At 35.4% G+C, this 144,179-nt stretch overlaps 1 protein-coding gene across 1 annotated transcript; it reads left to right on the top strand.

Moving 5' to 3' along the window:
* Positions 1–53,882: 53,882 nt before the first annotated feature.
* On the top strand, positions 53,883–143,248 carry LOC126827883 (protein MON2 homolog). Its single transcript, XM_050557452.2, has 17 exons — positions 53,883–53,981; positions 82,913–83,023; positions 86,330–86,505; positions 95,621–95,783; positions 97,082–97,339; positions 98,003–98,198; positions 99,321–99,892; positions 101,321–101,464; positions 102,089–102,217; positions 125,974–126,091; positions 126,649–126,715; positions 127,378–127,438; positions 127,939–128,065; positions 131,009–131,038; positions 138,358–138,565; positions 139,169–139,251; positions 140,642–143,248. Exons 1-17 carry the CDS (start codon positions 53,964–53,966, stop codon positions 140,800–140,802), a joined length of 2,622 nt encoding a protein of 873 aa, XP_050413409.1. The 5' UTR covers positions 53,883–53,963; the 3' UTR covers positions 140,803–143,248.
* The last annotated feature ends 931 nt before the right edge of the window (positions 143,249–144,179 follow it).

Here is a 144,179-nt window from a genome sequence, read left to right as displayed (position 1 = left end):
ATGTCTAAGTGTATATGTATCCATGCTGTCCATAATGGACTTTTTGATGCAATAAACATCTTATCTTATATTTTATATGTTGTCGATGTAGCAGAGATGTAAATATATAGTATGCTGTGTGATTGTATATCTAGGGATGCTGTCTGGATTGTTCTGTACTTGTAGGACGTTAAACCCCACTTCAGTTGATTTCATTTCATTTGTTCTGTCCTGTATACAGTCTTGAGTTAAAATATATTTCTTACTGACTTGGTAATGGGGATTTCCCTTTGGCTCACTGAGTAGAAGTCTATGGATTCCATGTCTTGGGATGCAGGGGTTTGATTCCCGACAGGAGCATACTGTCAGATAGATAACATATCAACCATCCAACCATTCAGTTTAATCTGACAGCTCAAAAGAAGGTTATGTCAAATGCATTAAAACTACTTAAACTGTGAATTTTGTCCTGTGAATTGAAAACATTGTCAATTCCCAAAACGTTACTCAATCCAATAATTTCAATGCATTTTGAATGTATCATAATATTACTAATTTTGTTATTTTTGACACACGGCAACAAGTGATCCAATCAAACTTGAATTTGAAATGTTATTTGACACTTGCAAAAAAGAAACAAAACAAAAAAGTTCACATGTTAATTTTGTTGAGGATGTGATGTGTTCGTGATCACCTTATCTGGCATGAAATTATTTAGCATGCCATGCTGTACTTTAAATCAAGGGGGGGTGGTTTGGGGGGGATTGGGTCAGTCATTGAGTCAAGCTTGTGTGTGACAAGGAATTCTGTCTCCTGGCCCACCTCATGAGTTTCCACCAGCCCCTCCAGTTTCCTCCCACTGTTAAAGACCCTTATACAAGCAAATAATTGAAATAAAATTGTACGATATGTTCGTTCCAAAATGACCTAATTTATATGGAGTAGACTTTAAAACCCATTTTTCTCTCCCTTATGTATAATGATCTTAAAATTCAACTTGTCTGCACCCTGTTTCTGAAATGGTATAGAGACACTAAAGACGATGTCTTCCACTCATTGACGTTGCTGCTCCAACCAGATATGTGGTAATAATAGTTAACAGTACCATCTTCATTTATTACCCGTATTAAAGCCATTTTACCATGCATTTACTGCTGGACCATCAATTATCAAGCAGCATTGAATTTCCATATTAAACAGGTTTCACATGTTGCTTGTCTTTCAGAAAGAATTATTATATACTTTATATCTGATTATTATTATATGGTTATTAATAATATTCATGGAGATGTTTACATGCCACTAAACTCCAATATTATCCACCATATATCATATGGCATAAATAGGACTCTTTGTTAGCGGAATATGTGGCCTTGATGTTTGGCAGGCATAAGCCCACTCATAGAAGATAAAAGAACTTGTGACAGGTGGAATTCTCAGAAGAATCAGTGTAAATACTAGTGTCAGACCAAAATTAAGATCAGTAGCATTGCATACATGATAGTTTTAAACAAAAATGAACCGTATGTTAGTCTAAAAATAACCTAATTATAGTGTTGGCGAGGTTTCAACCTATCTTTCTGCATACAATGTGTACACTTGGTTTTAACCAGTGGTCAAGAATCAATAGGCCTTACAAATGGAAATAATTCCCGTCAAAAAAGAGTGACATTTTCAAGCATATATATATAGAAAATGAAAGAACTGCAAATAAATGAAATGAAATGGAGTTTAACATCCTACTGTTCAGCTCCGACTGAAATGCAGATAGACCAAGCGTAGTTGCAGAAGTCAGTTAGAACACATTAGCTGCTTGAATCACCTATAGATCCAAATGAAATTACAATTTTATTTTTACTTCATTTGAAGGCCGAGAGCAATGTCATTTTATGTTTAAAATGGAATTTGTATTAGATTCCTTAGGTGTTTTGGCCTTTAGGGTTTTTACAGCAAATATTTGATCTATTTGTTCCATGATGGCCTGATTTTTTTAAGGGGGTCATCTTGTCCATCACTGATCATTTTCTGATCATTTTCTCATTTATTACTGCCAGGAATAATCATTATGTGATCAGTTTAATATTATCTGATCTGGCAAATAATTCCGAGAAAATTGGCAAAGTAGGCACAGACTGAAGTTGTGTTCATTGTTAAGATGTCATGTGTTGTGGCACTATGATGTTTTAAGTGCTAATTAGAACAGGTGATAAAGATATAACATTAGATGATTTATGGGTGTTATGTGGAAACCACCTGCTTTCAAGTTATAATTGTAGTATTTAATATCATCATTAAGTCATTCATCTTGTAATCAACAACCCAGCTTAACTGTCTGTAACTAATCACAGCGGACTAAAACCTAAATCTTTCACACCTTGACTTTTGCTTTCTATGGTAATTGTATTGAGTAACTGTTCATAGACTGTAATTCAAATGTTTCAGATTCCACACAGTGTGTGTTATCTATTAGGGATTCTGTGAAAAGATTATGAGTATCAAAAACACTTAAAAACAACTTGACAAGGGTATAGAAGAGTCATTTAAGATTCCTGTATGTGTATTTCCCATCAAAGATGGTTTTTCTTTAGCTGGATCTCTTAAAATCAGACAATTGTTCCTGTCAGTTTATCTTTATGTAACAGTTTGCCAAGAAGTGAAATTTCATTGCTCTTGAAGATCGAATGAACAGCTACCATATCACATTAAGTTTTAGCCATGTAAGAAGTCCCTTTGCAGTTTCATTCTTGGCTGTTATTGGCTTGTTGGCCTAAAGAACTCATGTCGTCACTTCTGTTTATGTCCAGTAAAGCTGGCATAAACGGATAGTCGTTATCTTCTTCTTTTGCTAAGCCACTTGCTGGATTTCATAAGTCAAGTAGGTATGTTGACAAGGAAGTGTTTATTCAGATTATTTTAAATGGGAGTTGGTTTGGGACATCTTCAAGTGCATACGCCATACAGTGTGCTATGAGGGAAATCTTATCCGGCTAGCATTTAAATTCCAACTTTGGACTTTGGTTTTTCATCACATCCAAACGACTAGACAGCTGTCCTCCGTCCTGCACCACTGACAAGGGAAAACCACATTGGAAAATCCTGATGAACTTTCTCAGCCAACACTGGAATCAGAACCCGCAACCACTAGGCTAGCATCTTACTCACTTAGCCACCGTGGCTCCCATAAATTTTTTATTTGCATATCAGTAGTGTATCTTATCAGACATTTCTATGTAACTGTTCAGTACCACTAGTCGTCATCGATTTCCTTGTTATTTGAAAAACAATAACACTCTTGATTTGCACTATCAAATATATTTGACCGTGATATTTTACAGTTGTTCACAAAGTAGATTTTTGAGACGATGTGAATAGGTATTCAACCTTCTTCAATATGAGTATAAATGTTCTTACATACTCAGTTTGGGATTTTTTTTATATGTAAGTGATAGGTAATGATTGATTCAACGATGGTATTATTACATTCTCCAAGTCCTTCACAAATGAGATTTGCCCATGGCATGAGTTTCTTAAGATAGGTATGTCTAGCCGCTTTGATCATTATATTGAAAGTATTTCACTTCTGAAAAGCTGAGAGCTTGTGATTCACTGCTATTAGAAGATCATTGGATAATATAACCTGAAATAAGTGTCCAAATTACCCTATTATTTTCATTTTGTACAATCATGTTGAGTAATAGAATTGACACTAACTTTATTTGTTAGCAACAGCTATTTGGGTTTTGTCATTAATTTTTATATAAAGCTAATCAGGAGAACACAAGCTGAAATTCTTACTTAGTACTAAGTGGTCACTTTGACTTGATCTCTGTGAGATTTTGGGTGGGACCTTTGACTAAGTTTGAAGGTTATTTTCATTGGTTTGAAACACAACTGATCCTTACTAAGATTTTGATCCTTGTATTTATTTTCTGTCCTTTTGATCGTAAAGGATGGGGGGGCGAAGGGTTATCGCGAGCGTGTTGAATCAGAAGGTCTGTCGTTGAGTCGCGTGGCATAGTTATTATTCTTATTCCCCATTTGTACATGGCAAGGAATAGTGTCGTCTGACTGACCTTGTGGATTTTCTCCAGGTCCTCCCACTGCTAAATATACGCAAGCAAATTATTAAAATAAAATTGAACCATATGTTAGTCCCAAAATGACCTAGTTTATGATGAGTGGACGTTAACCCCCTCCCACTGCTAAATATACGCAAGCAAATTATTAAAATAAAATTGAACCATACGTTAGTCCCAAAATGACCTAGTTTATATTGAGTGGACGTTACCCCCCTCCCCCTCTCTCTCTCTCTCTTTCGCTCTCTCTCTCTCTCTCTACATAAACACACCATAACCTTCAGAGAATATTTTTGTTATTTATCTTTGCTGTATTCTGTTATATAATATCAAGCAGCTGTGGTTTGTAGATACAATTAGTATTTATGTTTTAAATGTATTAATTTAGTTAATTAGTCACTATCTCCTAATATTATTAGATCAAGAGAGAGAGAAAGAGAAATGGGGTCTAACATCCACTGCACACAAATTAGGTCATTTCGGGACTAAAACATGGTTCAATTTTATTTCAATAATTTGCTTGCACTTACGGGTTTTTAGCAGTGGGAGGAAACTGGAGGAACCGGAGAAAACACATGAGGTTGGACAGGTGACCCTACTCCTTGTCACATACGACTGGGGAATCGTACCCCACCAGTTGACTTAATGACAAACTGTATGATACAGTGCGCATGCACTTACCATTCGGCCATCCAACCCCCCATTATTACATAAAGAAGTCCACTAATATATATGTATTATATAACTAGTGAATGGTTGTTAAATACTAATAAGGTTGTTGATTAACACCTTGACCATTATAAATGGTTTGAGGTAGAAGCATGACGCAGATCGCTACGGAGACCGCTGAACAAGACAGAATGTGGGCACGTGACAATAGAGGCAAACGTAAATTAGGAAAATGGCCGCAATAACTTCAATCTGTTATGATATATGTTATGTTCCTGTGTGGCGTATTGGTTGCTAGAATTATAGATGTAATAACCTTTAATGTTTGTTCCTGCATTGTTGACATTATTAGATCCTTTGATCCTATGTTACAATTTTTTTACTTTATTTTTTGCTGTTATTAAATTTTGAAAAAACCAAATTTTGGCTGATTCAGAACAAGATTTCTGTCCAAGAATGAGAGATTTCTGCTGAATATAACAAATCAAGATTTCATTAGGAAATAATTTGGCAATAACTATTCTCATTAGATATGGAATCTGCCAAGTCTACATTGCACTTAAAAAAAGGGCATATTGTACTGATATGCAATGATGTAAAAAATTACATTGAAAGGGTAATATTGATTCTAAATGGTTAATAAGGTTATTTTCCATATCTAGTTACTTCATCCGCTAACTAATGAAACCATTATCTTGAGAAAGACCTTTTTTGTCGTCTTGGCAAATGTCACTAGACCTCTAGTAAACATATCTATAAAGAAAATAAACAATTTGATATGATCAAATGGAATGCCCATTCAGCAAAGTGCTTCTGTTTCTCCCTCGATTTCGGATAAGAGTTTAGCAAAATGATAGTGAGCTCTCAGTATAGTGTTACTGAGATGACGAATAAAAAGTTACAATTAGAGACCAAAAAAGTAATAAAGTCTCATTGATAGCATCTAATGGTGAATTAAAGTACTAAATAACCTATGGGATTAATCTATACCAATAAGTTATTGTTGTTGAAGGTCATTAAATCAACATGGATGAAATCATCAAGCTATCTATGGTATCCAATGTCAATTGAGTCATGTTTGATAAAGATTTATAATGGCTGCTGATTTTCATTTCCTTATTCTGAACTTCTTAATAGTTATTAAAATAGTTATTTTCATCTCAAATTTGACATTTAGTAAAATGATAGGTTTCACATCATTTGCGTTCATTTTCAAATAAAAATTTATGAAAATGGACTATATATTTAGTCATCAATGAAAGGTATTGGCAGTTAGTATGTTTGTCTGAAATCTTTTACAGACGAAATTTCTTGAGATTTTTAATAAACTTTCTGGTATTGGTAAGCTATTTTCATAAGTAAATAGACTAGAGCCAGAATTGTTCATGTTTCTTGGGGAGGGGATGTTCCCGAAAACTTGATAGAATTTCAGGTAACTTGGTTATTTAAAGGCAACCTTTAGGTTAATGTTTCATTTCCTGGAAACCAATTTTGACAAACTTCTATCTGCCATTGGGGATATTTTTCAGTAAGAAGTCATACTATAGGCATTTTAATTTGGCTGGGAGTTTTAATTTTATAGAAACTATTCTGTTGTTTTAGCATCTTGTATCAAGCACATCTAGAATTGTTTGGAAAATATAAGAAAAGTAGGATGTTAAACCTTATTTCTGTTTCATTTGAAAATACAGTTCTATTTGAATAACTTGACCAGTTGGTATTATGTAGATTATTCAGTTTTGGAACATACATCAACTTCAGACTCATTTTTAAAATATGTAGACTTTGGTGACACTACCCTTTGTGATAATTGTGATCTATGTTGAATGATTAATTCATAAGACACAGTCTGTGCTTGGACCCACTTAGTATCATAATCATTGTTTTGTTCTTGGTATATACCATGAACGATCAAAAAGAATGACAATTGTCCATGTCTGAACACGACGCAAACACATTGACTCCAACTAGCTGTTTTGAATGAATCTCATTTATATATACCATGAGCGGAATCCGTCCTAAGAATTGAAAGTAGGTGTATGTTAAAGACACCAAGTGATTAAAGATATCTAGTTAGTGGTTAAAGACACCAAGCGGTTAAAGATACCTGCTGGTTAAAGACACCAAGTGATTAAAGATACCTGCTGGTTAAAGACATCAAGTGATTAAAGATACCTGCTGGTTAAAGACACTGAGTGGTTAAAGATACTGCTGGTTAACAACACCAAGCAGTTAAAGATACCTGCTGGTTAAAGACATCAAGTGATTAAAGATAGTTGCTGGTTAAAGATATCAAGGTGTTAAAGATATTTGCTGGTTAAAGATATCAAGCGGTTAAAGATACCTGCTGGTTAAAGACATCAAGTGATTAAAGATACCTGCTGGTTAAAGACACTAAGTGGTTAAAGATAGTTGCTGGTTAAAGACACCAGATGATTAAAGATACCTGTTGGTTAAGGTAACCAAGCTGTTAAAGATACCTGCTGGTTAAAGACAGGTGTTAAAACACCTAGTCGTTAATCAGAGAAGTAGAACATCCATCAATTCAGTATGCAAGATAACTTCATCAATGGGAAGCATACACTGCATGATACCCCAGTTTGATCTGATGGGAGAAACTTCATTATTTACAGATTAATAACTTATTTTACATAACATTAAACACTCTGATGTCATTGTAAAAACCTCATCTGTAAATGGATGCAGACCTTAGTACTGCACGGTTTGGTCCTCATAATAGAAATCCCACCTTAGTAACTTGACTTCATGATAAAAACCATGTCTGCAGATGAAAATCCTGTGCATGATCAACACCTCAATAATCAACATGATAATAATGCACAATCGAACAGACCCATCTGTTCAGATGATGAACGGCCAAACAGAGTAATCTGTAATTCAGTAGCAAGATAGATCTTTCAAGTGGGCACGAGTCAGCTGTATCAAAATTCAGTGTACAGGTCTACTGACACAATGAGGAAATCTGAAAAGATTGATAGTCAAAATTTTACTAGGTAATAGACAAATTAACGGATCTTTTTTATGCTACTGAACCATTACTATTTATATAAAATATATTATTTTTCTTTGTCAGGAAGTTAATCTATCTTCTTGGGGCATATAAAATGATTAATGTGACTATAATATATTTATGAAAGCAGATTGCCAAGCCAACCCTGCAATTAATCGTTGATTAGATAGTATGTTAGGCTAGTGAAGGTTTCCAGTACATTATTTTCAGCAATCATATAATAGCAGTGTGCTTGTATTCTGTATTGATCAAAGCTAACAAGATGAAATGATAACTATAAAGGGATATTGTGTTAAACCAATTATACATGACTTAATATCACAGCCACCTTGCACTTTGTACGATTTGATCCTAATTAATCTCCTGTTGTGCACAAATTGTGAGCTTAGGCAATCCTGGATCATTGCTTTTATCATGAAAGAAACAAGACAGATCACTATTGTAATTTGATAGTGGGTGGTTGGTTGGTCGGTTGGTAGTCAGGATGATGGAGTTGAAACTGTGGAAAAGGTTGCTAGTTACTTGAATAGGTTGGATGGATAAACCTCATTGCTTACATGTAGCAGATTGGCTGTCACTGAAACATATTAGGAAAGTACTCATGTATCATATCTTGTCTGAACAAATCTGGTTGAATAAAAAGTCAAGGACAAAGAACTCATCCTGATTATTAGTATTAGTCCATATACAAAATCCAATAGTCCGATTTGTAGAGACATTTGTTGTGGGCTTGTGCAGAAATTCCGATAAAGGGATTGGTACTGGGTGTTCTAAATAGAGAGAGAGAAATGGGGTTTAACGTCCACTGGACACAAACTAGGTCAATTCGGGACTAACATATGGTTTAATTTTATTTCAATAATTCGCTTGCGCGTAGGGGACTTTAGCAGTGGGAGGAAACTGGAGGACCCGGAGAAAACCGACGAGGTTGGCCAGGCGACCCTACTCCTTGTCACGTTCAACCGGGGGATTCGAAACCATGCCCGTTCTAATTGATAACTTTGATGAATTTAATTAAAGGTCAAATCAGAAAACTGGTTGTTTGGGGTTTTTTTTTAAAGCCAATCAGATTAAAATACAGATCTATATTTTGTTTCAGTTTTGTTTATACTTTCAATGGCCTCTACGACATGAAGATCTGACCATGTCAGGGGTCATATGAGCGGCTTTTGACCCTATGCTGTCAAGACAATTGATTAACCAATCAGCGTTGATTTTTCTAGTGGGTCGCCCACAGTTTCGTGCACCCCACGCTAAAAATTCACTGTAACAGACCGTTTCATTAGCTAATCTCTCATATCATCCAGAACGCGGGTTATATAACAACTATTCCAGATCCTAGTGTAATAAAGACAAGTGAAACGAAATTTTGAACTATAAAACACGAAACGAGATAGGATCTGTGTTTTAATCAGATTGTTTTAAAGCCAACCTCTTCTTTGGTTATTCTATTGATAAGAGGGGTGGCTTTACATCATAAGGTCTATCATTGAGTCAAGTGAGGTAGTTTTTATTACACACTTGGAGGTGGGGTTGCCTTGCCTAACCTTGTCTCTTTTCTTAGGGTCCTCCTCTTTCCTCCCACTGCTTCAGAACCCTACGCACAAAAGCATTATTTTAGTTCCGAAATGACCTAGTTTGTGTTAAGTGGAGCTAAGCCCATCTCTAGCAGTCGATAAAATATATATATATATTGGGGCTGTATACCTATTAGTCTGAGAGTGATCTGTTTGGTTTTCCTAAGAAGATTCTGATATTTTGATGAGTTAGTCTTTACATCAGTGTCAGGCAGTTTCCTAAGGTTCTAGCCTGATAGTCTGTCATGATGTCTCTTCCAGGAGGACATCATCATTCAAACTGTCAGTACCATGGTCCTACTAGCTCAGGGACCAGCATTGTCCTATATATCTGGAAATACACATACTGGTTTAATAGATAAACTACTATTAAATTTATTATAGAATAGACATTGGGTTCCCCTAGAAACAGTAAATAATAGGTATTGCAAGAACACTACTGATATTGTGAAACAAGAAACTAATGAATTTACAATGTCAGAAGTTCAGCTTAATATGTATTTAAATTATTGTGACCCCTGTATCTCGACTAGATGTCTTGTTTGAGAGAGAGAGAGAAATGGGATTTAAGGCCCACTTGACACATACTAGGTCATTTCGGGACTAACATATGGTTCAATTTTATTTCAATAATTTGATTGTGTGTAGGGAAGGAAACTGGAGGACCCCGTGAAAACCCACAAGGTTGAAAGTTGAACTATGAAGTAGTTTATTATAGGTATCTGACAATTACACTGGCTGTTGTTATATTATCAGCCCAGTAACTAATTAATTATCATTAGGGTGGTCCATGGAGACATACCAGATTATTCAGTAAATGTGAACACCTGGAGATCTAAATGACACTAATCTAAGTTTCTGTATTACCACTACTAAGTCTGTATGCAACACAGACAAATTTCAAAGCATAATCATCTTAGAACAGGTGACAGGACCTTGCACAAAACACAATCAAATACTGCCTTATCCATTCCACCTTTCCAAAGTTAGCAGAATGATAATTTATAAAAAAAAATCAATGTTTTTATGTTCCCCTTTGTCAGTGGTACTGGACGGAGGGCCTGGCAAAGACCTTTATCTAGTCATTTGGATGTGACAAGAAACGAGGTCGTGTATACATGTTGGTGTGCGCATAAAAGGACCGTAAAACAAATTTCTGACTACTTTGCATCAAAGTCAAAGTGTTAGGGTTCTTCTATTTTTCTAATGTGTATTTATACACTGGTGGATGTAATTTTTCCGTCCCGTCCAAAAGACTTTTCCTTGCTAGACCCCAGTCCTGCTCCACTGACAAGAAGAAAAAGAGCTGGAAATTTTTGTAAAGCAAAATGTGTCTATTGTGTTATTTAATGTGAAAACTTCTAATTTCTGGCTCTACATTGGCGGAGAAAGTTCATCAGGATTTCCCAACGTGGTTTCCCCTCGTCATTAGTGAAGGACACAGGGCCTGACAAGGACAGCTGTCTAGTTGTTCGGATAGGACGGAAAACCGAGGTCCCGTGTATACATTGGCATGCACCTAAAAGATCCCTTGGCATTTGGAATTCAATATAAGAGTAGACCATAATGCCGCTGCCTTGGCAAAATTTCCCTCATAGCACACTGTATGGCATATGCCCGTCTTCATTAGCTGAGTGAGAGCAGAACACTAGGACGTTAAACCCCATTTCACTTAATTTCAAGTTGGTAGATTATGTATTCTTGATATTTTGATTTTGTTTTCTAAATCAAATGTTCAACTGAGGTGCTGAATCTATTTGTTAAGGCCAGCTAAATTTTCGTCATATATGTAAATAAGGTTAGAGCAAATGATTGTTGGTGAGATTGTAGGTTGGGGTTATGGTAAGCATTAGGACTAGGTCCAGGGTTAGGGTTAGAGTTGGGATTAGGACTAGGTCTGTTTACATCTTGTGACCTTTGACCACACATTAAAATGTGTTTATGTGGTGTGTATCCTGTTATTTAATGTGGAAACTGGTAATTCCTGGCAACTCGACTGTGTACATTGATGATAATAGTTGAAATAAAAGAAGAGAATTGATTGAAAATGGAGGGTTAATAAGATTGACCACTTCGACATTGATTCTCTATGGCATGTAATCAATAAGATTTGTTCCTTTCTTCAATACATTTCCTTGTTCTATTCAATAAAACCTGGCTGCCATGTTTTCATTACTTTTGTGATTTCTCCTTGATTTCATGAAATGTTCAGCTTTATCGATGGTTAAATGCACAATTGTTTTATTGGTGTCTCTCGTGTGTATGTGTCAACACGTAAGATCATGTTTAATGTTGATTGTATATGGTCCGTGTGGATGCCATAAAACTCTTTAATTCCTTCGCCAAACAACATGTGATTAACTACACGGTAATCATGTCAAACAATTGCATTGGTTTGAAAAAAAATAGGCTACAATCATATTAAATACAGCTTAAGGGAAAATAAATTGTTATTATAAAGCCATTAGAAATGGGGAGATCTTTGTTAAAAAAATTTTTTTAAAAATTTTAATGTGATTTGACTATACAGAATACACCATGCAGTGTGTGCTATGAGAGAAATTTTGCCCAGAGAGCAATTGAATTCCAACTGTCAAGGGTTCTTTTACGTGCACGGCAACATGCACACAGAACCTTGGGTTTTTTTCTCATCCGAATGACTAGACATGTCCACGTCATGTCATCTGACAGGGAGGAACCGTGATGGAAAATCCCTGGGAAATTTCTTGGACAACACTGAGATCGAACCCTGGATGTCCTGGTTAGTGAGCCAGCACCTTACTCATTGAACTGCTGCGACTCTATTATTATTAGGAGAGAGAGAGAGAGACCAACATATGGTTTAATTTTATTTCAATAATGCGCTTGCGTATAGGGGTCTTTAGCAGTGGGAGGAAACCAGAGGACCTGGAGAAAACCCATGAGATTGGACAGACGACCCTACTCCTTGTCACTTACAACTGGGGAATCGAGAGAGAGAGAGAGAGAAATGGGGTTTAACGTCCACTCGACACAAACTAGGTCATTTCGGGACTAACATATGATTTAATTTTTTTCCATAATTTGCTTGCGCATAGGGGTCTTTAGGAGTGGGAGGAAACCGGAGGACCCGGAGAAAACCCACGAGGTTGGACAGGCGACCCTACTCCTTGTCACGTACAACCGGGGATTCGAAACCACGCCAGTTGGCTCAATGACAGACTTTATGATATAGCGCGCACGTGCTACCATTCAGCCATCCAACCCCCCCTGGGGAATCGAAACTAGATTATTAGTATTACTACTGGTAGTAATATAAAGCTCTTAAAACATTTATATCTGATTAACGAAAGTCGCGTATACAAAAGCATTTATATCTGATTAACGAAAGTCGCAGATACAAAAACCACCATTACATGTAGCTTAATGGAATTATTTAGAACCTTCTTAAAAACTCAGAAGCATGAGGTTCTTCTGGTAATTGCTTAATAGTTTTTAATAATCACCTATCTTTAATGCAATCTAATTATAATTCATTTCTCTCAGAACCTGTGCTTTAGTCGTCATTTAGTAAATTGACTTTTTGACACCAACTATACTAATGTCCAAAAGAAAGTATACACTGAGCATTTCGTCCTGCTTCAAACAAAGTCGTTTTTCCCCTTTTATTTGCTTAGAAATATTGAGTTTGGATGCACGAGACATGTTCAGTGTAGTTTTTATCACATTTTTTTCATTTAAACAAAACTTGGTCATATTTTTACTGTGTATGCTTTCTTTTGGACATTAGTATATATTGCGTTTGTTATTTGTTTTAAGATTGTCTTCCAGGGCAGAAAGCATAAAAACATTTATATGTGATTAACGTAAATTGTGTATACAAAATCCACGATTACATATAGCTTAATGGAATTATTCAGAACTTCTTAAAAACATATATTATTTTTAAAGAAGCTAAATCGCTAATATTTTGGGCCTAGAAATTGGCACAAATGGGTCGCAACACATATAATGATGTAATATGAATTTATATAAACTGTTTTACATTCAATCGTTTCCGTTTTAATGTGAATTGTCATCAGTTATGTTCAGCAAAATATGCCAGAAGTCTCGGCTGAAAGACAGTTTCTAGCTTCTGGTTATTCCAGTCAACACCGATAGTATATATTGCGCATGCTCTCTAAATAAGAATATGGCATCACTGTTTGACATGACTTGTGGAATATGTCTAGCCTCATTCTTTGAGCACCTTGTTACAAATGGCGCTGAAACGCATTATGGTACACGATTCGTGTACCAATGGTAAAATGTTTATTTTGTCTTAAATATTGGATATCAGAAGCCCATCTTTTCCAGGTAAGACCACAACACCAATGCTGATTTAAATTGCCAAAAAAAATTGTGTTTTCAATGTCGAAGATTTTGGGTGATGTTGAGTTACGGACTTAGCTAATTTAAATGCCTACAGTTTCATTGTGGGTGTACATTGCCATATCCCCTGTCTGTGCATTAGTCTGTTGGTCCTTCATCTACAATTGCTTGTGGATGTTCTAAAGGCTGTCATTCAGTTGCCTTGATATTTCCTTGATATTTATACGGAATCTTTGTGTTCCAAGAATCAAAGAAATCAATTAATTTTCAAATTTTCAAAGATATCTGATAATTCAAACAAAGTTATTATCTGATTTACCAGTACTTGTTTAGTTTATGTTACGACTATGATGATCAAAACGTTAAACCCCATTCCATTTCATTTTGTAATGATCACTTCAAGGGTTGTTGCCTTTGTTTAGTTTTTGGTGTCTTGTAAATGTACCTACAAAAAAATAGAGATTTGACAGACATTATGGACTACGTAGGCGATTTTGCTGCTGTGGATGTATGTTTAGTTGACTGGTAAACTATATATACATTTTTTTGGGGGGGTTGGATGGCTGAATGGTTAGCATGCGCGCGCTGTATCATAAAGTCTGTCATTGAGTCGACTGGCGTGGTTTCGAATCCCCGGTTGTACGTGACAAGGAGTAGGGTCGCCTGTCCAACCTCGTGGGTTTTCTCCGGTTTCCTCCCACTGCTAAAGACCCCTACGCGCAAGCGAATTATTGAAATAAAATTTTAAAAAAACATATGTTAGTCCCGAAATGACCTAGTTTGTGTCGAGTGGACGTTAAACCCCATCTCTCTCTTTATATATATACATTTTTTATGCTATCGAATAAACAATCTTTCTGGAGAATAGTTGTTTTTTTTTAAGCAACTGAATGCTTCTGTTGCTCTAAAATTTCTGGGATTGAATGAACTCAAAAAAGCTTTGATTCTGTATATGTCAATGAAAAACCTCACGTATCTTGTGCACGCAATAAATTTGATGCATTTTCTTGATTCCTCCCCAAAAAGCAGTGAGACTAATCATCAAGAAAAGCAGATGTGTTTTTTCTTGTCAGAATTATGTTGAAAGAATTGTTACGGTAAATCTTTGACTTTATTGCAATTGACACATATAAGTAAAAAATGTTCAGAAATCCTTTATTTTTTTTTTATGCTACCTGGTAATGGATAAATGTAGAAAATGAACTACCTGGGGAGAAGAGTTTTATGGTTAATTTGAAAAAAAAAAACTGAATCTTGAGAAATCTTAGGAGTAATTAGAGGATGTTTTCAGGAAATATAAAACCTAATTTGAAAAAAAAAACAAAAAAAATTACGTTGTTGAATGTAATTGAGTACGAAATTAGTGTAGTCTTGAGAATTTTTGTTGTTGTTAGCGAGTGCAATAGTCAAATAATATTTGTTCGGTCAAAATAAATTTAATGAGAACGGTTGGTGTAAATACAATTATAGTTTCATCCAATCAATAACCTTTTCATGATTTTTTTCTTTATCAAACTATACTTACACACATTAACACCTATAGAAAAATAACAGTTATTAGAAAATGATCAATAAATTGAAGAGTTTCCATATCATAATATTGATAAATATTTCCGTTATTTATTGACATAAGTAGGAAATTGTTTGTATAGGACAATATTGATTATAGGTAATTGGAATTATAAATATTTGTATCGTCGACTTTATACGAACAAAGTATTGTAAAAGAACATATAATATAAGTCACATTTATGTTTTACACATTGCAAAATATAATCTATTAAAGATAAGATGTCAGTTTTTATTAGAAATATTGAACTAATACAGAAAAAACACTTGATGTAAATGTGTTATCGTTTCTAATTTAGGTCTTTAAATATTTGGAATTTCAATATCTATTTATTGATTTAAACAAAAAGAATTTTCTTTATACTTTTAATTACTTATTAGAAATTAATGGAAGTGCCAATAAAGTGGTATTGTGTTTATATAAGAAATAATATCACATGAGCAGAGAGCTGGAAACAAATGGTTTGAAATATATCTATTTCGTTTAAAATCAATTCAACTCCAATCATCATGCCGGGCAGGGGTTCGATCATTTACAAGACAGAAATGTAATTATTATTAGTTCCACACGTTTGGTCTTTTATACATATAAACATAAAATGCATCCATATCAAGCTACAAAGAAATATACAATTATCTTACTTTTGACTTGTGGCTCAGTGACGAAGGTGCTCAGTAAACCGCTCCTGGGTTTGATCCAAGTTCCTCAGGATTTTCGATCATGGTTTTCTTCATGTTAGTGGTGAAAGATGGAGGGCCTGAGACGAAAAACCGAGGCCCTGTGTACACAATGAGGGGCATGTAAAAGAACCCTTGGCAGCTGGAATTTGACTGTCTTTTTATTCTTACATTTCAAACCGTTCAACTGTATTGCACAAATATTTGAAATAGAAATAAACAAGTCACAAACTATTTTATTATAACATGAAACATATTGCACTATTTACTTGACTTTGCTGACAGGTTTTTATCCCAAAAATAACTAGAAAAGCTCCAAAATCTGGTTTGCCTTCACCCTTTTGAAAAATCCAGTATTTACCCTACTAAAACCCTTAAATTGACATGAAAAAATATATCTCATTTGTTTAGTTTGGCTGTACTCATAACAAATAAATAAAATAAAAAAATTCTCAGCAAATCTTTTTTTTTTTTTTTGAAAAGCAAAATGATGTTAATTATATCTAAATTGGCCATTATCAAAAAATTTGTTCTGTCAAAGAAAAGTTATATTATCTGTTATTTGATAATAATTCACAATTCTTTATTGTTGGATTTATAGCTACTAGAAGTGTGTGTTTATTAGTTTATTGTTCAGTAACGTCATTTTGTAACAGTCATAGTGCACAAAGGTAACTTTTTCAAATTCTAACATTAGCTTATAAATGAGACCTGTATGTGTTACAAAACCTCGTTATTAAATTACAGAGTACGGTACTAGTTACATCCTTATATACATTGTAACCTGTATGTGTACGAAATGTTTTTATATATGCCCACATTGAAATGTGGCCGTATATTGTCGTCGCCCCCGTCCGTCTGTCATCCACAATTGCTTGTGGACGCTCTACAGGCTAAAGTTAATATCCGATTGACTTTTAATTTATACACAGTGTTTAAGGTTATGAGACGAAGAAGCCTATTGATTTTCAGCGATTCCCGATAATTACTGCCAGAGTTATGGCCCTTGATCACTTCATTTACAGGAATTATTAGTTAAATGTAGTTAAGATAGATTTCAACTTCTTAGTTTGAATGGCTTTCACAATTAGAATAAGTGCAGCTGTCAATTAAGAATTTTGTTTATTATTTTTGAGAGAATTTGGAGCAAGGCCTACATATTTCATATCTATTAGTATCCATAAAGGTTAAGCCTTAATTTCTTGTTGGAATTATGATCATATTTAAAGATGCATTATATAAAAGCTAAATAAAAGCATAAAGCCTATCATTGGACATTGAGTCAACTCCCCAGTTGTATGTGACAAGGAGTAGGGTCGCCTGTCCAACCTCGTGGGTTTTCTCCGGTTTCCTCCCACTGCTAAAGACCCCTACGCGCAAGAGAATTATTGAAATAAAATTAAACCATATGTTAGTCCCGAAATGACCTAGTTTGTGTCGAGTGGACGTTACACCCCATTTCTCTCTCTCTCTCTCTCTCTGATTTCGCAAGTACTTAGAAAATGATTAGAAGTAAGAATAATTTTATTTGATGCAATATATATCAGCCCATTTTTTGGGCTGGTTTCTGTCTTGATAAATTGCAAGTAGGATCAAGCTGACAAATTGAAATTAAGACACATTAGGCTAGTTTGACATCATAATCACTGTGTAAATTAAAAAGTGCAACAAAACTGTGTCAGTTATGTACAAACTCCTCAGATGAGAAGTGATATCGAACCATATGGAATTTCTAAATGTTGTTTGAAGAATTATCATTTGAAACTAAAGTTTGATATCTTAAGGTCTTTGATTTTTTATTTTCAGGTAAGTTGTCACTTTGTCGGATGTTCAATAGAATTAAGGTAAATCCGTAAGTAAACATTGTTTCTGTTGAATGACATCATAATCACAAAGTTGCATTCATCTGGTCACCAAATATTTATGCATGCTCTTCAGGTCAATGTGTTTTAAATTATTGAAACTTACACAAATGCAGATCTATATTTTGCTTTGTTTTATTATGATTTTGATGGCCTCCACTCCTTACAGAACTACCAGATTACAGGAGATCGCTTTAGCTAGCGCTGGTACTTTTATACTATTGTAACACTTTGGTCCTTGAGACAGTTTTGGTTCTTTGCAAAATTGTTGCTTCACTCTGTCTATAGAATCAAATCACACGTACTTAATGAACGTGAATATATAGTTATATATAAAAAACTGTGATATTTTAGTTAAATCATAATCATTGTCAAAATATCCATCAAATTCAGGCTGTTAATTGACCTATGTTTGGTAGACCAAATAAGGTAATGGTAATGTCTCCTCTCTTAGTCTTGGGAAATAAAGAGGTTTATTCCATACATGGGATGGAAATTAACGTCCAGGTTATCGAAGACCTGCAGAAATTAGGGGGTATAAATTAGAGTGTAGAGCGAGTTGGATCAGAACTCATTCAGAAATTCCATTACAGCTTAGCAATAAAGTTGTAAAACTATTTTATGCTGTAGTCTTGTTACAATCACGAAGAAACAAACACAACAAGAAAAAAGTCTTATAGAACTACACTATATGATACTCTTAGTACAAAAGTATATTCCTTCATTGGAAAATCATACAAAATTTGTTCAGTGTTATTTATTAACCATTCAGGCACCTATTTTTAAACCAGTTCAAAATCACTGGTGTTTTTAACTATGCATGGGTAGTTTCACATTCTTGCACATTTTTGATAACAATGGCACTGCCTGTCCCCAACTTTTTCCCAGGAATGTAACTTACTGCGTACTGTGCATGCTCAAAGCGAGCTGCAGCCGGGGTTTTTAAGCCAACCGTTCATACGGCCAAGATGAACCAGTTTAAAATGAAAAGCCTTCTCAAAGACAGGTCGCGAGCTGGGGGTTTTAAACTGGTTTATTTGCCCCACATTTTTGTTCAGATGACAAAGTTAAACTAGTTTAACGATCCCCGGTGTTTTTAAACCAGTTCAACTTAAGCGTCTGAACACTCTTTTAGTACCCTTGTTCTTAAATTACAAAGATATCTGGACAGAAAAGTTGCTGGTTGATATATGACGAGTTGCATGGCAAATCCTGATTATTACGTTTGAGGTCAGTTACTATATTGGGATGAGCAGATCTTTTTTGTATTTGATTAATGTGTTGTATTAAAAATGGCATTTTAAAAAAAAAACAAAACAAGATAGTTTTAAAAAATGGAAATTACGGAAACTGATATCAGAAAACTACAAAAAACCGGTAGTTCTGTTTCAATTAATAATAGTTATGACAATATCAAAGGAAAACATAAAAGAAATGGATAAAACATCACGATTTTGTAATACTTTTGTCCAGACAAAAAACCTGTAGATGTTTATGAGATGTTTCATATGATTTATGATTACTAAAGATTTATCTTTTTCCATAATGAGACTACTTTTTATACATCCACATGGAAATGTGGTCATATATTGTTGTTGCCCCCGCCCGTCGGTCAGTTGTCCACAATGTCTTGTGAACACTCTACAGACTACATTTATCATCTGATTGTTTTGAAATTGATATATGTTCTTTACATTAGTGAGATGAAGAAGCCTATTTAATTTCAATAATTTCTGTTAATTTCTCATGGAGTTATGGCCCTTGTTTCATTTTATTGCACCTTGTGAACATTCTAACGATAAAAATTATCATCCGATCTGTATGAACTTAATGTGCATCTTTTAAATTAGTAAAATTAGTAAATTAGTTCATTACATCTAGAGTTATGGCCCTTGTTTAATTTTGTTGAACCCTGAATTCTCTAGCAACAAAATTTATCATATTCTGTATGATATTTATATGCATTATGTAAATTAGTGAAACGAAGAATCCTACTTAATTTCAGTAATTTCCGTGATGGTTCTTGTTTTACTTTGTTGAACCCTGTGAATGCTCTAACAACAAAAGTTATTATCCGATCTGTATGGAATTTATATGCATTATTGAATTAGTGCTACGACGAATCCTATTGAATTTTCAGCAATTTCCTGTAATTTTTTTGCTCTAAGACAACAGTTATCATCCGATCTATATGAAATTAATCCACATCATGTAAATTAGTGAAACAAAGACGCCTATTGAATTTCAGCAATTTCCAATAATTACTTCTAGACTTATCACCCTTGTTTAACTTTGTTGAACCATGTGAACACTCAAACGATGAAAGCTATCATTCGATCTGTATGAAAATTATATGCATCATTTAAATTAGTGAAACAAAGAACAATGTAAATGCATTTATATGACATTTATATGCGTTATTTAAATTAGTAAAATGAAAAACGCCGTTGAATTTCAACAATTTTTGTATATTTCTTCCAGAGTTTCAGTTTGTAGTACCTTGTGAACCCTCAAAGGACAAAAATTGTAATCTGATCTGTATGAAATTGTCTTGTTAAATATGCAGCAACCCCTGTTGACAGCTCGCACAATTTAGCTGCTGTGGGTTTATGTTTCGTTGTCTGGCAACCCATCTTTTATGTGGCCACATGGATAATTGGTTGTATATTGTCATCACCCATGACAGTTGATCTGTCGGCTACCATCTCTAGGCAACACAAATTATATTTATTATATGATTGTTTTAAGATTTATATATGACTAGCAGGATACCCGGCTTCACTCGGGGGTCATAACTCCGAAACCGGAAGTGGTAGACTAACGCCACCTGGCCTATGTTACTCCCCGGTCCGAGCTACCCCTATTCCCCAAATTTCAGACTTGGGGCAGACCTAGTGTAGCCGCCAACCCCGAACAGACCGGCTTCGCTCGGGGGTCATAACTCCGAAACCAGAAGTGGTAGACTAACGCCACCTGACCTATGTTACTCCCCGGTCCGAGCTACCCCTATACCCCAAATTTCAGACTCGGGGCAGACCTACTGTAGCTGCCAACCCCGAACAGACAGACAGACAGACAAACAGACAGACAAACGACAGTCACAAATATTAGTATAGATTACAGGTGAAACAAGTCTTAACAAATTTCAGTAATTTCTGATAACTTTTAGAGTTATTGCCATTGATCAATTTCTAGAATCTTTTGACTGCTTATATGGACAACATTATTCAGATTATTGAATTTTAACAATTTCCATTGATGACGTCTAGAGTTATTGCCCTTGTTCACTTGAATCTTGGGTACGCTCCGACTTCAAAATTTATCATTCCATCTGCTTTAAATATGCATTGTTTAAAATCTAAAAGCTTATTTTCATTAAATACTACTAGAGTTATGACACCTAAACTTTATGTGCTTGTTCAGATATGTGGAACGTCGAAATGTATTGAATTTAAATAAATTTCTGAGTTTTAGTTTTAGACCTATTGACCTAAATTACACGATAACGATTTGTTACAGTTTAAAGAGTATGCTTTTTGGTTTATCTGACAATGATACCATGTTTGTAAACTGCTCGACTGATGTAGCCGTATATTTCATTGCCAGGCAGCTTTTCTTCATTGTTGCGAAAGATAAATTTTGAAAAACCAACATCACTCATAGATTTAGATAAATTTAATGTGTACATAAGAATGATATTTCATAATATACAAGTACTTTGCGATTTTGTAATACACTTGTTCGTACAGAAAATCTGTAGGTGTTTATGATATGTTTGATACAATCTATCATTTCTAAAGATTTATCTTCTTTCATAATGAGACTACTTTTTCTTCGTTTCAAAAGAAAATTTTGAAAAAAATATCACCCATACGTTTAGATAAATGGAATATGTACATAAGAATAATGTTTTGTATTGTAAATGGATATAAAAAGTGTGGATATGCGTAGGTTGTGATATGATTTGTAGCTGAAATTTGTTTTGTGGGATTTTTGATTTTATCCAATGAAATCGAATAACAGTATTTGCAGATATTATAAACTATTTCCTTTCTCTAAAACAGGGAGTTGGGTGGCCGAATGGTTAACGCGTGCACACTGGATCAGAAGGTCTGTCGTTGAGTCGAGTGGTGTGATTTCAATTTATCGCTTGTATGTGACAAGGAGTAGGGTCACCTGTTGAACCTCGTGGATTTTCTCTGGGTCTTCAGGTTTCCTCCCACTGCTAAAGCCTCCTACCCTACATGCAAGCGAGTTATTGAAATAAAATTGAACCATATGTTAGTCCCGAAATTACATAGTTTTTGGCAAATGGATGTTCAACCCCATTTTTGCTGTCAGCAGACGACAAACAAAGGTTTTAGGTCGAACAATAAGTCTAGCGCCACATAAAATCACAGCAGACGACGACATGGTCCCGCAGACAAATAAAGGTTTTAGCTCGAACAGTACACTATGTCATTGCTACCGCCACATAAAAGCACATGATTTCAAAATGGCATACATTTGAATGTCATGTGATGGCTGATTGTTACTGCAGGGCAAAAAATGTTCTGCGAATGTTCAGCTTCAACGCAGACAATGAACAATAAAATGTTCAGGCGGCAAACAATTTCCAATATCTAACAGGTTTGATTTCACAAACATTCATGGGTTTTTTAACCTGCAGATGGTAAACAAAATGATTGAAACAATGTTTTCATGAATGTTCAACTAAAATAAAAGATCCCTTGGCAGTTGGAATTCGATATAAGATTAGGCCATAGCACCGCTTTCCAGGCAAAATTTCCCCTCATAGCACACTGTTTGGCGTATGCCCATCTTCAATAGCCCAGTCGGAGCAGAACAGTAGGACTTTCCATCGTCTGTGTGAGGCTTTACTTAACTTTAAGAAGAGGGGCTTGGTTGGGCGAAGGGGGATTGGATGGCTGAATGGTTAGCACGTGCGCGCTGTATCATAAAGTCTGTCATTGAGTCAACTGGTGTGGTTTCAATTCCCCGGTTGTACGTGACAAAGAGTAGGGTCGCCTGTCCAACCTCGTGGGTTTTCTCCGGGTCCTCCGGTTTCCTCCCACTGCTAAAGACCCCAACGCGCAAGCAAATTATGGAAATAATATTGAACCATATGTTAGTCCCAAAATGACCTAGTTTGTGTCGAGTAGACGTTAAACCCCATCTCGGGCAGCCGAATAGTTAAATGTGTGGGTGTTAGATCACAAGGTATGAGTTTGAGTCAAGTGGTGTGGTTTCAATTCCCTGCTTGTACGTGACAAGTAGGGTAGTCTGTCCAGCCTGTTAAACCCCATTTCTCTCTCTCTTTTATAAACTCATTCATTTCTCTTTCTTTACTTTAAGAGGAAATAATCCTGTTGGTATTTTGGATGAAAATTTTAATCAACCTCTTTGAATAAATCTGCTATCTTTAATTTTTTTGTGTTCAGAATCTTCATCTTCAGAATGGTAGAATATATTTCTTTGATATTAGATAGCATACTGCCTGACATGTTAAAGATAAAAGTTTGTTTAAATGCAAATGTGGAACATAGATAGGGGTTGGGTCAGTGATGTTTGCATGGAAAGGCCTGTCGGAAGTTTTTATATATTCCAGAAGCAATGACTACGTGTATCATGCCATTCATATTACTAACCACTTTATACTGCTTGAAGTACTATCCCGTTGTCATTAAGAAGTGCTGCTAATTACTGAAATAAATGTATTTCATATATTAATTAGTCTCAGTCATAGTTACACAAGTTGTGAGAAATGTAATCTTACTCCCATTTTAATCTTAACCAGCCCTTAATCTAAATGTGGGCACAGAAAACCCCTAGGATTTTTTGAGCTCTGTTCCTGTTCCAACTTCACAGGTGTAGTGGAAGAGGGGTTTTACATAGCCTAAGCCTGTTCCCCAATCCCATTCAGATATCCTGAATAAAAGTATTGTTTAAAAATAAAACAAAAAAATAAAAACAGGTGTAGTGCCTGCAGGGCTGACAAGGAATGTGGTGCCTAGTCCTTTGGATGGGACAAAAAAACTGAAGTCCATCTATGTACACACTGGTGTGAACGTAAAAAGATCTGTACACAGTTTAAATGTGATGAAGAATAGTATAACACACCAATCTGATTAAAACACAGATCCTATTTCATTTCTTTTTTTATAGTTCAACATTTCGTTTTACTAATTGTCTTTATTACACTAGGATCTGGAAGAGTTGTTATATAACCTGCGTTCTGGATAATGTGAGGGATTAGCCAATGAAACGGTCTGTTACGGCGAGTTTTTAGCGTGAGGTGCACGGAACTGTGGGTAACCCACTAGAAACATCAACAGTGATTGGTTAATCAAATATCTGACATCATAGGGTCAAAAGCCGCTTGTATTACCTCTGACACAACCTTCCACTACAACTGGTCAGATCTTCATGCCGTGAAGGCAATCGAAAGTACAAAAAATAAACGAAATATAGATCTGTATTTTAATCAGGTTGTATACACATGACCATAGACAAAAATTAATCTTAAAGGGCAAATCCCGATTATAATTTGGTGAATACAACTGCTTAATATTGTGTTAAAAACCCTTATAATCCTCAACCTTAGGGCCGAGCAACTAACTCAATATATGCGATACATTTTCAAACAACTTAAACCCACCCGTCTTCATATGGAAACAGAGACCGGTGTCCCAAGCAGTATTATACAGTTTCTGGATAAAAACAGACTTTTATTTTATAAAAATAATGTGTAGGTGAAATTTACCTTTCGTTATCAAGTACACCATGTGGGCCCTGTACTATATAGACCTCTAAAGGAACGGCAATAGATTATCAGGTCACCCAATGAAAAAATTGACCCGAAACCTTAAAAGGGTTACGTGTCTGGATAAGCGGTTTTGACGTTCACGTATAAACGACTCAATATTTTGAGCTGAAATTTGGAGACAAGGTAAATACACCGTTCCTCTATATTTTGGCGCTTAAATTTCATATGTACACAGCCTTTTACACAGACTCTGTTCAAATCAGGATAGTCCCTTTAAAAAGACCAAAGTATTGTGTTGACAAGAAGATCTACTCCATTCCTATTTTTAATCCGCCCCAGCACTGTTTGAACAAGTATTTTTTAGGAAGAAAAGTAATTACATGTTGCTTCTTTGAAAATGCGGGGAGGATATAAAAGCATACGGTATATTATTTTAATATAAAAATAGCCATATTGAGTATTTGAAATACCGGGATATTGTATGCACTAACACTGAAGCTTACACAAACAAATCATCATGAAAACTTTCAACAAATTGATTTCCTCGAAAATATGATATTATGACGTCTTAACAAACGGATTTACGTTCCAGAACCCATTTTTTAAGGAATATATTCCATTATGACAAGATGTTCTGTATTGATTCTTTAGGCTAATAACCAAAGAAGAACATGGCGTTTGGATATTTAAAGTCATCAGGGTTCATATTATTCACGTTTTTTTTATTTCATAATACAAAAAATAATAATTCATATGAATAGAATTGAAAATAAAGATTGGGTAGTCAGAGATGAAAAATTATTGTTCCATGAAATGCATTTAAATTTATATATAAGTTACATTCAGTATTCTTTTTGATGTGTGAAATAGAAATGAAAATTTAGAGAAATAGAAGGTTGGGGTTATAAAAATAATCTTGTTGTTGAGTGATTATCAATGAATTAAAGATGAATAATAGGGTATTGAGAATATTGATATCGCCTAGACGAATTACATGCTGGAGAAGGGTTTTACAGATAGAACATGTGATGTGTAAATAAAAGAAGCACACTCAATTATAACACACGTGAAATGAAATGGGGTTTTAACATCCTACTGTTCTGCTCCGACTGGGCTAATGAAGACGAGCATACATCATACATTGTGCCACAAGGGGAATTTTGCCCAGACAGCGATTCTTCAGCTTACTCTTATATCGAATTCCAACTGCCAAGGGATTTTTACGTGCATGGCAATGTGTACACGGGACCTTGGTTTTCCATCCCATCTGAACGACTATATGTTGTCCCTTGCCAGGCTCTCGGTCCTACACCACTGACAAGGAGTAACGATGCCAGAAAATCCCGATGAAGTTTCTCAGCCGATGCAGGGATCGAACACAGGGCTTCCAGGTTAGCGAGCCAACGTCTTACTGTGGTTCACTCAATTATAACTATAGTGGACACATGGAGAAAGAAGGAAATTGAATAGGGGCTGCTGTGGCTCAGTGAGTATGGGGCTGGTTCACTAAACAGGAAGTTCTGGTGTTAGACAAGAAAGTTCTTCTGGATATATCACCCTTTTCAGTGTTGCAGGATGAAGGGCTTGGAAAAATTTTGCAAGCAAGTCAATTTTTGACAATATATTTCTCTGATCACAGATTAACAAGATATTTTCTCTCCCAAAGCATATGACTATACTGAGTATCATTTCTGTTTGTTTTTTATTTTACACACAAAAATTTTAAGATTAAATTCTCTAGCCAGTCGGGAGGGTTGCATTCTAAGGTCTGTCATTCATTCCCAGCTTGTACGTGACAAGGAGTAGGGTCACCTGTCCAACCTCGTGGGTCTTCTGTGGGTCTTCCGGTTTCGCCCCACTGGCATATGAGGTTGCCCAACAGTCAAGTAGTCAAAATACACAAATGTAGCAATCTTGTCTGGTAATACAGATGTTTGTATCTTTGATATAATTTGGTTAAGTTAGAACTATTTGTTGATGTATCATAATTCTGTATTTATGTGAATGAACAATTAATCGGCCATCAGAAGGACTTTACAATGTCTTATTTTTTGGACAGCCGGCTTAAACTTTGCCCTGTGTCTTCTGGATATGGCAAGGTCTTAAGACAGTCGAGATCAACTGGAAAGCAGCAACCGTCTAGATGGGATATCCTGTTGAAACAATAACAAAATTGATTTGGAATGTAAAGGTATTATATATGACATACAATGAAAATATAGTATTATGGATTGTAAAGCGAAAACCAAATCTAAAGCCAACATTCAAAGGGACTATTATACATGCACAAAGAAGTAAATTATATAATCGTAGTTCTGTATGGACATTCTAATAGCCTGTTGTTGTTCTTAGTGTTTACCATCCGCTTCCACAGAGGATGATCTCACAGACAAGTTGTGGGAGGAAACCGGAGTACCCGGAAGTAAACCCATGAGGTTGAGAATAATAATAATAATAATAATTGATTTATATAGTGCCAGCAATTCAACTCAGTGAGCTGCACTCGGACGCTTTAAATAAGTACAACTAATATAAAATTACAACAATCACAACAAATTAATACATAAAAAAGACATAAACAAAAAACGTAGAACATTATTTAGTACACATGGTAAAAGTCTGATACAAACACAGCTAGAACCGTATAGGCGCCGACTATCTCCAGGCAATGCATGGTCACACCAGGGATTGAAACCAATACCGCAAGCCAGAGATGACCAGCCAGCTAGAGGTCAAAACACGACAATCCAGACCACTAGGCCATCCCATCCCCCCTCTAATAGCCTTTACAGAGGCTTATATATAAACTAGTTCAAACTTGCCGGGGATGTTAAGACAGGATGCTGTTGCATTTACACATACTAAAAGCCAAACCAGTTTAACTATTTTGATAACTTAAATCACATGCCCAAACCAAGCTGGAGCCGGTAATTTTAAGAAAAGCCTTCTCGAAGACAGGTAAAGCTTGAGTCTTTAAACTGGTTTATTTGCCTCACCTTTGCGTTGAAGAGTGCATGTTAAACTAGTTTAACGATTGCCAGGGATTTTAAACCAGTTCTACTTGTGTGTCTGAATGGGCTATAATTGAGAGTAATGTGTTCCATACTTCCATCTCATGGCTAATGGTATTAGAGAGAGAGAAATGGGGTTTAACATCCACTCGACACAAACTAGGTCATTTCGGGACTAACATATGATTTAATTTTATTTCAATAATTCGCCTGCGCGTAGGGGTCTTTAGCAGTGGGGGGAAACCGGAGGACCCGGAGAAAACCCTTGAGGTTGGACAGGCGACCCTACTTCTTGTCACGTACAACTGTAATAGTATCAGAGGATGTAAATGGGAAGAGTTGTGGGCGGGGTCCCCAATTCTCCATTCTGTAAAATTTACTACCTGTCAATCAAGATTCGCAAATATAACTGAAAAAGTTGTCCTCTTTTGATTCAAAGATTGCCAATAATCTCATGGACATTGTGTAATATATATGGACGGATTTTTGTTTTATTTGAAATAATGTTTCCTTTTCAAAAAAATGAAGATTGTTAATTTGTTAAAATCTATTGAACTGAGAAAGAAAGTAATCGAGAAGGAAAAAAATGAACGTAAATTTAACTCCATTTGTAAAATTAGTCTGTTTCTTGTCCTGCTGGAGAAATTAAATAAATGACACAGTTCTTCTTTCTACTGCATGGAAATTGATGTCAAATTGTCAGTCGCTGAATTAACATCAGAATGAGGTCTTCTCTCCAATCCGTGGAATTGATTGTGGTGAATGGAATACAGTCCGAGTTATCAGGATCGTTAGTCGGAGATAACGGTTGAACTAAGCATGGTACTGTGCATGCCGCCAGACAAACCAAATTACTTCAACAATATGATTTTACGTCTCCCTTTCCAAACAAAAGGCGCTCAACCTTGCTGTGTTTATTGCCCTTTACCTCTAGGTTTTTCTCAATAGAATTTATCAAATCATTCAAATAGGTATAATCTATTTTAGTGGTATGGGACCTAAGACATTAAGCGCTCTTTGCATGACTGATAGTTAGAGCTATTTGGAAAGCCTTAAGTGGTTCGTATTGTTTCTTATATTAGACTTTATGGATTTTTCCACCAACACATTTGGCGTTCCAGAATAAATGAATAGTTTTTAGTTGAGAATTCGCCGTATATTGTGACTACTTAAAAACCATATAATATTAATTTTAGCAAACATCCTCTTGAGAAATGTAAGAAGAAATATAATTACATTAAATTGTTATGATTCCACTCAACCTTTTGAATCAGTAACTTCCTCTTGCAAAAAATCTTCCATATTTGTTCTTGTTAATTTACAAATAGATCAGTATTATCACAATACAATGAATACAATTGATTAAAAAATGGAAACTGAATCTCTATTTGTTCACTTTATTTTGTAGTTCTTTGCATTTTATTTTTTTTTTTTTTGTCTCATTGGTGTCTGTGTTAGTCAGTTAGTCTCATGTCTGCTGGGGGTTGGATGGCCGAATGGTTAGCACATGCGCACTGTATCATCAGACCTGTCATTGAGTCAACTGGCGTGGTTTCAAATCCCCGGTTGCACGTAACAAAGAGTAGGGTCACCTGTCCAACCTCATGGGTTTTCTCCGTCGGCCGTCGGCATTGGCTGAGAAAGTTCATCCAGATTTCCTGGCGTGGTTCTCCCTTGTCAGTGATGCAGGACAGAGGGCCTGACACGGACAGCTGTCTAGTCATTGGGATGGGACAAAAAACTGAGGTCCCGTGTACACATTGGCATGCACGTAAAAGATCCCTTGACAGTTGGAATTTGATATAAGAGTAGGCCGTAGTACCACTGTCCGGGCAAAATTTCCCTCATAGCACACTGTATGGCATATGCCCGTCTTCATTAGCCCAGTTCGGAGCAGAACAGTAGGACATTAAACCCCATTTCATTTCATTTCATTTTGTTTTTTGTGTGTCCTCCTACATTTGAATTAAAGAAAATTACATTTGGATTCTTCTTGTACTCAGATAAACAACATGCAAACCAGATAATGTACAACAAAGAATTGGTCAAGAGATAGTTTGCTCGGAGCCATGTTAAAGATAAAGAAATAACAATCTTATAATTTGATTCCTTCGTTCAGAAACCGTGATTTGCAATAGAAAGGTTTTAGTGCTTCAAGAAATTGTCTGAATCAAAATGGATGTAATTGTTTTATTTTTTGTTTTGTACTGAATCCAAATTGCAAGCTTCCTGATTTGTCTCTGGTTTGTAAAAAGTCTTGAATTGCATGAAGAGAGAGAGAGAAAAAGAGAGAGAGAGAGGAGAGAGAGAGAGGGAGAGGGGGTGGGAGGAAGGGAAGGGGAAAGACAAGATTTTAAAACCACTGCTCTTAAAGGGACAATAACACTCTGGCTGGCTTGACAGCTCCAGAAAATAAAAAATAGCCTTATTCTAAGTACTAGATGTGTTAGTTTCCTACCTGTTGTGTAAATTATCCATTAAATCCTATTTTACTTGTCCAAAGGGTTCAAAAATATTTTAAAATCCAAGTCACATTTGAAAAGCTTTACTTCAGGCTTTTCAAATCATTTAGTTGAATTTTTCCAATTTTTTAAATTAGGTGTGTTAAGATGAAATTTGTATCATCAATTAATTGGAATATTGTAAAATAGTACAATTTGTTGACCAGAATAAAGATTGGGACATATTATTCAGTTACAACAAGAGTGGTATTGGGTCTTTAAACTAGGTTATTTTGGGATGTTTTCAATGATATTTGTTTTTGCATAGATCTCCAACTGGCGTGGTTTCGAATCCCAAGTCGTATGTGCCAAGGAGTAGGGTTGCCTGTCCAACCTCGTGGGTTTTCTCCTGGTCCTCCAGTTTCCTCCCACTGCTACAGGCCCCTACGCGCAAGCGAATTATTGTAATAAAATTAAACCATATAATAGTCCCGAAATGACCTAGTCTGTGTCGAGTGGATGTTAAACCCCATTTCTCTCTCTCTAGCATAGGTCTCTTTAGCAGTGGGAAAACACCATGCCACCGGAATAAGTGACAGACCTTATGATCTAAACTTTATGCTTACCTCTCGGCCACCCAACCCATAAACATTGCCAAGATCATTGACTAAAATACATATGAGAATTATTTTGTGGTATAATGGTGCAGATATAGTTTTGCCATAACAGGGTTTTCAAGAAAATTATGACTTTCAAAAGATCCCATTTAAATTAAAGCTTTCAGAAAATTGTAAAAATTGTAAAATGGTTGTGAAAATTTCAGAAAATATGCAATTGAATGAAATGTAATGGGATTTAACATCCTAATTTTCTGCCAAGAAAATATGTGCTGTGGATGAAAATTAATGTGGAACTTTGACAATAACCTATGGTCACAGTAGACACTCTGAAAATTTCAGAAAATACGTGCCGTGGATGAAAATTTATCTGCCGATAACCTATAATAACGGTAGACACTAAATGTAAATGATTGTAAACTGGTTGTAGAAGATGGTTATTTCTTAATCCCCTTTACGTCATGCTCTAGTTTTTCTGCCTTAAATTTCAATCAATGCGGTCATTTTTACTGGTTACCAGACTTCATTAGCAACAGTCGAGGGTCTAAGAATCAGATTAGAGTAAGTCAACCAATCTTGGTCATACAGAATGTCTATGTTTGGTCAACAGTATTCTAGAGTTTCTATTACTACATTGATATTTGTAACCAGACATTGGAAGAAAGTAATTGTCCTCTGAACTTTACGATTAAATTATTTGAAAAATTAACCTTTTTCATTATTGGTCACTATGGTCTATTTCTATCATGGCTATATTCTAATATATAAAACTGGAACCAGTAATCAAATCAAACGAAAATTATAATTAACTTTGTAGATTGTCATTTGGATTTTTTCGAACAATATCTAATTTTTTTTTATGCCGACTTAATCCTAATCAGTGCTAAATTGTACACCGATTGATTATTTAATATGTAATTAAGAAAAAATCTCAAGATAAATATCAGTGATAGATAATCTCCCAGCTAGGATTTAATTGAATTAAAGAAGACGGTCATCAAGACCTTGTGTTGGCTAAATCCTATATGGTCTACAGTGGATGTCGAATGTTGACCTATTTTTGATTCGTTATATCTTTGTAGATACTGATCGGAATTGAACCATTTTTGGGAGAGAGAGAGAGAGAGAGTTTAATTCCACTCAACACAAACTAGGTCAATTTGGGATTGACACATGGTTTTATTTTATTCCAATAATTCGCTTGCTTGTATGGGTCTTTAGCAGTGGGAGGAAACCGAGGGACCCGGAGAAAACCCACAAGGTTGGACAGGCGACCCTACTCCTTGTCATGTACAACCGGGAATCAAAACCACGTCAGTTGACTAAATGACAGATCTTATGATACTACACGCACATCTAACCCCTTCCCCTGAACCATTTTTGAACAGATTTTTCTTTCAGTGATTCAATGTTTACAATATTGTAATTTATCACCCAATAATACATTCTACAGTAGATATCGCTTGTGTGATAAATTTCATAGATATCGCTTTACATGAATTTTATTGGTCAGTTAAAAAGGAACTACTTTTATGTATTTTCAAAGAAATTAACAGTTCATTTTTATTAAAAGTAACTTCTTTTTTGTATTGAAAATGAACACTGGCTCAATATAAAGAAATTTGCAATGGTTGCATGAATAATTGCTGTCCCAAAAATGATGTATGCCGTAAAGTAATTAGGTTCAGTAAAAGTGAAAAAGTCTATAGCAAAGAATTATATTTATTTATTTGTGCATGTAAGAAAGGATTGGGTGGTAAATAAAATCTCCTACTTGTTTTTTTTATATATAAAAAAAGACTCGTAAGAGATTCTTTTTTACCAGGAAGTAACAGTCACGCAAATGATGATAATAGACTTTAAGTAATGTGTGATGACCAAGTGCCAAAGCCCCATGTAATGAAGATTTGCTTTTGGTCATTGTGGTTTAATGTACGGTGGTGGTTGATATTCTAGGCGAATCTAGACACAACATGGGCCTGATCATGTCCCATGAAAAATTGGTGTAGAGTATGATGACCCTTAGGAGGAGATGAGAAGTCAAGTGGCTTAGGGCGTGACAGGGCGTAGAGTTGCCTGCTAAAGACCCCTACGCGCAAGTGAAAGAGTTATAATAAAAGGGAATATATAGCTTTGCACTAGGATGAAAGAACTAAATAATACTTATACAGTAATGCAATTAAATCCAGAATATTAACTGTTGTTTTTCTGAAACAATATATGGATCCCACAAGAAGGAAGGAACCTTGGTTAGTTTCATGGGTAATTCAAGTTGTTTTAAGAAAAAAAAAACCACCCTATCAAAGCTCCATCAAGTAACTGACCTTGGTTTACTGGTCAATGGTCAGTATTAGTCAGAAGTAATGATTATTCCAGTAGTCAAGTTCATGTGACTTGTCCATCGAAATTTAATTAGTGTTAATCTATAGCTCATTCCATCTTCAAGTAAATTAGTTAACTTGATGAGGCACTGAGAGTCACGTTCCGGTAATAGTATGCATAGGTTGTGTATTCACAGTAACTTGAACAAATAGCACTTAATCCAAGTTAACAGCCGCATGTCGAGCATCAACTACATGCTACAAATACTACAAACAAATAGATATGCTCAACATTTCATCAATGCCAATTTTTTTTTTTTTACTACCCTGGAATTTCTAGATGATAGGATCTTCATTGGTTTGGAAATGAAATGAAATGAGCTTTAATGTCCTACCTATTTGCATCAACCAGCGAATAATGTGCTTTGTTAAATTTTTTAACTGAACAGCTACCTTTTTGCTTACTCCTTCATGACAGTGCATACTGGGGTGGACATTGGGTTTTTTTGTCTACCAGGCTCTCTAAACTGCACCTCGGACCAGGGATTCCCCAGCTGGAAACTTCTGAAGAATTTTCTCATCTAACCCCAGATGTAACCCTGGTTATTTGAACCAGCATTATACACACAAACTCACCATGGCTCCGCCATCAGTTTTGATAATAGATGGAATTTTTTTGTTTTTTTCGTTTTTCTTTTTTCATTTCTTCACAGTTTCCCTTTGTCTATTGTTAAGTAAAGGTATTGATGTAAATGTCTCATTAAATATGAATACTGAAGTATTCTTGTAATGCTTAATAACCCCCCCCCTCCAAAAAAAAAACAACTCTTGTGAAGTGTTTTTGTGATGCCATAGGATTATTTATTCCCAAAATAAGAAAAAACGTTATTTTTATCTGATTTAAATTGGACATTTTTATCCTTTAATATCCAACTTGTTCGGCATAAGTTTCTGCTATGAGAATTAGTATTTTAAAAATACTGTACATATTATGTAAGAAACAAATAAATGATTGTCAGTCTACAATCCTTTGACATTTGATATCTTTTTAACGCATTAGATTTTGTCAACTAAATAATAAAGACAAGACAGAAATTTGTTGAAAGATGATATTTGTATTTTTCTGTCGCTGATAAAAGATTATCCAATAATCATGAAAAATGTGATAAATATTTCTTGTGGCGCTGTCACTTATCTGTAATTAACAATTTTGGAAAAAAGCTAATAATCAATTTGACATCAAGGGACTTTTATTTCAATAATCTTTTCTTAATCTGTGTATATTGTGATATTCCTAATTCATTTATAAGTACTTTAGGGCCTTAAAGTGGATTGAGTGGGAACAGATTTTGGATATTGCTCGGATAGTGGCAAACCATGGGTTGTGAGAAAAGCAGGTGTGTTAATTATTGAGGTGAAGTGGGCGTGAGGGGAACCTGCCACACAGCCCCAGTGTATTTGAGTATTCTGAAATAGAAAATATTGTAGAATAAACTTTTAGGAGTTGCATAGTTTATAAAAGAATTAATATTAAATTACAAAAAGTTTTATGTTGAGTGAACAGATGATTAAAGATTTGATTTTATAATTTGTTTTAAAGTCAACTGGCTTTGAAAATGAAATAAGGTTTGTGCGATCAGAATAATGATGTTCATAAGCAGTAATTGGTTACTTTCCTTACCAAATTCTTCCTTTCACAGGACATTTTGCTTCTCTTATTATGTAGTCTGAAATAGACTTTGCAAGAAAACAAAACCCCAATATTAAATCCAAAGGGCCAACACTAAAAGGGTCATATAGTGTGCGTGATGTGCACACACTATGGCTCAGGGGGACTGAATGGCCGTATGATTAGCACATATGCGTTGTATCATAATGTCTTCATTGAGTCAACTGGCATGGTTTTGAATCCCCGATTGTACGTGACAAGGAGTAGGGTCAAGGGTTTACTCCGGGTCCTCCGGTTTCCTCCGACTGCTAAAGACCTCTACGCACAAGCAAATTATTGAAATAAAACTGAACAATATGTTAGTCCCAAAATGAACTAGTTTGTGTCAAGTGGAAGTTAAACCCCATTTGTCAAGGCAATAATTTCTGTCTTGCCAACAGTTTCTCTTAGGATCTCACCAACAAACCTCTCTATCTCTCCCTTCTCTCTCCATACAAATGTCAAAAGTAAAGCCAAGTTCTTAAAATACTTGAAATGGTGAGGGAACAGATATTTAAAGTGTTAATTATCATGTGTGTGCCCTTAATATAAATATAAAGATGGTAAAACTGAACTTTATTAAGAATATGAAATCATGCAGGCAACACCTGTGTCGTTCCTTCCTTACAAGTGGACGGTGAAAGAGACATTCACAGAACAATTGAAGCAGGATGACAAACCGACAGCTCAAAATTGTCTTTTCAATTTTATCGATTAATTAGCGTAGTTTGTTGGTTTGTACCTGGGTTTCTTTTCTGGAATGGGAAATGTTGAGTAGTTATAGAATAATGTCGGGCTGATATCGCTAATAAAAGACTAGTTGCAGTAGATGATGCGAGTGCAGAAATAGCTTTTATTTGACCACATTTTGTATGAAAAGTCGCGTAAGTGCAAAAAAAGGACCTAAAAATATTTTCTATAGTTTGCAAACCAGAAGATTATTAAGATCTAAGAATAATACCTACTGATGAAAATATTTTCAAATTGTTTTTTTTTTTTATCGGCTACATGTATATACCATTATAGAGGAAACAATTGGTCAGCTCTAATCACATTGATGAAATAGAGGTTCAAAATTCACATTTCCCATGAAGAATTTAATTTGGCTAGCTTCTGTAATTTTAATTGAATGTTGATTGCATGAAACATAAAATGAGAAATTTTTGGCTGAATCAGTTTTCAAATTTCATATCTGGTTTTCTTTTTCTACCTTTGGGCTTGATATTTCATTCAAAGTCTTTTAAAAATAGAAAACATTTTTCATAAACATTCAACAGATTTCATACAACATGCCTGTTATGAAAGAAAGCATTCCATTTCTCTTAATTCCAGAAAAAAACAGGTGGGGGGTTCTTCATCAGTTTGTGTTCAGAATCAATTTACGAGAGGACAAAAATAAGAATTTGTGTAAACATTACGAGTCTTCATTATCCAGTGAAGTAAGTTATATGAGTCAACATACTTTAGAGATAGGAAAAAAATCCTATGACAATTGGCAGCAATGGATGTTTGTTTGATAAGATACCAGCTCATTGTGAAAATTGCACTAGCTTAGCAATTTATGGAGATGGGGGAAGTTATTGTTAATGAACTTACATTTTCCTGATTAAATCAATGTAGTACTTGTATAGTGTTAACAATACTGTATTAAAGCCAATGTTATATTCCGATATGGCGACACAAATTCACAGCCATTTAAACCTCTGTATATGTGTTATCGGATTCCGAGCAGATTTCTATGGGGATAAATCCAGTTATCCGCTTCAAATTGATTACCCTCTATTTACTCTTAAGTCTATTTAGGAACTGAATAGTATCTTTGATTCCACTGCTGGTTGAACTAAAGAGTGGTAATTATTTCCCCTGATCTAATGTTCGTCTATATCCAGCAATTCTCTCTTTTTCCCTTTTCCCCCATTTCTGCCTTAATAAAGTCTAAATGGGGAACCCCCTTCACTATTTTCATCAGATAATTGTGATATATTGGCCTTTTTGTGATTATTAAGATAAAGAGCATTGGAATAATGATAAATAATAAAATTAATCTACTCCGATCTTGTTATATCCAGTATATAATACTGCTCTTTTCAAGAACATGTTATAGGCCAAGAAATAGCATGGATTTAACTGAAATCTGGTTTAACATCCTACTTTTTTTGCACTTTGGATATAATATTGACATCAATGAGGAAAGAATTACCAGTCTGAACCCACTTGTTGGGCTGACAAGGGGAGATAATCATAGTATTTAATGTAGATTGATGAAAATTTGATCAAGATTGGTGTTATAGCAGTTTGTTGGTTAAGCAAATACTCAACCTTACATTTATAGCGCAGCATTATTTGAATAAGCTGGGCTTCTAGCAGATAATTTTGTGTAGTTATAGATAGAACAAACAAGCCATTTGTTTGTTGCATAGGATAAGCTGTAAAGCTATGGATTTTATAGTAAATTCTGGTTTATGGCAAAATCTGGCCCTGAGGTAGTGGTAGCATTTCAAATACGGGTAAACAGACGACTTCAGGTAAAAGTACGCTGCTATTTACGATTTAATAAGAACATCTAAGGTAAACACTGTCATTCAAAGATTGATGTGTAATACTCAATATATGGTTTTCTCCAGGACCTCCGGTTTCCTCCCACTGCAAAAAGACCCATATGCGCTAGCGAATTATTGAAATAAAATTAAACCATATGTTAGTCCCGAAATGACCTAGTTTGTGTCGGGTGGACGTTAAACCCCATTTCTCTCTGAAATGAAATGGGGTTTTAGCGTCCTACTGTTCTGCTCCTAACCTGAGGTAATGAAGACGGGCATACGCCATACAGTGTGCTATGAGGGAAATTTTGCCCGGGCAGCGGCGCTACGGCCTACTCTTATATCGAATTCCAACTGCCAAGGGATCTTTTACATGCACGCCAATGTGTACACGGGATCTCGGTTTTTCATCCCATCCGAACAACTAGACAGCTGTCCTTGTCAGGCCCTCCATCCTGCATCACTGACAAGGGGAAACCACGCCGGAATATCTGGATGAACTTTCTCTGCCAATGCAGGGATCGAACACCCGACCTCCAGACTAGCAAGCCAGCATCTCACCCACTTAGCCACGTGATCCCCTTCTCTCTCTCTCTTTCCCTACCTAACTTACCATATGATTGGTACAAGACAATATTTTACAGGACCTTAAATAAACTTGTCATTATTATCAGATTAACCATGTATCAGGATATAATGTGAAAAAAAGTTGTCATTTCTAATTCTGCATTTGTAAATGATTTTAAGTCAACTGAAATACAAACTGAAACCTTGATTTCTTATGTCTTTCGTAGAATTTGTTATTATGTTAATTTTTTTACATTTTCAGTGGACAAGAAAATGATTTTAAAGCAACTGAAATACAAACTGAAACCTTGATTTCTTATGTCTTTCATAGAATTTGTTATTATGTTAATTTATTTACATGTTCATCGGACAAAAAAATGATTTTAAAGCAACTGAAATACAAACTGAAACCTTGATTTCTTATGTCTTTTGTAGAATTTGTTATTATGTTAATTTTTTTACATTTTCATCAGACAAAAAAATGATTTTAAAGCAACTGAAATACAAATTAAAACCTTGACTTCTTATTTCTTTCGTAGAATTGGTGATGATGTTAATTTTTTTTTGCGTTTTTATAATCCATAAATCCCCCAAAACATACGTCAATGTAGCATGTTTATGGTTTCCTATGATCTCTCCAGAGATTTATATCGTAACAGAAAGAGGATTGAACCTAATCAAAGAGGATTAAAAGAATTATTTTTATCCTCTTGATTCCTCTTTTTGCTTGTAATGAATCACTATAAAAATGTATTTGTTTTCCACATCGAAGAATCTTTTATGGTTTCTTAGGGATAGTTGGTCATAATCTGATTTGATTCTGAGTGTATGAACATAAAAGGTGAAGAGATATGGTGTAAATATAATTTGATATTTGAGTATGACATCATGAATAGAGAGATATGGTGTAAATATAATTTGATATTTGAGTATGACATCATGAATAGAGAGATATGGTGTAAATATAATTTGATATTTGAGTATGACATCATGAATAGAGAGAGTGGGAGGTTTTTAGTAGTGGGAGGAAACCGGAGGACTTGTAAGGAAACCGGAGGACCCAGAGAAAACTCATGAGGTTGGTCAAGCGACTCTACTCCTTGCCATTTACAAAACATGAGAGAGAGAGAAATGGGGTTGAACGTCCACTTGACACCAACCAGGTCATGTCGGGACTAACATAGTTTCAGTTTTATATCAATAATTTGTTTGCACGTAGGGGTCTTGAGCAGTGGGAGGAAAACGGAGAACACTGAGAAAATCTGACAAAGTTCCCTTATAACCATTGAAATAAATATCACCATTTTATGTTTGTCTCAAAATAGCCAAAGAAAGTATAGTGAGACATTAAACCCCATTCCAGTCCATTTGTTTCATGAAATTAGGTCAGTACCATGTGAGTCTATTTCTCTTGTTTTTCTCCATATATTCATTGATGACCTTTTTTTTTATTAGCACCTGAATATGTTTTACTAAGATCAATAAACGTGTCAATGGTAGATCGATGGGACAGGTGATCGTAAAATTACAGAACCAAACTAACGTGATGGAATCATACCAACAGCATCCTTTGTGTGTTGATGATTCATTTTTACAGTATGATAAATGTGTATGACTTATTTTCCTATCTAATTTCAGACTAAAATAGACTTGGGTTCGAAATCAATAGCAAAGTCCCCATTGCCCTTAGGATAGACCATTGTCTTCAGATCAGATGATGAAATTGGTCCAAAAATGTCATACAATGCTTGTGCCAAATCAACATTAAGGTCTTTTTTGTTGGCTTCCTTCATATTTAGTATAGTGTCTAATTTACTGCTGTTAATAGCTTTGTCTGTTCGGCCAAGACAGCCAGCCGCAAAATTCTAATTAATCTTCAATAACGACCAGCATTTCAGTACAATTATATCGTAAAACGATATCAGTTAGTAACAGAACTCTTAGATCAGTAAAAAAAACTGCGATCTTGGCTTAAATGGGGGCATATCACAAACATGCAAACATCACATCAATGAAGAAGTCATTTAGACATTTTACGTTGCTAGATTAAAATATAAACAGGCAACTCCTCTCATCAAAGTCGCCAATTTCTTACGACAATCACTTGTTTAGTCTAGGACTATCAAGTCATCAATCATGTAGGACTTTACAAAGCCCCTGTAAACTTTGCGAATACTTTATGGGACAATAGGATCGTTTAATGATTCTTCAGGCCAGTGCAAATTTATATGCTATCACGAAAAGACAATCTTGGTGAGCAGGCTTTAATTTGAAGCAAACATGATTGATGAGGAACACTGTATATGGCTTGATAGCCTATTGGGTGATTCAAGCAGAAGATTGTTCTTGGGTTTTCAATAGATTTTCTACCTTAGATTGACGGACATTAATGGGTAGTATTACATCCAGTTGAACATGTGATTGTCGTGCTTACAAATGGGATCATATATTGTTTATTTTTATTGTACGTGAGACCATTTTTTAAATTTATTTTTCCAAAGTACCAACAGTTTCACTCTCCTTCAGGTAATCTTTCACTCCTGAAAAAGCATGGTCTTATTATAAATGAAATGAAATGGGGTTTAACGTCCTACTGTTCTGCTCCTATACTGGGCTAATGAAGACGGGCATACGCCATACAATGTGCTATGAGGGAAATTTTGCCCGGACAACGGCACTATCGCCTACTCTTATATCGAATTCCAACTGCCAGGGGATCTTTTACGTGCATTCCAATATATACACGGGACCTCGGTTTTTTGTCTCATCCAAAGGACTAGACAGCTGTCCTTGTCAGGCCCTCCGTCCTGCATCACTGACAAGGGGGAACCACGCCGGAAAATCTGGGTCTAATTATAATTTAGGCAGATAATGCAAGATGAAATATTAAAAATGTTTATTAACAACGATTAAGAGATATGTATTTGGGAGTTCAGATTACTCTAAATATAGCAGTATGTCAATGTTTGCTTTGGTTTTTTTTTTTAGAGATATGTAATCAGTTGGCAAGAATGTGAGAAATGAAGATTAAATAACAAAAAATAGATATTGGAAAACCCCATTATTATTAAAAGAGCAAATCAGTTTGTTAATGTTGATACAAATTCAAACAGGAAGATCACTAATAGGCAAAAAGATTTAAAGTGTATTTGCCTTTTTCACTGCTATTTTTAATGGCATAATTAGCCACGTTATTGAGAAGGAAAATGGAAAAAACTATGTTATCTAAATAACATATAATAGATTTCATCACACCTCTGCAATGTAGAAAGTCGTGTGACTCAGTGAATATAGGGGTGGCTCACTAATCAGGAGAAGGGGGGTCTAGTGGTGAAATCATAAGGTCTGTCATTGAGTCAAGTGGCATGGTTTTGATTCTCCACTTGTATGTGACAAAGAGTAGGGTCACCTGTCCAACCTCGTAGGTTTTCTCCGGGTCCTCCAGTTTCCTCCCACACCAAATCTCTCTAATCAGGATGTCCTAGGTTTTATCCAGTTGTTGACTGAGTACATTCCTCTTATTTTTAAGTGTGGTTTCTCCATGTCAGTGATGCAGGACAGAGGGCCTGACATGAAAAAGCATCTAGTTATTCAAATGGTATGAAAAATGTGTTTTTCGAAATAAGAATAAGTTCTAGCACATGCCCGTCTTTGTTAGAAAAGCTATGCACATACAGACATCATATGAAGAGCACCTGTTATTGAACTTGAACTATTTTTAGTTTTCCAATTATTTAACCATTTTCCATTAATTAGTAGTATATATAGGTATGCCTAATATAATCAATTTTTTGTTATGTTTTAAACTTGTAAAACAAATATTTTTCTGTGTTCTTCTACTCCGATTCTATTTTTATCTGCTTCGGTCATTGACTTAGTCTACCATTCCTCAAAGTACCTGATAACATCAGACACAAGGTGATCGCTAATAAAGTACAGTTTGAAATTGCATTTTATTGTCTGGTAGTAAATACAGAAGGCCTGCACCACATATGAACAAGCAGGAACCGCGACAAATCTACGGGCAAGGCAGGTAGGTCGAAATATTTAGGCCAACTACAGATTTGGTGAAAGGTTACAAGATGTAAACAGGGCTAGTGCTTACCCTAACCCCAACCCCAGCCCTCACCTACAATCTCATCAACAATCACTTGCCCTAACCCTAATTACATCTAACCATGACCAAGACACATGACACATGGATATTGTAAGCAATAAACATGATGTATAGGTCCCAGCCCCTCACTGTAGGTCATACAGGATTCTTTCTAAATGATAACAATTTATGAAAAAAGGACATATTTCTCAAACCATTGTATCAATCTAGTGTATGTCATAATTTTTATCCAGTCAAAGTGAATGCTAATAAAGAAACTCCACCAGATAACAAATGAAATGAAATGGGGTTTAACGTCCTACTATTCTGCTCCGAACTGGGCTAATGAAGATGGGCATACACCATACAGTGTGCTATGAGGGAAATTTTGCCCGGACAGCAGCACTACAGCATACTCTTATATCGACTTCCAACTGCCAAGGGTTCTTTTACATGCATGCCAATGTGTACACTGGACCTCGGTTTTTCGTTCAATCCGAACGACTAGACAGCTGTCCTTGTCAGGCCCTCCATCCTGCATCACTGACAAGGGAGAACTAGCCGGGAAATCTGGATGAACTTTCTTGGCCGATGCAGGGATCGAACACCTGACCTCCAGGCTAGCGAGCCAGCGTCTTACCCACTTAGCCACTGTGATCCCCCTCCACCAGATAATAAGATGCAGATATTTCTTTGATGGTTGTTTGGGACTACAATAAAGTACCTTATTAGTTGACACCTGATCAATGAATGATTCATCAAACAAAGTGCATTTTCAATTAGTTAAAACTAAAATGAAATGAAATGAAATGGGGTTTGACATTCTACTGTTCTGCTCCGACTCATTTTATGTTTTGACGCACTGTTCTGAAATGATTCACTTCTAATATTTTGGAGTCATGATATCTTCATTTTAACTTTTCATGAAAGAAAAGTTCTGGTAGGTTAATCATATTTCATACATCGCTAATGATCAGTGTTTAAATTAGAAAAACATAAGAAATAAAAAGGTTCTGGTTGTTAAACCCCTTTTCTCGCTCTCTCTATATATATATTTGGATGATTAAAATATTACAAACTGATCAAGTGAACAATATTGATAGAACCCAAATCAAGGCTTAAAAGACTGGACAATAATATAAACAAGTAGTTGCTATAGGAACAAATGGTATAAACAAACCCATGAAAGAAAAGTGTAGCAGAAACCTGATTCTCGAGACGCATTAGTCCTTGCAAGAACATAATTTAAAAAATTCAACAGAAGAAAAAAAAAATCCCAAAACAGGATTTCCAAACTGGAAACGTTGATAGTAATCTACTGTTCGTGGTTTGAGAACAATTAATCTAGTTGTCATCTTAGGAACAAATTATTTGATTGTTGGGTGGAATCCATAATCATAGGTGCCGAACAGCAGGGTAGACTGAACATAACATAGATTGAGAAAACCGGGTAGACTTAACATAACATAGATTGAGAACATCGGGGTAAACTGAACATATCGTAAATTGAGAACACCCAGGTAAGTGTAGACTGAAAATAACATAAATTGAGAACTTCAGGGTCAGGGTCCACTGAATATAACATAGTAGAGAACAATGGCATAGACTGAACATAATATAGATTGAGAACACTAGGGTAGACTAAACATAACATAGACTGCGAAAACCAGGGAAGACTGAGCATAACATAGATTGAAAAAAAACAGGGTAGACTGAACATAACATAGATTGATAACACTAGGGTAGACTAAACATAACATAGATTGCGAAAACCAGGGAAGACTGAGCATAACATAGATTGAAAAAACTAGGGTAGACTGAACATAACATAGATTGAGAAGATCAGTGTAGACTGAACATAACATAGATTCAGAAAACCAGGGTAGACTGAACATAACATAGATTGAGAACACCAGGGTTGTGGTAGACTGAACATAACATAGATTCAGAACACCAACATAGATCGAGATTGAACATAACATAACATCAGGGTCAGGGTAGGCTTAACATAACATAGATTGAAAACAACCAGGTAGACTGAACATAACATAGATTGAGAACAACTAGGTAGACTGTCAGTCACAAGTTGAGAACACTGGAGACTCCCACTGTCTTAAAGTGAGAACATCCCGGTAGACTAAATTTCACCTAGATTGAGAAGAACACAGTAGACTCAGCCAGTCATAGAATGAGAACAATAGGGCAAACTCCCTTTATTGAATCATAAACTAGAGCATAAGAATAATCTCCACCGTTTTAGAATGAGAAAAAAGAGTACCAGTACATTCTCTCCCAGATTTTCACCAACTACACCCAAATTACAGCCGAACAAAGATGATGATTGCAGAATTTATATTCATGTTTCAATTTTGTTTTAATTCAACTTTAGATTATTTTAACAATGTTGGCCAGACCTGGCAAACAAAATTGGTTAACATTGACAACTGTGGAGAAAATCTGCTCTTCAAACACTTCAAAGCATTGGAAATATCAAATTATATTAATGTTTTTCAATATTTGAGTGCAATTCAGAAGAGCAAAGTAAAATATCCTCGTCATACGTGCAATTGTGATCTGATTTTGAAAATTGGATGAAGATAACTGCTGGAATTTGCTATGTCTGTATTCGTTTGTGTCCATTAGATGATAACCAGTATTGGCGTGTGTCACTGTAGCCCTGTATTTTTCTTAATGCATTTTAAACAATCAAGATTTGCAGTAATTTGGTGTCACAGTAATTCTAATCAGCCTAACTGAGAGTGACAGAAAAACTAATGATGTTATTTGATTTATTTATTTGTAACAAAGTGTGGGATAATAGATGTGGTATAATGTTCAGTTATATGACAGATAATTGGTATAAGTTATTTAGGAGTAATTATTATCATTCTTTAAAACTATTTATGTAGCACTGTCTTCATGCACTTTACAAACAAGTGAATGTTACAAAAAATAGTGTCTCAATGATAAAAGTTTTCTAAATTGAAATAAAATAATTTTAAAGGAGCTGAAAGTCAATTCTTTGAAATATCAATAAGGACAAAAAGTGCTCTAAAAGCACATATTAATGTTCATAAACTGACTTATTAGATATGAAATGAAATGAAATGGGGTTTAATCCCTACTGTTCTGCTCCGACAGGGCTAATGAAGATGGGCATATGCCATACAGTGTGCTATGAGGGAAATTTTGCCCGGGCAGCGACACTATTGCCTACTCTTATATCGGATTCCAACTGCCAAGGGATCTTTAACGTGCATGCCAATGTATGCACGGGACCTCGGTTTTTCGTCCCATCCGATCGACTAGACAGCTCTCCTTTTCAGGCCCTCCATCGTGCACCACTGACCAGGAGGAAACCATGTCAGAACAGACTTATTAGAAAATATATGAGCAGAGCAGTGCAGATTGAATGACAGTTGCTTGCATCTGGTTAGTCAAGTCTGCAATTTGTTTGTGGATCAGACATTTTAAATTACTTCAATGTTGACATGTGACATATGTTTTGCACTGTAATTGGTTCATTTAGCCTTCTCATTACAAATGGCACTCCAGATCACAGATAACCTGATGTCAGGAACCGACATTAAAATGATTATTGTGCACTATTTTCACAATAAACATTTATTTGGAGCCCATATTTTCACTGTAATATACCACCATCAATATGTTAGAAAATGGACCAATATTATATTCTAATTCGTGTTTTTAATGTTGAAGATTATGGATAATATTAAGTTGAAGATTTAGCTGCTTTAAAAGATGAATGATAAATACAATATATTTAGAATACAACATGTTCTAAATATGTAATTGAATATCAGTTGAAAGCCTCCAAAAAAGATAAATTGGTTTACAATTTTTTTTCCTTTAAAATAGCTATAGAATTGGCTGTTAGGTAAATTAAATTGAAGGCTATTCCATAGTTTTTGAACTTGTGCATTAAAAGACTTATCGTTATATGATATAAGAGAGAGAGAAATGGGGTTTAGGTCATTTGGGGACTAACATATGGTTCAATTTTATTTTAATAATTTGGTTGCCTTTAGGGGTCTTTAGCAGTGGGAGGAAACCAGAGGACCCAGAAAACCTACGAGGTTGGACAGGCGACACTACTCCTTGTCACGTACAACCGGGGAATCGAAACCACGCCAGTTGACTCAATGACAGACCTTATGATACAGCGCGCATATGCTAACCCTTCGGCCATCCAACCCCCGAATATGATACAAGAGTTCCTTTACAGATGAAGTGAGACATATAGCTGAATACAATCTAAAAGTTCATTTAAAATCAGATGGTGCCATGCCATTTATGCAAAAACATTAATTGAAATAAAATGAAATGAAATGGGGTTTAACGTCCTACTGTTTTGCTCTGAACTGGGCTAATGAAGACGGGCACACGCCATACAGTGTGCTATGAGGGAAATTTTGCCCGGACAGCGGCACTACGGGCTACTCTTTTATTGAATTCCAACTGTCAAGGGATCTTTTACGTGCATGCCAATGTGTACACGGGACCTCGGTTTTTCGACTCATCCGAATGACTAGACAACTGTCCTTGTCAAGCCCTCCGACCTGCATCACTGATAAGGGGGAACCACGCCCGAAAATCTGGATGAACTTTCTCAGTCAATGCAGGGATCGAACACCCGACCTCCAGGCTAGCGAGCCAGCGCCGCAAAAACATTAAAAAAAAATCTTGAAATTAATATGAAAACTTGCAATGCAGTTTGATTAAAATAGAAGAAATGTGTTTAATTTTTTTTGTCTACATACATCATGTAATCAGTCACGCTGCTGAATTTTGTACTTTTTGTAGTTTATATATTTTGCACAATTTCAGATCAGCAAGCCAGAATTTTTTATTCCAAAGTATAAATTACAGTCCTTTGATTGCCTATAATGAACCACTTTTATTTTGATTATATATATATATAAATAATGTGTGTAAATGCTGTTATTATCATCATCGTAATATTGGCCTAATATATATTTCAAATGAAGTAACAAAGTCTTTAGTGCGTGCTCTGGTTACATCTCGTCTTGACAATCTTAACTCTCTTTTAGTTGGTCTTCCTGGTCCAGAATTTGGCTGCTCTACTAGTTACCAGAACAAAACTCAACGACCATGTTACACCCATTTTATGCACCTTAAACTGGCTGCTAATTATTTATGAAATAAAACCAAGTACGAACAATCCAAACCATTAGACATAATTCAAAATCCTAAAAAACAATATTGGCAAAATAGTGTAATCAGCAAATGGACTGTTCACATGATGAACAGTGGTAACAGGTGTACGGAAGGGTAAGCTTACCCTGTCTAGCGCCACACCCACCATAGCTGCATCCAAACAATTAGATGCAAGACTATTGACATATGGAGAAAGACTCTTCTCGTACCAAGCCCCATTGCTCTGGAATGAACTTCCGATTATTCGCAGGTGTCACACCTTATCAACTTTGGAATCACTTCTTAAAACTCCCTTATTTTTACAATCTTTTACATAATATATCCATGCTATATGATTTTATAGAGGTTTCCATATTTTTATAAAAAATTAATTTTGGAATAATTTCATCCATTATAGTTCTATTTATATGACCTTTTTTCATTCTTGTATGATTTAATATTATTGTTAATCTGTGCTATATAAATTACCATATGTAATTAAAAAAATAATAATAATCGTTATTAGGCATTCATATTGGTACATACCCCTGGGCCTTTATTCTCAGTATCCCCAGTGGTTTCGTTCTGTTCTACTTCACTAACCTCCGATCCATTCACGGGGGAGATACATAGACAAATTGTCTGCCCTTGATAACTGTGTTACTTTTATTGACCAATCAAAAAATTTATGTGTGGGCAAAGGGAATTAACTCACATATTATTGAAAATAAGATCATTGAAATGCAAACTTTGTCCAATTATTTTAGGACATCATTTTGTATGCATGTCACTTCTTTGATATTAAATTTTTACCCATCTGATAATCGAGTGTACAAGCTGCTTTATTGTAGTGAACATAAACAATGCCGGGTATGTAAACTGTTTTATGATTGGTTTGTAGAATCAACCTATGTGGCCAATGAAATCACCAAGGGCAGATAATTCGATTTCGTTAAACCCCTGGAGTTAGTGGAGTAGAACGGAACAATACCACTGTGGATGATACCGAGGATGCTGGGCCTTTTGTTTACAACAGTGTTTGAGAAACAAAAATAACACCGTTATTAAATGTCATGCCAATTAATAATATTTGATTATTCACAAATTGGTCTTTGAATAAATGGCTCACAATAAATTAAATCTTGAAATTGAAGCAATATGTTTAGAATCAATTTGTCCAGCTCTAATTTAAACAAATTACTCAATATATCATGTTTCCATTTATTTTGCTTTGTTGTGCATTAATTAATTAGTTGTCAGTTGATCCATTAGTACAGCCAGAATAACCTAACAACCTGAAAATCACTTCTAAATCACTTCATTCAATAAATGTGTTTCTTTATTTGAAATTGTGTTTGGATTCATTCTGTGTTCACAATTGCCTTTGAACAAATGAGGTTCAATCTATAGAAAGGTCTGAGGACAAATGTCATCAATTGAATTGGTTCCGGATAAATCATTGCTAGAACCAAATAAACGAGAATTAAATGGTTTCCTAGATTTCGTCGACAAGGTTGAGATTCTCACTAGGAACACACTTCTCAATAAGATCTAGATATAATAAACATATAGACAGAAAGTTTAAATTATGAAAACCATTGAGAATTAACAGGTTTCCTAGAGATTCTCGCTAGAAACGCACTTCTCAATAAGATCTAGATATAAAAAACATATAGACAGAAAGTTTAAATTATGAAAACCATTGAGAATTAACAGGTTTCCTAGATTTCATCGACAGTGTTGAAATTCTCGCTAGAAACATGCTTCTCAGTAAGATCAAGATATAAAAAACATATAGACAGAAAATTTAAATTATGAAAACCATTGAGAATTAACAGGTTTCCTAGATTTCATCGACAGTGTTGAAATTCTCGCTAGAAACATGCTTCTCAGTAAGATCAAGATATAAAAAACATATAGACAGAAAATTTAAATTATGAAAACCATTGAGAATTAACAGGTTTCCTAGATTTCATCGACAGTGTTGAAATTCTCGCTAGAAACATGCTTCTCAGTAAGATCAAGATATAAAAAACATATAGACAGAAAATTTAAATTATGAAAACCATTGAGAATTAAATAAGTTTCCCTAGATTTTGAGGATAGTGTTGAAAATCGAGCTAGAAACACACTTCTTAATAAGATACATATAAAATAAATACAAAGTGAACACTGCACACTTTTAACGAGAAGGTTTAAATTATGAAAACCACTGAGAATTAAATGTTTTCCTGGATTTTGTTGACAGTGTTGAAGTTCAAGCTAAAAACACACTTCTTAATGATAAAGATAATAAAAAATATATAAACAAAACTGGAAATTTTGCCTGGACAGCGGTGCTATGGCCTACTCTTATATTGAATTCCAACTACCAAGGGATCTTTTACGTGCACACCAATTTGTAAACAGGACCTTGGTTTTCCGTTCCATCTGAACAACTATACATTGTCCCTTACCAGGCCCTTGGTAGATGGAATTAGATATAAGAGTAGGCTGTAGTACTGTTGTGAGGGCAAAATTCCCTCATAGCACACTGCATGGCATATGCCCGTCTTCATTAGCCCAGTAAGAGCAGAAACAGTAGGACGTTAAACCACATTTCATTTCATTTTGTTTCTAATTTTTCATGACTTAATTCCATTTCTATTAAAGGCTCAATACCACTCTTGTTGTAACTGAATAATATGTCCCAATCTTTATTTTGGTCAACAAATTGTACTATTTTACAATATTCCAATTAATTGATGATACAAATTTCATCTTAACACACCTAATTTTAAAAAATTGGAAAAATTCAACTAAATGATTTGAAAAGCCTGACGTAAAGCTTTTCAAATGTGACTTGGATTTTAAAATATTTTTTAACCCTCTGGACAAGTAAAATAGGATTTAATGGATAATTTACAAAACAGGTAAGACACTAACACATCTAGTACTTAGAATAAGGCTATTTTTTATTTTCTGGAGCTGTCAAGCCAGCAAGAGTGTTATTGTCCCTTTAAGTTGTACTCAAATTTTAAGAAGATAAAAACTCCAAATATCAAAAGTAAATAATCCCCCAGCATGGATTAAAAGGAAGCCCATCATACATCAAAAGATATTTCCAAACACTTAAAAAGATTAATGCTAGCATGTTTATGATTTGCAGTGGATGTTGAACATTTTGAGATTTTCATTTCTTTATACTTTTGTAAATAGTGAATGATTTTTCGCCCGATTGTACTTTTAGAGATTCAGCTATCACAATATTGCAGTTAGCAAAGGTTTCAAAATCTTACATATAATCAGCAGCTTTGAGAAGCATACCTTCTTTTGGTTTGAAGTCCATCGGGATTTTCCAACGTGGTTACTCTTGTCACTGGTGCAGGACGGAGGTCCTGACAAGGACGGCTGTATAGTTGTTTGATAGGTATGAAAAACCGAGGTCCCGTGTATACATTGGCATGCATGTAAAAGATCCCTTTGCAGTTGGAATTTGATATAAGAGTAGGCCATAGTGCTGCTGCCTGGGCTAAATTTTTCCCTCATAGCACACTGTATATAATATGCCCGTCTTCATCAGCCCAGTAGGTGCAGAACAGTAGGACGTTAAACCTTCATTTCATTTATTTCATTTAGTTCGTTTAGTTTCTACTGCCTTTGGGGGGGTTGGATGGCCGAATGGTTAGCGTGCGCGCGCTGTATCATAAAGTCTGTCATTGAGTCGACTGGCGTGGTTTTGAATCCCCGGTTGTATATGACAAGGAGTAGGGTCGCCTGTCCAACCTCGTGGGTTTTCTCCGGGTCCTCAGGTTTCCTCCCACTGCTAAAGACCCCTACGCGCAAGCGAATTATTGAAATAAAATTAAACCATATGTTGGTCCTGAAGTGACCTAGTTTGTGTCGAATGGACGTTAAACCCCATTTCTCTCTCTCTCTTTCTACTGCCTTTGCTGTTATTTAATCGATTAATGCATGATTTTACTCTGATCATAAATTTTTGTATCGCAATCCCCCACAAAATTTACTGGTTAAACAACACTTATAATGTTCTTTAAATGGCATTTAGTAACTGGATAGAGTAACAACAAAACACATACTTATGGAAAACAGCTACTAATGTATTTAAGGCGACGTTTCATAGAGTATTCTCTCAACGTTATCAAGCTTGATAACGTTGAGAGAATACTCTACGAAACGTCGCCTTAAATACACTAGTAGCTGTTTTCCATAAGTATGTGTTTTGTTGTAACACTTATAATACTTCTCTTCCTTATTACCATGTTCAGATATACAAGAAGTGATATGAGGTGTTCAAGGAAGAATAAGCAGAAACGACCATGTTTGTGACTAATTAGGGGGGTTGGATGGCCCAATGGTTAGCAAGTGCGCACTCTATCATGTCTGTCATTGAGTCAACTGGCGTGGTTTCGATTCCCCGGTTGTACGTGGGAAGGAGTAGGGTCGTCTGTCCAACCTAGTGGGTTTCCTCCGGGTCCTCCAGTTTTCGATCACTGCTAAAGACCCCTACCTGCAAGCGAATTATTCAAATAAAATTGAACCATATGTTAGTCCCAAAATGACCTAGTTTGTGTCGAGTGGACGCTAAACCCCATCTCTCTCTCTCTCTCCCTCTGCATAATATATTATGTCTGTTGTCATTAGTTAAACCCCTTTTCATATCATCTCATTTTCATTTCCAAATCAGGAGACAAATCATTGTCTCTTATTCATGTGTACTGATGAACAATACTAACCCTTGTGACAAGATATGATTATATACACATAGTAAAGACTGTAATATCTTTGATTTATTTCCCTCTTGAGTCTCCAAATGATGAATATAGAGCTATCATCAATAATGATAAATTACCAATACACATTAATTTAATCATTTCTATACCCTTGAATTAATAAACCGAAAACAGTTGTCGGACAATCTTTTTCTTGTTTGTGCCAGACAGCTGCAAACAGAACACGATGTTGGTCCCTGAGAGTCACTTATTGCAGATCTATTTATTAGAGTTCTCTTGGAAGATATTATGCTCATAACACACAATAATTTCCCTGTAGACCTCCATATCAGAAGAGCAAGATCATGTAATACAACTCATAGAGTGGTGGTGTAAATCGTTATCTTATGGGGGGATCAGTAATCCAACTATCGACAAACTCAGACTAATTTTATCGTAGATAAACCCTTTAGATCATGTTATGAAATCTGCACCGGAAAGTATATCTTGGTAGAAATAATTTTCGTAATTTAATATAGATTCTGTTCCAGAATAATACTTGCAAATCTGTATGGCTTACTGTAAGTTTACACGGCCAGAAAAGGAGGAGTTAAAATATCATTTACTCTTGGACATGTTATTTATCAAAGTAAAATAAGGTTGGGGTGTCCGAGTTTAGATTTTGTTATTAATTCCATGATGTGGTAAGCTTTTTAAATATGTTATATGTACAGTGTACAAGTTAGTACCAAATTGTTTAATTTGAAATTTCGACTAGCGTGTCTCGGTAATCAGAAATGGGAGGCGACTGGTATGTGTCTCTCTTTTTTTATGGACCAAGGTGAGATTGTAGTCTTTTTACGAAGCTGGACGTAAAAACCTGTCATCCTTTGGACATGCTGATCATCATTAGTGATTTTATTTAGCTGTATGAAAGATGTTCCTGTAGTTTTTAAGACCTGATCCATGAAAGATGTTCCTGTTGTTTTTAAGACCTGATCCATGAAAGATGTTCCTGTCGTTTTTAAGACCTGATCCATGAAAGATGTTCCTGTTGTTTTTAAGACCTGATCCATGAAAAATGTTCCTATAGTGTCAGTCTGATTAAAATACAGATCTATCGGTTGTAGTGGAAGGTCACAACAGGGGTCATACGAGCGGCATTTGACCCTATGACATCAGACATTTGATTAACCAATCTGTGTTGATGTTTCTAGTGGGATACCCACAGTTCTGTGCACCACATGCCAAGAATTCACTGTAACAGACCGTTTGAATATAGAAGATGTTTCTACATTATTCAGACCTGATATTTAAAAAATGTTCCTTTATAGTTTAAGACCTGATGTATGAAAAATGTCTCTGTATAGTTCAAGACCTGATGTATGAAAAATGTTCTTGTTTACAGTAGTTCAAGACCTGATTTGTGAAAAACGATTCTGTATAATTCAAGACCTGATGTATGAAAAATATTTCAGAAAAGTTCAAGACCTGATGTATGAAAAATATTCCTGTATGGTTCAAGACCTGAAATGTGAAAAATGATTCTGTATAGTTTAAGACCTGATGTATGAACAGTGTTCCTACATTGTTTGAGACCTGATCTAGGAAAGATATTCTCAGTAGTGTTAAGATTTGTTTAGTTTTACTTGGGAAAAACAGATTTTATGATTATCTTTATACTAACACCTTAATCCTAGGTTCCCACTGACGTGCGATGCGTTAGGAAAGGATTGTAACTATGGAGTCCACGATCTGGTACGTGCAGATATGTTTGGATACATTTTGATACTTTCAACACGATTGCTACGACTGACCACAATATATGATAAGACCTGATAGGATCACCACGATTATTCCACAATCAAAACCACGATTTCAATCGTAGCGCTAATCGTGATAGTGGGAATCCAGCATTAGCCATCATTCTAAATTAGGATTGTGAAATCAAACTGACATAGTTAGCACTTTTCTGAAACAATGGTTCAATTTGCTCTAAGGTTGTCCTCTTCCCAACAACTTTGCCTTCTAAAACCCCTTTTCATTTCTATAAACCATTTGATGAAAACGTTATCGTTGATAACATCAAAAATATAGATTGCTAAAATGATAAATTGATATGACCTAATACCATAAACACCTGTTTCTACAATGGTCTATCGTGTCTTTTTATATAATTAAATAAAACCTACTTAGTTAGGATTAGACTTGTAGGATGAGGAGAGGAAGTAAGGTAATACAATCTAACAATCTTATTATTCAGCTGACTATAAAAGATGTTTTATGAATAATTCTTGGCTTTTGTAATCAATTTTCATTACTGTCTTCCTCTACTCAATTTCTTCTTATAATAGTGTCTTGATGTACTACTTATACAAAGGTTATGGAGCAATGATAGCAACCAAATCGTTGACCACAATTAGGTCAAGATATGTTTTACGTCCTTTTGATGTGCGTGACAAGGAGTAAGATCACCTGTCCAACCTCGTGGGTTTTCTACGGGTTGTCTACTTTCCTCCCACGTCTAAAGACAAGACGCCTACGCGCAAGCGAATTATTGAAATAAAATTGTTATTTGATGTTAGTCCCGCAATGATATACGTCCGTCCACACTTTGTTTGTGGACAATCTACAGGTCACAATTTTTATCTGATTTTGATGAAAGTTTAAATGTATGTTTCTATCACAAAGATCTTGGTTCCTGTCGATAATCGCGCATATCAGACTGTAACTTGTTGGATTATGGTCCCTGATTGGACGAAAAATCACATTTTTAGCTTGTGGACCATCTAGAGGTCACAATTTTTATCTGATTTTGAGAATCGTTTAAATATATCACTGTTACACCATAATGGTGGTTGGATCAAAACTGCCCGACAATATGGCCTCTCCTTTTTACCAAATAGTGTAAAATTATGTAATACCAAGGTTGTGGACCCTCTAGATGTCACAATTTTTATCTGATTTTGACGATTCTTAAAATATATCCCAAAGATCTAGGTTCCTGTAGACATTCACACATATCAGACCGTAACTTCCTGGATTATGGCCTCTGATTGTACTTCACTTCTTTTTTTAGCTTGTTCTCAGTCCATCTCTTGTAAAATGTGGATGTATCTTGCATGGCAACCGTTTGCATTACAAGATATTTTAAAATTTTACCAAGTTTATTAGATGTAGAACCTGAAAGTTGATGGCCTCACAAGCACTTTGCCCCCTATGGTTGAAAGATAATCCATCTTTCAAGCAAATCGTTTATGTTGTGTTGGAAAACATTCAAAGTATATCAATGTCTATGATATATTGGAAATGTATAAATATAAAACCCACTTATATTAGTCATCACCTGTGAGTGGTTGAGGTAACAATTAGCTACTCACTGTTTCACATGCTACTTAAAAGTGTTTTTCTTTGTTTACAACTACATTTTACATACACAGCTGCAGTCTCTTATGAAATTGACACATGCATATAATCTATGTAATCTTAGTACCCTTCAATCAATATGCTCTAAAAGGCATGTCAGCTCAGCTGGGAAAAAAAAATGAAGGAATTTTTTTACAAAAAAGTGAAAAACAATTTTATAACATGTACCGGAAAATGAAATGAATCAGGCAAATGAAGACAAGCATATGTCATACAAGTGTGCTTTGAAGGAAATTTTTCCGGTTTCCTCCCACTACTAAAGACCCCTACGCACAAGCGAATTATTGAAATAAAATTGGACAGTGTGTTGATCCCGAAATGACCTAGTTTGTGTCAAGTGGACTTAAACTCCATTTCTCTCTCTCTCTCTTTCTCTCTCTCTCTTGAATAAAATTTTGGCTGAACAGTGGTGATTTTTTGTCTACTTTTCAACAAATTCCAAATGTCATGGGTTATTTTCTTATGGCAAACATGCCAGGCCATCCAGGCTAAATCTTTTTCTCAATGTCGTTGAGATGTAAATAAGGTTAGGGCACATGATTGTTAGTGAGATTGTAGGTTAGGGTTAGGGTAAGCATTGGGCTAGGTCCAAGGTTAGGGTTGGGGTTAGTGCTAACCCTGATTACATCTTGTGACCTATGACAAAAAATTCAGCTGTTCTTATCATTTAGCACTAACCAGGCCATCCATATGCATCACTGACAAGGGCACACCAGGATGTAAAATCCTGAGGAACTCTCTCAGGACAGTGATGCAGGACGGAGGGCCTGACAAGGCCAGCTGTCTAGTCATTCGGATGATACAAAAAAATGAGGTCCCGTGTACACATTGGGGTGCACGTAAAAGATCCCTTGACAGTTGGAATTCGATATAAGAGTAGGCCGTAGTGCCGCTGTTCGGGAAAAATTTCATTCATAGCACACTGTATGGCATATGCCCGTCTTGATTAGCCCAGTTCGGAGCAAAACAGTAGGACTTTAAAGCCCAATTCATTTCATTTCATTTCAAACCAGGATGAGCCAGCCAGCACTATAAATAAGGATTACATGTATTAATAAAGAGAATATAGAACCATAGAATTTGACACATACAGCAGAGTGTAAGAAAGAATCAATTCTACTCGTACAAGGGGATCCACGATGACTCAGTAAGAAAGGCACCGGCTTGCTAACCATGGGTTCCTGGAATCAATCTTTACCATTGGGAGGAATCCGGAGGACCCGAAGAAAACCAACCAGGTTGGACAGGCAACCCTACTCCTTGTCACTTACAACCGGGAATTCGAAACCACGTCAGTTGACTCAATGACAGGCCTTATGATACAGCGCGCATGTGCTAACCAGGGTTCTTAATCCATTTTGAAACGAACCGGCCAGAATTGGGTCAAATGAGGTGCCGGTATGAAATGGGTTAATTATAAGCTTCCATTCCCTTTAATATAACCTACGAGACTTCCACAGAAATAATTCTTGGTACATGTAATTTGTTATGGAGATTGTCGTATTCTGATGTATGCGATTACCACAAAAATAATGACAGTAAGGTACACCTTTTGAAAATTTTCCATATTTAATTCACGTACCAGCTTTCAATTTCAAGTCAGTAATACTGAATAAAGTACTATCTTCGTTTATTAGATAAAATGTTTGTGTTTCATGAGTCGATGATCAAAAATTTAGCATTTTCCTACTATTGTCAGTATCAGAAAATACTGCAGCCAAAATAAACTATGGCATTTCTTCATAACACAATTTGTAGTTTTTTACTATCACATAACTAGTCACAGTAGTTTGCAAAAGTTTTCATTCATTCGTCGATGATAGACAAATGGCACAATTGTCACGTCATCCTAAACTTAGGCTGCCTGTCTACAGCTAGCTCCGTAGATGGATCGTTGCATGCAGTAGGTTGTCACATGACAACCATAATTGAAATTGCTTTAAAATAAAATTCTGTACAATTATGATATAGCCTTCAATAAAACCGACAGTATTTTTAGAATTAAGCCTTTGTCAGAATGTGTATATAATAAAAAAAATCCTAACGGTAAGTGCTATTTAAAACTGGTTTATTGACCTAATTCCAAGCGATATGTCACTCGTCATTGGAATTCGGCATTGGACATTCTATCGGAAAAAATATATTATTAATGACTGCTTCTCGGTGTATTCGGTGTTCTATCAGGTGATTATACTCAATGAAGATATAAATTTACCGAACAAATGGTCAGTGAAATTCATCAATGTATGATCCAGTTATTATTTTAATATCTACCTGGAATTCATACGGAGCGTGCGAATTAGACGCTCGATTTTCAAACCATACAGAGATCGTCTTCTTTCGCCACGTGGGCTATTTTTACAAAAGCAGCTTACTGAACTTGTTATGAATAGTCTGCAAGCTTGATTTATCCAAATTACCATTAAATATGCTAATTAGGCTACTCAGATTATGAACCACATGGCCGATTCTCACTAAGGTATGGCTGTTGTTGTAGCCGACAAGCAAGTTGATTGACTTCTTAATTAACATGTAATAATTAACCCGATGTAATTTAGCCGATAGTAGATTGATTTATGATATTATAGTGGCCGGTTCATTGTTTTACCAATCGGCCAGATTAAACATCAATCGACTAAAGCCAACAAAAAACAGCCGATTAAGAACACTGGTGCTAACCATTCGGCCACCCCCCCCCCCTAAAAAAAGATAGGGTGCCGTGTACATGTTGGCATGCACCAAACAGTTGCAATTTGGAATAAGTGTAAATCCTCACTTTCTCTCTCTCCCTTGTGGCTTGTTTCCATTGTGTTGTTAATCTGAGAAACAATCAATTTTGAAACTTGGAGACAAGATATAACAGAATGTGTTGTAATATATTGCTTGTATGTTAATTTTACAGACAGTGATCTATTATTGTGTCATGTATAATAAATACCTTTAAATAACGAGCAATAGACCCTGTTACAATCTATCTGAATATAGAGCATTGAATAAACCATTTTGCTGCAAGATCATACATAGCGAGAGAAGAGAGTCATGTCTAGACCAAGTCATCAGATGGTATAATGTCATTGTAAATTGTAGGTTTCAATGTTGCAGTGCTTCTTGATAATCGTGAATCATCTGTATTACACAGTGGAGGACCTGCATTAAGACCCTGGAGAGTGAACTGTTATGTGAGCCCATTGCAACCAGTAATGAGGTCTGAACAATATGCAAGAAGAATTTAAGTGCTTTGAAGTTATGGTAGATCCAAGTCCTGATTCTTTCTGGGACATTACCAGGACACATAGTCTAAACATTCCTATCCTGTATAGTAACAGTTCCACTGCTACAGTAGGCCTAAAAACTTTTAAGCTATGTGGACTATAGTCCCTTCTGGAGCACTTTCGGCATTAGGGGTCCTGAAACTTAAGCTTCATTAGTTTCATAGTTGATCTCCTCTTGGTATTACAAACTTACAGAGCATGGGTTTTCTTCATAAGCTTCATAGTTGACTACCTCTTGGTATTACAAACTTACAGAGCATGGGTTTTCTTCACTAGTTCCATAATCAATCAACTCATGGTATTACAAACTTACAGAGCATGGGTTTTCTTCATTAGCTTCATTGTCAATCCACTCTTGGTATTGCAAACTTACAGAGTATGGGTTTTCTTCATTATTTTCATTGTTGATCCACTCATGTTATTTTGAAAAATGGGTTTCCGGAACACTTTTAACATCAGCTAAGCTTATCTATTACCGATGTTAGAAATAAAGGGGAACAAGTTTCAAAATGACCAACCGCTCAGTATGATGGCAATTCACATCGATTCTCTGCAAGAATCGTAACACCTACCGACACCCAAATGCTCTCCATTAAAATATTAGTGAATAAAAGTTTGGTCTTATAATTTTACTTAACTGATATGTTCTCAAGATGTGGGTCAAGAAAAAGATATGGTTGATTCTGATTGTTGAATATTTTCTGATCTTTTTTATACTTTTATTGAAGATAATTTCTTCATTATAGAAAATTGTAATTTCTTAATCAACTGCTATTTTTTACTCATCTGTTGACTTTGCCATCAATAAAAGAAAATCCACTATGGTTTAAACTTGAATTTGGTCTAATTGCTGTGTTTTATTCCTTCGATCTAAATTACAAATTGTTGATTTTTACTAATGGCAAAGTTATTTAGGTTTTAACTCCTTCCATTGGTTGGTTCTAATGGGAAACTCCAAATAAGGGATTTACTGTTAATGCTGGTGATAAGATGATGATTCTAACCTTTAAAAGTTTTCAACGGCTAATATACCAAGCCAGAAGTCTTTTTCAAGGAGCTGTTGTAATCTATCAAATATTAAAATGATTGATCTCAATAAATAAAGAAAAGCACCCACGCCCTTCAGTATCAGAAGATGAAAGTCTGTTTCAAGTTCATGTAAACTTAATTTGCACTCTTTTCTAATGGCATTTTTTTTTAGATGTCTTCATTACAATCAGAACATCTCTTGAGAACCAAAATTAACCATATGTGTGTGTGGGTATAAATCTCAATAGTATGTGTAGGAGGACGGCACTAAACACATACAAAACCAAAAAGACGAAATGAAATGGGGTTTAACGTCCTACTGTTTTGCTCCTAAACTGGGCTAATGAAGACGGGCATACGCCATACAGTGTGCTATGAGGGAAATTTTGCCCGGGCAGCGGCGCTAAGGCCTACTCTTATATCGAATTCCAACTGCCAAGGGATCTTTTACGGTGCACGCCAATATGTACACGGGACCTTGGTTTTTCATACCATCCGAACGACTAGACAGCTGTCCTTGTCAGGCCCTCCGTCCTGCATCACTGACAAGGGGAAACCACGCCGGAAAATCAGGATGAACTTTCTCGGCCAATGCAGGGATCGAACACCCGACCTCCAGGTTAGCGAGCCAGCGTCTTACCCACTTATCCATGTGATCCCCCCCCCCAAAAAAGACAAACCTGTGGACAAGGCACAAACTACACAGACATTGCAAGCAATAAACAACAAATATTAAATCAAATGAATGGATTCTGGTGGAAAGCTGTAAACGTCCACTGTGTTGTACATGGGATTAACACTGTTTACAATGTTATCATTATAATATGTCCTCATAAATATATATTTTTTTTATTCCCCCCCCCCCAGCCTTTCGAAGACAGCAGGGGACTATTAAAATGGGTTCGTCCGTCTGTCTGTCTGGGCGTCCGTCTGTCCGTCATACTTTTTGGGACACAATAACTCTCTTTCTAATTGAGCTAGAATGTTCAAACTTTGTGTAGGTATTTATTAGGTCAATGCCTTGATGGAGTTCGAAGATGAGCATTTTCTGCATAGGGTAAGCAGAGATAAGCAATTTGATTGGTTGATGCTTTGGGACACGATAACTTTAGTTCTAATTAAGTGAGAGTGGGGACACTTGGTGTATAGTTTTATCTCATCAATACCTTGAGTAAGTTCCATAAATAAGCATTTTCTGCTTGTGGGTAAGCAGAGCGATAAGCAATTTGATTGGTCGAGACTTTGGAACACAACTCTCCTTCTAATTGAGGTAGAATGTTCATACTTGGTGTAGGCGTTCATTAGGTGAATGCCTTGATATATTGGAATGCACGTAAAAGATCCCCTGGCAGTTGGAATTCGATATAAGAGTAGGCGATAGTGCCGCTGCCTGGGCAAAATTTCCCTCATAGCACACTGTATGGCATATGCCCGTCTTCATTAGCCCAGTATAGGAGCAGAACAGTAGGACGTTAAACCCCATTTCATTTCATTTCATTTCATTTTATATCAATATATATTTGTTGATATCCAAATTCTTCATTTATTTATCCACCTTTAGAATTCTCGTTATATTATTATCCTGTCCTATACTATTCTTGAATACAGTAACCTTGGGATTTGTTGGTGTGGGCGGTGAGGGGTGTGACTGGTCATTCTTTGGAAATATTAGATGTTTTCACTCATCGATGAGCAATCGTATTTATGCCACTGACACCAACCCAAGCATTTTGAGTGAACAAATGAAACAGAAATAAGAGCGAGAGAAACTGCAATGTAAAATGGACCAAATTGCACTCTTTTGTTCTTTTATCCCAAAAATCACTATATATGATCTAAAAGATTTATTTGCATCGCTACACTGAGCAAGACTTTCCATTGCAAATCCACGCTCAATTTGAAAAAATCCTGTTTCCGGTCCGGTATTAACTGATATATTATGAAATAAAAGACATTATCAGTTCAATATATCAGGGTATTAACTAAAATAAACTTGGCTTGTATTATTTTGAATGGGGTTATAGTTATTGAGTGGGATGATAATAGAGATATTAAATGGAAAAAGTCATGTTCAAGAAAGTTTCAACCTCTACTGATTTAACTGAATAAAAACGTAACTATGCGTAACTATGGAGTTATAAATTTGAATCAAACTTAAATATGGAGAAACATGGGTTTTCTTTATACTAAATGTAATTATTGATATTTTAGAATGTTCATATAAGTAATAAACTCTATATTTGATCGCAACGAGGGTTGGATGGCTGATTGGTTAGCAACTGCGTGCTGTATCGTAAGGTCTGTCATTGAGTCAACTGGTGTGGTTTCGATTCCCTGGTTGTACGTGACAAGGAGTAGGGTCACCTGTCCAACCTTGTGGGTTTTCTCTGGGTCATCCGGTTTCCTCCCACTGCTAAAGACCCCTACACGCAAGCGAATTATTAAAATAAAATTGAACCATTTGTTAGTCCAGAAATGACCTAGTTTGTGTCAAGTGGACGTTAAACCCCATTTCTAATCTAATCTATATTTGATCGCCAGCCAAGGGAAGCAAAGCAAAAAGGTGAAAGGTACTATAGAATAAGAAAAGTGTAATTTGGGGCACCTTTTAGATTGTTTTAATGTCATTGGTGTTAGTTCTGACAGTGTGAAGTTTTATACAGTCATGTGTATATATTTCATCAGTAATTCTCTCTTTAGTGATGACACTTTTGGTATTCGCATAAAGATCTGAAAAAAGATCTCCTATGGGACATTAAAGAATCTTATTTATTCTGGAAATTAACCACTTCCTAACACGAACTTTATTTGATTATTTTTTACTAATTATCTATTATCGGTGACTGTGTGGTCATTTACTGTTTCCCCCTTGTCAGTGATTCAGGACGGAGGGCCTGACAAGGACAGCTAGTTGATAGAATGGGACGAAAAACTGAGGTCCCGTGTACACATTGGCGTGCATGTAAAAGATCTCTTGACAGTTGGAGTTTGATATAAGAGTAGACCGTAGTGCCGCTGTTCGGGCAAAATTTCCTCATAGCACACTGTATGGCGTATGCCCTTCTTCATTAGCCCAGTTCGGAACAGAACAGTAGGACGTTAAACACATTTCATTTCATTTCACTTACTGTTGTATTCATGTGATTTCATTGCTCGGTCCATTCATAATTTCATATACTTGATTACAGGCTAGACTTTCATAATTTAGATACTGGAAAACATGCAAATTCTACGAACCCGAGTTTTAAAACTAGGGGATATTCAAAATTCTAATCTACACCACCTAGTTTGATCATTCATATCTCAGTTCAGCTCCAAATAGAACTGTTTTCATTTTGAATGTTAATTTGTTCAAGTCTGGAAGCCAGTGGGATGTGTATTTGAGGAGTTATATAATTAGGAATTTTGACAAGGACTTACAATGATCGGATATAGAAAATTAACTTTTCAGCCTTTTATATAATAGTATATATTGATATTCATAGTATTTTACAGAAGAGGACTGTGACTATTATGAAACAGAGCTGTTTTAATGTTTCAAATAGTCATCTATTCATCCCCAAGGCTTCCAATATGATTTGTTGTCTTCATATAAAGTAATTGGTTCTGACATACATGTAACTAGATGAATTATCGCTACCTGATTCTAAACCATCATAAACATTTTACTTAATAGCCATGTCTGACTTAAATAACAACAGATTTGATTGGTTGCAAACAACCGAGTTGTTTTGTCTGCTTTTTTAATTGGTTTATTATGGTTAAAAAGATATAAAAAATGAAAAAAGAGATTTTTGCGTTTTTAATAAAATTGGTCATTTCTGTTTCTGTACAGTTACGATTCAATATTGGATGACCTGTTGCTACAGATTTCTCCAGTATTCTGATCAATTTAAGACCCGCTGAAAGAAAGAAAATTATATACGAAATGACAGGCAAATGACTATCGTCTGATGAAAAGTTTTGTGAAAGTACCATTCTCTAACGACATGCATACACATAAAGATGACATTTGAAGTGAAAAATTTTGTATCATGGTAATTTTTATTAATGGTTTATTAAGATTCTCAGCTCCCGTCACACAAAATGACATGGAGTTCTTTCTCATAATTAGACTAAAGACTATTCATGAACAACCTTCATTCAATAAATTTATGCTTTACGGAAGTTTAATGTTGTGTGCATGACCATAAAACTCTTTTCAGGGTTGCAATTTTTTAATGCTAATAATCTCTCATTTGGATAACGATATCAATGAAATCTCCCTGGATGAATCCAAAAAAATATATAACCTTTTCATTCTGTTATAATATAATCTGTTTGAGGAAGCATGCATACCAAACCATCTTTCTCATCAACTCTAATATCAGCACGCTTTAACATTAATAACAAAAAATGGCAGATGAAATGAGCAATATCTTGGCACGTTAAGTGGAAAATTCTGTTTTGAACATTGAATGGTGAATAGTGATTACTTTAATTAGTCAAATTTTATACCGTATATCACCGATGCCAAAATGCATCAATTTCTGTTCCAAATCAGAGTTGAAAAAAATTTTATCAGAATCAGAACATGCATGAATAATCTGCTTATCAACATTTGATGTCAATATGACATATTGCACACAAATTGTGATAAGATAACGGAAATAAATATTTTATAAGTTGCACAAAGAGTTCATTTTTACTTGAATTTGCAAATTAGTTGAGTTGTTGATTAACTTGTTATCAGATAGACGGCCGATTAACCTGTATAGTCGACTTGGTGCTGATTATCATCGGATGTGTTAGACAGCAGACGCTCTCAACAATATATTAACTTACCACCCAGTCAGATAAGACCAGAAGATCAAACTAAAATAAGAATGCAAAAATAAACAAAAAGGGGTAAAACTGTATTTAAGATGCACCGAGAACAAGAGGGATTAATATAGAACTGCTGTGAAAATTCAACAAACATTACTGATTACTTGCATGTAGGTAGCTGTCTTAACATAGTGGTATATCCTAGCAGAGCAGCTGTTTGTAATACTGTCTTAAAAACACAATGTACATTTAAATAATGCACAGTTTGATATACAATGTTGTAATCCTAATATGAAGGTACCTTTATGTTTTAAATGAAATAGTGGTTTCCCCTTGTCAGTGGTGCAGGATGGAGGGCGTAGCAAGGACAGCTGTCTAGTCATTCAGATAGGACAAAAAAAAATCAGGTCTCGTGTATACATTGGCGTGCACATGAAAGATCCCTTGTCAGTTGGAATTCGATATAAGGGTAGGCCATAGTGTCGCTGCCCGGGCAAACTTTCCCTCAGTTTTCACTCCATCCGAACTGTCCTGTCAGGCCCTCTGTCACGGACCACTGGCAAGGGGAAACCACAATGAAAAATCTCATTGCATGCATGTGAAGTGAAAGAATCCTTGGCAGTGGGAATTCAATGAAAAGTAGACAGAAACCTCACTGTCCAGACAAACATTTTCTGGTTAGTACAGAAAATTAAGAAGCTAAACTCCAATTTATTTTATTTAGTGTTCATGGTTTGTTACTTCAGCTATTCATGGGTTTGTTGTTACTTCAGCTTTTCAAGGGGCTGTTGTTACTTCAGCTGGTCAAGGGGCTGTTGTTACTTCAGCTGGTCAAGGGGCTGTTGTTACTTCAGCTGTTCAAGGGGCTGTAGTTACTTCAGCTGTTATAGGGGATATTGTTACGTTAGCTGCTCAAAGGGATGTTGTTACTTCAGCTGTTCAAGGGGCTGTACTGTTGTTACTTCAACTGTTCATGGAGCTGTTGTTACTTCAGCTGTTCAAGGGGCTGTACTGTTGTTACTTCAGCTGTTCAATGGGATGTTGTTAATTCAGCTGTTTAAGGGGCTGTTGTTAATTCAGCTGTTCAAGGGACTGTTGTTACTTCAGCTGTTCAAGGGGCTGTACTGTTGTTAATTCAGCTGTTCAGTAGACTGTTGTTAATTCAGCTGTTTAAGGGTCTGTTGTTACTTTAGCTGTTCAAGGGGCGGTACTGTTGTTACTTCAGCTGTTCAAGGGGCTGTTGTTACTTCAGCTGTTTAAGGAGCTGTACTGTTGTTACTTCAGCTGTTTAAGGGGCTGTTGTTACTTCAGCTGTTTAAGGAGCTGTTGTTAATTCAGCTGTTCGTAGACTTGTTGTTAATTCAGAACCTGAATGAATTTCATTAGTATTTTGAGAGATAGTCGGTGACTTTGTATGAGACTTTAATTGTCAACTGAAGCCGGCTGCTTATTAACAGCAACTAAAACAGATATATCTGATGGAAACAATTCAAGTTTAATTTGTTACGAGAAATAAAACAGAAGTATATTTTGAAATGGCTGATTATTATATAAAATAAATGTTCTAAAAAACATGACAGTTAAATGACATTTGGTAGTATGGTTTTCATCGTCCTTAAATTCTTGATAGAATTCAGTAAAACTACTTTAATCTCATTGAAACATCTGACAGTACTTAATCCCTAAATTTGATTATCTATGTCAATAACTCTTTATTTTATTATGTCTCCTGAAATGTTCAGACTTCCAATAGTGATTCGAAAAAAATGGAAAATGATGAAAGATGGAAAGATATAGTATATATGAGATGAAAATACAAGCAGTTAGATACGATGATATATTTTTATGCCCATGGTTTATTCTTTGTCTTGATATTTTATAATATTGTTGATCACTACTGGAATGGCCAAGTGATGGTCAGTTTTAATTGGGTAGAGCCATGGTGGCTAAGTGAGTAAGACGCTGGCATGGATTGCTAGCCTGGAGGTCCCAGGTTCGATCCCAGTGTTGGCCGTGAAAATTCATCGGGATTTTCCAGCGTGGTTTTCCCTTATAAGTTTCCCCTTGTCAATGGTGCATGACAAAGGACCTGACAGGGACAGCTGTCTAGTCATTTGTATGGGACAAAAAAACAAGGTCTCATGTACACATTGCCGTATACGTAAAAGATCCCTTGGCAGTTGGAATTCGATATAAGAGCAGGCCCTATTAATTTAGGGGACCTGACAGGGACAGCTGTCTAGTCATGTGTATGAGACAAAAAACGAGGTCCCGTGTACACATTGGCATATACGTAGAAGATCCCTTGGCAGTTGGAATTTGATATAATACCAAGCCCTATTAATTTCATTTATGACAGGGATGCATCTGATTTAGCAGTTATAAAAAGATGTACTTGTATTGATTTTTCAATAATAGTGTTACTCTATTATTATTGTGTATTGTGAAATAAAGAAGTAGGCTTGAAGTAATATGGATGTAACCCTTATAAATTTAATCATTAATCGTTGTTCTGTATTTCTTATATCAAGGACATATCTGTGAACTTATGAAATAACATTTCTTTTCTTTTTTTTTTTTTAAAAAAAGGCATGTTTTGTTTATAGATAGATTACAACAATTCGGTGTTGTGTAGGCAAATCTAAGTCAGTGTGTGTAGGTTGTTATACACTTGTAAGTATGAGGAAATGAAAAATATGTGGTTTAACGCAATAACATATCCCACTTTTCTCTACTCATGGTGATGGGTTTTTTTTATGTGTAAGCCAATGAGCACATAGTTAAATCTGAGTTTTTATATCTCATCCACACGACCATACGTGCTTTCCTTGCTATAATAGACTCCTCATCCTGTACTACTGATAAGGGGAAACCAGACTGAGAGAGAGAGGAAACCAGAGAGAGAGAGAGTGCGAGAGAGAGTGAGAGGGAGAGAGCGAGAAAGAGAGAGACCAAGAGAGAGAGAAAGTGAGAGAGTGAGAGAGAGAGCGAGAGAGAGGGAGAGAGCGAGAAAGAGAGAGAAAGAGAGAGAGAGTTTTCTCCGGTTTCCCTCCACTGCTAAAGATCCCCTACCCGCAAGCTAATTATTGAAATAAAATTGAACCATGTGTTAGTCCTGAAATGACATGGTTTGTGTCAAGTGGACGTTAAACTCTCTCTCTCTCTCTCTCTCTCTCTCTCTCTTCTGTAAATGAGGATCAGAGAGACTTTAAGTGTTGTTTCCATATGATGTTGAACATGGAGGTCTAATGGTAAAGAATTACCTTTTTTTTGTCTACAACTTTATTGGAGTCATCACATGTCTCTGTATTTTCTTTATCATGTTTTTGAGTTTATTAGACAAAGCTAAGTATATTGATGTTTACCATAGATTGTAAAACTATCAGCTTTAATAGATTTCATTATTGTAAGTGGTTATATGTAGTTTTGTGGGATTTAGTAACTGTATATCATGTCCCAAAGGTATTTTCTTTCCTTTCTTTATAACACTATAGACACAAAAACTATTTTAAAGTCACTCGATAAAGTCGGATATTGCTTCAGACATGCATGAAGATAACAGTTTTAAGTTTTTCCAATGTTAATAGATGTTTTTGTATCTTTCAAATGATGATTAAAAAAAAATAAACCTTTTTGTCTTTTCTTGAAAACAATGCAATAAGATGTATAAATGTTAACGCTACAGTTGATTTACATAGAAAAAGACAGTTAACTTCATTTAAAAAGGAGGAAAATACGACAAAAATTGATAGGTATTAATGGTTAGTTAAACAAAAGTGTAGAAAAAAGGAGGGTTGGGTGGCTAAATGTCTAACATCTACGATTTAGATCATGACAAAGAATTGGGTCGCATGGCCGACCTTGTGGGTTATCTACGGGTCCTCCAGTTTTCTCCCACTGCTAAAGTCACCTACTTAAAATAAAATTGAAGCATATGACCAAGTTTACATCGAATGGACGTTAAACCCATTCCTCTCTTTGTCTGTATAAAAAAAGATATAATTTGAGTGCTGTTTGCTAAATAGTAACGTTTGTGCTGTGGAGCTCAAAAATCCAGAAATCTTAGAATGCTGGGAATGGTGTGGGATGAAAAACAAGGTCCATCTGTGCACAAATTGGTGTGCCCATGAAAGAACCTTCAAAGTCAAAGAAGAATATGTGCTAACACCACTGTCCAAGCAAAATTCTCCTACCTCGCATTGCACACAGAATTAAGGATTACCAGTTTTTTTAAAAAAAATAACCAATGTATTATTCTGTATGTATGAACTTAAAACATTTATTTAACATAAAACTGGTAATTCACTTAGCAATTGTGATACAATACAAGAATTTACATAAATGTTTTGGGTTATGTAGTTTGATGGACTCTTGGGAAGTTACGGTCGACGATGATTCAGTGGTGATAGGAAACTACACCGGTTACATAAATTGTTGGAGAAATATAAGTGGCAACTTCAGTACATGACAATAAATCTCCTTTTGATAACTTACAAATCAAGGCTCCTGAGAGACAACTGTTTTTAATATGTTGTTGAGTTCACAAATGCTAGATATCACATTGTTAAGCTCATGATGTTAGAATACATATACATTGTCTAAGCTCATGATGCTAGAATACATATACATTGTTGAAGCTCATGATGCTAGATACATATACATTGTTGAACCTCATGATGCCAGAATACATATACATTGTTGAAGCTCATGATGCTAGAATACATATACATTGTTAAGCTCATGATGCTAGTATACATATACATTGTTGAAGCTCATGATGCTAGAATACATATACATTGTTAAGCTCATGATGCTAGTATACATATACATTGTTTAAGCTCATGATGTTAGAATACATATACATTGTTGAAGCTCATGATGCTAAAATACATATACATTGTTAAGCTCATGATGCTAGAATACATATACATTGTTAAGCTCATGATGCTAGGATACATATACATTGTTATGCTCATGATGCTATAATACATATCACATTGATAAGCTCATGATTCTAGAATACATATACATTGTTAAGCTCATGATGCTAGATACATATACATTGTTAAGCTCATGATGCTAGGATACATATACATTGTTATGCTCATAATGCTATAATACATATCACATTGATAAGCTCATGATTCTAGCATACATTTCACATTGATAAGCTCATGATGCTAGAATACATATCTTAAAGGGCGTATGGCTCTATTCTTTGGAACCATAAATGTGTCTAAAAGCACATATTAATGTAATATGAGTGTATGTAAAGTGATTTATATTCAATTTTTAACAATTTCATTGTAATTTCTAATCAATTATGTTCATTGAAATATGTGAACAGACCAATTTGAATGACAATTGTTTGACCCTAATTAGCCCATTCTTCGCGTTTTTTTATTATTATTTTATCATTTGTGAATTAGCCATTACTTTTTACTTTCACATTGTAATGTTGGATATGTTTTTCTTTGTTCATTCTTTTTGCGTCTGAATCGATAAAGTACACAACTCATGTACAGATTTTAAAACGTTCATTGTGTCTTAAATATTGGATATTAGGGTCCCACATTTTCACGGCAACATAACAACATCAATATGGATTGAATAATTTTAATTTGTGTTTTTAATTTTGAATATTATGGAAAATATTTTAGCTTCTTTAATGTTTGGGGCTATAATTTTGGCCTGTTTCAATTTCCTTTGCGCTTCTGTACCAAGTCCTAACTATAAGTCCATTTGGTTGTTAGAGAGAGAGAGAGAAATGAGGTTTAACGTCCACTCGACACAAACTAGGTAATTTTGGGACTAACATGGTTTAATTTTATTTCAATAATTCGCTTGTGCGTAGGGGTTTTAGGAGTGGGAGGACGTGGAGAAAACCCACGATGTTGAATAGACGACCCTATTTCTTGTTACATACAACCGGGGAATCGAAACCATGGCAGTTGACTCAATGACAGACCTTATGATACAGCGCACACACGCTAACCATTCAGCCATCCCCCCTCCACCACCTCATTTGGTTGTATATGATTACAAGTGACACAAGATAGAGTTTACTTACAATTTCAAGAACACCTGATACCACTTCTCCTTTATTCAAGGGGTTCATTAGCAAGTTTTTGTTGTAATTTTGTGAGGTCTAATTAGAAGAAAGAAGTGGTTTGGAGTAGAGGAAGCTGTCTAGCAGTCAATTTATTAGCCTCCTCTCACTGCTACTCAACAGATCACTTTTAGATGAGATAATAGTTCTGTTGTCAACTTTATCTTCGACCCTGTTATCTGGACAGAACTTGCGGTTTGTGATTGTGTACTTTCCGTGCAATATGGCTCTATATATAATACTCAATAATTTTATATAAACACCTTTCTATAAATGAGATGCACTATTATTTTTTAAATGCTTGGGATTTTCCGACGTGGTTTCACCTTGTCAGTGGAGCAAGACGGAGGACCTGACAAGTACAGCTGTCTAGTTGTTCAGGTGGGACAAATAACCTAGGTCCCGTGTATACATTGGCGTGCACATAAAAGATCTCCTGGCAGTTGGAATTCAATGTAAGAGTAGGCCATAGTGCCGCTGCCCGGGCAAATTTTCCATCATAGCATACTGTATGGTGTATGCCCGTCCTCATTAGCCCAGAAGGAACAAAACAGTGGGACTTTAAACCCCATTTCATATCATTTCATTGTGTATGCATTAGCATGCACATAAAATAACTCTTGGCAACTGGAATTTGATGAAGCAAAGGTGGAAATGTCTCTGTCTTTCACCAATATGCTCCCTCTAGCATTGCACACATAACCATACAAATGAGTGAATTGTACTTTTGTTGAGATGAGAAGTTATATCATATTACTTTCATTTTCTGAAAAGACTTGTCCTGAATTCACTGTCTGCAGATCATTTAATGCTGTCAGTTCTCAGCCATTTGTGGGAGAATGTGACCATCAACCTGTAATTGGATAAGCATGGTTTCTGAGTGATTTAAGAAATACAAGCCAGTATGTATTAAAAAAGCACAGCACTATCCTATCTACTTTGTCAGACTTCGTATTTTGACACCAAGGTGTGGTATCACGATACATGTAAACCAATCAAAAGTCCTTCAGATGTACAATCTTTTCGAATGTGTTCCGGCTGAAGGACATTCAATATTGATGGCATTTTTGGTTAATGTTTAGGAATTCTTCCAAACGCATAAAGCACAAACTAATAAAATTTTATGATTCTGTAAATGATAGCCGGGAAGTCAGTGCTGAAACGACAAAAGATGATCCATATTGTGGCGTTAATCTTTAAGATTTCTGCTTCTTTTCTTCATGCTTTATTTATAATGTGTTCGTGTTCCAGATTTGTCACTAATGGACAAGAAAAATTTTCTGAAGGAATTATATAATGATGGATTTGTCTGAAGCATAACTCACAAAGAGTGGAGATCTACAAGGAAACCAGATTAAAATACTAAAAACAATGAGTAAATATCAAATATGACAAATGGTGAAGTCATGTAGACGTGTCTGCCTACACATAACAAGATAATAACACAATCTTGACGGTTTTAAGGATTGATGAGGATCTGGTCAAAAGAAATATATGTCTAGAATTCCATAATACAAATAATACACGATACAATTTTGTGTTATAAGATGAAATTAGTTCCTGAAACCGAGGAGTTTTTATACGTCCACATTCATAATGTGAACGTATTATGCCGTCGCCCCTGTCTGTGTGTGTGTGTGTGTGTGTGTGTGTGTGTATGTATGTATGTGTGTGTGTGTGTCTGTGGTTCGCCTACAGGGCGCAATTCTTCATGGATTTTCTTCAAACTTGGTATACTTATTCCTTATACCCCAAGGAAGATCCCTATTGTTTTTGGTGCATGCCCGACCCCCCGGGGCAGAGCCACGCCCATTTCTAGTATTTGTTTGTTTGTCGTCTACAGGCCACATTTCTTAACTAATAATCTTGAAACTTTGCATACACATTCTTTGTACCCTAAGGAACATCCCTATCGTTTGGGGTGCATGCCCAACCCCCAGGGGCAGAGCCACGCCCATTTTCTTTTCGTGTGTCTTTGTGTCGCCTACAGGGCGCAATTCTTACTGGATTTTCTTCAAACTTGGTATACTTATTCCTTATACCCCAAGGAAGATCCCTATTGTTTTTGGTGCATGCCCGACCCCCAGGGGCAGAGCCACGCCCATTTCTAGTATTTGTTTGTTTGTCGTCTACAGGCCACATTTCTTAACTTATAATCTTGCATACACATTCTTTGTACCCTAAGGAACATCCCTATCGTTTGGGGTGCATGCCCAACCCCCAGGGGCAGAGCCACGCCCATTTTCTTTTCGTGTGTCTTTGTGTCGCCTACAGGGCGCAATTCTTACTGGATTTTCTTCAAACTTGGTATACTTATTCCTTATACCCCAAGGAAGATCCCTATTGTTTTTGGTGCATGCCCGACCCCCAGGGGCAGAGCCACGCCCATTTCTAGTATTTGTTTGTTTGTCGTCTACAGGCCACATTTCTTAACTTATAATCTTGCATACACATTCTTTGTACCCTAAGGAACATCCCTATCGTTTGGGGTACATGCCCAACCCCCAGGGGCAGAGCCACGCCCATTTCCCATTTTCTTTTCGTGTGTCTTTGTGTCGCCTACAGGGCGCAATTCTTACTGGATTTTCTTCAAACTTGGTATACTTATTCCTTATACCCCAAGGAAGATCCCTATTGTTTTTGGTGCATGCTCGCCCGCCAGGGGCATAGCCACGCCCATCCATTATATTTATTTATTTGTTTGTCATCTACAGATCGCATTTTTTTATCGTATCACCTTGAAACCTAGCATACATATTCCTTCTGTCCTAAGGAACATCCCTATTATTTGTGGTGAATACCCAACCCCCAGGGGCAGAGCTACGCCCATTTTCTTTTTTTATGTCTGTGTGTCACTTGCAGACCGCATTTCTTAATCGATCATCTTGAAAACTTTTTTATACTTATTCCTTATAGCCTAAGGCTACTATTTATACTTATTCCTTAATCCTAAGGCCGACCTCTATTATTATTTTTGGTGCATGCTCGACCCCTTGGGACAGAGCCACGCCTAATGTTTGTGTGTCTTGTGTTTTGCCTACAGACCGCAATTCTTAACAGATCCTTTTGAAACTTTGCATACCTATTCGAAACGCCATGCTTTTAGAATAAAGACATCGATTGTTTTAAAATAAAATTGTGTTCTGTTAATGTGAACGAAGTGTTAAACTGATAGCAGTCCTACAACCCAGTTTTATTTCACAGACCCTCAATGCAAACTGGACCATATCAAACAAAACAGGAATGTGGACGTATATTGCTGCGTTAGCGATGCTCTTGTTAAAAGATATATTTGTTCACTTAAAGCCCCCACAACGCAGGCCTGGAAATGACGATGTTGTTCGTACCTGACAAAGTGTACATCACCACTGACATTTTGAATTTTGTGCTGGACATGTTTTAAAGACATCAATAATAACAGACAAATGGCAGGCACGCTTTATGTTAACATGAAATTGAGACCTCTCCTGCTTACATTACATTTGTTACAGCTTAATAAATAGAACCAGAATGAGATGGTAACCTTGTTGCATCTGTGTCTGCATCCAAAAGCAAACTCTTTATTTAAATACATACTCATAGTTTTAAAACTATATAAAATTTAAAAAATCAATCCTTCATGAGTCATTGAAGTATGGCATCAACCGAATTTGAAAGATGTTGTTATAAGAAACAAAAAGGGGTTTAAGGTCCTTCTTTTCTGCACAAACCTGGCTAAGTTGTTATAAGAATTTGGACACCTAAGAAGATATCCAGAAAACGTACCGCAATTTAGATTAGTCAGTTAACTGTCTACCAATCTGTCCTTGTTGATAGGAGCTTTAACTATGAGGTCAGTAGACCAATGTTTGACTGTTGTGTAGGAATAATGAAATCTTACTACCACCAATATTATATCAAAGATGATGTGTGTTCTATGATCTTTTGATAACCTGTCAATGATATAGCCAACCTATTCATCTTCTTTATATTTGGGATCTATATTTAAACCTTTTGATGGTCAAATTTAGATATTCGTTCAAGATAGCTACCGTTTAGATCTCAACTAGTGTTATGACAAAACTGATATTGAGCGTTTTTATTCGTTGATAGTAGAGAGAGAGTATGATGATTGTGAATAAATGAATGATTTTAGACCATATTGTCAAGTCTGCTTCCTTAGCTAAAGATCTTATAGGTGTTCTGATCTAATGAATTATCGTTTTTGTTGATAGAGTTTTATAGCCATATCTTATACTACTATATGATATAGATGAAATGAAATGAAATGGGGTCTAACGTCCTACTGTTCTGCTCCAAACTGGGCTAATGAAGACGGGCATACGCCATACAGTGTGCTATGAGGGAAATTTTGCCAGGACAGCAGCACTACGGCCTACTCTTATATCGAATTCCAATAGTCAAGGGATCTTTTATGTGCATGCCAATGTGTACACGGGACCTCGGTTTTTCGTCCCATCCAATCGACTAGACAGCTGTCCTTGTCAGGTCCTCCATCCTGCATCACTGACAAGGGGGAACCATGCCAGGAAATCTGGATGTACTTTCTCGGCCGATGCAGGGATCGAACACCCAACCTCCAGACTACTGTGCCAGCATCTTACCCACTTAGCCACCATGATCCCCTACTATTGTGGAAGCAGAAATGAAACCACAAGATGAACTTTCTCGGCCAATGCAGGGATCGAAGACCTGACCTCCAGGCTAGCGAGCCAGCATTTTACCCACTTAGCCACTGTGATCCCACTATATGATATACCATAAGCCTGTTGAGTGAAGAAAGAAGGGGGCTGAATCCCATTTCAGTTCATTTCTATATGATGTATTCTTTATTTCTGTCAAATTTGGAGCCATAGGGCCTAAATAATGTTCTAGTTCACTAACCAAGAGGTCCCAGGTTCAATCCTGGTGTTGGCTAAGAATGTCTGGTTTTACCCCAGGGTCACCAGCCCAAATGATGTTAATGGGTTAAACCATATCCAAGTAGCTAGGACATGTGGTTTTATTCCTAAAATAAACCTGGCTGTCTCCTGTGTGGTTTATGCGTCATTACATTAAAAGCTGTCTCTGATCTAGTGCGTAAACCTTTGTATCCTTTTTATGGAGACAAGAAATCTCCCCATGGTGAAATCATGGTATTATATTGACCTAAAACAGAAAGTTATGTTTAGTTACCTGAAAGCTTAGATTAAATTGTGCCTATTCAGAGCCGAATTAGGCTGAAATAAAAATGAAATGGAGCTTAACCTCCTATGTAATGGAATGAAATGGGGGTTAACATCCTAATGTTCTGTTCCAACTAGGCTAATGAAGAAGGACATACACCATCCAGTATTCTACTAGGGACATTTTTCCCAGACAGCAGCGCTAAAATCTCCTCATATATTTAATTCCAACGGCCAAGGGTTCTTTTACGGGAGGACCTTGTATAGTGTACAGAAGACCTTGATATTTTGTCCAATCCAAAGGACTATACATTGTCCCCAGGGCCAATGAAGACGAGTTAGATTAACTAATGTAATGTTTACAGAGTTGGTGCCTTGAGCATTTGTGAATGGAAGCGGCAAGATATAAATAATATTATTAAGCTTGTCCGGGGTCTGTAGAATATGTTATAATGGGGCCCTAAATTTGAAAAAAATACACATAGATGTTAAAACACATAAATTCTTTACTGACATTGTAAAGTTACTAAATTTCTTCATTTGCAAATGCCACCTAATATGAAAAATATGTCTGACCTTATGTGATATCAATTTCAACAAGTTCCACTATGTCCAGAACAGCCCTGTGCTTTCTAGTGAACTTTTCAAATTGTGACTGGAATATGATCATTCCAGTCACAAATAGTTGATCCCTGTACCAAACAACCTGTCCACAAGATTAGATCCTGTACTGTGCTAGCACTATATGGTAAAAATCACACACCAAATTGTTGATAAATGTTTTTAGCGTGGGGCCCTTGAAAATGCCTAGCCAATAGCATCTTTTGCAACTAGCTTAATTTTGAACTTGTCCATAAGAACTGAGAAGAATAAGATAGGAACATGAGGCTAGCACCATAGACTAAAAATCGCTTACCCAGTCGAAAATAAAAGCCCATGTATAGTACAAAATCAATTGTAAATCTTTTGCATGGCATCCTCAAAAATGTTTAGCCTACAGCAACTTTTGCTACTAAGTTAATAATTAATGAACTGTCCTGAAGAGAAGAATAAGATTAGAATATGAGTGGCAAATTAGGTCCTGTATGGGACTAGCACCAGATAGTAAAAATCTCTTACCAAGTCCCTGATAAATGTTGATCAAGTACAGAATTACTTGCAAGTCTTTTGCATGGCATCCTCGAGAATGTTTAGCCTGCAGCAACATTTGCTACTAAGTTAATAAATAATGAACTGTCCTGAAGAAGAGAAGAATAAGGTCCTGTATGGGACTAGCACCAGAGGGTAAAAATCCCTTACCAAGTCACTGATAAAAGTTTATCAAGTACAGAATTACTTGCAAGTCTTAGTTTGGGTCTGTTGAAAATGAGGGCATGTAGCTATGTTTGCTGCTAGGTTAATAACGAACTGTCAAGAAAAGAAAACGGGAGTAGTTGTGAGATCTTGTATGCTGCTAGCACCACAGGGGTAAAAATTATTTACCCAGTCGTTTCCAAAAGTTAATGACAGTATATACTATAGCTAGTAATAGAGCAAGTACAGAATCATGTGAAAGTCTTTAGCGCAGTACAACAGTACCCTTGAAAATGAGGGGCCTGTAGCAGCCTTTCCTACTTGTTTATAATCTGTAACCTTTATATGCCAACTAAGTAGATACGTCTGTTCCAGATCTATCCTTAAGACATATGTATACCATAGACATTAATACTAATCATTGTAAGCTAAAATAAATGGTTATATAGATTTATCTTTAATAGAGCCTGGATTACTATAGGTCTTTTGTTCCTCGTTATTTTAATCAGATTTCTAATTACGGCTACCGTCTCGATCATCTTTTTGTAAGTGTTCTAATCCACTAAAATCGTGATCTTCTTTTCTCTTTGTCTTCGGTGTTCTATTCATCCATTCTGTAAATTTGTCTGTAGAATTATGTCTAGGGGAAACTGTGTTAGCATTTTTTTTCGTAAGCTGGAAGGATTTTAGTACTTAGCACGGAGACGATAACGAAGCCGTCTTAATCAGAATGACAAATTTAAAATAAGACTTTTCTTCCCCTGATAATATCTTTCCTGAATATCTCAGTTCATTAAAAATGGACCAAAATACCAGCTCTCCGGACGAATGGTTGAAGGATCTTCAGTATTTAGCGAGAAGGTCATCGTTGACCATAGATAGCCAATTTGTGTAGGTTTAGCCATCTTCACATTGTCAAGTGGGAAATTACTACAATTGTATATTAACTATATAGATACTGGTATTCTTGAGAGAGGGAGAGAGAGAAATGGGGTTTAACGTCCAACACAAACTAGGTCATTTCGGGACTAACATATGGTTTTACTTTTATGTCAATAATTCGCTTGCGCCTTTAGCAGTGGGAGGAAACTGGAGGACCCGAAGAAAACCCATGAGATTGGACAGGCGATCCTACTCCTTGTCACGTACCGGTATTCTTGAACATCTTGTAATCATTAAGAATGAAAATTTGTAAGTTGAGCCATCTTCACATTGTCACGTATTCAACTACTACATTGTATATTAACCCTGCAGCCTTTCCATATTTTGTTTCCATATTTTGTGCAGGATGAAGGGCCTGAGGTCCCATGTACACATTGGCATGCAAGTAAATGATCCATTGTCAGTTGGAATTTGATATAAGAGAAGGCCGTAGCACACTGTATGGCATATGCCTATCTTCATTTGCCCAGTCAGAGCAGAACAGTAGGATGTTAAACCCTATTTCAGTTCATTTCTACCTTGTGGGTTTTCTCCGGACCCTCCGGTTTCCTCTCACTGCTAAAGACTCCTACGCGCATGCGAATAATTGAAATAAAATTGAACCATATGTTAGTCCCGAAATGACCTAGTTTGTGTCGAGTGGACGTTAAACCCCATTTCTCTCTCTCTCTCTCCGCATGTGCACTGAATGGGAAGGGATTTATTGGTAAAAAATTAAATTAAAAATGGTCCCTTAATTTCTCTTTCTCTTTATGAATAAATTGAAATTGTGAATATTTGTTTATGTACTTGAACACAATCTTTAAGTGGCATTTAGAAATGAAATGAAATGAGGTTTAACGTCCTACTGTTTTGCTCCGACTGGGCTAATGAAGACGGGCATATGCCATACAGTGTGCTATGAGGGAAATTTTGCCCAGGTAGCGGCACTGTGGCCTACTCTTATATTGAATTCCAACTGCCAGCGGATCTTTTACGTGCATGCTTATGTACACATGGGTCCTCAGTTTTTCATCCCATCCAAATGACTAGACATCTGTCCTTGTCAGGACCTCCGTCCTGCACCACGGACATGGGGAAACCAGGGCAGAAAAATCCTGATGGGATACAATCACTAATTTTATTATTATAAGCACTGTGCTTGATAACTCTAAGAGGATTACTGTTGAAACATCGTGCTTATAAAATAAATCTAGTGATTGTTTCCCATAAAAATCAGGGGGGTTGGATGGCTGAATGGTTAGCGTACGCGCGCTGTACCATAAAGTCTGTCATTGAGTCGACTGGCATGGTTTCGAATCCCCGGTTGTACGTGGCAAGGAGTTGGGTCGCCTGTCCAACCTCGTGGGTTTTCTCTGGGTCCTCCGGTTTCCTCCCACTGCTAAAGACCCCTACGCGCAAGCGAATTATGTAAATAAAAACCATATGTTAGTCCCGAAATGACCTAGTTTGTGTCGAGTGGACGTTAAACCCCATTTCTCTCTCTCTCTCCATAAAAATCATGTTCTGGCCCCCAATGATTAAAATACGCAAAGAGCTGAGACATATAAAGCAAGCAAAAATTACAAGTGTGCTGCATCGAGAAACATTCTTAGAAAATTCAATACAGTCTGTTTGTAGAAAAAAGAAAAGTTAATTTTATTGTGCAATGTAACACAATATTCAAGAGGTTGGATTTTTATGGCTATAATTGACGCGTCCTGATTATTAGGAGTTGGACATAAATTTGGCTAATAGAAATTTGATCAGTCTCAAGATCAGCTGAATGTGACCTTGCAAATATTAACGTGTCTGGGTAGAAAAAGTTATGAAGAGAGTTTATTAAATGTGGCTATGACGACCTCGTTATCCTCATTTCTACAAATGTTAAAGACCCATTTCTGTTTTGATTGCCTAAAAAAAAATGCCAAAATGTTATTAATAATGATCCGAATTGATCTCTCATGTTGGATGAATATCTGATGTGTCGGAAATGTATCCATTCATGATTAAAATGAATAAATTCAAATATGGGTGTGTGATGAACTGGACAAAGACTAGTCTTCGTACAGTGTAGGTTTCATCACTTGCATGTGCACTGAATGTGAAGGGATTTATTGGTAAAAAATTAAATTAAAAATGGTCCCTTCATGCATGCAATTGGACACAATAGAGTAAGAAGAGATTAAAATATTTAAAGGAAGTCATTTTGTCTACCATCTAAATCCAGTTTTCCCCCACTGCTAAAGACCCCTACATGCAAGCAAATTATTGAAAGAAAATTAAACCATATGTTAGTCCCAAAATGACCTAGTTTGTGTCGAGTGGACGTTAAATCCCATTTCTCTCTCTCTCTCTTTACCATCTAAATCTGCAGGATTAAATTTGAATAAAAAAATACCAGAATATGCTGAGATAGTTCAATTTGTAGTGGTATATAATTTTTCCTCCCTCTCTCTCTCTCTCTCACTCTCTCTGTCTCTCTCTCTCTCATAATTACTTCTATGGTTAATGTCCATGATCAGATTATAGAATATTATAAAGAATATTTTTCGCAGTATAAAGATAATTAGTTCCTTATTTAACTATAGACAATCTGGTCAATATAGCTGCTGTGGGCATATGTTTTGTTTGCTACGTTTTGCAAAGATCAAGATCATTATTCTGTCATTTGGATTCAATTTGCTTTCTGCCTGAAATTAAATGATGTTGAAGCCTCTTAAATCGTTGATACAATTACCTATTCTTGATAGATTATATAAATTAGTTGTAGACTTAAGGAGCCATTTGTCTTTTTTTTTGTTTTGAAATATATTATAGATACTAGCAGGATACCCGGCTTCGCTCGGGGGTCATAACTCTGAAACCGGAAGTGGTAGATTAACGCCACCTGGCCTATGTTACTGCCCGGTCCGACCTACCCCTATACCCCAAATTTCAGACTCGGGGCAGATGTAGCCGCCAACCCCGAACAGACTTCGCACGGGGGTCATAACTCCGAAACCGGAAGTGGCAGACTAACGCCACCTGGCCTATGTTACTCCCCGGTCAGAGCTACCCCTATTCCCCAAATTTCAGACTCGGGGCAGACCTAGTGTAGCCGCCAACCCCGAACAGACAGACTTCGCTCGGGGGTCATAACTCCGCAACCGGAAGTGGTAGACTAACGCCACCTGGCCTATGTTACTCCGCGGTCCGAGCTATTCCTATACCCCAAATTTCAGAGTCGGGGCAGACCTTGTGTAGCGGCCAACCCCAAACAGACCGGCTTCGCTCGGGGGTCATAACTCCGAAACCGGAAGTGGTAGACTAACGCCACCTGGCCTATGTTACTCCCTGGTCCGAGCTACCCCTATACCCCAAATTTCAGACTCGGGGCAGATGTAGCCGCCAACCCCGAACAGACAGACTTCGCTCGGGGGTCATAACTCCGAAACCGGAAGTGGTAGACTAACGCCACCTGGTGTATGTTACTCCCCGGTCGGAGCTACCCCTATACCCCAAATTTCAGACTCGGGGCAGACCTAGTGTAGCCGCCAACCCCGAACAGACCGGCTTCGCTCGGGGGTCATAACTTCGAAACCGGAAGTGGTAGACTAACGCCACCTGGCCTATGTTACTCCCCGGTCCGAGCTACCCCTATACCCCAAATTTCAGACTCAGGGCAGACCATAGTGTAGCCGCCAACCCCGAACAGACAGACAGACAGACAGACAAACGACAGTCACAAATATATATATAGATTACTTATAGTTCAGTACACCTACATACAGTTTTATAACAAACTATTTATCAATATTTTTTATGTTCTTTGTTCAAAATTACTGGAATAGATTTGAAAGGAATTGCAGTTTTTATCTCTTGTCAACACATTACTTCTGCCATTTTTAGACAAAGATATGGTTAAGTTTGCATTTTGAGATAGAATTGTTAAGTACTCCTACTCTTCTTTCATTTCAACTTGTAAAGTTCTTTTATCTACACAGGGGGTTGGATGGTCAAATGGTTAGCATGTGCGCACTGTATCATACTGTCTGTCATTGAGTCAACTGCCATGGTTTTGATTCCCCGGTTGTACCTGACAAGGAGTAGGGTCGCCTGTACAACCTTGTGGGTTTCTTCGGGTCCTCTGGTTTCCTCCCACTGCTAAAGACCCCTACGCACAAGTGAATTATTGAAATAAAATTGAACCAGGTGTCAGTTCCTTAATAACCTAGTTTGTGTTGAGTGGAGATTAAACCCCATTTCTCTCTCCCTCTTTTATCTGCACACCAATGGGTGTACTGACAGACATCTACTCTTCCTTGATTTCAATGGACAAGGTTTTATTTGCACACCAATGAGTGCACTGATGGACATAATTTTCTGTAACATCCAAACAACTAGGCAGACTTTCCATTTCAGTCTGAATTTCACCACACCTGACTAATGATGGTCGGGTTTGAAAAATCACAAAGGTTTTTCCCCAAGATTAAAAACCAGGACATTCTTGTCAGATGGCTCCTGCACTGCATACTTGTTCTTTTTAAATTGGTTAGTGACACATCTTCTAGAACCATTTCTTCACAATGGAACAGTATATTTTCTGTTTAGTGGATACTTCTGAAATCCAAGTCTGAATTTATTTTTGAAGATAGTAGTCTTCTACGGCCAGGAAGCAGGACATGATAGTCAAGCTGTGTGATCACTGACTATCGATAGGAATATCCTCAATCTGATTAAAACACAGATCCTATTTCGTTTCGTTTTTTATAGTTCAAAATTTCGTTTTACTTGTCTGGGATACTGCACTAGGATATGGAAGAGTTGTTATAATACCGGTGTTTTGGTTGAAGTGAGGGATAAGCCAATGAAGCGATGTGTTAGGGAACTGTGGGTAAACCACTAGAAAAGTCAACGCTTATTGATTAATCAATGTCTAACATCATAGGGTCAAAAGCCGCTTGTAGGACCCCTGACTCGACCTTCGCATACAAATTGTCAGATCTTTATGTTGTGTAGGCCATCAAAAGTATTAAAAAAAACGAAACGAAATATAGATCTGTATTTTAATCAGATTGGAATATTTTAGGTTGAAAAGTAAGACATTGAACCCCATTTTGTCTCATATGTCATTTTAAATTTTTTTCCATTTTATTTTCAGGTTTGTCAACATCCTTACTCAGGTATGAGAAATTGGGGAGCTGAAGCAGTGACATCATTGGTTCGAGCAGCTCTTGCTTTTAAATATGATACACCACTTGAAGAGAATCTGGTAGGTCATAAAATATACCTTATTTGCTGTGTATAGTTTGTTAAATTTGTCTATTAATTTATAAATTCTAACAGCTTGAACCTAAGTACCGGTATTTTCAATATTCTTGAATAATTCCCATTGTTTATTTCTCAACATCATCTACTGTACAGAAACTTTATTTTGGTTGCCAATTGATTTCAAAATTAGAATTTGAGAAATGTTTGAGGTTTGCAAGATTTGGTAAGTTTGTAGAGGGACCATCATATAGTAGGCCTACCAGTATGTATAACTGGAGAGAGAGAGAAATGGGGTTTAACACCCACTTGCCTTAAACCAGGTCATTTCAGGACGAACACATAGTTCAATTTTATTTCAATAATTCGCTTGCGCGTAGGGGTCTTTAGCAGTGGGAGGAAACTGGAGGACCCGAAGAAAACCCACGAGGTTGGACTGGCAACCGAACTCCTTGTCACGTACAAGCGGAGAATCGAAACAGCGCAACTTGACTCAATGACAGACAGTATAATACAATGCACATGCGTTAACCATTCGCTCCCCGCCCTTCAACTGGACCCCTTTAAACGTAGATATATTACTTTGATTAGCAACTTGTTTATTCTTGTTTGATAATTTGTTTTAATATCCATCCCTTAAATTCTGATCTTGTTAATTTTATGATGAAAAATTTACTCTGGTAAATGCCTCTTTTCACTAATATTGCTCTTTAAGGTATGTGATATCATCTGATGATGTTACAAACATAATGAGTAAAAGCCGTTTAGACCTAAAGCTATCTAAAATTGTGATGATAAAACTATAGAAAATTGGGTTAATGAAGTAGCATACCTGGGATGGGAGCTCTGACGGTAGCAGCACTTGCTGGGGGAAGACCACTTTTAGTCTACTGCATTGAAAAAAAGTTATTTTTATGTTGGGACAGTAGAAAGATTCCTGTTGACACAATTTTTTGTTTCCACAAGAACACAGCTTTTTAACAGTCAAAGTCTATTTGATTCATATTGTGTGGTGTTTTTTGGAAGAGGAGTGGTTGGGGGAGATTGCAAGGATCGCTCCAAGTGGCACAAAGTCTGAACTATGCCAGGAACGCTCCAAGTGGCACAAAGTCTGAACTATGCAAGGAACGCACCAGGTGGCACAAAGTGTGAACTATGCCAGGAACGCTCCAAGTGGCACAAAGTCTGAACTATGCAAGGAACGCACCAGGTGGCACAAAGTGTGAACTATGCAAGGAACGCTCCAGGTGGCACAAAGTCTGAACTATGCAAGGAACGCACCAGGTGGCACAAAGTTTGAACTATGCAAGGAAAGTTTCAGGTGGCACAAAGTCTGAACTATGCAAGGAACGCACTAGGTGGCACAAAGTCTGAACTATGCAAGGAACGCACCAGGTGGCACAAAGTCTGAACTATGCAAGGAACGCACCAGGTGGCCCAAAGTCTGAACTATGCAAGGAACACACCAGGTGGCACAAAGTCTGAACTATGCAAGGAACACACCAGGTGGCACAAAATCTGAACTATGCAAGGAATGCACCAGGAGGCACAATATCTTAACTTTGCAGGACTGCCCCAGGTGCTCCAAACTCTTAACTATGCCACTGATGAAGTTTAAACTCATTGACACGATCACTTGAATATTAAATAATAAAAGTAATGGTGGAAGAACTCATCTACGTACCTCATTATTTGTCTTGTTATTTAACAAATTCCTTGTAGCTTCATCATCATTGTCAAACTTTAAATATCATTTGAGCTTTATAAAGCAATTTTCATGGACCAATAAGTCACAAATTGGATTGGCGAATGACCATTTTGTTCATGATGATATTTTTTACGGTTGATGAAGGTGGTAATGTTCTTGATTAATGTTTAGAATAGACGAGACATTCATCGTTAATTGGCCATCGGTTCATCTGCTTACTGAATATTAACTTCTTTCGCTCTTTTACCTAAAGTAATTTTCGCTGCTTAATAACTTTTGTTGTTCTATGGGCTACAGATGTATTGATGTGCTTCATAGTCGTTTGCCTGTATTTATATTTTTGATAATGGAAGAATTTAAATGAAATTGTGCAAGTATTAGAATACATCCTCAAGCATTTTATCCTAATTGTTGATATACAAATAATAAACTGTGTTAAAACAAAAAAAAATCTATATTCTTAAAATTTGATCACACACTTGTACGAGTACGAAACTGCCTGGGGTTCTTTTACTGCTATACTATGTACCGGAAAACACCGAAAAACACCAGAAAACAACCGGAAAACACTGAAAAACTACCGAAAACACTGGAAAACACCATGTTATACAGAATACCGGAAAACACACTAAATACCGGAAAACACCCTAAATAGGTAACCAGAAGGGGCTATACTATAAACCGAAAACTAACCCTAACCCTAATCCTAACCCAGGCACAGAGAGGACCAGGCTCCGGGTTACCTATTTAGGGTTAGGGTGCCAGTCTCCGGGTTACCTATTTAGGGTATTTTTCCAGTGTTTTCCGGTATTCAGTATAAAATGGTGTTTTCCGGTAGTTTTCCAGTAGTTTTCCGGTATATAGTATTGCCGTTCTTTTACGTACACAACAATGCTTATATAGGAGACTACCATTGCCAGGCCCTCCGACCTCTGTCCTGTAATACTGACAAGCAGAGACAACGCCAGAAAATCCTGATGAACTTCTCTACCAACATCGGGATGGAACACAGATCCTCCATATAAGTGAGCCAGTGCCTTGAGCTCTGAGCCACCGCGGCTCCCATAAGTCAAACAAGGAGTAGGGGATGCCTGTCCAACCTCATGGGTTTTCTCCGGGTCCTCCGGTTTCCTCCCACTGCTAAAGACCCCTACGCACAAGTGAATTATTGAAATAAAAAATTGAACCATGTGTTAGTCCGGCAATGACCTAGTTTGCGTCAAGTGGATGTTAAACCCCATCTCTCTCTCTCTCTCTCTCTCTCTCACCCATAAGTCAACTATGTACTATTGTAATGTAAAGACTGTTGTTATCATGTATAAGCACATCTTGGTATTAAAATACCTTCATGAAGAATGAGTTGGCTTGTACCAAAAACTAATATTTCTGTCTAAGAGGGATACAGATGAGTGACATCAATAGACACTTTTTGGCCAAATTCATTTTTCTACTTTCGATTGTGTATGTCATAAAGTTTATATTTTACCTCAATTTTGACATTTTGGGACTTTTGTATAACTCAATTTGTACTGTATTTTTTTTTATATAATCATTTTATGTTTTGAAAGAATAATTACAGGGATGGGATTTATTTTATTTCAGAAACTACAGAAGACAATCTTGGCACCATTGCAGGAACTATCTAATGTTACCCATTCTGATATTCGACAGAAACAATTGGAATGTGTTCTTACTATTCTACACAATAATGGATACAAACTATTGCATGGATGGCCTTTAATATTAGGAGTCATTGGAGCTGTTAAGAACACTCAAAGGTAAGCTTCAAATAATATACATACACTTGTTAGTGTTCTGGGGGGTTGGATAGCCGAATGGTTAGTACATGCACGCTGTATCATAAGCTCTGGCATTGAGTCAACTGGCATAGTTTCCATTCCCCAGTTGTACGTGACAAGGAGTAGGGTCGCCTGTGTAACCGTGTGGGTTTTCTCTGGGTTTGTGTTGAGTGGACGTTAAACCCCCTCTCTCTCTCTCTCTCTCTCTCTCTCTGTTAGTGTTCTCCCTATAATATTCTGCCCCCAGAGCTGGTCAAATCAAAATGGGTTTCCATCTGATCAAAAGGGGTGGATGATTCTCTTGCAAATCTTGTTTACTCCCACTTCAGAAGAGCGCTTTTTATATGCCCACATTTTTAAGTGGTTGTACTTTATCACCATATCCGTGTGCCTGTCTGTCCATCGTTCAATCTTCTTGTCAGCACAGTAGAGGCTACAATAATTCATTTATCTTTTTTAAATTGACATGAGTTGCCTGTCTCATTACACTGTAACCCAGGTATCGTTTAATCTTGTGTATCTAGCACTAATTTTTGTTTAAAAATTTGTAAAAACTGTTTAAAATCACCATAAATCGTTTAATTTGTACATGTGTCCAGTTTAAAGCTGACTGATTAATTTTGGTAATGAGTGTCCCATTTGAGTTAGTTGCTCGGCCCTTAGATAGAGGAATTAAAGGGATTTTAACACAAAATTAAGCAGTTTTATTTTCCCAAAAATATCGGGTTTAGCCCTTTAATGTGTTTGATTTTTTTAGCTCGCAACTTTTTGGATGACTTGGCTGTTGGTGGGCATTTCCTTTCAAACGCACCATTTGAATAGATATTCAAAGATTTTTCCACAACATCCAGAGTTATTCCCCTTTGTTATGAAATCTTGTTAGCATCTTATGATCCAGTCTTGAATGTTTTTGATTTTTTTTATCTCGTAACTTTCTGGACGACTTAGCTGTTGGTGGGCATTTCCTTTCTACAGCATTTTTTGAATAGATCTAGTTAATCCCAGTTTTATTTGTTGTGCCCCGTGTGATTGATCACATAAAAGACAATTAACCACAGATGAAACATCATCCTTTGATGTTTTTGAATCATTATATCAAATAATGGTAGGGATCAAGACCTTGCCAATCAAATATCAAAAGCTGGCGATCACGTATTAGCATCAGTATATTACTTAATGTCTCGCTCTCGACTTTTAAAACACATCAAATTTGATGCATATAATAAAGTCATGCAAAGCTGGTAATGAAATTTCGTAGGAAAGGGAATCCAACGATCAATGCATTAACATGTAGTAGGTTACCACATTCATCAGCAAAAAAACAAACCGTTTTGGTCAACTAATATAATACCCTTGTATAGATTCGATTTTCTGCTTACACCACAGGGTTCAAATAATGTAAATAGTCTAGGTGAGACTTCAGCAAACTTTGGTCAGACAGGGAAAGTAATTATCAGTGATTAGAAATTGATATTTACAAGGATTCCTCCTGATTAATACACTACCCTGCCATACCTATCATTATTATAATAAGAGTTGTGATCTCTATTTATAACAATTCTTTCATACGGCATGTAATGATACATATAGAAAAACATGTAGTTGTAAGCAGTAGTGTACGAGGCAGAGTACCCCGCCCCCCCCTTTCTGCCATTCATAAGGGTTGCGATTTCTGTTTATATCACTTCTTTCGTACCGCATGTACTGATACATGTACCAGCATATAGAAAAATATGTAGTTGTAAGCAGTGGTGTACGAAGGCAGAGTGAAATTTTGCCCGGACAACGGCACTATGGCCTACTCATATATCGAATTCCAACTGTCAAAGGATCTTTTACGTGCACGTCAATGTGTACACGGGACCTCGGTTTTTCGTCCCATCCGAAAGACTAGACAGCTGTCCTTGTCAGGCCCTCCGTCCTGCATCACTGACAAGGGAGAACCAAGCCGGGAAATCTGGATGTACTTTCTCGGCCGATGCAGGGATCGAACACCCAACCTCCAGACTAGTGTGCCAGCGTCTTACCCACTTAGCCACCGTGATCCCCTACTATTGTGGAAGCAGACATGAAACCACAAGATACTACTTGGTTAGATCTTTTTGACAAGGCCAACTTCCAATTTGGTCAAAGGTCAAAAGGTGTAAACAAGGCTAGCACTAATCCCAACCCTAACCCAAACCCTGGACCTAGCCCTAATGCTTACCATAACCCTAACCCTAACCTATTATTTCGCCAACAATCACAAGTCATAACCTTATTTACATCTCAGCGAGCTTGACTAAAATTGAGCTGGCCTTAACAAATAGATTTAGCCAATACTACTGCCACTAATATTATCACTTGGAATTTGTGGACATGGAGGGGTACAGGCTCAAGTGCTTGCTAATATCACCGATCTTGGCGAATATACCAAAATGTGACTTTTTTTTAAGGATACAAATATTGATAATATTATAGAGATTTTTGGTACTTCAGAGTTTTAGACTTGAATATCAATCCTGAAGATATTCTAAAAAAAAATTAGGTGGAATAGTTGATGTAATGCTTGCCCAAATTTCTGGGGGATCTTTACCACTTGTTATAACTGAATATAATACTATGACTAATCTCCTATTCAACTAAAAAATACACATGATAGTTTCTTTCTGCTTTCAACAATTCTTTTGGCAACATTAATTTACTGGCTTAAAATTTATGGTTGTGAAATACAGAAGATTCCAAAAGGTAAACTCTTATAATTGGCAGCTGCTCAACACCTACCAGAAAAACAAATGTTGAACTGAAAAATTGTGAGAGTAATTTAACTTGATGGATGTTTACTGTTTGTACACAGAGAAACGCCATTACATAGACCGTCAGTAACAGATAATGTCATGCAATATTTCAATTATGTGACAGATTCGAGGAAACCTTAGTATGTTCACTTGCCATGTTTTTCTTTGCTTAATCTAGCTCATCATGAAATAACAAAAAATGAAGGATACCATATTCAAGTTTACTAGTTAGTTCTTTCAAACACGACTTATGTGTTATTAGATGGCCAAAAAAAAAAGCACTCAGACAGACAAAAAACAGAGATGACATCCCAAAGCCTTTCCTAAATCCCTTCTTAATACTCGAGATTATGTCATTTCACCCGTCTTTCATTTATGTCTGCTCATATGATATGATTTCTGTCCCCATTTAAATGCTTCTTATCATATTTCTCGGTAGTTCCTGTTTACGTACTACTACTACTATCACAGATTAGTTTCATTTCGTGTTCGTTTTTGATAAGTTAATCTTGTTTTGTGGTCAGCAAACTATAATCTTAATGGCCATGAGATGATGAAATAGTACCATAAGCCTTTGATGTAAAGATGGAAATTTCAAATTATGAAATTAAATGGAATGGGGTTTAATTCCAATTAAGTACTTACATTAATGCTGCACCACTTCAACTGATGTAAACATTTCTTAGCTGAAAAACAATTTCAAGGACTAATGGATTATTGTATTAAATAAATTTAAGAGAGAGAGAGAGAGAGAGAGAGAGAGAGAGAGAGAGAGAGATGAAATGGGGTTTAGCATCCTACTGTTCTGCTCTGAACTGGGCTACTAAAGACAGGCATACGTCATACAGTGTGCTATGAGGGAAATTTTGCCCGGACAGCAGCACTAAGGCCTACTCTTATATCGAATTCCAACTGTCAAGGGATTTTTTACGTGCATGCCAATGTGTACATCTGACCTTGTTTTTTTGTCCCATCTAAACGACTAGACAGGAATTGAACACCCGACTTCCTTTGTATTGAGCCAGCCTCTTACCCACTTAGCCACCATGACCCCTGAGAGAGAGAAAGAGAGAGAGAAAACCCACCGGGTTGGACAGGCAGCCCTACAAGTGGGGAATCGAAACCACGCCTCTCAACTCAATGACAGTCCTTGTGATCTAACACCCCCCCCCCTCTCCTCACACTAATATGGTATTCTGAATATATGGATCAGATATCTGTCATTTTAAAGGACAATATTGGTGTCAGTCATTATCGCATATGTGATATAAAAACTTTCGGTCTTGGAAGGAATTATTAGTGAGCAGAAATTTGGCCATGTATCTGTTATCACTCGTCACTTCAGTCAGTTATATAGAGGGATGACTTGTGTTTTCCTTTGGCGATCGTCACTTCCGATTCAGGAAACCTGTATTACTCAGCTATCGTAGCAATGATCTCTGTGTTAAAATTATATTTGGAATGTGTTTAACCAGCTCTATCACATACTAATATTGTCCTTTAAAGTATAGTCAAGTACTTCTATATTTATGGTCAAGAAACATAAAATATATACAACAATTGTCAGGTTAATATATCTCTCCTTTATTTCTTCATTTCGTGATGGACATCAATTCATGAATGTGACTGTCTGTCTTTAAAAGGTTTTATCAGATGTTGTAATAGTGCCTATTAAGATTAAGAACATTAATTGGTACACAAGGGCCGCAATGTAATAATACTTTTGTTGGATTTCACAGACAAGACTTGGGTTAAGTGGTAGATTACTGTAAAGTCTATGTATGGAATTTAAAGAGAGTGAGAGAAATCAGGTTTAACGTCCACTCGACACAAACTAGGTCATTTCGGGACTAACATATGGTTAATTTTATTTAAATAATTCGCTTGCGCATAGGGGTCTTTAGCATTGGGAGGAAACTGGAGGACCCAGAGAAAACCCACGAGGTTGAACAGGCGACCCTACTCCTTGTCACGTACAACCAGAAATTCGAAACCACGCCAATGACAGGTCTTATGATACAGTGCGCACATGCTAACCATTCGTCCATCCCCCCCCCCCCCCCCTGGAAAATAAAGAAATAAATGGACTGTTAAAGCAACTAAATGTTCATGATGTCAACGTTAGTATTGGGATTCAGATCAAGAAGTAATGATATTAGTATTAGTACCTGACATTTCAAATTTTAAATATGTAAAATATCATTAAAACATGGAATTGGAAAGACAACTGTCTAGTTGTTCGGATGGGACAGAAACCATTGTCACGTTTTCGTTACCAAATCAGTAAGTTTAAAGATACATTATGTATAATTTAGATAAAGAACTGACCGTTCTTGGTATAATAGTTCATAAAAAGATAATGCAAAATGAATATATTAAAGATTTCATTCAAATTACTTTATTCTGAGTGAAGTGATCACTATTTGTAGTTTTGACAAGATGTGTGCATTGATGTTTATTAGGCTCGTCTCACCATTTTTAAATTAAATCATTAAATGGCCGAACCGTTCTAATCTACTTAAAATCGGAGCCATCCAATGTCATCGAGAGTTGATTATGATCTTGTCATGGTAATAAATGTGTAATTAATAATTCATATAACATTTAAGGCCTAAAAAAAAGATCTGCAATAGGCAGATTTAGCACTATCACCTACTCTTATATCGAATTCCAACTGCCAAGGGATCTTTTACATGCATTCCAATGTATACACGGGACTTCGGTTTTTCGTCTCATCCGAAAGACTAGACAGCTGTCCTTGTCAGGCCCTCCGTCCTGCATCGCTGACAAGGGGAAACCGCGCCGGAAAATCGGGATGAACTTTCTCGGCCAATGCAGGGATTGAACACCCGACCTCCAGGCTAGCATGATCCCCATCTGCAGAGGAAGCAGGAAGCCGTATATTAAGGAAGTTTCATCTCTCCATGTCTTTGTCAATACTGAGCGGAATTGAACCATTTTTGGGCTGATATTCCCTTTAGAGATTCATCTTTCACCATATAATGGTTTACAAGGGATTCCTCAATCTGTCAGGGGGGGGTGGATGGCCGAATGGTTAGCATGCGCGCGCTGTATCATAAGGCCTGTCATTGAGTCAACTGGCGTGGTTTCGAATTTTTCCATCTTGACATGTGAATTTTTTAGTGTTGACATATGAATTTTTTCGTCTTGACATGTGTAGTTTTTGTCTTGACATGTGAAAAATAATTTTGTTGAATTGTTTATAAAAACCGAATATAGTTGTAAAATATTTCCGTGAACAGTATGTATTGACTTGACTATAACAAAAGAGCAGCAATGGAAAAAAATAATCTTTATTGAATCTTTATACGTCGTTTTGTACAGAAAAAAATGCTTGGAAGGTGATGAAAAAATTGTTATATACTTGATTATTTCTCTTTCCATGCAGAAAAACAATCTTGCAATTAATTCCTCCGCTTTGGCTTGCCATATAAACCCCTAATTATAAGCTTATGTCATTATAATGCTGTTGGGAGCAACTGTCATGTACTGAAGGTAGTCAGGGGGTTGGGTGGCCGATTGGTTAAATGCGCGCATGTATGACCATAAGGTCTGTCATTGAGTCGATTAACGTGGTCTCGATTCCACACTTGTACATGACACGGAGTAGGGTCGCCTGTCCAACCTTGTGGATTTTCTTCAGGTTCTCCGGTTTCCTCCCACTGCTAAAGCTCTCTACTCGCAAGCAAATTATTGAAATAAAATTCAACCATGTATTAGTCCTGAAATGACCTAGTTTGTGTCGAGTGGACGTTAAACCCCATCCCTCTCTCTCCCTCTCTCTCTCTCTCCCCAGGGAGGACCTATTGTTGTGTTACTATTTTTTTTGTTAAATGTCAACTTCTTATGTATAAAACTCTAGGACATATTATAAATGACTCTTAATGCATTACGTGGCATTATGTGGAACCTAAAACAAGCAGTGGCTGACACAAAAAAGCAATATATCAGAATGCAATGAAATCATTTCTTTTTACTTGTACAAAGTGTGGGGGAACAGTATTACACAATCACAAGTTTTTTTTGGAATTTGGCATTTATTTAATTGGCATAGCAAATTGTTTTGCTGACATATTGACAAAAGACAATATGAAGTAACAAAATTGCCTTTGGGATTCTTTCTGAGATTGTCTTCAGCAGTTGGTTGACCGTTGCTGATAATAATTGGAAGGGTCTTAATGTACATACTTAACAGTTAAAGGGAGACAACTACTAAATTCTTACCAAGATATTCAATTTGTGTGATTGTTAGTATTTTTGCTCAGCCTATCAAGAATGAAAACTTCAGACTACTGTCTAGTAGAAATGAATATGTACATACATATGATGTCTTTCTTGGCAAATCTAATCTAGTTTATTAATGTAGCTAGATTAACTTTGTCCGTGTCTGGATAGGCTATAAGGGATGGGCCCAGTGGACACAGGATATAAATCAAGTGATTATAGGATTACTTCGAAACACTGTGGAATTTGTTTAGTCAGGGTATAAGATAAACAGAATTGATCACTGCACAATTTGCACATCCCATGTTCTCGCTGTGACTGGCTCCAATGATTATTCTAACCCACTATGTTTCTATTACTGATATAAAGTATATTATGATTACCACAGAAACCCATGATTGTGATCTATGTTTACTCTCATCGCTTATAGATACATTATGTAAGATAGAATAAAAAGCTGGCCTGTTCTTGCTATAGTAGTTCAAAAATAGATAAAATGCAAAATAAATATATTGTAAATTAAAATCAGACCTATCCAATGGAATCAAGTTCACCTCACATTTCTGGTCGATCACTACACATGTCAAGTCGATCATTGCACATTTCAGGTTGATCATTACACATGTCAGGTCGATCATTGCACATTTCGGGTCAATCATTACACATGTCCGGTCGATCATTGCACATTTCAGGTCAATCATTACACATTTCATGTCAATCATTGCCACATATTTTGTAGGCCTACACAGAATAAAGTTTGTTTCTGTGAAAACTCCAGGTTTATTTTTATTGTACTCTTACAGTTGTATCATATTTATTTATATTTATGTAATCTCGTCCATAATTCCGCGTATACCATTCTTTTTCTCAAAGTGGCATTTCTTGAATATTTAAGCAAAATATAATGGTTATAAAATAGTAGAGAGTAATTTCTCAAATACCGTTATATTTCTCAAATACCATTATATTTCTCAAATACCATTATATTTCTCAAATACCATTATATTTCTCAAATACCGTTATATTTCTCAAAGTGACATTTTCTTGAAACAACAAAGGGATGTTATAAAACAGTAGAGGGTATTATTGAAAATGTTACTATTTTAATCTTGCATTATGCAGATTCATATAAAAGGAGGGAGATGGGGCGGGGGATGGCAGAATAAGTAATGTGTGCATGCTGTATCATAGCATTTGTCATTAAGTCAACTGGCGTGGTTTTGATTCCCCAGTTGTGCGCCTTAAAGCCCATCTCTCTCTCTCTCTCTCTCTCTCTCTCTCTCTCTCTCTCTCTTTCTCTCTCTCTCTCTCTCATCTGAAAGTATTAGCCAATATAAGGAATCCCAAATGAATTTACATAACTTTTCTGTTATGTACTATATGTTTCAATAAAGCTTTTAATGTATGAAAATTTATCCCACAAGGAAGCCTACTTGGTATGGTTTTTCTTTGTCCTGTTCTTTATGCCTTTAAATTGTACAATAGTTTGGAAATAAATACTGTTTAAAACAAAATTTATCGCAGCAAGGTAGAAAATATTACTTCTGATCTAGAAATTTTCCCTGTACTTGATTTCGTATTGTTCTGGGGTAATACTCAGTGTAAATGAAATGAAATGAAATGGGGTTTAGCGTCCTACTGTTCTGCTACTATATTGGGCTAATGAAGACGAGCATATGCCATACAGTGTGCTATGAGGGAAATTTTGCCTGGACAGCGGCACTATCGCCTACTCTTATATCGAATTCCAACTGCCAAGGGATCTTTTACGTGCATTCCAATATATACACGCGAAATTGGTTTTCCATCTCATCCGAAGGACTAGGCAGCTGTCCTTGTCAGGCCCTCCATTCTGCACCACTGACAAGGGGAAACCACGTCGGAAAATCTGGATGAACTTTCTCGACCAATGCAGGGATCGAACACCCGACCTCCAGACTAGCGAACCAGCATCTTAACCACCTAGCCACCTTGGCTCCCAATACTCAGCATATTGAACAGTAACTAAATCAAGTTGGTCCAATGTTTTTGTTAAAATTTTAAGCAAATATTAATCCATGTTTTAATTTCAGTGAGAAATTAGTGCAAACAGCTTTTCAATCTCTGCAACTGGTAGTAGCTGATTTTCTACCGATAATACCCAGTATATATTTAAAGAATTGTGTTGAAGTTGCTGGTAGATTTGGTTTACAGAACAAAGAATTAAATGTGAGTCTAACAGCTATAGGATTGTTGGTAAGTACTTGATTTCATATTTTCATCTGTTTGTTTGAAATGTCTGCAGGCCCGTAACTAGGAGGGGTGCAAGGGTGGGTGGGCGCAAAGCCACCCTGCAAAAAGTACCCTCCCCCCCACTCCCTTGTGAAAAAATTGTTGATCATTAAAAAAATAGATATACATTGTAAGTCAATTTTACAGCACCCCTGAGAACACTTCCCACCTCCCTTGTTGCTCTGAGCTAGTAACGGCCCTGAATGTCTGATTATATCAGGGGGAGGGGCTGAATGGTTTAACACATGCACATTAGATCATAAGGTCTGTCATTGAGTCAAGTGGCATGGTTTTGATTCCCCACTTGTACGTGACAAGGAGTGGGGTCGCCTGTTCAACCTCGTGGTTTTCTCCAGGTCCTCCTGGTTTCCTCCCACTGCTAAAGACCCCTACACGCAAGTTAATTATTGAAATAAAATTGAACCATATGTTAGTCCCATATGTCCTACTTTTCTGCACCAACAGAGGGCTGAAAAAGAAAGGATATGTCATACAGTGTGCTATGAGTGTTATTTTGCAATGACCACAATGCTACGGCCTACTCTTATTTGGGTTCCAAACAATTAGGGGATCTTTAACGCTCAGCCAATGGTATACATGGGACATCGGTTTTACGTACGATCTGAACAACTATACACCAATCATCACTAGGCCCCCAGTCTTTGCACTGACAAGTGGGAAATTGGACAGGAAAGTCAAGCCATTGTTGATCACCAAAAGCTTGCATGAAACTAGTGCTGGGTATTGTCACTGTAGTCACGATACGATACGTATTGCGATTCAGTTGCTACGCTTCTATTTGTTTCACGATTCATAACCAGGTAAATGATTACCAAGAAAAACTGGTTTATATCAAGATATTGATGTGGATCAAAATAAGCACCAAAACAATTTAAGAGTGTTTGTGTACCTGTGGATAATGTGTGACATGGATAATTAAGAGTAACTGTTTACTTACTGAAGCATAACATAAAAAAGAATTGTGAAAAATTGATTCAGCGTCTCGCGATTCAATATGAGAAGGTGAATTGCAATACATGTACATTGATTGAATGATATACCTGCCATGAAACAGTCCCTTATGAAAACGGAATTTATAAGTTGGGTCCTGAAAAATCATTGTATGAAGATAAAGTTCTGATTAATTTGAGAATAAATATTCTGCAAATGACTTGTGTACTATTACCAAAAAATAGAACAATAGCTCACAGTTCTTCAGTTGGATATAATTTGGAATCGTCCAATTTCCTTCTTTCTTTCAGTGGAACATTTCTGATTTCTTCTACCAAAATCGTCAAAGAATATCCGATGAACTGAACACAGGAAAAACTGAAGAAAGTAAGAAAGAATCTGAATTAGCTTTTGATGATCTGTGGATGAGTCTGTTTTCTAGTCTCGGAGATCTGTGTGTAGATGATCGACCTGCTGTTCGTAAAAGTTCTGGTCAAACTTTGTTTTCTACAATCTCTGCTCATGGAGGACTCCTTCAGAAAGAGACGTGGAAACGAGTACTGTGGCAGGTGAGTTTTATTTGTTCTCTACTGTAGGGTGACAGGTATCATGCACAATGCAGGATATAAAATGTACTTTCTTGTTGGAATTCCCTTTTTATATGCCCCTGTGAAAGGTTGGTTGTATATAGTTGTGGTCCCGATCTGTCGGATTGTCCAACTTTGTGTAATTCCTCTTAAAGTCAGAGCTTCTGAGATTTGTTTTTCAAATATGCTTGGTTTTTTTCAACTGTTCACAGACATGATTCCTATGGAAAAACATTCAGAGTCAGTTATTCTTTGAGAGTTATTGCTCTTGTCATTGAAAACTTGTTAGCAGTTTTTGTTTCAAATTTGCTGGGATTTTGGAGAAATTCTTTTCTAAACTTCAGAACATTAATGCGCTGCAGTGCAATGGGGTTTAACGTCCTACTTTTTTGCTCCAACTGCAGAACATTAAATTGGTGACAACCTTTAAAGACAGCTCAGAAGATCAGCCTACTGATTGCTGTATATTTCAACACCTCGCCAACATTGTTGTTCTTTATTATTGCTCTTAATGTAAAGACATATTTCTTTTAACCTCAATTGAAATTATTTATCTTAGATCTCTGCTTAATTCTGACCACATTTTAATAAAAAGGGAGTATTTTGCATGAAATACTATGTTTTCAATTTTTGCTATATTTTCAGGTTCTCTTCCCATTATTGGAGAAAGTTCAGTCATTATCTAGCAGTGCCTCTACAACTAAAGATGAAATGACTGGCAATATATTAATTCATCATTCCCGTGACACGGCCGAGAAGCAGTGGGCAGAAACACGAGTATTATCTCTAGCAGGAGTAGCCAGAACATTTAATTCCAAACGACAAATATTACATCAAATAGGTTTGAATATTTTGCAATAAGAGCACGTATTATGAATTATTTATACAAATTTATGTAAAATTTTAAAATGAAATGAAGAGCCCAAGGGAAGATCGGTCTATGTCACTTTTTCCATGAACCGCAGTTAATGGCACCATCTGGTAGCAAATTGTATTAGTTTTCTGTGGAACAATCGATTTCAGGTAAAAACAATCAGAGTTACAGCGATGGCCGAATGGTTAGCGCATGCGTGTTGTATCATAAAGTCTATCATTGAGTCAGCTGGTGTGGTATCGATTTCCTGGTTGTACGTGTCCAACCATTGTGGGTTTTCTCCGGGTACTCCGGTTTACTCCCACTGCTAAAAGACCCCTACGTGCAAGCAAATTATTGAAATAAAATTGAACCATATGTTAGTCCCGAAATGACCTAGTTTGTGTCAAGTGGACATCAAACCCCATTTCTCTCTCTCTTCCCCTGGGCTCTTCAAATAGCTTTAGAGTTTTACTCTTCTGTACCAACCAGCTTAATGAAGAAGCCATACATTAGTGTGTTATGACCAACTTTTATTTTGATTTCCAACAGTCACGGAAACTTCATTGTGCTGTCAATGTTATACATGATTTACATCCCATCCGAAGAACTGGTTGCTTTTCCTTACCAGACCCTCTGTCAAGTCAATGCATTTTAACCTGGAGTTAACTCTCTATGTCTGAAATAAATGGGGTTTTATGTCCTACTATTCTGCAACAAGCAGGCACCAACTAAGAGTAAGCTGTGTCAAAAGTTTTTTCCCAGGGTTTCTTCCTAGTGGTACACTTCAGATACCCTAAATAGGTAACCCGGAGAATGGCCCCCTAAATAGGTTACCGGGAGCCTGGTCCTCTGTGTGCCTGGGTTAGGGTTAGTTTCCGGTTTATAGTATTACCCTTCTCCGGGTTACCTATTTAGGGTGGTTTTCGGTATTTAGTGTGTTTTCTGGCATTTAGTGTTTTTCCGGTGTTTTCCGGTATTCAGTATAACATCTTGTTTTCCGGTAGTTTTTCAGTGTTTTCCGGTTGTTTTTCAGTGTTTTCCGGTTGTTTTTCAGTGTTTTCCGGTATATAGTATAGCCCTTTGATTTATACTTTATTAATTTTTCAGGGGATTTTCCCAGAGCATGGTCTTTATTATTAGAACATATAGAGAACTCGGCATTATGTCCGAGTGCTGAAGTTTCTTTGGCAGCCTTGAAAAGCTTCCAAGAAATCTTGCAACTCAATAAAGAATCAAAAACGGATGATCCCAAAACGTTCCTGGAAGCTCCATCAGGAGAAGAAATCAATCGGACAGGAGAGACCAAACCAAAAACTGTAAAACCTAGTATTCCCAAAGCCGTTGTTTCGGATGTTGATATAGCATTGTGGGCTACGGCTTGGAAGGTCTGGTTAAATATCGGTACCCAGGCCACAAAGGCACCAGATAATTCGGACAAAGTTTATGTACCATCTCAGAAATTTCTCACAGCTCTCATTCAGACATTTCCCCCATTATTTATTCACATAAGACCACGTTTTGTGGCGTCTGATCTGAACAAATTATCTAACGTGTTGGTTAGTGCTTTATCGGTGCCAGTACAAGGTGATGCTTCACCATTTATTATACCAACCTATCCTGAAGTTACTGTTACACCTTTACAAGAAGTTACTTTACAAGCTATGGAAGTTCTTATACAGGTAAACAAAATTCATTTGGAGCTTGATCGAGGGGGAGTTGTTTAGTAGAAAAGTCTGAAGCTAGGCTTTCCTGTCAAAAGATATTTGTTCCAAAGAATATAACTGTTTTTAGCATCATTCCAATTGTTTTGAAATGTATTTTTAAGAGTTTATAAACATAAAGATGGTAAATTTGCAGTATTTATTGTGTTTTAAGGTTAAAGATGCATTATTCAAGAGCTAAATCTGCTTATTGCAGGTCTTTCTTTAGGCCTGAAATGTTATCTAAATTATTAATTAGACATTTATTAACATGACAAGACCAGAAATAACTCTCGATGCCATCAGATTCTAGAGATTTTAACACAGTTCGGCCATTTAATGATTAAATTTAAAATGGAGGAGCGAGTCTTAGTCTCGAATATACCAGGACCGTGTTTATGATAAAAAAAAACAATCAATGCACACATCTTGTCAAAACTGCAAATAATGATAACTTGACTAAGAATAAAGTAATTTGAATGAAATTTTCAATATTTTCATTTTACATTATCAATTTTTGAACTATTATAGCAAAAACGGTCAATTCTTTATCAAAATCTTACATAATGCATCTTTAAATTCTTTGAAATTCTAATTTTATGACATGTAAAGTGACTGGAAGGTAAGTTCTCAAACCATGAGTCAAGACCAGGAAATATCACTGAAATGTAAGCCCTGGTCTTAAGCTTGTGTTACAAATCATAGGTCTGTCATCAATGCAAGTCAAGAGTTTTATCCCATATTTGTATTTAACAAGATGTTTTTCTCTGTATTCACAAAATGACAGCCCTGAAATGGCTCAGTTTGTTAAATGTACATTGATTGAACCTCTCTCTCTCCCTTCGCCTTTCTCCATCCCATATCCCCCCTAAACTGTACCACAAAACACATCTTTATCTTGACATTGAGGCATTGGGATGACCTAGTGGACATTGTGGTTTCGATCTCTGGTGTGAGCGTATGTGTCTTGGAAATAGGGGTGCCTTCTCAATCTCGTGGGTTTACTCCGGGCACTCCTGTTTCTTCCCACAGGAAAAACCCCTGCTCGTGCGCTAAGATAATAAAAATGACTATAAGACCACTTGTTTGCGATATCACCTTCGGTAGAAGGGTTTACTCCAGGCACTCCTGTTTCTTCCCACAGGAAAGACCCTGCGATATCACCTTCGGTAGAAGCAGACGTTATGGACTAAGAACAACAGCAATATCTTGACATTCATTTTCTTTCCATCTGGCATTTCCCATGATAAATTGCTATATTAGTGTTTCTAAAATTTATTAAGATTCACTTTAGATCCTTAATTGCCAAATTACCATGTGTTAGTCCAAAAATGACCAAAGTGTTTCATTTTCAGTCAACTTCTAGTGGTCAATGCTAATTTAAATTTTTCCTCTTCCTGTTTTTAGGCAGTAAAAGAAGGAGCAGAATCAACTAATACCATGTTTCCTGAAATATTTGAACAACTGCTGACTTATATCAAGTTCGGAGTTCAGGCTCCTAAATATGGTCATTTAGAAACTAAAGTATTTGGAACAGTCAAAGGTCCACAAGTAAGATTTCTGTTTGCTTTTTTTTTAAAATTAAGAACATTTTTCAAATATACTAGATATAGATACTGGCAAAGACTGGTGGTGAATTAACACACAAATCAGAACTCAAACTAAGAGGTTTGGGTTGTGTTAGGGACATTAGAGGAAACAAATGCGAATGCAAATTTTATCTGAGGCCATATACTTTGGGTAAATTGGTGTGACAAAAGTTCCAATGTTTTAATAATGATAATAAATGTCTGTTTGTAACATGCTAGAAACCTTAAAGTCTGCTCGAAGTACCCGATTCATCCTCATACAGGTATGTATTCAGACAAGGTCTGATTTAATAAGAGATAACTCTTAATTCATGGAGCATTTAGAACTTTTTTTATGTTTTTGATGATTTACAAGATTAACTTCATGTTTTTCCGTACTGATGTCATGTATTACAATACTGGTTTCATGTACTGATTTCATGTTCTTCAGTACTGATTTCATGTTCTTTAGTACCAACATCATGTTCTTCAGTACTGATTTCATGTTCTTCAGTACCAATGCCATGTTCTTTAGTACTGATTTCATGTTCTTCAGTACTGATTTCATGTTTTATTGTACTAATCTAATTATGTTGTATAAATATAGGTTGATTGGGTGACGATGAATTTTGTGCCGTTTTCGGAGAAGACAGTTGATATGGTTGTTGATCTATATTCTGCATCAGCCAATAACACATCAGTTATTAAAGCACATGTTTTACACAATATTATTAAGGTAAGTTGTCTAAAAAGTATACAAAGGGAGTGGGGAACTTTCTGTTAACACATTACGACTCTGATGAATCATAATTACTCCGGACAACCTGAGACTTCTATTGTACTCCGATACCCAATGCCTTTATAAATGGAACAGCCACACAATATCACTTAAGCCTAAAGAACGAAACTATGCAGTAATAACTTTATGAAAGATATCTGGAACTCGGAAGGCTACCCGCCAATTTCAAGTTGTTGGAAGTCAAAAATACCTAAACATAATATGATGTATTAACAATGACCCTGATAACTGAGACTACTGGATGCTTCCAATTTTACCTGAAGCATTTGAATGCAAGGTAATCAAGGAGAAAGTTTTAAAATAAAAACCGATTCTGTGACACAGCAGTATCTGAGAATAAGAATTGTGGAGAACACCACCCTGAAACAAATAAACAGAAGATGATTGGTGTGAAATATCATTTATTCAATGATGACTGAAACATGGGTTCTGCCAGTAATTGAATTTAAAATACAGATGTGACGTCATCCTTTGATGTTGGCGTACCATTATTTCAAATAATGGTACAGGCAATGTTCCAAGTATACATTATTTATACTAGTTGCAATATTGGACCTGTGTGACATATTTCATTGAAATGCACATGCTCGATAGTGTCTCATGCAAGACGTTGCGTAATATATAGATTTGGCACTCATGCTATCGCACTCGTACAATATCAATATATTACTTAATGTCCCACACTCGACCATTAAACTACACATAATTAGATTTTGTGCTTATTAGAACTATCATGCAATTGCCTGATGGACAACTTGCTTCTTATGATTAAATAATTGTTGGGTTGAATCAAAACCCATCTATCCAATCTTTGAACCAGAATAACTTTTTTATATGGCAGAACTACAACTTGTTAGGGTTCCATATTCTTGGTATTCTTAAATGCATTAAGTAGAACTGTTATGTTTTAGGTTAGATTACAGCTAATTTCAAATAGGTTGATGAGAATTTAATTTAACAAAACAGTGTTTCAGGGTACAGTAATAGTTTAAAAATTTAATTTTAAGTCACTTTTCAGAGCACCACTTGAGCATCCAGTTTCTCCAGACAATGAAATAGCAATTTTAATGTTTGTTGACTATTACACTATCCAGTACTCTAATTGATGACGTAATTGAACAAATATCGTAAACTTTAGTCAAACACTTTAAATGTCAATGAACTTTTTTTATGGGTTTTAAAAGGTAAACAGTCAACACTAGGTGCCTTATACAGACTTTACGTGGATTCTTTATACACCTCAAGTGTTTACCTGTTTTCTTTGATCTTTCTCACTTTAAAACAAGTGTATGGAATTGAGAATTTTGTAGATGTAAAAGTATTTTACATTTTCTGTGAACAATGATAATGTGTTTAGCCTTATATCCTTTATGATTTGGGAGGTTGGATGGCCGAATGGTTAGCATGTGCGCGCTGTATCATACGGTCTGTCATTGAGTCAACTGGCAGGGTTTCTATTCCCCGGTTGTACGTGACAAGGAGTAGGGTCGCCTGTCCAACCTTGTGGGTTTTCTCCGGGTCCTTTTTTTCCTCCCACTGCTAAAGACCCCTATGCGCAAGTGAATTATTGAAGTAAAAATGAACCATGTGTTAGTCCCAAAATGACCTAATTTGTGTTGAGTGGACGTTAAACCCCATTTCTCTTTCTCCCTTTATGATTTGTAGCATTAATTAACAAAAATGTAAGAAAAATGTAAACAAAGAGAATGGGGGACCCTTAACAAAACGAAACCGAAATATCAATGGTAGTTAATCTCCGCGCTTGGATTCCATCCGATTTAAGCAAGTCTACAAATGAGAATTTCATAGAAGTACAAGTCTAGAAATGAGAAGTACAAGCCTTTTCCATGGACTTTGTATTTTACTGTTAAAAATGATAATACATTTAGTCGTCATGGGGACTTCTGCTATACTTGATTGTCTGTAGCATTAATCGATGAAATTGCATTAAAGCTGACTATTGCCATTTATATTTTTCATGGCTTAATCTACCCTAACAATGTTTTCTCATTGATTATTTTATGCTAGGTTCTCACTCACGTGCGATGCATTATGATAGAGTCCACAATGTGGTACGTGCAGATGATTGCTACGACTAACCTGATAGGATCACCACAATTAAAACCACAATTTCAATCGTAGCGTGAATCATGGTAGTGTGAACCTAGCATAACATATAATGACCGTAACAAAGCAAATCCAAAATTTTAATAGTAGATAATCTCCCAGCCTGAATTCAATCGGATTAAAAAGAGGTCCTTCAAAATATTTTACCCAACACTTATAGGTGGCACTGGCTTGTTTAAATCGACTGCAGAGAATGCCAACTTTTTCAATTTATGACATATTTGTAAACACTGGACAAAACTGAAACATTTTTGGACTTATATCCCTTTCACAATATCGTATTTTGCAAGGGATTAAAAATGTATCACTTGATAATCCTTGGCGTGCACATAAAATAATCCTTGACAGTTGGAATAGGAAATAACAGTAGGCTGTAGCACCACTGTCCGGGCAAAATTATCATCATAGCACACTGCATTGTGTATACCCATCCAGATGGAGCAGAAAAGTAGAATGTTAAACCTATTTAATTTCATTTTGATATCCCACCATGAAATGTTTGATAACAGTGTAAGTGATGTGTGTAATTGTTTAACATTGTGTTAACGCCATCTGGGACTATCTGTAAATGAGTGGAGATTGTTGGCCTCATTACTTCTATATTAGTAGAATTTAATTATCTCATGAATTAGAACTTCTGTAAATTTCTCCATCTGTTCAATATTTTGTTTTTAAATTAATAATTTTTGATTGTTTTTAAATAAATAACTTTTAATTGTTTCTAAATTTATAATTTTTGATTTTTTCAAAATTTATTAATTTTGATTCTTTGTAAATAAATAACTTTTGATTGTTTCTAAATTTATAATTTTTGATTGTTTCTAAATTTATTAATTTTGATTGTTTCTAAATTTATTAATTTTAATTTATAAATTTATAATGTTTGATTGAAATGAGGGTTTTTGAAATGAAACTAGTTATAACGTCTTTATAGAGAACAAATTCTAAAATATATAAAACCATATCCTTTGGGATATATTGATGCTGTGTAATGTTGACATTGTAAGTTCTTTAAGATGATCAATGTAAAAGTGGATTTAAGAATACCTCATGTATGATCCTGGTTTGAGTCAGGATGATCCGAGGTTTATAAATTACACTAATGGATATTACCAGGAAGACTAACAAAGAAATGTTAGTTCCCAGATGGAATCAAAAAACGGGAATAAATTGGCTAGATTAAATATTTTTGCAATTTTGTTGGATGAATTAGATTTTCTTCAATCATAGTCAATGACTATTAACACTGCATTTACTTATCTCAAACATTGTGTGAAGTCTCCATCCTTTTGTGGACATACTGGTTCAATTAGCTTTGATAACACGATATATTGGTCAGTGTGTCCAGTAGTGGACAGAGGACATGCAAGTTTAATTATGAAGGCTTGGCTAGACAGATCATAAATAGCCTATGGTCATTGTATGAGTCCCAGTCATGAAATGTTGCATAATACTACAGTGTAATGGTTAGTTAACTGTTGCTCATCATGGTGGTCACAATTTGAGGTCACTATATGTGTAAACAATAGAGTATAATGATCTTCTGATGATTTTCATGTAGAATATGAAATTTATGTTGATGTGATATGTACATTTAAAGCCAGAAATGTTTGATAAAAATTATATTTTCTTTTTTGTGTCCGTTTCTAGAGTTTTCCATCCACTTCCAGTGGGGTGATATCGTAGACAAGAAATTTTCTTGGAATAATTTTGTATTAAATAGGATCTTGATACCTTTAGAGTTTGCCACCTGTAACAAACTTATGCGAATAACAATTGTTCTCAGTATGTGTCATTACAAAATAAAAATTTCAATCACAACAAAATGGAAAAATATAGAGGAGACTAATCATCCATGTCTGTGTATGAGACATAAAAAAACACAACACAATTTATATGGAAAATCAATCACTACCTGGTTTGTACTAATATATCACAACAAATCAGTGATTGTTTTCCATACAAATTGTGTTGTGTTTTTTTATTGGGCTCAATCACTAAATGCCACTCAAGGATTATGTATGACACATACTTGGAGCTTTTATTATATTCACGTGTCTACGATTTGGGTTTTTAAAGGGGCATTGTGAGAGATTAGATACAGAGCTGGCAGTTGTCACTATAATAGTTAAAAAAAAGATAATGAAAAGGGAATATGTTGAAAATTTCAGTCAAACTACTTCACTCTGGGCCGAGTTATCGGCAATATAATTACAGTGTAGCCTCAATTGTCATTGCTGCCATTGTTTCGATAATATAAAATGTCTTCAATCATCAACTGCAAAATATATTTAAATCTACATAAAATCGGAGACATTCGATGGCATCAAGGGTTGACTATGGTCTTGGTAAGTTAATTAATGTCTAATTAATAATTCTTATAACATTTAAGGCCTAAAGAAAGACCTGAAATAGGCAGATTTAGCTCTTACATAATCCCTGGTTAGAAAAACACACAACTTTCTGGATTTACTACTTCAGTACACTTACAGGTGCCTTTTCCCATTTGCTCGATAAAGATACCTCCACTGAAATGTTCCTTGAAATAATCTAAGAATTAATGATGGAGATTTTGTTGGGAAGAGTCCTGCCACCTGATACATAGTATATAATTTTATATTTGACACCAACATGTAGTTTATTTAACATTAATTACACAGGTATATTTTAATGTAAATGATAGAGGAAGTATGGATAAGTAAGTATTGCTTCAGGCAGTACCTTTCGACCAAGTCTATTTAACATGTCATAGTCTATTGTTATACGGCCCCAAGCTGTGATCCTCCAGACTGTTGGAATGTTGATTGACTTATCACCTTCTTCACTTCCTATTCATCTTTTTGAAATAAATCAATCTTCTACAGATTGTCCATTAAGGCCAGACCAATTTTATTTTTAGTACTTCAGGGTATTTATCATTAAATAACCCACTTATTTCTTGTGTGCGATGTTTTGATAAAAACGAAAATGAAAGGAAATGGGGTTGTCATCCTGTTCTGCTCCAACTGAGCTAATGAAGACGGGCTTATGCCATACAGTGTGCTATGAGGGGAATTTTGCCCGGACAGCAGTGCTACGGCCTAATATGATGTCGAATTCCAGCTGCCAAGGGATCTTTTATGTGCACGCCAATGTGTATACAGGACCTTGGTTTCTCGTCCCATCTGAATGACTTAACAGCTGTCCTTGTCAGGCCCGTCGTCTTGCACCATTGAGAAGAGACAACCATGCCGGTAAATCCTGATGAACTTTTTCGGCCAAAACCAGGATGAACCTGCAAACTCCAGACTGACGAGCCAGCTCTTATTCACTTAGCCACCGTTTTGTTAAAATTTATAAACTTATATATTTGGAACTATAAGTCCTTTTTCCATTGAAATAAGAAGGGAAATTTTGACAGGTGTTCACGAAGTACAGAAAATAAAATTTGGGTGGCCTTAATACACACCTCTACATCCTTTTACTAGAGCTCCTGATGAGAAAACAAATAGATGATTTAACTGGAACATTTACGATGGAAATAAAAATTTAGAAGGGTGAACATGGAACTTGATTATATTTTAAATAAAATTTGATTATGATGCTTGCCTTATGTTTTTATTTAATGATATTGGGTATCTGAAAGTTTTCTGTAGTGGATAATTATATGTTTTAGCAAGACAATAGAAATTATGAACAGAAATTTTCTACAGAGTCTTCATTAGCCCAGTTGATGCAGAACAGTAGAATTTTAAATGTTTTATTTTATTTCTCTTGTGTCTTCATTTGGTTAATTGTGACATGATTTCCAAAGGATTTTAACTGATATGGGGGGTTGGATGGCCGACTGGTTAACGCATGGGAGTTGGATCAGAAGGTATGTCATGTGCCATGGTTTCGATTCCCCACTTGTACATGACAAGGAGGAGATTGTCTGTCCAACCTTGTCGGTTTTCTCTGAGTCCTCCAGTTTTCTCCCACTGCTAAAAAAACCTATGCGCAAGCGAATTATTGAAATAAGATTGAACCATATATTAATCCCAAATTGACCTATTTTGTGTTGAGTGGATGTTAAACCCCATTTATCTCTCTCTTTGAAATGATATGAAAGTTTTTTTTCCAATATTTTTGTGTAAGCATCCAATGTGGCATGTACTGAGTTAATAATTTGAAATCATTTTTCAAATTAAATGGTCCCAAAACGTAAAATTGTTTTATAAAACAAGTCCTTGTTGTGTTCCTGATGTACAGCAATTTTTTTTTCCAATTTTTTAAGTGTACCTTTTTTGGGGAACATGAAATTTTCTATTTGGTCAGTTAAATAATAATTTGGAAGTCATTGTCCAAGAAACAGCAAAAAAGGTTGTGTTTCTAACGTCAAAATTTTTTCAAATTTTTAGAGTACCTGTTTTTTGACAACATGAAATATGCTATGTAGGCTACTCGGCTGATAATTTGAAAACATTGTCCAAAATCAATGCCCCAAAACAGCAAAAAAATGTTTTAAAAAAAAGTCCAGATTGTGTTTGTTACATAACATGTCAAAAGTGCTTATGAATAGACAATGCCTGGGGTTTGTTTATGGATCAAACTTTAACTTGTTTGTTCTTCTAACATTTACATCTAACTTTCAAATCTTTTAACAGAAATCAAACACCGTACAACTCTTTCTTTATCAGGGGCTTATTGACAACTGTATGTAAGTCTTTTACGGGGCTGTGTTCATAGGAAGATCAGAGAGAGCCCTCAAGCATAAGGAGGTCCCACAATCAACATCCTTGGTCATTACATGTATTAAAGAGGTTCATTGGCATCTTGTCTTTATTGTGGGCATCTCATCAGCTTCTTTTCTTTATTATTATATAGAGGTTGAAAGAATGTTGACAAGCCTGGTGTAAACCCCCCCTATTATAAACTAACAAACCATGTCTTATTGTGATGGTATTAAAGACAAACCACATGCAGTCTTGTGTTGACATGCTGTCAAACCCCTGTAGATAAACCATCTTATTATAATATACACTCCTACACATACTTAATTAATCTGACATGTATTTTATTCCGCTGTCTGGGTCATGCTTTTACTTTTCAAAAAAAACTTCAAAATTCTTCATGCAAGGATTAACGCTTGACTACTTAAAAACCTCTTTGGTGCATGTGCTTACAAAATCATGAGCTATTGAAGAGATGTACTCCCTTTCATTAATATACACTCCTCCACATATGTAATTAATTTGACATGTATTCTTTCCACTGCCGGGGGCATGCTTTTACTTTTAAAAAAACCCTTCAAAATTCTTCATTAAAGACCCAATACCACTCTTGTTGTAACTGAATAATATGTCCCAATCTTTATTCTTGTCAACAAATTGTACTATTTTACAATATTCCAATTAATTGATGATACAAATTTCATCTTAACACACCTAATTTAAAAAATTGGAAAAATTCAACTAAATGATTTGAAAAGCCTGACGTTAAGCTTTTCAAATGTGACTTGGATTTAAAAATATTTTTGAACCCTTTGGACAAGTAAAATAGGATTTAATGGATAATTTACACAACAGGTAGGACACTAACACATCTAGTACTTAGAATAAGGCTATTTTTTATTTTCTGGAGCTGTCAAGCCAGCAAGAGTGTTATTGTCCCTTTAAGTGGAGTCATGCAAGGATTAAAGGCCTGGCTATGTAAAAACGTCTCTGGAGCATGTGCGATTAGAATGATGAGCTTAGGAAATATCGAGATATATATATATACTCCCTTGTGTTAAGATTAAAAGGAAAGACTTTCTGATACTGAAGGGATATCTTGTTGAAGAACACATAATGGGGTTTAATGTCCTACATCAATGAGATTTATAAAGATTGTATTGAAGAACCGATTACATATCTCTACTGATACATGCATGGAGATGAGTTGTTAAGTAATGGCTAAAAAAAGAATAAAAAGCTAATACAACCAATGTTAAACAGGCATTATGCAAGAGCAAAATCTGTTTATTACGAGTCTTTCTTTAGGCCTGAAATGTTATCTAAATTATCAATTAGACATTAATTAACTTATCCAGACCATAATAAACTCTCGTTGTCAAGGCTAGCCTTCGATGTAGGCTGGATGAGATTCCTATATGCCGCTAACGGCCAAAGATAATTAAATCAGAAAAAGTGGATAATCGAGACTATGCTGTTTATATTAATGATTTTAGTAATGATAACCGGCTTCTTTCTCGGCTCATAGTGGATCAATTTGACTGAAATTTTCAGCAAATTACCTTTACACTATCTAGTTTTTAACTATTATAGCGAGAACTGCCATCTCTTTATCTTATCTCCCATAATGTATCTTTAAGCAAAAAATACAATGGGTGGGAGTATGTGTATGTTTTTTAAGAAAATTGTCATTCTCCATGTGGAGATGTAAAATGCAAAAAGTAGCATACAAATATATTTACATTGCAGTACATGGTTATAAAGTCTCAGTATAATTCCAGTAAGATGGCAAATATTCTTATTTCAGTTCAAATTAGATTGGGTAACTGTATGCTTAGCCTGTTCAAGTGACTAGCCTGTTTCTCTATCCAATTTCAAGTGAAATAGACTGTTGTTTTATAAAAAGATATCTTTATCCTTTTTGTACCATCTTGCTTTCAATAATAAAATATTCAACCATCTTTAGTTTATTTTCTTTTATTCAGAAATAGTACCAACTACCATGAGCAGATATTTTAAGATGATTTTTCAAATAAGTTTTTTGTGATTAAAAACAACCAATGCATTATTAAATATGATTTACATGTACAAATAAAGGTTATAGATTTAAATTTAAAAAGTGAAAGTTAAATAAAAGATTTTCTAATATGTGAATAGCAGGAAACTAAAACCAGTTTTGATGGCTATTAAGAAATTTGAAATAAAAATAAATCAGTGGCATAGTAGGGAGATGAAGGAGGGGTTGTCACAATTTTTACTCCAGTTTCTGGCCTCTAGTACATGTTAATAATTATGCCCTCTCCAAATATATTGAATACATTGCATTTAAATTTTTGAAAATAAGAGGGGCCTAATGCTAGGTTCCCACTTTCCTGGAACAGGATTGTCCACAATCTGGTACTTGCAGATATGTTCGGATAGGTTTCGATAAGATCAACATGATTGCTATGGCTGAGCTCAATATATGATAAGACCTAATAGGATCACAACAATTACGCCACGTTTAAAACCACGATTTGAATTGTAGCATGAATCGTGATATTGGAAACCGATCATTAAGTAAGGTTACCAGTGTGGGGTACCAGAAATGTTTTTGTTCCTGGGTGCTAAGAACCCCTGTTACGCCACTGAATAAAATTCAGATATGACAAATTTTTGAAAAGATATTAAAACATAGTTTTGTAAATTTAACAATTTCTTTAAATTTGGAATAATTTTTATATCGGTTTCCCAAAAAATTAAACATTTTATTTCAAGTAGTTTCAGGTACTGTTGATGTATAATCCGATTCTGTACAAAGAAGATATTTCAAGTCACATTGATATTTTTCACCATCGTTATATTAATATACCTTGATAAGCTATTCTGGAAGGACTTTGAGGGTGGGAAATATACCATGGTACCAAGAAATATATGTCTTAATCAGAATGTGTAAAATAGTTGACAAAATTTAAAAACCAACAAAAATAACAAACATTTCTACTCTACAAGTGATATATTAAAGATTTACAAATAATTCTGCCTCTCACCAGGTTGGCATTAATTAATTCTAATAATAGCACATAAAAGATATTTTTGGTAACCATATTATAATACAATAGGTACAGTTATATAATAATACTTCAAATAGAGGAGGACATCAAAGATGAGAAGTTGCCAGGATCTTGGGCTTTAAAATCCACTCTTTATTATTACAATAAAGATCTGGCATTCTTAGTACTTATAGAAGGAATTTATGCTTTGGAAATAAGCCCCGGGGATAAATTTGAACCTTGTCCAAGATCTTGGGCTTTAAAATCCACTCTTTATTATTACAATAATGATCTGGCATTCTTAGTACTTACATGTATATAAGGAATTTATGCTTTGGAAATAAGCCCCGAGGATAAATTTGAACCTTGTCTATGGCAAAATAACGTGGGTTTTTTTTAAGGAATGAGTGCCATGCGCTTTTGATCATAAGGTCTGTCATTGAGCCAGCTCATACGTGACGATTAGTAAGGTCGACTGTCCAACCCCGTGGGTCTTCCAGTTTCCTCCCTCACTGCCATTTTCTGCCCAGTGCTAGGGATTATGGCAAAAAAAATTGAGCCATATGAACTAGTTGGTGTCAAGTGGACATTAAACCCCATTTCACTCTCTCAATGAAACTAGTACATGTATCACCATTTTTATTTAATTACATACTGTGATATATATTTTTTTTTTCATTTTTTTTCAAATTTTATGTCAATTTCCAAATAAATAACACAGATAATTCTACCCGGTAGTTTAAATTTTAGAAAAAAAAATGTTGATCGTCCTTTTGCATATATGTTGTTTTTGACTATTCTTAGTTCCTACACAGATAATATCTTGAATTTTAAAGCCTTCCTTGAAAATAATCGTTAAAAGTCAATTCTTTCTCCATGGCAGATACCCGTAGGTCCATAAATAATGAGACAAAACCATGTACACACATTTCTTTCTCAAAATACCAGAAATTCTCACACTAAGCATTCATTCAAACAGTTATTCATAAAGTTCTCGTCTTCGTTTCAAAATTTTATTATTTTTTTGTTCTCCTATGAATTATATAACATGCACCGCAACTTTTCTATTTCACTTTTAAGTAGGGAGACCTCGGTACGCAGTTGAAGATTTTCTTGCTCAAGATAAACAACACGAAGAGCAATTTGTTCTTCCTTCATTCGTCTAGCTTCTCGAGACCGTTTGGCGGAATCGTTGTTTTTCTTGCGTTTATCCCAGTAAGTGTCGTCTTTTTGTGTTTCTGGGATGCTGCATGGACGTTTCTTGGGCGGCATTTTACAGTTGATTCCATCTATATCTTTAATTCTGTCATCGGGAGAAAGGTCGATTCTACTGTCATCGTGAGGCGATGGTGACGATATGTCGGAAGCTGCACTGTGATTTTGATAGGGATCCATTGATCCTTCTTTTTCTGGTTTTATCGGTGGCATCTGCAGATGCATACCGTGACCGTTGGTCCGCACTCGCATATCTTGACCTCCACTACATGATGGCATTGTGTTGCCATATTCATAGGTAGAATTGGGTAGTTGCATTCCACAATTGCCCGTCTGTCCAATATACGAAGAGTTTGAAAATTGTGATCCATAAAATGTTGTTGGCATATTCACGGGTGAATATGATTTAAACGGCCGATCTACATCACGACTGTCCATGGGATACGGATATGATGAACTTGCATTCATGGTAATTTCTTTTTATTTAACATAAATTATCTGGAGGTAACTTTAAATATAAACAGCATCGACGAGAAAACTGGTCACTCATCTGAAAGACACAAGGAATAATTGCAGTTAATAACATAGTATAATTATTTTTTTTTGCATTGAGTGTGTATGGTCTTGGTTGTTGCCGTACCTCCAACAAATAATTTTTAGCTTGTGACAAGACAATGGAATTTATATTCCCAGTCTATGATTTGTCTAAATAAAACTTTTGGCAAATAACAACAAAATTTCTTGACAAAAGCTGGGGTTTGGATGGCTGAATGGTTAGAATGTGCGCGTTGCATCATAAGGTCTGTCATTGAGTCAGCTAGTGTGGTTTGGATTCACAGGTTGTACTTGACAAGGAGTAAGGTCCCCAGTCCAAGCTCGTGGGTTTTCTACGGGTCCTACAGTTTCCTCCCACAGCTAAAGACCCCTACACGCAAACAAATTATGGGAATCAAATTGAACCATATGTTAGTCCCAAAATGACCTAGTTTGAGTGTTTGTGTGTGTGTGTGTCTCTCTCTCCAAAAGACAAAAAGCTCACAATGCTGTTTCAGAAAAGTGGAATGTTAAACCCCATTTCATTGCATTTACTTCAAAATATTTTTTGGCTGAGGGAAAAAAACTCTGCAAACTACATAGGCCATAACTTTTCACATTGAATAAGATCTATAAATCTCAGGACTTGTGTTTTATTTGAACTGTGACATACAGCTTTGTAAACAGGGATTCTGTAATATGCCTTCATTTGTGAAATCCCACTACTTATAACATTGGTAAACCATGACCTCTTGTAGACAACATTATACAAAAATGAAATAAAATACAATTATATACAAAAAAAAATATAATATTATGTATCGTGAATTGTGCAGTTTTTGAATAGTATTAATGTTGCACTAACTGGAAAGTAAAGTTTTCTTCAGAACAATAACCAAACAAAATATTCTAATACCATAAAAAAATTGCAGCAGAATTTGTTCCAAGATGGATGAACATTTAAGATTAGTATTACACTTTTATTGCAAAAATAAAAATTCTCACCAAAATATAGTTCAGTAAAATATCTTTACAAAAAATTGTGTTAAGTAGGAAAATTGGTTACAGATGGATGAACATTTGGCTTATTTTTAAAGTTAGAATTTAATGTAATGTATATATTTACATATCTTGTGTGTTTGTTAATACTTGTAATGGGGCATTACCCTATTACATAGTTTCTATGTAAGCAACTCTAACCCCACACACACAGTTGATCACGTAATGTGATGTAACATGTTGAAGCTTATGATAGAGTATAACATTACAATTTATTGAATGGATATTGGCCAGGTCCTCATTAATACATGTACCATGAATTATAGAGTTCTTAGATAATCCCTTTCAAGTTATTCATGTCTTATATAAGAAAAGTAGTTATAGAATGCAGAAATGTAACTAATTTTCAATCCAGTAGCTACAATTTCTTATGGGAGCCACTGTGGCTCATTGTCCCAAAATATGACCAAAGTATAGTGCAGATGAAATGAGAGAGAGAGAGAGAGAGAGAGAGAGAGAGTGAGAGCTACAATTTCTTATGGGAGCCACTGTGGCTCATTGTCTCAAAATATGACCAAAGTATAGTGCAGATGAGAGAGAGTTCAACATCCACTTGACACAAACTAGGTCATTTTGGGATTAACATATGGTTCAATTTAATTTCAATAATTCGATTGTGCGTAGGGGTCTTTAGCAGTGGGAGGAAACCAGAGGGCCTGGAGAAAACCAACAAGGTTGGACAGGGGACCCTACTCCTTGTCATGTCAACCAGAGAATCAAAACTATGCCAGTTGCATCAATTAAAGACCTTATGATACTATGCACATGTGCTAATCATTCGATCATCCATCCCCTCTCATTCCATACAACTAATAGTTATATATCTTGCATTGCAATATCAAGAAAACGTATCAATACACACATCTGCTACCTACATGTCTCAAATAATGAGACTTTTTCAAAAAATGTTGCTTTAGACAGAAGCTTCACATACTTATTTTTTTGGATGTGACATGTAAACAAAAAACAATTTAGAAACCAATTATAAAACCCCCAGCAGAATCACATAATAATCATTATCGAAATAAATGTAGTGCAGATAAAATTTTGTATTCTCATCAAATTTGGACATAAATCAAATGATAAGGAAGTATGTTGATGACAAGAATTTCAAATGCAGACTGACCAAAACTGTGTCTGCTTTCACTTCCTGATTACAGTCATTGGTTGATCTGTGATTATGTAAGATGTATTAGATTTTATGGATTGGGTGATTAAGGTCCGAGACAACTAGTTTAATCAATGGTTGCAGGACATGGTCACGTTATTTATTGATGGGAAACAAAATTGAAACGAGAAATGAATAATTGCATGAGATATCGGTATAAATCATCAGTCATTTTGCGAATATCATTTACGGTGTTGTCCGTTTTCGGGACGACTGGGGAAATTATATCCTTGCGGAAAATTCATCTATTGGGAATTCTGTTTAAGAGTTTAGGCTAGTGCTACCTTTCCTATGGTTGAGTGATAGCTCAGTGGTAGCGGGAAGGATAGACAACTGCGAGCGAATGGATGGTCTTATGAATTTGATTCCTGCTGAGTTCAATTAAAATTGTTAAAATGATGGTCCATGCTTTCTTGGGAAAGAGGGGTTGAGTGGCAGAATGGTTAATGAGTGCGAATCGGATCATAAGATCTGTCATTAAGTCAGGTGATGTGGTTTCAATTCTCCGCTTGTACATGACAAGGAGTAGGGTCACCTGTCAAACCTCGTGGGTTTTCTATGGGTCCCCTGATTTTCCCCCACTGCTAAAGACCCCTACGTGGAAATGAATTATTGAAATAAAAATTGATCCATATGTTAGTCCTGAATATACCTAGTTTGTGTCGTGGACGTTAAACCCCATTTCTTTCTCTCAATGCTGTCTGTGCACGATTCTAGTTGGAACCCTCCCCCTAATCCTTTTGGTGTACAAGCTGTGAATTAATTTCCAACCACCCCAATCAGCTAGAAAATAAACACTCTCGTGATTTACATTCCATCTTGAATGTTTTTTTGATGACATACATGTAGAGTTAACCAAATTTTAAATTATCTTTTTCAAGATTAATTTCCCCTACAAAAAAAACCTCCCATTTAACATAACAAACGGATAAAAAACAAGTCCAACATAATTCAATACGGTAAAACTCTTTTTTGTACAAAATCGGTAGACTGTTGTTTTTTTTCTTATTCTCCACCAATTTTTGTACGGATAAGATATGAGTTGACATTCACTGAACAGATTTGCCTGTTAAAAAGCATTTTGTTTTGTTTTATGTGATTAAACTAGAAAGGGATATTTAAAAGATTTATATAGTAAGAACCAGTGGAAGAAGATTTTGAAATTTATCTTTTATAGAAACTGTAATTTGATACAACATTTCAGGTCCATGTGGTTGTCCTTTGTCGTAGTTCAAGTATAAATTGAATCGTATCTTTTTGAAATTATTTTTTAGCAAGGAAACATGAAATTAAGTGATACTTGGAGTTGATAGGGGGGGGGGGGGTGAAATAATGCGTTTGTGGTCTCTCACTTGAAATTAACTAATTTTTACAATATCTTCCTTGAATTATTTGATAGTAAGGAAACAGGAAATTAAGTGATACTTTGAGTTGATGGGGGAAAAAATAATGCCTTTGCGGTATCTCACTTGAAATTAACTAATTTTTAAATTTTCTACCTAGATTTATTGCTACCTGTACTTGTTTGTTTAGTGATACTTTGAGTTGATGTTGGGGGGGGGGGGGGCGGGGGGGGCGGGAATAATGCTTTTGTGGCATCTCGTTTGAAATTAACTAATTATTACAATTTCTTCCTAGAATTATTGATACCTGTTTGTTTAGTGAATAAAAAGGTTGTGAATTGATTGAAATAATTGTTCATCTGTGTATACATGTATGTAATGATCAAATTCAGGATCAAATAACTGATCTGAAACAGGTTCTGATAAATGAGTTGTTTGTTCCTGAATTTGGTATTTTATCTTACGAAAATGAACACAATAGATTTTAGACATAATACTTAGCCTCAGTTTAATGGGGTTTTTTAAAAGAGATTTCCCAAGTTGCAGATGATTGTGTAAAAAAGATATACATGTATAAAATTTGTTCTTTAAATGGTGTAACAATACCAGTAGTGAAATGTTTGGGGTCATATCCTTAAATCTCATTAAAACTCTAAACATGCTGTCCTATAGGAGAAATGTTGTAAAGGTTAGACATTCTTACATGTTAATTGCACAGTTTTACATTCTCTGTGATGCAATATTACCACCACAATCTCCTGAAACATAATCTTATCAATTCTAGCTTTATCACTTAAATAGTTAACATTGCAGTAACTTACTGTGGAATTAACCAGAATTTTGTAAAATGAATTATGTATTTTAATAACACCAACAGAAACCATTAAAAAATTAAAACATATATTTTTACTTTTAATTTTTAGAGGGAATTTGTGGAATGCATATATTTTAGGTGGTTGAATTTTATGATAAGATATGATTTCATTTTATGACCCTAATAAATAAAAGTTTTCATTGTAAATTAAAATATAAAATATTTTGTTGATAATATTTGAAATTCTTTATAATTTGATTAATTTTCTTTTTGCAAATTTTGTTACAGTGGGGGGCACCAATTAATCTGTTTTAATATAATGAATTTGTCTGTATTTTTATATATAATTTTGACTTTCTACCCTTGTCTAGAATTAAGTTACAACCAGGAGTAATCTTGTAATCTTATCTTGGTAATCTTGACAAATTTTACAGCTTGTGCAATATTACAAATGTTAAACCTTTGTATCTCTTTAACCTTGCATAATTTTACAAGACAGTCCTCATACCTTGAAACTTAAGACCGGGGGTTTCTGAGGACAACATTGACAAGTCTGTTTAAATGTGATTTTAAGTTACTTGAAAGTGAGAAATATAATAGTTTTTATGGGAAATGTTTATAGGCAAAAAAAATCAAATAAATAGATATTTTTATCAAACATAGTTACAAGTTGGGTTAATTTATTGAGAATTGTAGAGGAATTTGTGGACATTTCGTATCTTGGTGATGTATGCTTTGATTCTCATTGTTGGTAATTTAATGATGAAAAATGGAACAGTTTCTACGTGACATCTTAATTATAAGATTAGTTTTATTGACCAAAACAACGTCTGCGTTGTTTCATATAATTCATTTGTTTTGTTTATTGTAAATTTTTATAATTTCAATTTGTGAATTGCTGTCTTAATTAGTGTATTAAACAAGTCCTTGTATATTGTAAATTGTGTGGATGTCAAATAACAATTTTGTATATTACCCATGGCACTTCTAACCCTGCTATCATCAGGTTTTATTTTTTATTTTTCATTGAACGATATTTACCAAGCAAATTGAACCTAAAGCGGAAAGAAATTTACAAGGAGAAGTGCTATAAAAGTTTCGAAAATTTGTAGTAATGAATAACAAATATGACATAAGACATTTTGTTCGGCCGTTATGATGGTTTATGGTCGTTATGTCCATAACCGTATATTGTAAGATTTTGAATACAAATATGTATGAATCCGGTATTTAAGGGAGAATAAATAAGATAAGAAGAGAGATAACTTTAAGATAGATTTATCATTATTATTACGGATGTGTACTAACTGTACTTTGATTACAGATCTAGATCAGAGATGTTATGAAATTTATTGTCCTTATATTCTAATTTCTCATTGAGGAATTGTATATCAGGTTTATTTGTATAAATCCTGAAATATAGATTTAAGGTAATCATACGTAAATTGTATTGAATACAACTCTATGTATTTGTGTATAGTGCGGTTTCCAGACAATTAATATTGATATACATTTTACACTTCAAACTACCAGAGGATATCTATATTGTGTTGTTTCGAGACAATTAATATATATTTTATACTTCTAAAATATTAATTGTATATAGAGTTATTTCCAAACAATTAATATTAATATATATATTACACATCAAATCGACCAGATGATATGTATATTGTGTTGTTTCTAGAGAATTAATATTAATATATATTTTACACTTTTAACTATGTGAATTGTATATTGTGTTATTTCCAAACAATTAATACACATTTTACACTTCTAATCTACAAGAGGATGTGTATATCAGGCTGTTTCCAGGCAATATACGTTTAGTCTCTATGTATAGTGGATGTTGTTTCCAGATTAGATATACACATTTGTTGGAAGTTGTTATCTGATGGTTTAAACTATATATGTTCTTTAAAGTTGAAATAGCACTTTAATTGAAACAATATACATAGACAAATCATGTTATTTAGATATGTATATTTAAGGCAACATGCATTTTCTCCGTTTAATTCAATCATTGAAAAAATAATTTGATAAACCAGATATTGTACACATTAATGTCCAATATATATTTTGTGTATAACTGATGAGACTTCCTATATACATCCCTGGTAGTGTGTATTAATGGATCCTGATATTTTCTGGTATGGTTTCTTTAAGGCACTGCTTTCTTTACTTAAATTTTTAAAATGAATACCCCAAAAATGATGTCAATTCTCTAAAATTGTGATAATTGAAAAGTTGTTTCTTTTCTTTGTAAATAATGTATAAAGAAGAAAGAGTTTTAAATCCATTCTCGGTTCAATTTATCATAATTTCCAAATATAAAAAATTAGCCGAAAAAATGCAAAGATCACAAATTATGATTTTTCTTATAAGTTTGTTGCTTACTGTTTATAGTAAAACATAATAAAATTTTGTTTCAAGAAAATAATCTAGATTAAAGAATATCATGTATATTGTAAATAAATGGTCAACCTATTGGAGAGTAAAAAAAATGGGAAGAGTTGTAACCTAATATCGCATTAGGCAGGCAAACAAATTTTCAATAAAATATTCATAAAAAAAATTATTATTATTATGAAATAATATTATCAAATATTTACTCACTAATCCATCTATCTTGTCATCAATTCATAAAAATTCCACAAAAACATTTCTCCCATTTCAAGATGGCCATAATCTTGTCCAGCCCTCAGTCTTTACCAATAGTTACTAAAAACTCCCCAATATTACACAAACTTGCCACACCAAAACTGACCAATTAATTTGCTCCCTTTCATGCATGACCTCTTCACCCTTAGGGTCATGTGACCAAGACTGACCAATAAGGTTATGTAATATTACCCAATCACAACCTACCATGTTAGTTAATACAGTGTCAATGACTTTTGGATTGGGGCTGATTATACATGTTGATCTCCGCTGGTTTATATATCTTTACCTACATGCTATATTTTAAGATTAAAATCTTGAATATCTGACTTATATCGAGTAATACCAAACTTTGGTCAAATTTAGGGATATTATACCTTTAAGGTCAACTTTCGATAAAATAACAGAGATCTTATTAGAAATCAATGGAGATATTAAATTGTTTTGAGAATGTAATTCTGAACCTTATATGCTTCAAACATGGATGGAATATTAAGACCTAGCCTCTTAAAATTTTGATTTGGTCAAATTTCGGAATCATGCATTTTTAAGGTCAATGTTTGACAAGAGCCGAGATCTTAAACGTTATTAAAGATCAATGGAGATTTTGATATTGATTCTAAGAATGTAACCCTGTATCGTCTATGCTTAATATATGGACGGAAAATTCAGATACGACCAGTTAAAATTTTGATTCTTTCAAATATGGTCTCTGAATACATTCATACATAAAGAATGGCTACTTAATTGAATAAATTGAATGTTTTTCATATTTTCTTGAAATATATGGATGCTTTCAAATTGAGCATTTCTAAAAAATGCTTGATATGTGTTTGAGAAATTAAGAGATGACCTCTTAAAATTTTGATTCCGTCAAACACTGTCTTGTGAAAACTTTCATACATAAAAAAAATGGTTACTTAATTGAGTAAACTGAATGGTTTTCATATTTTCTTGCAATATCTGGATGTTTTTAGAATTGAATGAATTAAAAAAAATGGTGGACAGTAACCATAGTAGATGTGATATAGGTTTGTTTGAAAATGTCTTCCTGTCTATCCCTAAGGCCATAAAACTTAATAACCTGAGAACAATACCCAACTCAACCAAGACAAAGGCTTTTTAGGGGCCATTGTCAATTTTTATACATTGTTGTCATTACTGCTTGATTGACCTATTAACTCTCTATTGTTTCAGTGTGATCACTCAATCGGAACATAAAACCCCTTTTAAACAGCCCCAATCAGCTTTTGGTAATCTTAATTTATAATATGGCAGCTTTATATGGCGAAGGTCTTCAATGGTTGATTTTAGAACAATGGCGGTTATTTATAATCAACGGAAAAAACAATAGATCAGCCAAGAGAGCCAGATTAAAGAAAAGTAGATTATAAATCGAAAGTTTAAAAGTGTTAATAAGTTTTAATTAAAAGTTTTTGTGTCTTAGGATTGTTTTATCCAACAGGTTGATCAGAAACCAAATGATTACTAGCCCAAGATTAACTATTGTGAAAATTTGAAATTAAGAAACCAAAATTCAAAATGAAATGTTTTTTCTATGTAAGGTGAAGCCTGGATGCTTCGTTTGCACCATACAGGTTTATAGAAAGAGAAAGAAATATGTGCGAGATGTTTTAAATCTTTATAATTAAATTTAATGATAAATTGATTCAGTGGCATTTACTAATTTAACTGGAAATACACTGGTCAAATTTCTATGGAATACAATTACTGTTTATTAGGATTTTCTAGTCTTTATTCATGAAGAAATCTGTAATAACAGTCATTGTATTCCGATTGTGTTCTATGTATATATTTCACGATTTTAGCTCAAATATACATCTGATCATTTTGAAAAAAATGCATTGGATATCAAAGCGTAATATATAAAAATACATTGGATATCAAAGCCTAATATATAAAAATATATTGGATATCAAAGCGTAATATATAAAAATATATTGGATATCAAAGCGTAATATATTTATAAAAATACATTGGATATCAAAGCTTAATATACAAAAAACCATTTGCATTCAAGTATTTTCTGACAAGGATGGCTAAACTGAAATAATAGTGGAATCTGTTAACACTTATAAACAATGATGAAGGGTCCAAGTAGAATCCCTGAATTACCCCCTATTATAGAATTGTGACCATGTGACCAAGGTTAGAAAAGATAAGCAGCATGTTGTTTATCTTTAATCAAGGGAGTGTTTTTAAATTAAGGGGCCATAAAACTTAAATGCCCCTCATTATCTATTAAAAAGTTCAGCTCATCTCAGTTGATAGTTATAAAGTTATAAAAGTGTATTGAGGGATGTTTATTTTGTTAGAATAATACAAAATGGCACTTGAGTAGTTGGAAGAATAATTATGATTACACAAATATTATAATGTCAGTGTCAGAATTTGCTTTGTTTAAATCTGTTCCTGATAGAATGGAAGATGGGTTAGATTTGTACATGCACAACAATATGGCCAATGTCATAGTTCATCTGTCCTCAGCCCAGTCAGAGCAGAACAGTAGGACGTTAAACCCCATTTCATTTCATTTGCCATAGTTCATAGGTGTGGGCCTGTTAAATATTCCTGAATGCTTTTAGAAATGAAAAGCAGCGTGCTGTAGACTGACTGAAAATCTGCTGCCATTGCAAAATTCTCTTGTAAAGAAGCTACAATGATACAAAACTAGAAATGTAAAGTAGCATGCTGTAGACTGACTGAAAATCTTCTCCCAATGCAAAATTCTCTTGTAAAGCGCCACTTTGATACAAAATTATTTCCAAATGTTAACAATTAAGACTTTAAAACACTTTTATTTAATTTCTGGTCTAGTGACTCAGTGGGTAGGTCGCTTCCTCTGTAACGTGGAGGGTCCAGGTTCAATCCCAGTGTTGGCAGAGAGAGTTCCTCAGGATTTTATGTCCTAGTTTCCCCTTGTCAATGGTGCTGGAAAGGAACAGCATCTAGTTCTTCAGTTGGCACGAAAAACAGAGGTCCTGTGTACATGTTAAAAACCTCTTGCCCTTGGAATTCGAAATAAGAGTAGGCCACAGTCCTGAATTATGGGCAAAATGTTCCTTCAGGCATGGGTGGCCACGGTGGCTAAATGCGCAAGACCAAGACGCTGGCTTGCTAGCCTGGAGGTCAGGTGTTTGATCCCTGCATTGGCCGAAAAAAAGTTCATCAGGATTTTCAGGTGTTTTTTCCCCTTGTCAGTGATGCAGGATGGAGGGCCTGACAAGGACAGTTGTCTAGTCATTCGGATGGGACAAAAAACTGAGGACCTGTGTATACACTGGCATGCACGTAAAATATTCTCTGGTAGTTGGAATTCAATATAAAAGTAGGCCATAGTGGCGCTGCCCGGGCAAAGTTTCCCTCATAGCACACTGTCTGGTGTATGCCCATGTTCATTAGCCCAGTTGGAGCAGAACAGTAGGACGTTAAACCCCATTTCATTTCATTTCCTTCAGGCACACCGAATAGTGTATGCTCGTTTTCATTAGCACAGATGGTACAGAAAAGTAAGACGCTAAACCCCATTTTTCTTTGAATTTCTGAAGGCCTGTACATGTATGGTGATTGATATCTAGGGTTTTAGTTAAGTGAATGGTTCGCTAAAATGAGTTTGCTATTATTTTACATATCTTGTCTGATGGGGGTCTGTACTGAACAAAAACATCAATAATTCATCTCTTTACTTATATCTCACTGACTCCCCAGGGAGATATTGTCCCCTAGGGTGGTCCCTAATTTTCTCCAGGTTCACCTTATACTTGTTAATATGTAGCACATTCCTGAAGATAGAGGTCACCTTAATTAATTTCAGATTCATCTCAAGCCTAATTATTATAATGATAATTTTATAGGTGATTTAATACAGCCATTCAGTTATCAAACACACATAACTGATGAGGATTTAATGTAATTTACTTAAATAAAAGTATTTTTACTTAAATAAAAGTGTTTTCTGGGCATTATGCATTACATTGAGTGGATGAACACACATAACTAAGAAGGATTTAATGTAAAAATAGTTTTAGTATTTTCTGGGCATTATGCATTTAATTGGGTGGATGAACACACATAACTGATGTGGATTGAATGTAATTAAAACAGTTTTTTTACTTAAATAAAAGTGTTTTCTGGGTATTATGAATTAGATTGAGTGGATGAACTGTGATTTTGGTTCTCCTTCGGTCAGTTTCACAAAGTCTATGGTCAGGGTTAAGGTTTTGTGTCTGAAATATGCTATGTTCATTTAAAGTTGTTTTCACAAGTTCAATGGATTTTTTGTTAGTAAACAGTTTGCTCTGTCTAAGACTTAAGTGTTATTTATGAGTCAGGACCTGGGTCTCTTAGGACAGTGATACTTGCTTTCTTCTCTCCCACTTCTCCTAGTCATATAGTCATGCATGTACTGATGTGGGCAATCAATCGTCTCATACCAGTTTGGAAAATCATCAGTACCACCTTTTTGATGAATTTTGCCTGTGTGGTAGCAAACATCAGAGTAGTAATATTGTTTGTGTTTTTTACTCTATAATATAATTTCCCCCGAAACCTAGCTTAGGCATGGGCGTGAGGGGCCCAGGGCCCCACAGTTTAGGGGATCCCGCGGTTCATGGCAATAAGAGAAAGAATTCAAATTCCAGGTGAAAGTTTCGCGGTAATTGATCTAGCCTTGCAATTGCAGAGATTGAGCTATCCCTCAACCTTCTCTGTGAAGTTCCACTCGGTGATCGATCTAGGCTTCTAGCGGTGTGATGGGCAGAGACTGGGTGAGTCTGTGATCAGATATTGTGTAGTTATTCTTGTATTACAGACGGTTTAATTGTGTGTTACGCATGTGTGCCATGCAAAAGGATATGAAATAATCTTTTTGTCGCACAAGGGGCCCCGCGATTCTAGTCAGGCCCAGGGCCCTGCTCTATTTAAGCTGGGCTTTGATTCCCCCCTCCCCCTTAAAAAAGAACAAACAAACTGTACATTAAATAAACCTGTTTCACAGACAAATTAAAATGACTTTCTTTTATTTTTCAGACGTTCCGTATTCCACTAGGATTAAAATACAGTTGTCCGTCACCATCAACATGGAAACTAGTCATCAATGCTTTATTTACAGTGCTGGAGATTGGTCTACCTGTAGCCAGGAAACATGGTACATATTAAAGTATTATTATCCCTTACCACAAAGCCCAATCCATGAGTTTTTGAAAACACGGGTGGTGAGGAAATACAAACTCGAAAAGGGCACATATTCTCTCACTTATTTTTATTAAATAGTTTAATTAAATAGTGACTTTTAATTACTTGAAGTGTTTAATCCACTTCCTGAAATTTTATTTTCGCATTTCGATGAACTTCTGTATTTTAACAAATTGTCAAATATCTTTTGCTAGTGGTCACTGTGGTCAGAGTACCTTCTACTAAGAAGTAACAAAGGCTTATGAAATTAAAATATTGCTACTCTTGTGTGTGAGATCTCCTTCCCAACCTCATGGGTTTTCTCCGGGTCCTCCGGTTTCTTCTCACAAGTGATTTGAAAGACCGTAATTGTACCATATGTTAGTCCCGAAATGACCTAGTTTGTGTTCATTGGAGGTTAAACTCTCTCTCTCTTTTCCGCTTTTGATAATTCTGGAGCTCCTATTTCTTGGCTTGAATTTGGTTGGTTTACAATTTGATAATATATATATATATTAATTTTGTTTACAGTAAATGAATTTGAAGGAATGTGGTGTGAGTTAGCATTGGCTTTCGAAGATTTCCTTTTCACAAAACAGTGAGTTGATTATTTTTTTAATTTAAATATTTGTTAAATATTTTGTCTAATATATTTCAAATTATTTACTTAGAATTCCTGTGAAAAATAAGCTTAAGTAAAATAGTGCAAAACACTTCAATTCTAAATGATTCAGCACTTTCAGTTTTTATACCCATCAATAAAATGTAGTTGTTTTAAAAAATATACCATCCAATCTTTTTTCAGATTTTTATATATATATATATATATATATTAATTACTTCAGTTTGTACAATCTTTTCAATACCAGCTATAAAAGTTATTATCCATATCAACTTGAAATTTATCTGGATTATTCACCGAAAAGTTTCCATTAATTATTTCTAAGAGTTATGGCACATGTCCACGTCATCAGAAGATTTACGTTAAATTTATATTCTTTGTTTCGTTTATTGCGATGAATAACGATTTCAAAAATTTCTGATAATTACTTATATAGAGTTATTCCCCTTGATTATATCACAGAATCTTGTCAACACTCTAATGATATTATAAAGTTTAAAGATTTTGCTTTACATCCCGTCTAACAATTCACAGTGCACCAACCATGATTGTCTGCTCAGACAACTTAGCTGCTGTGGGTGTTTCGATGCCTGGCAACCTATCTTTATGTGAATAAAATAAAATGTTTTTATTTTTAGTCCATCACCACCAACTTTATCTGTTGAAGAATTTCAAAGAGATGAAGCTGTGGATTGTAAGGTAATAATTCTTCTGTATTTGACCACTTTAATTTTTCAGGCGAAAAGCAGATGTTGTCTCATGTCTGTAAAGCTCACCTGTCTTCATTAACTCAGTTCGGAGCAGAACAGTAGGATGTTGAACCCCATTTCATTTCTGTAAATCTCAAAAGTATTTATTGTTATAGTTCATCGTACTTTTTTTAAAAGTCAACTTGTCCAATATTTGTTTTGGGCAGGGAGCCACAGTGGGTGGTGGGTATGTAAGGATGACCTAAGGATGACCTAAGGATGTCCTGGATTCGAACCAATTGTTTCTAAGAAAATTCCTCAGGTATTCCGAACTAGTTTCACATAGTCAGTGATCCCTGGCAAAACAAAAAATGTCTAGTCATTCAGATAGGACAAAAAATTGAATGTTTATATAGACCATTGACATCAAGCTAAAGATCCACTGAAATAAGAGTAGGCCGTATCATCTAAGCTCTTGTGTGGAATTATTTAATTGTTTCTGTTTTTTAGGTTGTGACAGTGATAAGGGATGATATCCTACCCTACGCATCAAACATGCCAAAAGATTTTGTCATTAAAATAATGGAGATTTTAAATAAAGGATCTATACATTCAGCTACTTCTGATACATTCATAGGTAAGTCTGGAACTGTATCATTTATAATATACATAAAGTATTAGAAAGTTGTAATAGACAGTATAGGTTAATTGTTTGTAAATATATGTAGGGCCAAACCAATATAATTTTCAGTTCTTCATTGTTTTAATAAATAAATAGCCATTTGAGACATGAAAGATGTTTAATTTAAAAATTTGGAACTAAAAGCTTTTGAACAGCACAAACAACTACTTTTGATGTTTAAATTAGTCTTGATCCCGAACAGTTAAAGATACATTATGGGAGATAAGATAAAGAGCAGGCAGTTCTCACTATAATAGTTAAAAACTAGATAATGTAAAGGAAATTTGCTGAAAATTTCAGTCAAATTGATCCGCTTGAATTTTCGGCCTATTCGCGATCATCATTACTTAAGTCGGTAAGATAAAAAACATAGTCTCAATTATCCTTTTTATGATTAAATCATGAATGAAAGTCGAACAGCAAATCCAAACCTAATCCAATAAACATCGTAGGCTAGCGATGACATTGAGAGTTGATTATGGTCTGGATAAGTTAATTAATGTCTAATTAATAATTTAGATAACATTTCAGTCTCTTGCATAATGTATGGTTAAGAAGCAAAATTTTAACGCATGTTCCTGAAGAACAGAAAATCCAATTGATGTGGCCTGATATTTAGTTTCATGTAATTTAACCCAGGTCCTAAGGCCTGGAAAAAAGGTTTTAGCCATACCTGATAAATTAATAGAATCAATAAAAACATGCAAAAAATACAAAATAACAGGTAGCAGAGGGATTGAGCTTGACAAAGCCTGAATGTGTGCTAAGGTGCCTTATTTCTCCAGACCTGCATGTTCTTTCTACAAGTTTTTGTAAACAATTGAAGTTAATTGTTTGCCAATACAGATTGATTCAGGGTCAATACATCATATGATTTAAAAGTATCATTGCGTTTTAGCAGAATAATAATCCCTTGCAAACTACAATATTGTGAAAGATGAATCTCTAAAAGGAATTTAAGTCCAAAAATGGTTCAATTCCATTCAGTATTTACAAAGATATGTTGAATTGGAATTTCATCGAACTATGCGGCTCACAATGTAATAACCCCGACGCCATTTTGTTACAAATAATTATTGATGGGCCTATTTTAAATCCGATTAATTCCAAGCCAAGAGATTATCTAGTGTTTGTACCTTTAACCCAGGTCATCACTATCTCTCTATCAAGGAAAGAGAAATTTGTCTTGTTAAAACAAACAGGTCAAAAATTAACCAGCAGCCAAACTTTCAAGTAGAAGTCTTGATCTATATAAATGAAGTCTGTGATGGTGTTTTTATCAGGATTTGTTTCATTCTGCACACAGAGGTCCATCTACTTCATACTTCGAGAATAGATCTCTGTCCTAAATAGCCGCCATATCCAAAAATTAATACACTGTTTTGTAATGCGGTTCTACTCCGGTTCACATCTCTTATACACAAAAAAGCCTAACTAAACCTTTTCAATTTTATTAAATAAAAGCAGAATATTTACATCTCAAAATTCTCTAAATAAACTTAGTGTTTTTGACTAAAATCGTTGATTTAGGATTTATAATGTCGGTCAACTAGCTTAGTGTCTGTTCTCAAGCAGAGCTAACTGTAGACAGACAGCCTAAGTTTAGTATGAATTTTTTGGTCAGAAATCAGTATTAATATAGCTACCTTTTTCCTAAAAATCCCTACATATTTTCTGGAAGGCGTAGGCATACCTAAATCTGCTTTAAAGGAGCTAAACCTCTTAACTCAAAATTGTCTATAATATTTGAAATTAAAAACACAAATTGAAATATTCAGTATTGGTACATTTAAATCAGTGTTGATGTTGTTATCTTGCCTTGAAAAAATGGGATCCTAAAATCCAATATTTATAATGAATATTTTAAAAATGGTACATGAGTCGTGTATTTCTATGGTTTCGGGCGCCATTTGTAGTAAACATGCATATCTTACAAGACAATGCAGAAGTAATTAGTTATGACTGATTCACAAATGACAAAATCATCATAAATAAACGTGTGGAATGTACGAAGCAGGTGTAAATGACTGCTGTTCAATTTGGACTGTTCACATATTTCACCGAACATAATTGATTAGAAATTATTATAAAAAATTTATAAGTTCAAAATAGATCACATTAATATGTGGTTTTAGACAAATTCTTGCCTATTTTAAGGTTCCAAAGAATAGAGCCATATGTCCTTTAAGATTTTGTTATCCTGCAAAGATATTGACATTTTAACGCCACTGATTGTCATTTGATATTTTTGGAAAATGTCTTATTTTAATGTACTTCGATTGATAATTTAACATTTAATTATGAAAACGAAACTAAATTATCAACAGTAGATAATCTCCATGCATCAGTTCCTCATATCTTTGTAAATCCTGAATGGAAGTGAACTATTTTTTTATTGATATTCCGTTTATTATTATTATTATTATTATTATTACAACATATTTATAATGCGCCCTTTCATATAACATGTTCAGGGAGACTTTACAAAGTGAAAATATAATCATAAATAAACAACAAGATTATGGACATGTTAACGATTGTATACAGTCAGTTAAAAGCCTGATTAGATAAATGTGTTTTAAAATGTTTAGGGGATTCAATATTCACAGTATTGTAGTTGGCAAGTTATCTTAAAAATCTCTCAGCTTTAATGGTATTGGAAACATAATAGAATTAGAGATTTTACACTTGCTGCAAAAAGGAACAATTTTTAATGTTTAATTATTGAAAAACCAATTTGTTGCATTCATTTTAAAATATTACCTGTTACCTGTGTCTGAAGGAGATGTATTACGGAGTAAAATTAAATGATGACTTAACATTTTTTTATAGTTGAGATTTATTGCTTTACTGATGCTTGAATTCCTTTTTTTTTAAAGTTTCAATATTTTATTTCAGTTTTTTCTACTCCGTCTTATCATAGTATAGGTAACATATTTCTTCGATACACAAAACAACTAATTGATTCAAAAATTCTATTCAATGGTTGTAAAATTTGATTGAAATATTTCTGTAGTCAGTGCACTTAGGAATCATAGATTTTATCTGTAGAAAACACAGCTGATAAAATTTAGGAGTTTGTATTGGTAAACGTGTATCACCGATCTTGATAATTTACAGAATAAGTTAAATATCTTATTCATCGTTTCAAAATTCTTCTTCTATTTTATCGTGAGAAATCTATGAATGATTCCTGACATATGGCTTTACAACTGATTCACTGTCTATTCTCAGAAAAAACACAGACTCAAATCTTGGCCACAAACAATATTTTTAATTGTTTTCGAACCAGTCCTCAAGAATATTGACAAATGGCCGAGACAATGACAGTGTAAATTTTAATTTTCAACTCTTCATAGGTGGTGTTAAGATTAGTACCGATAGTCTAACTAAACTTTCAGACCAGGGTGCTTAATCCGTTTTGAAATGAACCGGCCAGAATTGGGTCGAATGAGATTGGCTTGATTAAACTGCAAGCGGCTAAAGCCGGCAAAAAACAGCTGATTAAGATCCCTGCTTCAGACTAACTTACTGCTAAATTATTTTTATTATTTCGTATAATTATTTCGACCTCGTGAGTTTTATCTGGTTCCTCTGGTTTCCTCCCACTGCTAAAGACCCCTACACGAAAGCAAATTATTGAAATAAAATTGAACCTTATGTTAGTCCCGAAATGACCTAGTTTGTGTCAAGTGGACATTAAACCCCATTTCATCTCTCTCTCTCTCTCTCTCTCTCTCTCTCTCTCTTTCTCTTATAATAACATCAGGGATTGTTGCCCTTGATCAGTTTTTAGTGTCGTGTAAATGTTCTTATTACCTACAAAAAGATAAAATATGACAACCTGTGGCCTTGCATTTCTTTGCCTATTAATAACCTATCTTTGTATTTGAAACAAATATAAATAAAAACATGCTTGTTCACTGAACAGATAATTATAAATAGGAGCTTGTGTAGATGCCAAAAATATGAGGAGCATGTAATGTTGCTGCATCAGAAAAAAATTCAAAATTAGCAGGAATTGATCCAGACTAAAAACTGGCACAGCAGACGGCTGGATTAGTAGATAGAAATACTATCTTAGTTGTGGGGATCACGGTGGCTAAGTGGGTAAGACGCTGGCTCGCTAGTCTGGAGGTCAGGTAGCCAAGAAAGTTTATCCATATTTTCGGCGTGGTTTCCCCTTGTCAGTGATGCAGGACGGAGGGCCTTACAAGGACAGCTGTCTAGTCACATTGGCGTGTACGTAAAAGATCCCTTGCCGCTGTCCGGGCAAAATTTCCCTCATAGCACACAGTATGGCGTATGTCCGTCTTCATTAGCCCAGTTCGGAGCAGAACAGTAGGAAGTTAAACCCTATTTTATTTCATTTTCAGTTCATTATCTCAGTTGTATTTTACTACCTCAGAATAATGAGTCATGGAATATATTGAGCTGAAAGAGAAATGAAAGAGTCGTCATTGTTAGCAGAAGACAATGAATTTCTGAGAATGTCAGTTCATCTGCTTGTGGGTTTTCTTTTCTAACTGTAAATTTGTTCACATCAGCCAGTATGGTAGCAGCTCATAATTTTTGTTGTTTTGGAAAATATTCGGCATATGTTTAAACAATAGTGAAAAGGCTGAAATTAAATATTGAAACAAAAGTTTTGATTTATTTGAGGAATTCATTTAATTTTGTCTCGGATGGGTATGTTAATGCTTCGAGTCATGCAAATCTTCAATCAAATTTTATTGTATCTATTAGATATGTATTTTTGGATCAATATGTTTCTATGTTGTTGTTGTTGACAATCTCCTCTTCACCTATGTTCTGTTGTCAGATCTTGTTGTTGTTGTTGTTGTTTATTTTTTTAGCTGTGGGTGAAAGCTTCATGTCTTGTCATCTACTGTTTTATTAACTATAGTTCATCACACACTGTGAAGGGGGGTGGGGGGTGGATGGCTGAATGGTTAGTGTGTATCATAAAGTCTGTCATTGAGTCGACTGGCGTGGTTTCGAATGCCCGGTTGTACGTGACAAGGAGTAGGGTCGCCTGTCCAACCTCGTGGGTTTTCTCCGGGTCCTCCGGTTTCCTCCCACTGCTAAAGACCCCTACGCGCAAGCGAATTATTGAAATAAAATTAAACCATATGTTAGTCCCGAAATGACCTAGTTTGTGTCAAGTGGACATTAAACCCCATTTCTCTCTCTCTCTCTCTCTACACTGTGAGGGAGGCGGGGACGAGTGCTTTAGATCATAAGGACTGCCATTGAGTCAAGTGCTCTGGTTATTATCCCAAGCTTGTATGTGATAAGGAGCAAGGTTGCTGACCCAACTCGTGGGTTTTCTCAGGGTCCCCCTTGTTTCCTCCCACTGCTAAAGCCCCCCTATGCGCAAGCGAAATTACTAAAATAAAATTAAATAATATGTTAGTCCCGAAATGACCTAGTTTGTGTCTGGTGGATGTTAAACCCCATATAAGCAACAAGTAAACAAATCAATGTAATTAAAATTGTACCATTTGTTAGTCCTGAAATGACCTAGTCACATGGACATTATACTCCTATTATAAGCAGGCTGTGCTTTCGTTCCTGCCCCACTTTGTTGCAAGGTGTAAGTGCTGATCAGGGGGGATCAACAATTTGTCAAATTATCTTAATTTCAAACTTCCACAAACTGCCTGATTAATAAAGAATTACTGTAGTGTCCGTAGGAGCTTAAAAGGTAAAGTGGTAAAAAAAAAATAGACGAAAGCACATTGTATATGACAAGACATGATGAGGTATATAATAGTTCTTCTACACTATTTAAATTTCTCATCACACCAATATACTTTCTCTTTTTATTAACAATAAGTTATTAATACATATAATTATCATGGTATATAGAAACGACAAGGATTACATAAAACAAAAGTAGAAAATATCATAAAACAAAAGTAGAAAATAATGTACATGATTGATTCTAGAACAGATTTATAGATTGATTGAAATTGTAGACTAAAAATACGGGAACTACTGAAAAACAATAAAATCATAGTAGGCTAATAATTTGTTGACAGGAGTAAAAATAAAAATACATAAATTACTTATTTCGTTTAATTTTATGACCCCAGATTTTTATAGTATTTTAAGAGTAATAAAGTAAATGGATTTTGACAGATTTAAAGGAGTTGAAATAGACATGATGATTTTGTATTAACTGATGGTAGGGTAGGGGGATTTCAGAGGTGAGGAAACATTTGCAAGAATGGGCGAATCCGTACACTATGTGTTTTGGGGAAATCGGAAATTCCCAAACACGGCATTAGTCACCACATGGGTTACCGTTAAGGCTAAGGTAGGTAAATATTAGTTAGAATTCCCAACAGATTAATTTTCTGTTCGGAAATTACCTCCCTAACCAGCCTACTATATTTAAACTAGAATGAAATGAACCTGCTGGTGAGGAAACAGTCTAAACAACTGTATAATACTAAACGTTGGTGTTATAGCACGCTTTTAGAAGGACACATTAAGACGCACAGTACTAATGAAAGACACATTTAAACATACATGTTGTACTCACAAATGAAAGACACACTTAGATACAGTACTAATGAAAGACAAATTCAAACATACATTACTAATGAAAAACACATTGAAAGATATAGTACTAATGAAAGACGAAATCAAACATACATTACTAATAAAAACACATTGAAAGACACATTTAAACATGCAGTACTAATAAGACAGATAGAAACATACAGTACTAATGAAAGACACATTTAAATATACAGTACTAATGTAAGACACATCTAAACATGCAGTACTAATGAAAGACACATGTAAACATACAGTACTAATGAAAGATACATTCTTAAAGAAAGACATTTAAAAATGCAGTACTAATGAAAGGCAAATTCAAACATACAGTACTAATGATAGACACACCCAAACATACAGTACTAATGAAAGACACATTTAAACATACAGTACCAATGAAAGACAAATCAACATACAATACGAATGAAATACACACTTAGATACAGTACTAATGAAAGACACATTTAAAAATACAATACTAATAAAAGACATATTTAAGCATACAGTACTAATGAAAGACACATTTATAGATAAATACTAATGAAAGACACATTTAAAGATACAGTACTAATGAAAGACACATTTAAAGATACAGTACTAATAAAAGAAACTAATGAAAGACACATTAGAAGAACCAGTACTAATGTAAGACACATGTAAACATACAGTACTAAAGAAAGACACATAGAAACATACAGTACAAATGAAAGACACATTTAAACATACAGTACTAATGAAAGACACATTTAAACATACAGTACTAATGAAAGACACATATAAACATGTATGTTTCATAGTACTAATGAAAGACACTTAGAAACATACAGTACTAATGCAGGTCACATTTAAAGATACATTCCCAAAGAAAGACATATTGAAACATACAGTACAATTGAAAGACACATTAATGAAAGAAATTCAGTACTTTGCTTCGTTACTAATGTGGAATGATTTTATATTTGCTTAAGATTATTATTGAAGGAAATGATGTTACTTAAATGGAAATAATTCGTAACTTAATTTACTTGTAGTTGCTGTGTGGGATTTTATAGCTTCATTTGGATTATTTTGCAAGCATGTGTTAGCTTTTTAACAGGGAGTAATTCCTTGGGTTAATTGTGTTTTCTGAACAGATTTCCAAATTTAATGTATAATATTTTTATTGGTCCCCCAAATTTTGTCTGTACAAGTATTTATTAATATTTTGAAGGAGCCCAACTTTTTGTATTTGGTTTTCTTAAAATATAACTGTTAGTTCTCAGTTTTATTGTATGCCCACATTTAATGTGGACATTTTTTTGTCTAAAAAATGTGTAGTTTACCCATAACACATCAATCTTTTTAAGGGGATTTATCTATTTAGCTAATTCTTATCCATAAGTTGAAGACCCCAGAAATGTATTTGTAACATCCAAAAACTTTATTGAGTGCCATCTTTAACTTCTTAATAATGGCACCAAGTTTGGGATGTCAATTATATTTTAATATTTATACCTTATCTAATATAAGATAGACTCAAATTTGTAAATATTGGATCTTTTAGATTATGCATGAATATTATAATCTATCTTGTTAAATCTTAATCTTAATCCGGTTAATTATATTTCGACTCCATGAGATAAGTGTTTCAGGCAATGTTGGGTTTTTGAGCAAAAGCAGTAATTTCTTAATAGTTAATACTCTTTCAGACAAATAAATCAATGTGTGCCATTTCCGTTTTTATTTAGACACTGGGTATCAACCCATTTTTACTTTGAAAATAGACTAGGAATATATCCCATTTTTCTTTGATAATAGATGAGAAATCATTCCCCAAAAAACAACCTCTTGCATCAATTTTTATAATCTTACATTTTCTTGTGGACGTATATTGTCATTGCCCCTGTCCGTTTGGATGTCCACAATTTGTTTTTGGACACTCTACAGGTCACAATTTTTATCCGATTCTGACGAAACTTGAGATGTAGGTTTATCTCCCACAGATCTCGGTTCCTTTCAAAATTGGCAAGTATCGTACTGTAACTTCATGGCCCCAGATTATACGAAAAATCACGTTTTTAGCGTCTGGACACTCAAGAAGTCACAATTTTTATCAGATTTTGATGAAACTTGAAATGTATGTTTATAACCCAAAGATCTCAGTTTTATTCGATATTCGTGTATATCAGACCGTAACTTCCTGGATTATGGCCCCTGATTGTACAAAAAATAACATTTTTATTTTAGCTCGTTCTCTGTCCATCTCTTGCAATATATGGGCATATTTTAATAGGATTGTCTGAGAACTAGAATATTTTTTTGTGGGCCTTACTTGGAAATGGTCCATTTGATAATTTTACCCTCCAGACGAAATCACACATTTTACAACTATACTTTTGCTTGAAACCCCCAACTTGCTAGATAGTCCACTCATTCGTGAAGTAAATTCATCTTGTTTTGATGAAGAATATATTTTTTTCCTTATTAATCTATGTGTAATAATTGAGGAAATGTAAGAAATTTATTATAAATGTATATTGTTTTGAGTCAGATATCAAATATGTAATGTCAAACAAGTGATGATAGCTGTCGTCAGGAAAAAAAATGATTTGAATTTGTCATAATTTTGACATTAAGCCATGTTAAAGAATATAAGATTACAAATGAAATTTGAAATAATGTATGTTTCAGGTTAATAATCATTTTTTGCAGCAAAAGATCTCATCAATATGTTATTTAAACAATACATTTTGTTTTTAGATGATCCACTTTGAACCTTATTATGTTGATGACTTGTTATTTTGTCACTCCAGGGATATAGTGTTTTAAATTAATGAGAGTTTGATTTTTTAAGGAAATGACATATTTTTTCGAAATGGGAAATTTCATATTTTGTTTATAACAAGCAAGGGAAAATAGGAAATAATTTCTGATAGATTGTTTTAGAAAGTTTTACATTAAATACTTGATGAGATTAGATGGCTGAGTGGTCTGATGCTGTGCTATGGATCCCTGGTCGTGGATTCGACCCCATGCTTGTATGTACCGTAAATGTAACAAGGAGTAGGGTTGACTGCCTAACCTCGTGGGTTTTTCTCTTGGATCTTCTGGGGGGTGGCTGAATGGTTAACGCGTGTGTGTTGCATCATAAGGTCTGTCATTGAGTCAAGTGGTGTGGTTTCGATTCCCCACTTGTACAGGACATGGAGTAGGGTGACCTATTCAGCCTCGTGGGATTTCTTCGGGTCCTCCGGTTTCCTTCCACTGCTAAAGACCCCTACACGCAAGCAATTGATTGAAATAAAATTGAACCATTAGTCCTTATATGACCTGGGGCCTGTTTCACGAAATTTTAACTAAGATAAAATCCAAATTTTAGTCATTTGATTGGATAATATTAGACTGATTGTAGTGCTTAGCCAATCAAAATTGAAGTATCTACTAAAATTTGGATTTTATCTTTAGTTAAAATTTCGTGAAACAGGACCCTGGTTTGTGTCAAGTGCACATTAAACGCTGTTTCTCTATCTCTCTCTTCCATTTCCTCCCACTGGTAAAGACTCCTAATCTTGTTTGTGTTGAGTGGGCATATAACCCTGTTTCTCTCATGCCCATTTCTCAAATGAGAGAAGTGGTATGGAGTGTTCATGAAAGAGTAAAGAAACCCTTGTCTCATCCAACACATTCTTATTTTCCAGACACTGAATCAAGTCGCAAATTGCGTGAAGAGTTTGCCAAGACATGTTTTGAAACTTTACTTCAATTTTCGTTTATTAACCAAAAACAGCAAGAAGAAGAAGGTTGTATAACAAAGATTGCTGTTCTATCTTTGTTACAAAGATGTCAGGAAGTTGTAAAAAAATATGTTGATGATGAACGATTGAGTGGAAAATGTCCATTACCAAGGTAAAAGATGCTTAATGAACTTATTTTTACAAGGGCGACATTTATCTTGTCGCAAAAATTGACATAAAATTGAAGTTTATGCTTTATATTTGAATAATACTTTCCCAAATTGGCCAGATATAAAATGTAAAGAATTCTATTCTAAGGATATATTTGAAGAGTCAAGGGGAAGAACGATCTAGGTCACATTTTTGTCTTTTTGCGTAAAAGGCAAAACAGACTTTTGGACGAGAATTTTTGACACAAACAGAACAACGAGTGGGTTTAATTACAACTTCAAAACGATGTTTAATATGAATTATAATTACCAGTACAACTGACTTCAACTTTTCGGGCAAATAAAGGTTAAATAAAAGGTAAGATGGACTTGTATTTGTCCGGGAGGTCATTTCAGAAGGGCCTTGGTTCGATGTGACTCCTGTCGTTTTTACCTGAAATAGATTGTTCCACAGAAAGCTTATACAATTTGCTACCAGATGGCGCCATTAACTGGGGTTCATTGAAAAAGTGACTTAGATCGTTCTTCCCCGGGGCTCTTCATTTGAATTCAACTACAGGAATCTGATAGAATTAAATTATGGCATTTATGATTCTATTTTACAGACCAAGAATGGCAGAGATGTCATCTGTATTAAAAGCAATCTCAACTTTATTAGGATCTTTAAAACGGGCACCTAAAAGTAACGGTAAATTATATTTTATGTTTGACGTTAGGAGGGTAGCAGGGATGCAGTATGGAATTTTTGCGGTTAGGGAAAGGGACTTGATGAGATGGTTAGGAAAAGGGACTTGATGAGATGGTCCCAATTTGAGAAAATACCATGGAACAAATATTTTATCTATTTTTGCAACAAATCTATGCCGTGGTTGGGCAGAATATCCCAGCCGTGAATAACCTTCAGGATTGCTGACATGGAAAGGGTTGTCTAGTTGTTCGGATGGTATCAAAAAACTTGGCAGTTAGAATTTGAAGAAAGTAGTCAGAAATGCTACTGCATTTGGGCAAGATTTCCCCTCTTCCATTGTTGGCCTGGCAAGGACAGCTGTCTAGTCGATCGGATGGGACGAAAAACGGAGGTCCAGTGTACACATTGGCGTGCACGTAAAAGATCCCTTGGCAGTTGGAATTCGATATAAGAGTAGGCCGTAGCGCCGCTGCCCGGGCAAAATTTCCCTCATAGCACACTGTATGGCGTATGCCCGTCTTCATTAGCCCAGGTTAGGAGCAGAACAATAGGAAGTTTAACCCCATTTCATTTCATTTCATTTCTTCCATTGTTCATTTCACCATTGACATTGAAATTATAATGTTAGTATCAAAATGACTGAAGTATTGGGTTGACGAGATGTTAAACTCCATTCCGTCCCAAAAGTCAACATTAATCTGATGTTTATTCTGTAATACTAAGTCCATTCCAGTTCAAAAGTCTACATTAATCTGATGTTTATTCCATAATACTAAGTCCATTCAGGATGGAGGGGTTGACAAGGACAGCTGTCTAGTCGTTCAGATGGGACTAAAAACCAAGGTCCTGTGTACAGTTGGAATTCAATTTAAGAGTAGGCCGTAGCGCCACTGTCTGGTCAAAATTTACCTCACAGCACACTGTATGGCATATGCCAATCTTCATTAGCCCAGTCGGTGTAGAACATTAGGACGTTAAACCCTATTTCATTTCATTTCTTGTCTAGGTCTGCATTAATTTGTGGGGTGGATGACTGAATGGTTAGCTTGCGCGCGCTGTATCATAAAGTCTGTCATTGAGTCGACTGGCGTGGTTTCGAATCCCCGGTTGTACATGACAAGGGGTAGGGTCGCCTGTCCAACCTCGTGGGTTTTCTCCGGGTCCTCCGGTTTCCTCCCACTGCTAAAGACCCCAATGCGCAAGTGAATTATTGAAATAAAATTAAACCATATGTTAGTCCCGAAATGACCTAATTGTGTCGAGTGGATGTTAAACCCCATTTCTCTCTCTGCATTAAATTGATGTTTATTCTGTAATACTAATCCAGTATTAATATTCTGTTCTACATTTATAACTACCAGTACATGTTAGTTTTGTTCTATATTTTCAGTGGAAGCAGGTGTCTGGAAACAAGTCATAAATCTCTACCCATATTTAGTAGAATGTACCACATCAGCTTCACCACACGTTTGTAAAGCATTAAAAGATGCTCTTCATGAGTATAAAGATTTATTAACTCCACCAATTAGTGGGGTACAAAATGGAACCTAAAAGATGCTCTTTATGAGTATAAAGATTATTAACTCCACCAATTAGTGGGGTACAAAATGGAACCTAAAAGATGCTCTTCATTGGTATAAAGATTTATTAACCCCACCAATTAATGGTGTACAAAATAGAACCTAAAAGATGCTCTTCAGGAGTATAAAGATTATTAACTCCACCAATTAGTGGGGTACAAAATGGAACCTAAAATCAATTCCAATTATAACTGTTGATTTCCGTAAATAAAACTAGTTCTGTTTAAAAGATATATTTTAGTTAGATTTAATGAATGAATTATTTTTTTTTAAATCATAGATCTGTAGATACCTATAAAAGTAGTCAACATTAGGTGTTATGGAATGAATACTTTGCTTTTATAATTTGTCTTGCCACTTTATGAACAAAACCTATATTATGTACATTGATAATAAATCCATCGCCATAAGGCAGTGGTTCTCAACCTTTTTTTGCCAACGGCACACCTTGGAACAGATGAAAAAATAGCCTCACACCTGGGTAAAAATATATATGAAAAATATTTGAATTTTTTTTGCAAATAAAAACATGGTAAGTCACACGACATACAACCGTAGACACAGACTAGCCATAGACACATAGAATGACTCATAAAAAAACCCACAGCTATGAAGTTACCAGTAGACACCAGTGAATACTCAATTGGGATCAAATGGTTTCAAAATTTAGGAAGATCTCGTGGCACACCTGTGTTCCGCGGCACACAGGTTGAGAATCACTGCCCTAAGGGAAATGGAGAGAAGGGTATAAATTTTATTACAATGTTTACAAATCACTAAGAGAAATGATAATGTTTATTAGAAATGGTTGGACTAAATATTTGTTTATCAGGAAGATATAATCCATTTTATACTAGCACTCAGTATGTACAGTAAAGAATATCACCCCCTCCGACAGGTAACTGGTTACAGGTAGATAATAAATTAGTGTAATGGCCCAGAGGCTGTATAAAAAGTAGGAATTCTTGGATTATATCAAGTGTTGTTGTCTTATATCCTTGATGTATGATTAAAAACTTCATTAGATGGGGGTTAGGGTTATATAGATCAAGATCTAATCAATTGTTCTTTTTAAATTATTATTTGGATGTTAAACTGTTACAAATATTTCCTAAGAGGAATATGAAATATTGAATAACAAAGGGACATATTATAATTACAATAGAATCTTTAAGTTGTATTAATCTGTTGGCTAAAATATTTTCACAGGGATATCAATTTATTAACAAATTTGTAAAAATAGTGCACATGAACTAAAATGGTATTTAAAGAAATTATTTAATAGTATCAAAAATATTTAATAGTTTTTGTTCAATATCAAAAATATTTAATAGTTTTTGTTCAGTATGAAAAATATTTAATAGTTTTTGTTCAATATCAAAAATATTTATTACTTTTTGTTCAGTTTGTTAAAAATATCATAGATATCTACTCTACTTTCAATTTATTAAATTTATAAACAGTATTTTCGAAAGAAAATGTAAATAATGTTGTCAAAATAACCAAATGTTATCTGCTAAAAAAAATTGAAATAATAATAGTATTCTGCAATATATTAAATGTTATAAATTGTTATTAACAAATATTGTACATATTGTATATACTGGTAATTTACATCTATATATAATTGTTGGGTAAATTTTAAAACAGAGACATTTAAATTATTTTAATATATTTATTGTTGTAATAAATATACATTATATCATAATATATTCACAAATGTCATATGTATATAATATAATATATAATATAATATATAATAAATTAGTAATATGCTGGTAAATATTTTCTCTGACATCTCTAATAAAAACTACTCTAGTTCCACTTATTCAAATATATTTTAAACATATTGCAAGAAGTTTAAATGTAACAACCACGATAGTACTAAATATTGACAAGGAACCAAGCATGATGCCAATTTGTTTGAAAATAGTCCCTAAATACCCCGGCGCCAAGTCTACTGAATATTTTACGCAAAACTGGCAAAACTTTCCCTCATAGCGTACTGTATGCCATTTGTCCACCTTCATTAGCCCAGTCAGTGCATTTCACAAAATAGGGTTAAATACTAATTCAGATATAATTCACAAAATAACAGGTGGGTTTAAATACTTTTAAATACTTATTCAAATATATTTCATAAACTAGGTTTAAATACGTATTAGTACTAGTTTCAATATATTTAACCTAGTGTTACAGAAATAATGTTACTAGTTCCCTCATACAATGGAACTATGTTTTCTAAATTTCTGGAATATACCCTGTATTATTATGTAATTTCTTATTTCAAAATGTCCATCAGTGATTTGATGTTGGAACTGAAAGACAGTTTCATGGTTTTAATTTTTCTGGTATTAAATGAATTATGATGTGTTGATAAAATACTTATTGTTGAAATATATTTTATTTCAAATATCCTTCAGTGTTGGTTTTTTCATCTGGGATTAAGTCCCAAACCAAATATTGAATGCTCAGATCCAGAAATCTTTGGTCAGGGGTGATCCATTTTTAAAGGCGGCCACCATTAAAATGTTTTTTTTCTTAGACTTTACTCCCCTGGAAAGACATTTGCCCATCTAATAATGGACATATTTTAGGGGTATTTTCTTTTACCCTGTGAATTGAGCACCATACGGGTGCTTGTCACCTCCCACCTTCTCTTTTTGTGGGCAATTTATTTGTGACCACTTAAAGATACATTATGGGAGATTGGATAACGAGTTGGCAGTTCTCACTATAATAATTAAAAACTAGATAACGTAAAGGCAATTTGCTGAAAATTTCATTCAAATTGATCCACTATAAACCAAGAACTAAGCGAATGAAATTTCTGCCTAGCCTCGGTCATCATTACTAAAGTCAGTATGTTAAACAGCATAGTCTCGATTATCCATTTAATTGTTTAATCGAGAAGGAAAGTTATGCAGTAAATCGGATCACAATCCACTTAAGATCGCAGGCTAGCGATGCCATCTAGAGTTGATTATGGTCTGGATAAGTTAATTAATGTCTAATTAATAATTTAGATAACATTTCAGGCCTAAAGAAAGACCCGCAATAGACAGATTTAGCTCTTGTATAATGTATGTTTAATCTATATCTGGCACTGTATTTACTACATTTAAACACCTGAGCAGATTTTATTTGTTACAGCCATTTAGGCTATATGACATATAAATTTTACCTTCTATGAATGTGTGAATATGGCCTAATGATGAATTATATTAGCACATTTGGTTCATTATTGTGGCTGATATTCTGAATTTTTAGAGTAATAGTGGTGTACCCTCGAAATAGAAAATAATCTTTCCAAAACGGTTTTAACCAAATTGCATGTGATTTGGTTAT

This window comes from Patella vulgata, chromosome 7 (genome assembly GCF_932274485.2).
Source record: "Patella vulgata chromosome 7, xgPatVulg1.2, whole genome shotgun sequence".
NCBI lineage: Eukaryota > Metazoa > Mollusca > Gastropoda > Patellidae > Patella > Patella vulgata.
The sequence above is the reverse complement of the archived record's forward strand: the minus strand, read 5'-3'. Positions and strand labels throughout refer to the sequence as shown.

What these genes read in the sequence shown, in the direction of transcription:
- LOC126827883 (XM_050557452.2), top strand. An exon ending in GGAAACGAGTACTGTGGCAG is followed by an intron (nt 97,340 to 98,002) that starts GTGAGTTTTATT and finishes CTATATTTTCAG; the next exon opens with GTTCTCTTCCCATTATTGGA. An exon ending in CTATGGAAGTTCTTATACAG is followed by an intron (nt 99,893 to 101,320) that starts GTAAACAAAATT and finishes TCCTGTTTTTAG; the next exon opens with GCAGTAAAAGAAGGAGCAGA.